Source organism: Mesocricetus auratus, unplaced genomic scaffold (assembly GCF_017639785.1).
Source record: "Mesocricetus auratus isolate SY011 unplaced genomic scaffold, BCM_Maur_2.0 Super-Scaffold_6730, whole genome shotgun sequence".
Taxonomy (NCBI): Eukaryota; Metazoa; Chordata; class Mammalia; order Rodentia; family Cricetidae; genus Mesocricetus; species Mesocricetus auratus.
Genome location: NW_024429184.1, coordinates 108,866,302 through 108,985,509, shown reverse-complemented (window position 1 = coordinate 108,985,509; position 119,208 = coordinate 108,866,302). Strand labels below are relative to the sequence as shown.

The following is a 119,208-nucleotide window of genomic DNA, read 5'->3' as shown; positions in this document are numbered from 1 at the left end:
TTTCAGACTATTAACTGTGAGAATGAGAAAGGACAGAAGCTGAAAGTAGGAACAGTATGATGTGAAGGGTGACCAAGGGTAGAGAAGAAACCCAAACAATAACAACCCCACCAAAGCCAGGCATGGTAGCACATGCCTGAATCCTAGCATTCAAGAAGCCAAGGCACAAAGGCCATGAGTTTGAGGCCAGCCTCGGCTACATGCTTGTCTCCAAGCAAAGAAACAAATGTGAGTAACACAACCCCACAGAGGATCCATTAGTCTAATTTTCATTGACCATATCCTCTAACTTTGACCCCATTTGCCCTTGATGATGCCCCGTTTAACCAAATTACATACTCTCATTTCTACAGTAATGCTTGATGTTCGGATGCCCTATTCCAAATGATCTAAATGAAATCTTGTAGGCACTTAACACAGTAGCACCCAGCCAACAGTCCACATTGGAAAGGGGAGCAATGTGCAGAGATTCCTTGGCAGGTATTTCTGGTTAGTGTCAGGAGTACACAGTCTACATGGTTAGTGGGCAAAGGGCTCTTGGGCAAGTTGAGGTGAATAATATTGGTAATACTTAGATTGTCTACTTTTCTTTGACCACATCTTACTGTTCTCCTTAGAATTGCTAGCATCAACATGCCCAGTTAAAATTGAATGTTAAATATAATAATATTTTAGTATGTCTTTAATATTGCATATACTTTTATAACATTGTTTTTATATAAATTTTGAATTTAATTCTATATCCTATATCTGTAAATGAGTATGTTCATGTATGTAAATGCATGTGTGCATGCCCATGTGTGTGACATGTAGAAGCCAGAGGACAATCTTGGGTGTCATTCCTTAGATGTCATCTACCTTTTCAAGTATTTTTAAATTTTTTACATTTATAGGGAGCACATATACATGCTTGTGCACACACACATGCCATGGTACACGTGGAGGACAAAGGACAACTGGAAGATTCAGTTCACTCTTTACTAACATGTATGGGTCCTGGGCGTCCAAGTTAATCTACCAAGTTTGGCAGCAAGTGCCTTTACCTTCTGAGCATCTCTGATTTTTATTCCAATTTTTAAAATTTAATACAGGTCTTTTCACTGGCCAGCACTCTCCTGGGCTAGGCAATGCTGGACGGCCAGTGAGCCCAAGGGAGCCAATGCCTCTCTCCACACTCTCAGCACTGAGATTACAAGTGCATGCCACATGACCACTTTCCTTTTGAGTGGGGATTCTGGAGAACCTAACACAGATCTTTTCTTGAAAGCACTTTACGGAATGAGCTATCTCTGTAGTCCTATGACATGCATTTTTTAAACCATTACTTTTATTTATTTATAAGGAGGCCATGCATGCCACATGTCGCACAAATTGTAGGAGTCTTCTCTCCTATACCATGAGAGTCAGGTTTGAAAGCTAGTGCCTTCACCCCCTGAGCCACTTCACCAGCCTGTGTCATGCATTTTATCTAAACATCCTGCATCCACTTGCTAATGATCTCACTGTTATAATATAGTGGCAAGACCTAGTCCTATCAGCAGAACGGCTAGCTTATCTATGGAAGGTCATGGTGTATCCGTAACACTACCAAGAAGTTGTATAAAATACTCATTCAATCCTTGCAGTGATCCTGTGAAACGAGTATAATTCTCTTTAGAGGGGATATGGACCCGTCTCCATTCTTCCCTTCCCTTCCGTGACATTAACTAGTGTGGTATTACCCATCAGCCAGAATGCAACCCTGGATGTCACACCACTGCCCATGGGTAAGGATAAAGAGCACTAATTAGTAATTTCATGAAGATACCCCACGTAGCCTTCTTAGTGATATTTAGGAGATACCATCTTCAAATTACTTCTGCAACACTGTAATAAAGAAATTTTGAGTATTTGTGAGGCTAGCTCTTTCCAAGTGATACTGCAATTTTGTTTTCTTCCCTTCTCCCCACAGCACACACATTTGACTCAACCCAAACATACAAAAACAATCTTTTTTTTTTTTTTTGGTTTTTACAAGACAGGGTTTCTCTGTATTGTTTTTGAGGCTGTAGGTCCAGCCCGGCCTCGAACTCACAGAGATCCGCCTGCCTCTGCCTCCCAAGTGCTGGGATTAAAGGCGTGCGCCACCACGTCCGGCCTACAAAAACAATCTTAAAGACTACTTTGCAGTGACCCCAACCTTACAATTATTACCCCAGTTTGGAATTCAGTTGTATGAACCTGTTCAGCTGTCAGAAACATCCTTTGGTGGGATTTTTGTTTCTGTCCCAAGAGATGTTAACATTTCACATTGCTCTGTGGATTTTCTAAACCTTTTTTTGTCATTTCAAGGCACTTTTGTTTCAAAGTTAATCTTATATTTGTAAAAGTTCTTCAGCGTTGGAGCTGGAGAGGTGGGCAGCACAGTGGTTAAGACTGGTAAGACTGTTGGGAGCTCACAACCATCCACGGCGTTAGTTCTGTGGGATTGGATGCCCTCTTCTGGCCTCTTCAGACACCAAGTACCACAGGGTGCACAGACATAGGCAGGCAACATGCACACAGATAAAATTTAAAAATTAAAGTTTTATTTTTAATGCTCTTGGGTGTGATGTACCTCACAGATGGTCAAAGTTCCAAAAGTGGTCAAGAAATGGTCTCGTTGCCTGTTTGTGAAAATGAGATGCTAGTCTCTCCAAATTGCCTTTTGTTTTTCTCAGATTACTGTTCTCCCAGGATGTACCTGATTGGCAACTGTTAAACAAGAGTCACTGTCTGGGCGCTGATAACTAGGTGTAACTCTGTCAAAGGCAGGACCGACGGATAAATGTAATAAACATAAAGAGTCTGCACCACACTCCAGCTGCCTTCTACCAGTCCAGAAAAGTGCATGACGATCTAAAGGGAAGACGTGTATGAAGATGATAAAAAATTAACGAGGAAAATCTTTCTAAGAGACCAAAAGCACTTGAGAGCACTGCTTAGAGTATCTCGAGATATTGACCACGGATTTGAAAAACTCCCTTTTAGTCCAAAGATACATTGCAAAAAAGAAACAAAAAGCTTTCAGGAATGGCAAAAGTTTTACTGACAGCAAAATAAAAGGGGAAACATCTATATCAATTCTTTGAACGCTCTTGGGCATTCGCCTGTGTATTAACAACTGTGCACTTCCAGGGCACTGTTTGATGAGCAGAAAGATCACAATGCTGGGGATCACTGTGGACTTTAAATATTAAAGCAAGCTCGACGAGAGAGCATTATAAGCTGCTCAAGTTAGGTAGGTTGGTTTCATATTACACAAAGACGAAAAGGCTCGCTCACCTCTCCAGGCAGAGGATACACTAAACTGGTTTAATCTGAAGCAGGCGCCTAGCCTGGTGTTGCTAGACAGTGGCATGGAGATAAGAATGAAGAGTCATAGTGCTTCTTCTGTGAAATCCCAAAAGTTTAGTATTTGGAAACAAGCATGTGTTTTGTAAAACTTTAAAACCATGCATTTTATTCCATTTTTTTGCTGCTGGCAACTGAATCCATCGCCTAGTGTCTGCTAGCCAAATGTTGTAATACTGAACTACATCTACAGCCCCAGAAGTCATGTGTTTAAACGGAACACTTTTGTTTTAGCAGTTCTGGAGATCAAACCTGGGGTCTTGTGCATGTTACCCCAGAATACTTAGTAATGTATTCTTGTCTGGTAGCATCCCTAGCGTTGAAATTAATGCACCCACAGAGCTGGAAAAGTGTTGTGAGGTCATATGAAACTTCAGCTAGAGGGAAAGTAAAAGCAATCAAGATGAGGACCAACTCATTTCAGCCAACTCTGAAGAAGCAGAAGGGATGAGGACCAACTCATTTCAGCCAACTCTGAAGAAGCAGGAAGGAAGCTGGCCGACTATAGGCCTCCCCTTTGTGTTTACTCTTACGATTAGATCAGTTTCCCATTTATTATGCTGTAAACCCTAGCTGCCAAGTGAACCCCAAAATCTCAGGGAAAAGGGAAGAAAAATCAGTCTCAAAGATCTGCTTTCCGTGGCTAACACGAAGTGCTTAAAGCACGTATAACCGCGACCCGAGTGGGATCTTACGCCGGGTTGGAAAATCACAAGAGTGGATAAGAGATGCACAAGTCAAAATAAATGGTTAAGCTATTACTGCCACCCCCACCCCCAAAAGATAGGAACTATCTGCAAAGATTTGCAAGGACTTTTGGTCTGCCTGGCTGTGGAGGTTTGGGGGGATGTACCTGGCAGCCGCAGGTCCACTGAACGGTCCACGAGAAGGAGGTCTGACTAGTCAAAAGGGAGAGGCAGGGGAACCCAGGGCAGGACACCAGGTACATCTGTTTGAGGTTTCTACAGTGAGTATATTGTAATGGACACACCACTTTTCTGAGAGATTCCTGGGCTCATGTTCCCTAGTTTATTCTAAGAAATCTCAACGATTCATCAAGGTTTGCCTTCCATTTAGTGTCTATGGGAAGTTCATCTGTACATTTCATAATCACTGAGAGTTGTCAACATACCCGTCCTTGGCCTGACCCCCACAACTAGTTTCTCAATTGGAGACAAGCATAGCCAACTAACACAGCTCTGGCTTGTGTTGAAGAACATCTAAGCACAAACCTCAACTTTCCAGGCGATCATCCTGTTCCTTAGCCCATCAAGACTGGTCCATTCATATTGAAATTCACAGAACACATCTTCTCCCCAACCTACTCAGAGCTCATAAACTGATGCCCTCTTTTAAGGCACTGTCCTTGCTCTCTGGAGTCCCACGTCTGGCCCAGGGCACCCAGCCGTTGTTTCTGAACTTCTCTCCGGGAGGTCCATTTGGAGGAAGGAATGGCCTTGGTACACATTTTAAGGACCGTGAAGTACTTGAATGTTCTGGCCAGGGTGACTCCATGCCTTCTCAGAGGACACCTGAGGTACAGGATGGAGTCCCAGGGAAGCAGAAAGGCAAAACGAGGGCCCACCACTTGTGCTTCTGGTCCAGACTATGAATGATGGAGATGGCTCAAAGTATGGCCCTGGCTTTTGAAATGTTACTGGACATTATATTTCGGGTTAATGTATTCAGCGGCTATAGGATAGGAGAATGTAGAGAGGACTAGTCACCTGACACTCAGGTTGAGAGTCACAGGAGTGTCTGGTCTGAAGCTAAATTACTCCACGCTGCGTGCCAGCTACGCGGATTGAGGTGGGGCCTGGGATCGAAGTTTCTGGGGCTTACATCAGGGCTGCACAATCTCCCTTTCTGATAAAAACACAGACAGTCCGGTTCTTTTTTCTCTAAGCCCAGGTGCAGAGAGCAAGCATAGCCGCCTTTTCTCCCAACCCAGCCCTGGAGAGCGGCGCTCAGTATTTCCCGACAGGTTCTGTCCCTTCGTAAACCACTTAGGGCTGTCTCTGGGCAGTTTCTCAGCTTCTCTCAAGGCTCCCTGACCAGAAGCCGCCCTGCCAACGTCCGGAGGCACTCAAAGCTTGTGTCCCAAAGATTTCAGGACAGGTGTGAGTCTAGCATCTGGCTGGTCCAGAACTCCAACCCCATCCCCACCCCAAGACCACCAAGGAAGGTAGACTGCTCCGCAGGTTTCCCGCCCAGGGTACCAGGGTGCTTGTTAGCAGGGCGGAGGGCTGCCCCTGTCTGTCCCACACCGCGACAGGCTGTGAGCAGACAGGGAATCGCCTCCGGGCCTCTGAGCTGAGGGATCAGTGGACCCTCCCTCTACACCCCACACCTGTCACCGGCTCCAAGTCTCCCTTGCAGTCGGTCGGCCCTCAAGTCCCCATTCTCTCCCGCCAGGATCCCACACCGCTGTGTCCAACTGGCTCAAAGAGTCCCCTTTCTTCCACATAAAGAAAAAGCAGCCACGGTGCATTGTGTACAGCTGGGATGCGCCGGTGCGGAGCGCAGACCAGGCTTCCAGCCCGTGTCCCCCCAGCACGGACCGCTCGGATGCCCAAGCTAAGCCTCATGCCCTGAGTGCCCAGCCGGGATCCCAGCCCCAGCCCCCCGGGAGAGGCGCTTACCTTGCCTTTGGCTAGCAATTCCATAATGTAGCCAAATTCACTCATCTCCCCCGACTCCGACATGGTCAAGACCCTATAGGAACTCTAGACCAGCCAGATGGGCTCATCGAATGCGGTCCTTTCTCTGCTGGGCTCAGCTTGAGTTTGCGCAGCCCTCCACCAGGGGTACAGTTAAAAGTGGAGATGGGAAAGCCGGGGGGCGGGGCTGGGGGAGATGCAGGCGGGCCCAGGAGGACCCTCGCAGACTGTTCAGCCTCCTGGGTCCCGGCTGCATCAGGCTGGCCAGTACCAGCTAACGGAACAAATAAGGGCGGCGGCGAGCTTGTGTCCAGCCTCCCGGGTGGTGCTGGGACGAGACCACGCCTCCTCGGGGGTCGCGGCCCCCAGCGGTCCGGGCTTGAAGACAAACAGACTAGCACACAAAGCGCGGCTCCCGCCAGGAGGGCACACAACACCGGGGACTGGATCTAATGCGGAGTAGGCTGGCGCTCCCGGGCTCTAAGCTCCAGGACAAGGGGGAAAAAAAAATCCCCGTCGTGTTATCGGGAGGTGTGGGGGCAGAGGAAAATGAATGCAGAGGAGACACAACAAAGAATCTGGCTTCCAGGGGGGTTGTGGGGAGTGAAGGCCCAGGAAATGGCAACGCCACATCCCAAGTCAGCCTTCCTGAAACCCAATAGGTAACAAAGACCAAGGCCGGGGCTTCTGAGATGAGAATAGACACAGGGATTGTATTGTAAACACTGCAAGTGTGTGGCATTCGATCTCCATATCCTCCTGACGCTCAACTTTCCCTTAACAAAAGAAAAGGGGGGGGGCATTTGTGTCAGTAAGGTTCCTGGACTCTTCACCTTTAGTTGCAACACACTCTTCTAATTGTTCCTTTACAGGGCAGCGTCTCGGTTTATATACTTATTTTTTATAGCTGTTTCTCTGAGAGGTTGGAGCTGGAATGGCCACACCTACTACTCTCTGCTTCGCTATTTCTCTGCACTAGGCGTTCTCTGAGTCACAGGACTTGGGTTTAATATATTTTTATTTTATTTTTGTTTACAATTGACATTGATAATTGGATTGAACATGAGCATGATTTGCTCAAGTCTGAAATCACTTTTCTGAAGGTGTCAGCGTTTGCCATGGGCTGGTCATCACAGGCAGGAAGGTGTGTGGAAATGGGTTGGTTTGCACCTACTTAGGAGGTTCCCTGTCTCAATAAGCCATAGGAGTTTTTCTTCTTTGGGGCATATTTGAAAGTATACACCTGTCCTCCTCCCTCTGCCCTCTTACCTTTTAGCTCTCCTAGATGCTCCTGCAACTGCTGAGTCACTATTCTCTATTCTGGCCGATGCTTGCTGCCCCTCTGAGTGTTTATTGTCTGGCTACCGATAGCCTCACAGCCAGCAGCAGAGTATGTGCTCGGCGTCCAGTCAAAGCTCTGCTGAGGCAAATGAGGATGGCAGGGCTTCTAGAGTGCAGTCCAGTAGCTCGATCCAACCTGGCTGTGTTGTCTAGGGTCTTGTAGTCTCTCTTTGCTTCCATGAGCGAACCAAGGAGATGGCAAAGAAAGCCGGTGGTACCCATGAATGGATTCCTTTTCAATATTAGCAATACCCGATGGGCTGAGATTTCACTCTAGAAACTAAAGCTTTTTTTTTTTTTACCCAAAGTGGAATCTGACACACACACATACACACACACACACACACACACACACACACACACACACACACACACACACACACACTGTGTGAAAGGTGAACAGTGAGGGGGTGGGGTAAAAAGCACACAAGTCAAATGTTAGGGCTCCGGAAGCTTTCCCCACAACTCTACGAAAAGCCTCAGCTCACATCCCCCTGGGAGAACTGGTCCTGTGTCTGCCCCTAGCAGGAGAGAAGGCTGGGGACATGGTTATTTCTACTCTAGGTGCATTGCTGTTCTAAACAAAAGCAAAGATTTGTTAGTGAAGACAGGGAGACGGCACTGGGAGGAAACTCTTTCTACTACCCCTTGGGTTTTAAGTCCATTCAACTTCCTGAGTTTCAGTTTTCACTTCTGTAAAAACAACTGCTTCTAACTAAACTCCTTGCTGTTCTCAGTTCCGGGATCCCTGATCCAAGGATCCCTTTGCCACCTGACCACAATGGCTGCCAGTCTCCTCCCTGAAGGAGCTGCTGTCACAAAAGTGTGGTTCACTAGCTCCCTTGCTTCCAGGGAATTCTTAGCAAGGAACCCTTACCAGTTTCCTGTACTCCCACAGAGGCCAAGAAGTGGAAAAAGAGGGATTGGGGCGTTTACAACCATGCCAGTGCCCAGGAGTTAGGTGAGGTTTAGTCTCAGTGCTTGGTGGCTTTTGTTTCTCTTCATCAATGTGAGGTCCCATGTAGAGCATTAAAGCCCCTTCAAAGATGACAGAGAACATGAAGAGCACGTTAGGACTCCCGAAACCCTCTGTACTGACAACAAAAGCATATAGTAAGACTGTCACTAGGCACCAAATAAAAGTTGCTTTATTTTCTTTCTACTAAAAACAAACGCAGATCAAAATCACATAGGCTAATATCAAACTTCATTCTCTCAAAAGTCAATCTATATTTCCCCTCCCAAAAGAAAGTGAAACTAATGTGATAAATGCTATTCTCAGGAAAGTTTGCCACCAAAGAAAATACTTAAGACCAGAAATGTTAAAGGATCTTTCACAGAAAATATGCTCCTTGCCACCTTCAAATGAAGAAAAATCAATAGAAACTGTTCTCCTGTGGCTCAACATTGGCTAGCTTTTCCTAGAGGATTCAAGTTCAGTTCTCAGCTCCTACATGATGGCTCACAACAGTCTGTAACTCTTGTCACAAATTCTCCCGGCCTCCATGGGCACCAAACAAATATATGGTATACAAAGACACATAGGCAAACATTCATATTCATAAAATATTTAAAATAACCGCACTCAGGAGGCAGAGACAGGCAGATCTCTGTGAGTTTCAGACCAGCCTGGTCTACAAGAGCTAGTTTCAGGACAGCCTCCAAAGCCACAGAGAAACCCTGTCTCAACCACCCCCCCAAAATTAAAATAACCTGCTCTCCTGACATACCAGTTATTGAAACAATTGTAGTGTAAAGAGATGCACTTTTTTTTACTTTATTTCTATCTATAACATATATATTTCAGGTGGGTGGTGGCAGCACATGTCTTTAATTCCAGCACTTGGGAGGCAGAGGCAGGTGGATTTCCATGAGTTTGAGGCAAGCCTGTCTACAGAGCAAGTGCCAGCAGAGCCTTCAAAGCTACAGAGAAACCCTAACTTGAAAAGCCAAAAAAAAAATCAATTGGCAATGGATAAACAAATCAGTGTAGCCTGTTCCAACAACATACAAAATTAAGCATGAGGGGTAACCTTAATTTCAGTTTAGCTGGATTTAGAATCGCCTAGGAGGCAAAATTCCATCTCTCCGTACTGTATCCCCGAATCTCATTCTGTCTGCAGAGTCTCTGGCACAAATGTACTTCTTCAGAGAATTTTGGTTCACATAGGAAAGTAGGCACACTTAGCATTTTCTTCTCTATCAATACTGGGGATTTTAAATTTTAATAGCATAAAACGCGTCTTATTGGGAAGGAAAGCAGTGCAACATGATCTGTCTCTGCCTTTCTTACATGGCTTTGCAAACACTTGCCGTAAATTCTCAGTATGTCCTCTGATCAAACCAGTTTGATCGACTACCTTTTCTGTCTCCATCAGACCGATAGTGCCCTAGACCACCCCAGCAAAGGAAGTGCTGGCAGGCACAGGTGAACCAAGAGCAAGGATTTCTTTTCACTCTTTTCCCTGGAGGTAAAAGGCACACTGCTCCTTTCAGTTTCCTGTCTTCCGGAGTTTATAGTGCACAGTCTTTGGCCCAAAGATGGTAGCAAATGACTTGATATTCTTTGTGGAAGGGCAAGGAACCAATCATCTTAAGTTTCCCCCAATGGTAGAGTTGGAGCAGTGCGTCCATATTCTAAATTTACCCCCAGCTTTAAGGTGGAAAAGCTATTCCTACCACAAGCAAGATTTTGTCAAGAAGGAAGTTCAGTACCATAAGACCAGGCTGTCTTGGGAGCTGGTGGTCTCCCAAGACATGTGACCTATGACCTCCAGGGCCTGGATCCCAGTATGACAATATTCATTCATGAACTCATCTACTAAACCTAAACAACTACCTACTGTGTGCTACGTGGTGTTCTGGAAGGGGAGGTTCCAAAGTGAATAAGCTTCTTAAAATAGAAATATCCCTTTGGTGTCATGCTTATGTTTTGAAAGTTGTAGCTCTACACTGAACCTTCTGATACTTAGGTAATATGATCTTGGCAGGTAGGGCAGAACCTTTTCTCCTTCAGGCCACAAGGTGAAATGACCCACCGTTTCTTTCCTAGGACATGAGCTATACAAAGACATCATCAGTTGTCATTTGATATGGCAAGACTGTATCGGATAACTGTGGCCCTGGCTAGCTCTGCACCCCTCCCCTACACTGGGGCAGTTTCTTTGGGAGACAACAGCTTCAGGAGGTAACAGAAAGGTGGGTCTAAGTGAGGGAACGACCTCTGATCAATATAGCAGCATAAATAATTTAACCGCCAGCTCCTTTTTTAGTTTATTTGATCTGCTTCACTCATCAGGCCTGGCTGTGTTACTGCCACAAAAGTTTGCTTCTTCCAAAGCTGAGAAGCTTCTAGTAGCACCTCAGTCATCTTCCTGGGGCAAAGGTTCATTTTGCCTTACTCTGTCTGTCTGCCGTGTAGTCAAGCGTGGGCGTCTGCAACCTTCTGAGGTAGCTTGGCATCGCTGCTTTGAGAATCCCTTCCTTCTAACACTGACAATAAACTAGTTGGTCTGCTGCACCAGACCCCGCCCCCTTGTTCCTCCTTTACGTGGGAGGTCGCTTGTTTGGTATGTGTTCACTAAGAGAAGCTAGGAAGAGGATTGAAGGAGGGTTAGTCCACAGACTCTAAATCTAGATCCCTATTGCTTTTAGTGAGCAGTGAGTGATGAGAAGAGACATTATGTTTGAATTCCTGAAAGATTAATTACTGATTATTGAATATGGAAAAATGATAAATCATGATATTACTCGATTTTTTTCTGCTAAGAATCGCTTTTAAGATTTCCTTCTTATTGCATCAGGGATCTCCAATAAAGGGCACAACTCATCCCTCCATTAAATGGAAATTCAGAGTATTAATAACACAAACATGGACTACTTGTTCAGTGATTAAACTGAGTATTTGGTAGGGCTTAAGCACGGCTGCTTCTGTGTAAAGGAGGGAAATGTCTCCACGAAATTCACTTAGTGCTAAGAAAGAGCTTCTATACTCATCAAACTATGAAAATCACATTAACTTTGAAGAGCAGGAAGGGCAACCTATGTCAGACACATTCTCATTCATTCCTAAGTTATAACTCATTAGGTAAAGCAAGGTCAGGAGCTGTCGTGTGGTGGTGGTGATGTGTGTGTGTGTGTGTGTGTGTGTGTGCATATGTGGGGATGAGTTTAAATTTTTTTTAAGATTACCTGACATATATCATTTACTTAGTGTATGATTGTGTGTTTGTGGGGGTCACATATACACTACAGTGCATGCATGGAGGTCAGTGCAGCCAGTTTTCTCCTTTACCTGTGTAGGGGGAAAGGGCCAGTCAAAACACACACACACACACACACACACACACACACACACACACACACCCTGAGCAGAGCCAAAGAAACACACTTTGGCCCTGCAACCAGAACCAAAGGAATGCACCCTGACCTTGAAACCAGTGCCAAAGAAACACACTCTGGCCCTGGAATCAGAACCAGTGAAAGAAAATTAGAGCCAAAAGTCTAAAAAGAACCAGTGAAAGAAACACACTTTGGCCCTGAAACTAGAGCCAAATCTGACCCTAAGACTGTGCAGAAAACCAACCAATCCCTGAGTAGGAGATCTAGCCAGTCTGAGCTCAGGGACTGAAATCTGGCCAATCCCCACCTTAGAAATCGCCCTGGAAAAACTCCGCCCCCTAACAATCCCTATATTAACCCTGTGTCTGTTCAGCTTCTGGCTGTTCCGGCTGCCAGCTACTCTCCTGGATTCTTCCCTCCCAATAGATCTCTTGAATGAGGTTTGAGTTAGACATTCTTTCGACAGAGCAGAGATGATCCTGAGCAGAGTGGAGCAGGAAACACTTTTTGCTGGGGAACCCTCCTTAGTGAAGTGAAGTTGTTATACTCTGCTCTCCAGGGGACTGGAGCCAAACTGTAACAACTTTGCTGCGGAAACCCTCTCCTGCCAGAGAAGAGCTGATACACTGGGGATGCTTCTCCCTGAAGAAGGGCTGTAAGCTGCTATGCTTACTGTGACCTGTGGTATTCCTTGGCTCCCGATTGCCAGAATATCTTTCCATCCCAGCTGTAACACTCAGTATTCTGTGACTCCTGGGTGCCAGGATACCTTTCCATCTGAGCTGTAACACTCAGTACTCTTTGGCTCCCGAGTGCCAGAATTCCAGTCCATCCCATCCGAGCTAACAAAATGCTTACAACCTGTGGATTCCAAGAAACAAATTTGGGTAGACAGGCTCTGCCTTAACTTTCTGAGCCATCTCATGACTCTGGAGTGTGTGTGTGTGTGTGTGTGTCTTTGCATGTATATCTTTATGCATGTTTTTAAAAGCCATTTTCTCTGAATAATATCGAGGGACATGAAAGGAAAAGCAAGTAGAGAATTGTATTTATTAACGTGTTATCTGTCTTAGTAAAAAAAATCACAATTACTCAGATTGGAAAGATGGCTCAGTAGTTATGAGCACTAGCTGCTCTTCTCCAGGACCCAGGTTCCATTCCCAGAATCTACATAGTGGCTCTTAACTGTCTGTCACTCTGATTCCAGGGGATTCAATGCCCTCTTCTCACCTCTGTGGGTATCAGACATGTATGCAGACAAAACACCTATCCACACAAAATAACAATTAATTTAAAATTACATTTACTCCTTCAACACAGAACACTCTCCCCTCGGCCTCACCATCCTTATGCTTTCTCGAAGACTCCACTTAAACTGCATATATACTGCCTCTTCCAGACTCAAGCCATTTATTTAACCTGTGCCCACAATGCCACTGTGCCTGCACAGCTCTCCAGTTGGGCTGCTGCAGCCTCAAATACTCTGAGCTCCTCCCTCAGCCACTGGTGTGACAGGGTGCACTCTGCAGATAAAAGATGATACAGTCATTTGCATGCCCTGCCAGATGTCAGAGGGTAATCAGGGTAGACACTGAAAGTGGTCCACAGCACCCTAACCAACCACAGCCCAGCTGTGAGCGGGGGCTGTGGTTGGTTCGGGTGCTGTGAGCTGTGGTTGGTTACTGCTCACAGCACCCTCCCGCTCACAGCACCCTAACCAACCACAGCCGAGGCTTACAGCATCCTAACCAACCACAGCCCAGGCTTACAGCATCCTAACCAACCACAGCCCCCGCTCACAGCATCCTAACCAATCACAGCCCTGCTCACAGCACCCTCCCGCTCACAGCACCCTAACCAACCACAGCCCAGGCTCACAGCATCCTAACCAACCACAGCCCCGCTCACAGCACCCTAATCAACCACAGCCCTGCTCACAGCACCCTAACCAACCACAGCCCTGCTCACAGCATCCTAACCAACCACAGCCCCGCTCACAGCTCCCTAACCAACCACAGCCCTCGCTCACAGCATCCTAACCAACCACAGCCCCACTTACAGCACCCTAACCAACCACAGCCCAGGCTCACAGCATCCTAACCAACCACAGCCCAGGCTCACAGTACCCTAACCAACCACAGTCCCGCTCACAGCTCCCTAACCAACCACAGTCCCGCTCACAGCACCCTAACCAACCACAGCCCCCGCTCACAGCATCCTAACCAACCACAGCCCCGGGCTCACAGCATCCTAACCAACCACAGCCCCGCTCACAGCACCCTAACCAACCACAGCCCCGCTCACAGCACCCCCCCGCTCACAGCACCCTAACCAACCATAGCCCAGGCTCACAGCATCCTAACCAACCACAGCCCCGGGCTCACAGCACCCTAACCAACCACAGCCCCCGCTCACAGCATCCTAACCAACCACAGCCCTGCTCACAGCATCCTAACCAATCACAGCCCCCGCTCACAGCTCCCTAACCAATCACAGCCCCTGCTCACAGCACCCTAATCAACCACAGCCCGGCTCACAGCTCCCTAACCAACCACAGCCCCTGCTCACAGTACCCTAACCAACCACAGCTTTGAGTTGGAAGTTATAGCTGTTCATTTACCGACAGGTGCATAGCTTTGAACTCCATCAGGGGAAACATTCTATTGCACTTTCCACTGTAGACCATTCTTCTGCTAAGTCTACCACCATTTTCTTCTTTGGATATCTCTGAAACACAGTAGCAATATTTATGAATATTTCCTTAGAGAAGCTATAGGGCCACATTAGTATAGATGAGAAAATTATTTTAGGGTTGTATCAGCCTTTTGGGAGAGCTCTGTGTTTCAGAAAGGAATTTTGCAGTACGGTATTTACACTCAAAAAGGAAAATGTAAAAATTCATAATATCAATATGTCTTGCTTTGTGTAATTTATATTTATTTGAAATATTTGTGTTTCATATAACCCTAAAGGGGTTTTAAGTCCCTTTTCTCAATGTACTGTTAAGACACATTTGACTAAGGTGTATTAAAGGGAAGATACCACAAAATTCAGCCACAGAGGTATTCATTCGGCAACAAAATTTTAAACATTTGTTACACATTACCTCATTGTTTCACTAATAATGAAACAAAAATGACTATTAAAAATAATGTACTCAACACTTACTAAATCTCAAGCAATTTCTATTCAAGAGCTAAATGAATATTACCATTTGTATAACTGAGGTCAAGAAAAGTTTTAGTCATAAATGAACATAGCCCTACTTTAGTTAAGAAAACTTCTAAATAGCAAGTTCAAATATTCTCTTTCTTTTCCTAAAAGACACATCAAGGGCTTAGTACTGAACATTTCTTCTTGAAAGGAAAATGTGAAAATAATGCCATAGGAGAAAAATCTTCCAATGGAAATTTCAGAGCAAAAGAAAAAAATTACCGGTTTTCTTTTCATCTTGAGTGTAAGTCTCAGGGCCCTGCTTAAATACTGAAGTTAGAGAATTTCCTTAATTCTAAATAAAATTCTGCAGAAGCCAAACCTGGCTACCTTGGTCCACTTCTAATTCTTTAATTGCCCACCATACCTTATCTGCAGTTTCCTGATGACTGCTGCAGGTGGGAAGCAGAGGCAGTCATGAATCTTTCCCCTCGACTGCTGCCGCACAGTTCAAGACTGAACACTGCCTTCTATGGTGCGTGGGTCCATCTGCCTTGTCACAGGACCCTGAGCAAAAACCGAAACACATCTGGTAGCCTTCTTTGCAGAAGGGCTAGTCCATGCATGGCAAGAGAAGTTGCTAGGTGGTTAGGTGGCTTCTAGAAAAAGCAGTGTGTCACTCACTGTCTTGGGCTGCTGAGGAGAACCTGAGGCTGGAAGTCAGGCACTGAGATGACCCAAGATGAAAGAGAGGCCCATAACGGGGAGACGGTGGAGCTGTAACACAACTCTTCATCACCCACCTCCTTCCTTTTCATTTAAGAAATGATGACTAGAATTTGTTTAAACCGTGTCTTCTGCTGTGTACAACTAAACACAAATCCGACTGAAAGAGTCACATTATAGCCATCTAACTTAAAATAAACATTATTGGGGCTCATCAGTTAAGAGCACTTAATGCTCTCTCAGAGGACCAGGTTTCAAGTCCCTGCACCCACATGGTGGTTCACAACCATGTATTACTCTAGTTCCAGGGTACCAGACTGCCTGTTTTGACCTCTCCAAACACCAGCCACACATATGGTACACATACACACATACATGCAGGCAAAACAGACACATAATATAATCTAATTTTTTTAAAAGTGTGTTTGTGTGCACACGTGAGAGAGACAGACAGAGAGAGACAGAGAGACAGAGAGAGACAGAGAGAGAGACAAAGAGAGACAGAGAGACAGAGAGAGAGACAGAGAGACAGAGAGAGACAGAGAGACAGACAGAGAGAGACAGAGAGACAGAGAGAGACAAAGAGAGACAGAGAGAGACAGAGAGACAGAGAGAGGGAGAGAGAGACAGAGAGACAGAAAGAGACAGAGAGACAGAGAGGGAGGGAGAGAGAGACAGAGAGACAGAAAGAGACAGAGAGACAGAGAGGGAGGGAGAGAGAGACAGAGAGGGAGAGAGAGACAGAGAGACAGAGACAGAGAGAGAACAAGCACACAGATTTGGAGGAGGTCAGAGGAATCTGTGGATGTATTCTACTTGTACCATGCAGACTCTGGGGACCAGGTTGTCAGGCATATCAGGAAGTGCCTTTTTACTTGTTGGGCTATCTTGCAGGTCCCCTTTTGTCTTTTAATACCACATTAAACTTCTCTGCGCCTCACTCTACTCTTGCCAACTGGGCATAGTAGTGACCCAAAGATTATTACAAGGACGGAGCTCAGTCGGGTAAAGAATCCAGAAGGCTAGCCAGCATGAAGGGAGAGCTCAGTGAATCCTCCGTGACTGTCATTCTCCTGCATCACCCTCCACACAGTAGGTGGGGTGTAAATGCAATCTGCGCATGAAGAGGGAAAACCTCTGCTGGTGTTTCTTGTCACTTCATACAGTACAGGCCTGGGCACGCAGCTTCACAGAACACAAGCTATCTCTCAACAAGAGTGCAGTACAGGTGTGAGGAAGCATCACCTATCTGAGTTGGTCTGATCCCTACCAAAATTTCTGAGGAGGAAATGCTGGTGTTGGTTTGAATGGCAGGTCATAATGATGGACTAGATAGTTGGATTGCCTGCAGGTCAATTCACTGCACCAATAAAGGCCAAGTCGGCTTAGACCTGTTTGATGACCTCAGACTGGCTAACGGCCGTTGGACTGTGATTCCAAATTTAAAGCATGTGGAGAGGAAATTAATGGCTGTAAGCTTTACATTATGTTATTTTCCAAAGTACTGGGGACTGAACCGAGATCCTTACACATGCTGGCAGGCACTCCACCACTGGCTGAGCTATATATATTCCCCAAATCTACTGATTTTTTTTTTTTTACTTCCTCTCTTGAGGGACTCACTAAGTTGCCCAGGCTGATCTTGACCTGTCAATTTTCCTGCCTCAGCCTCCCAAATGGCTGGCTTACAGGCATGCAATGACATACCCAGTTGAAATCTGACATTATTCCCCAGAATGTTTCTTTAGAGGCCTTACGAGCCTTTGCTGTAAGTACACCTCTATAGTATGTCTCCATCTTCCGCAGGCACAATGCTGAGGACTAGTAGGTGCTGACACTCTGGGCCGAGCACCCCTGCCATGCTTATCCATATCATCCATTTAATCCATCAAAGTTCCCCAAGGCATGGCCTGTAGAACCTGCCCTTCTAAGAGGAGCAGAGGGGCAAGCACTAGAGGGCTGGGGAGAGTTAGCCGATGAAACAGTGGCAGTCTCCTGACGAACCAGTGTGAGACAGCTCCCACTGCCTTGGCTGTATCTGCAAACACCACTTTTCTGCCTTGTCTGTCAAGCCACACTCCACGGTTCTGGGTGGGTTGTAGCGCCCCGGTGCTTTTGAGTGTGGACATAACTTTATCACTGCGACTCCACCTTCCTTTCAATCGTATCACAGGGTTATCCTCTGCCAGTCAGCTCCCTGCACCGTTTTGATTTCTGTCTGGAAGCTTGTTGCTTTGATGGGAACTTCTTTCATTTCTGCTCACTTTCAAGTCCTCGGGAGTCTCTGCCCTGGGAGTCCAAGGTCAGTTTCCAGGGGGATTAGTTCTAAGGATTCTCTTGCTGCTATCCAGTTGGGTGAGACCAGCCTCCTGTGATGGACATAAAATGGTGCTTTTCCTTGATCCTAACTGGCACTACCAAAACAATTAGAGCTCTTGTGGAGATGAGGAGTAGAGAGATAAGACTTCTAAAAAGGCAGGTAGATAGATAGATGATAGAAAGGTTATAGAGATAGATGATAGGTAGATAGATATAGATAGGTGATGGACGGATAGACAGATAGATAGATAGATAGAGATAGATAATAGTTAGATGATAGATAGATAGATAGGTACATGATAGAGATAGATAGGTAGATGATAGGAGGATAGACCATAGACAGGTGATTGATAGATAGGTCCTTTTCTTTTTGTCATTCTCTTCCTCAAACTTTTAATTCCTGTCTAACAGAAGCATAAGGCAAATCCTAGTTGGGGAACATTCCACAATATACATGACCATCCTTAAAACCCAAGAATAAGAAGAGCCTCAGAACTATCTCAGTCAAGAGGAGACATGATAATGAAATATAACACAGCATCCTGGACGATGTCCTAGAACCAGAACAAGGCCACTGGATAAAGCCTAAGGAAATCAAATACAGTTAGCCATGATGCACTAATATTGATTCATTAGTTACAATAAATATACCAAGATGCCCATAATAGGAAGCTGGGTGGGAGTTTTAGGGCTCTACTGCAGCTTTTCTGTAAATCCAAGTGTCCTAAAGAAGGTTCTGGGTGTTTTGAAAAGCTCGGATAGTATGAAGGCGGTGACTCTTCTGGGCTGGCTGCGGTGGTTGTGGCTTTATGGAAACCTTACACACCTCCTTCACCTCTGCCACTGCACTTCACAGACAAGCACACACTGGCTTTTATTGTTCCTGCCAATCCAGGTGGCAACGAATTTATGATTCCTGTTACACAGTCACATGAACTGGATGGGGAATGGCTTGCTAAAGGTCACTAGGATGAGGGCGCTGCCGGGTGAGGCTGCTTACCACTCCCAGGGAGTGCCCTTAGAGGTTGAGTGGGAAAGTCACTTAGATTAACTCAATTCCACTCAATTCAACACGTTAACTTGAATGTATTATGTATTGTGAGAGCTGGGAATCTGAAACAGAAATGGACGAAGGTTCCTGATGCAGTTGGGGAACAGCAACTATGAAGCAACTGGAGTTCAAGAAACAAAACACCACCACAGGTGTTACAAGTATGGCATGGGGGGCACTTAACCAGAGTGGAGAGAGTTACTTAGCCCCAGGGCAGAGTGTGAGTCTTGAAGCACTAGATAATTCTGACCAGGGGAAGAAAGTGTCTTAGTTCTGTAGGAGCTCTGCCGCTGCTGGGCTTTCAGAGCCTCAAGGCTTTAGTGAAGTTACTTGGTACCAGTAGGGAGACTAAACTAAGGCCAGTTTTCTTGGCAGGGCATTAATCTTCCATTCAGTGGTTCAGTTTCTATGAGAACATGAAAGGGCTTTGATATACATGAGTGGCAAAATCACAGCTCAAGTAACTTGGCTCACTCTTGTGCCTCCAAGTATGAATGGTGGAGAGAGGTTTGTGGCGAACTTTCCAGGCTGTAAAACATGTTGGCACCTTTACAAGAGTGGACACAACCTTGCACTTTCGTTTATGACCTTAGGACTAATTAGCAAATGAAGACAATGGAGAGAAATGTATTTTCTTATATCCTTTGATAGGAAGACAAGGTTTGTGGTTTTTCTTTATATATGAGCCAGATCTGGGAAACTGCTTCTCTGTGTTCCTTTACTCTGTGAAATTTAGCAAGTCATGTTCTCTTTAGCTTTTTGTTCCAAGGCACTGGGTAATGCCCATTTTTGCCAACAAGGGGTTTTTCCTTCTTTGACATTAGGTCATCACATTAGAAAAGCAAATTTCCAATATAAAGGCTCCAAGTCAGCTGCCTGTTCCATGTAAATCCCTTCTATATAGATTGGAATGAATCTTCCATTTTGCATGTCATTGTCTGAGGGATGGAGAAAAGTCAGCCATTAGCCCCCACCTCTCTGTTTCTCCCTTTCTCTCCCAGGCAATAACACATTCTATAGCCTGAGAGACTTGATATCCCTTCCTTCACAGACACTTTCCTAAGCACGAGAAACTCTACCTGATTGGCTTTACTTAGCACCTGTGTGGCCTCACCGGCTGCAAGTTGTTGGCAAATTATACCAACCATTGTTGAGCAACCAGGGCAGACTTTTGCTGTTGTTACTTTGAAACAAGGTCTTGGTATGTAGCTGTGGTTGGCTTGCATCTATGTAGGACCAACGTAACCTTACGGAAACCACCCCTGCTTCACCTACATCCAGGCTAAAATTTACATGCATGCTTTCAAAACTGCATGTATGTCTGCACATTACATGTGTGATGCCCTCAGAGTCCAGAGAGGGCATCAGAGCCCATAGAGTTATGGACCAGTGTAAGCCACCATGTGTTGGAAGTTGAGCCTAGGTCCTCAAGTAGAGCAGCCAGCGCTCTTAACTGCTGAGCCAGCTCTCCAGCCCAGAAATTGGTTTTTCATATTTTTATTTTTGAGACTCCCCAACATGATGGACAGCCCCAGCAAACAAATGAAGACTTAGGAGGTAATGTGTGGGACTACATTAATAATTCATGAGCTAGAAAAGGGATATGATGTAAAACCATGATTTTTAAAGTGGAGAGACAAGAATTAAGGAGAATCATTGTATCTTTGAGAATGAGTTATTAATAATTGGATACAAACCAGGGAAATGCAAATCAAAAACACTTTGTTTTCATCTTACCCTAGTCAGAATAGCCAAGACCAATAAAACAAATGACAGCACATTCTGGTGAGAATTCAGGGAAAGTGGGACATGTATTCATTGCTGGAGAGAGTGCAAACTGATATAGATACTACAGATATTAGTGTGCCATCTCCTCAGGAAGCTGGAAACTGATCTACCTCAAGTCCCAGCTGCGGACTGTATTAGGATTCGCTAGAGAAACAGAACTTACAGAACGAATCTCCACTTTGTCTGCCTCTCTCTGTCTCTGACTCGATGCCTGCTGTACTCAGGTAAGGATGTAAGCTCCCAGCTCTTTCTCTAGCACCATGCCTGTCTGACTGCTGACATGTTCCCTGCCTTGATGGCCAAGAACTTACTCTGTAAATCTGTAAGCAAGCTCCCCGCTCCCCATTACATGTTTTTAAAAGTTGCCTTGGTCATGGCATGGTGTCTCTTCACAGAAATAGAGCAGTAACTAAGACAGTCATATATTTAAAAAAAAGTTGCTTCCTCGGGGTGGAAGGTGTAGAGTAATTGACAGATTATTTGCCTAGCATGTATGAAGCCCCAGCTGGGCTTGGTTTCCAGCATCACATACACTGGGTGTGATGATTCACTGTTGTAATTCCATCACCTGAGAGATGGAGGCAAGAGGAGCAGAGATCCAAGGTCATCCTCAGGTGCATAACAAGTCTCAGGTTATCAGTCTTGGATACATAAAGTCCTTCAGTTGGTAATTTCTGCCCTATGTTCAGACAACAGTGAAGTCACTGATGAGACACAACATTACAAAAGAACCAGAGGAAAAGACATTCATTTTCAATGTCCATCTCTCTGCTATCTCTCACCCCCAACTATCTCCCAGAACTCTGGGGGAAAGCACACTCCAGCTATGTGCTCTACGGGCCAGTGACAGTTAATGGAGTGCTTCCAGTATGCTATTATATATTTATAAGCACGGAAGAAGCATTATTGTCTCCCATAAATACTGTATTAAACATTCAAAAGCTAGAATTCAGTCTGCAATCCCCTGACTTACATAAAACCTCATTTAATAAACTGAAGCGAGCTTTCCAAGTAACTGGGACTCTAAAGTTATGTTAGTACATGTCTGCGTACAAGGGAGATTTGCAGTAATTTGGCTGTGCGTCATTCAGTAGTGTTTGTACCTTTCTAAACATGCTGGGAAATGCATAGCAATGCTTCTAGAAACTCACTTGTCTCCTTGCATCTATCACACCAGATAGACTTCCTGATGTTAAAAATACTCAGCTGACCATTTCATACATGTATACAATGCGTTTTGCCTACCCCTACTCTCTTATCTTCCTCCAAATCCTGCCACCCTTCCCCTCCTTACCTGTCTCTTTTCCAGACTCATGACTTCAGGTTTTGTTTTGTGGACTACCTGTGTGACCAGTAGGTTGGAGCCTGATAGGGTTACTAAGGGGAAGGCTGTCCATAAGAAACGGTGCAGCAGTGAAGGCCAGGGCCTTATGAGTCCCTTTTCCATGCATGTCTGGCTGGTGAAGGCAGACATTCTTTTTCTTTTGCAGACCCAGTGAAGATCTGTAGTTGTTGAGCAATGATTGTGTGGCTATACACTGCTAAGAAGATGGTGTTTTTTTTAGCCCTTCTCCCTATCTCCTGGATTGTACTTCCTTCTCCCCGCCCCCTTCTGCAGCATTCCCTGAGCCTTGTAGTGGGTAGTAAAAATGTCTTGTATTATTCTCAGCATACTGTACAGTCGTAAGTCTCTTCATTCACGGCAGCTCACTGAAAAGAGAGGCTTCTCTGACTAAGGCTGAGAGGGGTTGTCTATTGGTTAAAACATACTCAGAAGGCAGTTCAATGTTATGCCTATTTAACTAGATGACAGAGGAGGGCCTAGGACCTCAATGAGAATATAGTACCAGGTATGGATTCTTTACTGTGGGACTCAAATACAATCTGTGAGAGGTCTTCAAAGCTTTACTTTTTATACTCAACTGAGTTCCTGTAGAGGCCCAAATCTATAAAGAGCCCATTGGGAGGGTGATGCCTCATGGGATGAGGATAGTAGAATATGGGTAATATGGGAAGTAGCGACTGAGGATTTTAGGAGTGGAAGCTTTAAGCAGGCAGGGGATGAGAGGCAGGGGGCATGGGGCAGGTTAGACCAAAACGAAGGGGATATGAAAAAGTCACATGGAAACTCATTATTTTATAGACAAGTGTAACTTATTTTTAAAAATTAACAGACATGCCCTGAATGGCTGGTGGGAAAAAAATCTCTCCCTAGAACCATGGGTCATTAACCAAAAACCCCAGTGCTGGGTTCAATGCGCACCTGCTACGAGCTGTTGGTCAAAGAGCGTTTAGAGGCCCCTAAACCAGCACAGGCTCTTGCTATTGCTCCTGTTTGCTCCCTGGAACCAGACAACCCTGTTGCACGAAGGAGTGGAATCAAGCCGGGACTGAGCCAGCGGCTTCCTCCTGCTGGCTAGCTTTCACAGCTGGAAAGCACAGTGCAGGCTGCTGGAGGGGAAACAGCACCAACGTGAGTTAAAAAAAAAAAAAAACAACCTGCCAGTGGAGGTGTGCCCACTTCTGCAACAGAGGCATAACTGCTATGGGTGTAGACATCCATACTTCGTGTGTTTTCATCCACAAGGGATGCAGAGATAAAATATTTTAAATGTAATAATGGCCTAATACACCCCCACTTTGTAAATACTTCCGACAAAATGTCTTTCTCCTCTTGACATGGCCCCACATGGTTAGGCCTAAGGAGTAAATCAAGAACTATTAGTATTTACCCTTACTCAAAATCTGATTCACCTCCTAAGGAAATAGTATTTTGGTAGAAACAATCGCCCCCTAAAGATACTGCCTGTTTTAGTTAGGGTTACCATTGCTGTGATGGTCAAAGCAACTTGGGGAGGAAAAGGTTTATTTCACTCACAGTTCCATATAACAGTTCATCATCAAAGCAGTGAGGGCAGGAACTCGCAGGGCAGGAACCTGGAGGCGGGACCTGAAGTAGAAGCCATGCAGACTTCTCCTTACCTTCTTGTTCCCCTGACCCAAGGGTGACCCCACCCACAATGCACTGGCCCTCCTGCAATAATCATTAGTTAAGAAAATGTTCTACAGGCTTACCTTCAGCCAGATCTTACAGAGGCATTTTCTCAATTGAGGCTCTCTTTTCTCTTGGGTCTCGTTTGTGTTGAAGTTGACATAAAAGTAGCCAGTACACTGCCCAAACCAGTGAATTTATTATTGTGAAGTCATCTTAGGATCACATGATAGACAACAGAACGTACCTTATGTCTTTTTAAATATGATTTCTAAACTTGAAGCTTAAAAAAATCATCTCTACCATATACTTCTGATTAAACAGAAGCCTTTGAGGTGAAGTGTTAGAATTTACATATCTTTAGAGTTACTAAAATAATGTGTGGCTATTTAGAAATAACCAGTTCAGAAGTGTACTGACTGAAACACAAGCTTAGACACCTTCAGGGGCCTGCCAGGTGTGAGAAGCAGGAGACAGTCCGTGAGAACATCCCAGGGAAGCGGTAAAGCTGAACAATGAGAGCTTGCTGTTTGAACATCCAAATTAGCATTTTTGTCATTGTGTGTGTGTGTGTGTGTGTGTGTGTGTGTGTGTGTGTGTTTTGAGATACAGTCTCACTATACAGCACTGGCTATTCTGGAACTATGTAGACCAGGTTAGCCTATTTTGAGCCTATGCATTATAAGAAAATAACTGTTTATGACCTTGTCTCCTGACAGTGACCCATGAACACAATGCATCTTGATGCAGAAACTTCTGCTTTCTCTGCCTGTATCTCCTTTCTGTGTGATGATCTATCTGGAGGTCCCAAAAGGAGCAAGGCAGGTCAACTGCTCATCTCATTTCTTTCATTGTTCCACAGGGGCCACTTCCAATTGCCTGATATTTAACGTCTTGATAGCCACTGGCCCAAATATTTCACCAGAGTTTTCATGTTTTCTGAAAGACAACAAATCGTCTTCACTACTTGGGTACAAGTGGAGATTCCACTGTACTCTTTTACAAAGTGAAGCTCTTTTGACAAATAGAGGCAGGCAGATCTCTGGGTTTGAGGACAGCCAGGGCTACACAGAGAGACCCTGACATGGGTTTCTCCGGATGGGGTGGGGAGGGGAATCTCACAACCCCACACACAGACTGCCTTTTTTCTTCTTAAGATAATGCCATTCTTTAATAGGAGACATATTACACACACTTCTTTAACGTTCACTAATAGCTATTACATCTAGATTTTCATAATCATCTCAAGACACCTGAGTTCCATTTGTTTAAGAACTTGACCACATTCTTGACTGCTCCGTCTCCCACTTTTCCTGTTTTCTTTATTCTGAAGACACCAGACCCATCTTTTGGATGCGTCACTTTCTGGGCAAGGTCGATTGCTTCCTTGTGCTATCAGGGCATTTGTTCCCATTTCACTTGTTAAGCACAGTGACTGGCTCTAGGCACAATTCTTAAGCTATTTCAAAACTCTTGACATGTCAGAAGAAATGCCACCTCTGACTACTCCTAGCATCTTCTAGAGATGCTGGTATTAGTGGGCTCAGGTGGTAGCAGCTTGAGTCTTCCACTTTTAACTTCTCCATTACCGTTCTAAAATCTTCAGCATTCACTGATAATTGTTGCATAGAACACATCAGTACTTGTGAGTTACTAACACCATTACTGCTTCTGTTTCTGAACTGACTTTCTGAAGAACTTTCTCTCATGAACTAGATCCATTTGTTTACTCTGAAGATGGGGTCCCTTAACCAGATATCACCTAACTGATTGGAGCAGGGAGGGGTGGTGAGCTAATTCTGTATTTAAATGTGTTACCTTAGTGTACCTAAACACCATCCAGAGGCAGGTCTTGTGTAGTGCTAAAAGTTTTGAATAGTATGTTGCTGATGTCAAAGCGTGGGTAAGCAAGGATATGTTATTAATAAATGAATTTGTAATCTTCACCCCTTCTCCTGAAAGCTGTCTCAGAAAATACAGGGCAAACCTACAGTAATGTGCAGACGGGTTTTTTGGCAAGTATTCTTCTCCCACTTTGCAGATAACCACTTCTAAGCCCCTCCTGAACAGAAACCCGAGAGCGCCTACTGAATCGAAGGCTTTCTAAGACCAGTCCTTTATATACTTGAATATGAAAATGACCAGCTCCTCCTCGTCCACTGCTAAGTCTGATCTTCCTACACCGGCCTTTTCAGCATCTAGTACCCTGAGCTTGTTTTACTGCCCAGCAGTCCAATCCATGGTGTTAACGCCTTTCATTTTAGCTATTGGATTAATTTCGCAGGTATACTATATTTGAAATTTTTAATGTACTTTTGCTTTTCTGTTCCACCAAGGCTTTAATTTACCTTGAGGTTTTGAGTATTGAAGCAAGCGTGAAGAAAGGCAATATATAGGTTTTGAACTGGCAGCAAACAAGAATCACTTGTCACCCAAGAGAGGATTTTCTGATTTCCTCCATGGAACACGAAAAATGGCAGTATAGAATACAGGAAAGGATGAAAGGATGTTCCTGGCACCGGTAAAGTAAGGGAAATCTCCCGGTCCTGACCCCGGGAAAGCATGGAAAGGATGAAGACAGAAGAGAAGCAGAAAGGACAATCTCGACAGACACAGGGAGAACTATCGGCCTGCTAGTACTGCACCTAGATCTGCAGAGGGACACTGCACTCAGGACTCCATTCTGGCACCTCTCCCCACACGAGGAATCCAGCTACTTTCCAGACATGACCCAGATGTCAGGTTCTGTCATTCCCCGCCTTAACCTACTCCAGGGCCTACCTGGGCTTCCTTCCTACTCCTTTCTGATCTGTGTCCCCAGATTGTGTAGCCCTTTGTCAAAGTTGTAAGAAGCAGGGGTCTGGAGGGGCTGGGTGTGGGGCATGGAGCTCAGGCAAAGGGGTTAGGACTACTGGGTCAGTGGACTCCCTCAAGATATGGGAAGAGGAGGGCTGGGTATTCACTGGGAATCCCAACACAGCTATTTCTAAAGATTCGAACCTTGGCTTTCCAGCCTTGCTCTTTAGACAATTAGAGGGTAGTGTTGGTGAGTTTGGAGGCTCAGCCCAGAGAAGACTGGACTGGAATACATGCACAGGGAGAGGTGCATACATGTGGGCGAAGAGGAGAATGGGCAGGTGTTAGACACTCACCCCTCTCCCAACACTCCCTAAGACTAAGTGGTTATCTGTAGTAACACCAAGAGCCAGAGCTGGCAAGAAACCAAGTCAGGAGGCAATCTTTTCCAGAGTATAGCCTAAGGTAGAAAATGGAACCCAACTGTGGATGTGTACTCTTTAGTATGACTTACTAGTCTTTACGTTTTCAATTCTGCCACCATGAAGATGTGTTTGTCAACCAAGGAAGATGGAACATGATTGATTTGCTGATAGGTTTTTCAGCATTTAGACATGTGGCATGTAGCATGTTTCTGTGACCTGTTCCTAGAGGTATATCAGAGAGACCTTACGGTCTAGTGAAGCAGACTTTTCATTTATGTTCTGTCACTGTTCAATGGCACTAAGAATACAAAGTTGCTAGGAATATATACAGAAAGGGACAGTGCTTGGAGCATAAAGAACATCTGGAGTTTGGGCACAAACAAAGCAGTAAACATGTTTGTAGGGAAGGGGTCAGGACAGAGGAGTCACAGATAACAGTTGGAAAGAAAGAAGCCTAGTTTGGAGCAAAGACACCAGAGTGCTTTAGGACTATGAAGGAGCCAGAAACATACCTTGGAAGGCCATGTTAGACCAGCAGCAGACAGTCCAGGAGGCACCAGAGAGAAGGCCACAGCAGTAAGCTGTGCAGAGCAGCCCCTGCCCTACAGTGAGTAATACATATTAAACAAGGAGAAAGAGACTAACACACTTAAAAGGTTCCTCTCTAACCTTCCACAAAGATGAGTAAATGAACACTGAGTATATTGCAGAACTAAGTATCTCATTTGTTTACATATTTGAGTACTCACTATATTTTCTATCCCACAGACTCATCAAACTAGCTTTTGGGAGATGGGAGTAAAAAACAATCACATTATTAACTTTGAGTTTACTGTTGAATACAACCCCTATTTTTTAAATATAAAGCTTACAAATAGTTATTGCCTGCCCACTCAAGCTACTTTTCCTGATTCCTGAATTTCAATGTGCATCAGAATCAGTCAGAAGCCGGTGAAAACAGACATGTGTCACCCTGTGCGGTCTCCCAGTCAGCAGAAGCAGGAAACGTGATTTTATGAGATGCTCCAGGAGGATTCACCATTTGCTCCACTGACCTTTTCTCTTGACCCCCAGCTGATTCACCCTGTTGTTGCTGCTGATTCCCTCACTGATGTTAGAACCGGTGATTCTAGGCTTCAGTTGCTGACTTAGAACCAATGTCTCTCCAGGAAGCTTCCATGCTTCTGGCCCCACATTGGGACGATTGAGGCACCAGCCTCTTAAACTAAGCAACTACCGAGTCTCAGGCCCTCAGGTGTGAGACATCCACTGTTGCTATTTCAACATAAGCTAACTTAATTCTTTATACATTTATTTATTAAGGGGGGGAGGAGAAGTAGCAGTAACTGTTAATTTTGTTGATGTAAATGCTTCTGTCTGGAAATCACACATTAGAAACCATTGTTCTAAGTCCTATTAAAGTAGAGACAATTTTCTGATCTTACTTACAGGCATATAAACTCAGCACTCAATATTACACAAACTTATCAGAATGTGTTTTGTGTATTTGTAACAAGGGGTTACCATTTCCCCCAACCAGAGTAAACTCTTAAAGCTGACAGATTCCAATGCGGCAGAAAATATGCACAAACATAGTATCTGGTTGGTGAGTTAATGCAGTTTGTACAGGACAATGTAACAGTAAGTACCAATATTTTTCAAACACATATCCTTGGGCCCAGAAATTTATTTTGTGGGAACCCTGCAATAATCAATCAATGTTTATAGGAACATGCTGAAGTTAGAAACAAACTAAGGACCTCTTAGTAGAATTCTGGTCTAGCATGACAAAGCCCTAAATGCAATCCCTAGCACTATGGAGACTGGGCATGGTGGTGCAGGCCTGTAATCCCAGCAGCTTAGAACCAGAGGCAGGAAGATCAGAAGTTCAAGGTCATCTTCAGCTACACAGAAAATTTGAGAACTAGCTAGCAGATTATTTTCGCAGATGCCTTGGAAGCTTCTTAGGAAGCAACTTCTCAAGAGCTACCAGAATTTAAAATGTGCAAAAGTTTGTCCTAACAATTCCATATCCATAAATTTACCTACTAGGGAGTGTGAAAATACATTCCCAAGCATCTTGCAACATATTTGTAACTGTGAAAAACAAGTCACCAATAATGACAACTTAGGCCTGTTAATCCACATATTAAAAGACATCCATATCATTGAATGATTAAAACTTAAAATATAGAATATACAGTATCTTAGTGCATAGAGCAACATGCAAAGCTTTGAGATAGATGAAACTATACATTCTTCAAGAATTTGTTAATATGTGAACAGTTACAGAGTTGCTTAGGTAACTAGGCACTCAATTAAGTTCCTTTTCTCACTGATTTCAGATGATGCCTTTATTCTAATGTGCTGCTGGGACTATTCTAACATTCCATTCCCCTTGTTTATCACACTATTATTTAATACCAAATTTTTGGTTCATTTTGCAATATATTACAAACACTATGGTGTTTATCTTAACACTTGTATAGTATTGCACTGTATGAATGCATCATAAACAATGTCTTCTCTGCTATGCTTACACACTGGAAGATCCTTGAAGCACATAATCTAAACCTGTAGTTATGAGCAAAGTGTGTACGCATTCAATTGATAACTTTTGCCAACACACTCTGTGTCTGGCACGGCTGGTTTCTCCTCACTTTCTCAGTTTTAATGACTAGTCTAATATGTTCTCTCAAGTGACAACAAGCATAGCATTTATTGCAGTGGCATTACATTTACAAACTAACCCAAGAAAATTGTTTGATGCTGTCTTCCTATTAACAACAAGGCACACTCTTGTTCCAGACTATTGTCTCCCAAGAGTTTTTATCTAAAACAGGATTTTCTTATGTAGATATATGAACATATCTGAATGAGTTCATACATGAGTCTTTTGTATCCCAGCAATCACAGAGATCTTGAGGTATGTCTTCTAAATGGTTTAGGTTTATGTAGATATATCTGTGAAGTCTTTTTTTTTAACTAAACATTTTTATTGAATTGTATTTACACACATAGAACAGTACACAAAGCACGATTGATGGTACAGCTTGGTAAATACTCATAAAATGAATGCACCCATGTAACCAGCACCAGAGAGCCCTTGTATTCTTTTCTAGGGCAAAGAAGCCAAGTAAGACAGTGTACACCACATGGTTGCACTTATAGAAAGCTCACTGTGAGCTCTGATAGCACTTGCTTTTGGAGAGGGAGGAGGTGGCTGAAAGAGGTGATTTCTGACAACACTTGGCTCCATCGTGTGGAACTGTGGAAATGCAGTCCTTATGCTGCCTGCACATTAACTACTGCTGCCAATTAAGTTCTTTTATGGTTTGGTGTCTCAACAAATACCTTTGGATTTTTCAAGTAGATGATCCTATCTGCCCAGTTTGGACTCTTCCTGACTCATGTCTTTGTGCTAAGTTCCTTGGCTGAAAGTTCTCGTGTGGTGTTAAGTTGTAAGGGAGACAGGGAGACAGTAGGCAGAGTCTTGTTTTGGCTTTGTAAGAAAGGCTCTTTGGATTCAATGGGAGGATGCTTGCCTCTACAGTAGAGATGCAAGGTTAGAAAAGTTTGTAATAGTTTCTGATATGAGTGCTTAACTCTACCAAATCAAATGGTCTTTTCTTTAACACCATATTAAGATTGTCTACAACTGAATTATCCTTGTATTCCTAATACAAACTCAACCAAGCTGCGATTTTATTCCCTCCTCCAAGTGCTACCAGGTTGTGGGCCTAACAAATCAATAATTTGTATTGATATTTATGTTTGTGTTTCCAGGTGTGTGGAGGCCTGAAATCAACCTCAGTTGTTCTTCAGATTTTCATGTTAGGTTTTAAATTTATCATTACTTGTGTGTGTGGGCACATGTGTCATGCATGCATGAAGCCACAGGACAACTCTGTGGAGTTGGTTTTCTCACTCCACCTTTACATGGATTCTAGGAAATCTAACTCAGATCGTCAGGCTTGTGTAGCAAGAGCCTCTACCCATTGAAACAGCTCACCTGTCTCACCTTACTCTCTAAGCAGGGGTTATCACGGGGACTTGGTGCTCATCACTTAGGCTGGGGTGGCTAGCCAACAAGCCCCAGTCATCTGCCTGTTTCTCAATGCTGGGAACAAGCGTTCAACATCAAGCCCAGTTTTTCCCTTGGGTGCTGGGATCAAATCCAGGTCTTCATGATTAAGTGGCAAACACTAATAGAGCTATCGCCACAGTCTGTGGAGATATTAGCAAGTCTGAATGACCTAGAACTTCCCTTTTTTGAGTAATCTTTGTTGTGGTTTAAAATTAATGTCATTACACCAACTCTACAAAGAAATAATTTTCTTTTCTTTAGTAATTTAATATTCAAGATCCCTTTTCTAGTCTCTGGAATTATTAAAGCAATGCTGAGATTCTTCAGTCTTGCAGGATTGCACAATGGTCTTTTATTTGCATTTCCCTATGGTAGTTGTATTCTCTGCATTCGATTTTATCAATTTGCACTTTGCTCTAAAAACTACACCTTTAAGAAAAGTTGAAATCAGTGTGCTTACTGCCTTTTCCCTTGTCATTTAAGCTTCCCTACATGCTCCTCCGGTGTCTTAAGAGGCTCGCTAGTGGGCTATCTCCCTGAGCATCCTTGCCATGCCAAAGAAGGGGCTTCTGCATTTCTTACCTTTAGACTAATTGCCTTTTGCTTTTATCTTTCTGCCTCCTTTCCCTGCTTGGTTTTATTTTGCTCCCTGCTCCAATTCTGAGACCATATGTGTCACCACAAAAACTCTATGCTGTTGTCACTGACTTTCTCAAGATTTCAGGGGCCTTGGTCAGGTTTACTCGTCTGGGCGGACACCGCTCTAACTTTGGGAACAGAATGCTCACCTGCTCTTTTCTTTAAGTCATTGTTTAGAAGGGTGGGCTGCTCCAGAAATGGCTCCATCTTCCCAGCACCCTTCCTTTCTGTGACTCAAATGATTGTGCAGGCCTGTATTTATGCATCTGCGTCTACAGATCTTTCCTCCCAACATTTATTTTAGCTATCTCTCCTTTATGCCCATGCCTATCCTGTCCAGTTTGGATCCTAATTCTAGTACTTTCTAACCAGTGTTGTGCTTTGCCTCATTAATCTCAAAACATACACAGCATCAGACCAGGCTGCTCTATCTACTGTTATCAAGACATCCTCCACTGCCTCACACTCACAGACCGCTGACAGGATTCTGTAGAGCGCTTCCCAGTTTCAGCCTTTATTTTCACATTGGCCCACTGCCCTCTGTAGTGAAAACAAGGCAGCACCACAGCTTCTCAACCTGCAGGGCTTCAGAGCCCAGCTGCTTCTCTCCCATATCCTCTGCACAGAAGGAGAAACCCTGGGGTGAAACCATGCAGGTCACATTTGTTCTTTCACTTGTATTCTGAAGCTCACAGGGGTGCCACCTGTCACCTAGTTTAGTTTTGCAATGACTTGATATTCCTTCTGTTACTTATGGGGAAAGCTAAAAAACTACTGTTGGCAGCATCTTCCTTCAGTTTAAACTATGTTAAGATTTCTATTGAAACTTAAAAAACACTTTTACCGTCATATGAAAGTATAATTAGAAACCTGCTGTGCAAAGTGCTTTTTAATATACTACCTCATTTAATCCTGAATCAGCCTAGTGAATGAAATTCTATTGCTTACATCATTTTACCAATAGAGGAATTGGGTCCAAGCTCATGGCCACAACGGGCAGATAGGTGCTTTAAACCTCAAGTCATCTTGCTTCAGATGAACCCCTCATCACTCAGTTTATCAAATACTATCAGGTCTGACACTTCAAATTATGACCATTGTCAGCAAATTTTAAAATTGGACTTTATTACTTATAAATACCTATTTAAAACTCTAATAAAAACAAGTGTTACAGGTCAAACCTGAAACTGGAGGTGATAAATAAATGTTTCTTCTACTGCTCTTCAAAAGTACAACAGAGGAGACGGAGAGAGGCTGGATAAGAGGGAACCATGCTGAGCTGCACTTCTGAGCGTCATGTTTCTCCTCTTACTACGCCACTACTGCTAGAGAACAGATTACACGTGAAATTTATTTTAGTAATAAACAGCTTCTTAGACACGACTATTTAGGAAAAACTAGAAATAGTTTTTCCATACTTCAAAACAACTCAGTCTCTTTTGGCTGATATGTTTCTATGAAAGACATTCATTGGTCTATAAAGTGTCACATGGAACCTTGCCTCTTACAGTATATTATAATTATTCTGCCATTAATATTTCTTTGCCAGTAAATCACTCGAGTTTGAAAATATAAATTACTTTTATGTTATAAATCTTCTATTTATTAATAATCAATTTTCTTACCTTCTAACAAATTGGCAGCAACTCAGGAAAAACCCTGGCTCCTGATACACACCTAGTGCACTTTCATACACATTGTTTCAGGTCTTAATGTCTAAGAAATAACTCAGTTGGAGACAGCATTGTTGTTATTTGCTTAGATTTAAACAGAAGCAACTGGAATAAGGTGTGGGAGGATAACATTGCTGGAAAGCTTTTCTCCCCACCACTGGAAGAGTTATTTCTAATAAGGATTTGGTTGGTTTGTTAGCTTTGGGGCCAAGGATCAAAGTCAGGGAACCCATGGCCTTGTGAACACCAGGCAGTGGGCTAGATCCCAGCACTGTTTTATTTGACTTTGCAAACTCAATTCTAAAACTAGCATGCCCATAAGTGATATATTATTTTTAATCATATGATAGGTTTCCCTTTACAAGTATTTGTATTAAGGAAATGTCTCTTTAGTTTAGGAAATAATGAAAATGCTATTATCTACCCAGTGACACTAATAATTTAGTTTTTACAATGATGTCTGTAGATTAATAATACAACTTTTATTACTAGCAAGGGTAACACACCTATTTCTTTTAGTGAAGACATTTCCTCTTGTCATCAAGTCATGGATGTGATTTGTTGACAAGTGATTGCTAACAAAGGATTTTATACCAGCTTCTTTTGGTTGTCAGTTCACAGAATTGAGACACTAAAACAAGACAATGAATAAGTAAAACCAGTTTATCCCCTCTAGATGGATATATTTCCCTCCCACTTAGCCAAAAATATAAAAATATAAATGACTATGTATACTTCAGTGGTTCTGTCTGTATTTAAAGATTTATCAAACTTGAAAACATTAGAAAATTATTTACAGGTTGAGTATCACTATCCAAAATGCTTGGAACCAAAAGTAATGTTTCAGATTTTAGATTCTGTTTTCAGATTTTGGAATACACATACTTTACCTTGTGGATGGAAGTGCATTTATTTCATACACTTCACTCAGTTGATTCAAGTAGTTTTATATGCTATTTACAGTGTCCCTGAAATTCACATGTGACCTGTTGCAGGAAGTGGTGGAATTTCCCAATTCTGTCATTCTGTCAATGAAAAATTTATAGATTCTGGAGCATTTCAAATAATGGATTTTATTATTTTTAATGCTGCTGTTTTCATTTTGTTTTTTCAGGACAGGGTCTCACTATGTAACTCTGGTTAGCCTAGAACTTATTACATAAAGTAGGTTGGCCTTGAACTCACAGAGATCAGCCTGCCTCTGCCTTTTGAGTGCTGACCTTAAAGGTGTGCACCACTCACTGTGCCTAGCCCAGATACTGAATTTTGGATTAAGATGCTCAACCTGGTGAATGGGAGATAAAGCAGCTAACTATAGCGGCTACAAAACACTGGAAAAAAAAAAAGGAAAAGAAAAAAGAAAACATCCAACCAACTAAAAAGAACTTAGTTGTAATCGTATAATTTACAATGTTGTGAACCTCAGAAGAATAGAACACTGAGTGTTTTTTTCCTAGATAGCAAAGATTATTTCCTCCCTTGCCCCTGACAAAAGGCAGTCAATGATTTGGGATTAAAACAGAACATGACAGGTACTCACCCAAGAAACCTCTTATAAAGACACACAACACAGAACATTCTCTTTCATAATTACACAGTTCATTTTCTTCTCCCTCAATTATGTAGTACTCTCTCTTTAGAAAACTATAGTATTAGTTAAGTCTATTTCTTCTTACTATGAACTTTTAATTTCATCTGTATAGGTTACACAAGTCTAGTTGGCACATCTTAAGAATAACACAAAATATGTTATTCTTGAAGAAAATTGAGACCATCTATTTTTAGAGAATAATCCCAGATACTTAATTCAATAAAGCAAATCTTACCATCAGCAGTAGAGATTTTTAAGTGACCACTAAATGCTCACCTGAAGATTATCAATGCCATATGAAGTGTAAACTTGAATATTTGTGTCCATTCTGTAAGCCAGAACTTGTACTGAAGAGTTTTAAGAAAATGACCTACATTAATATATATATTAATCTGCCCCAAGAAACTTCTCAAAAACAGTATAAACATTTAAGAACCACAACAGAGTCGTGCTGAGGTCCAAACTTCAACAAGGACTTTCTTGAAATCTGGTACAGTGGTCAAAATTCAAGACCACATCCTACAGTGTTAGCAGTACAAGCTTTGACTTAAGACTACTCCTTAGAAAAGAGCACACTTGGTTACACATGGCTTTTAACCTTGAGCTACAGTTATGCTACAAGCCCATTCATCCCCAGGGTCACTCAAGTGGAAACGTGGACACTCTCCGGGCACTCTTCAGAGTCCTTGGTCTTCCAGCTTTGATGGAGATCTCGGAGGCGCTCAGAAGTCCGTGTGCTTACATTGAGAGCAGGATGAACCTTACAGATCCCACTCTCCTCCATTAGAGACAGGCCACAGATCCCGAAGTACGCGTGCAAGGCATCTGAAAAGGCATTTAGAACCATGATCAGCATTCTTATTTGCACATACTGCAAAGTGTCCACTGCTAATCATGACATAAAAAAATTAGAATACTACTTTTTGAAAGAACTAGTCTCAATTTCAAGTACCATTTTAAAAAGCCAATCAAAATCATGTATTGTATTACTGAAATTACTATTAGAGGTGTTAGTATTCAGGCATCTTTATTGGCCTGCCCTCGGGGTTCTGACAGGATATGCCCTCAGGAGCAGCCACTAAGAGGACCACATTCCCTTTTAAAGGGGCTCAGCCCACCTCCCATCTTTCTCTTCTCTCTCTGTCTGTCCCTTCTCTCTCTGCCTCTCTGCCTATCTGTCACGCCCCCCCCACACCTCTCTTTTCTCTTCTGCTGCTCCTGTCTCCAGAGGCTGGTATCCCCTCCCCTCCCCTCTTTTCCCATTTCCTTTCCCCTAATAAAAAACCCTTTAACGTGAGCTCTGTTGCATGGTATCTTTTCCTCATACTACTTTTTAAATTACAATAAGAGGAACATATCACATGACTTTCTTGCCCATGTTCTCTAAGGATTTGAATAGCGATGCCTTCTGCTGACCACAAAATATCGAGGAAAAAAAATTCATATTACGAAAGAAAATTTTCCTTTCATTTTCAATTTTGTCTTTATGGTGCTAAGTGTACCAAGGGCCTACCAAATGGTAAGTACATCACCCTTCACCACTGAGCTATAACCAGAGTCCTAGAAAGTTTTCTAAAAATGAAAACAAAAACAGCAGCAACACCTGTTGTCCCACCCGAGCTTTGTCCCAACAGCTCCTAAGCATACACCATCACTGTGTGGAGTAAACAGAACTCCTAAATATAGATCACTGTGTGGAGTGAACAACTCCTAAGCATACACCAAAACTGTGTGGAGTCAACAGAACTCTTAAGCATATAACAACACTGTATGGAGTAAACAGAACTCCTAAATATACACTATCACTGTGTGGAGTAAACAGAACTCCTAAATATACACTATCACTGTGTGGAGTAAACAACTCCTAAATATACACTATCACTGTGTGGAGTAAACAACTCCTAAATATACACTATCACTGTGTGGAGTAAACAAGTCCTAAGCATACACCAACACTGTGTGGAGTAAACAACTCCTAAATATACACTATCACTGTGTGGAGTAAACAAGTCCTAAGCATATACCAACACTGTGTGGAGTAAACAACTCCTAAATATACACTATCACTGTGTGGAGTAAACAAGTCCTAAGCATACACCAACACTGTGTGGAGTAAACAGAGTGAAGAGTCCACCTGGAGAACTGTGCCGTTTCTGCCCTGACTGTCCTCACAGACTCACTTTCTATGTGACGACCCCTCTGCCCTACCTAACCTCACTAGTCCCCCAATTCCAGGGAGACACAAGCCTCTGCTTCATGAAAACACATGGCCTCTGTCTGCCTGAGAACCTTATATAGACCTCAGAAGTGCTCTGAACTCTGTAGTTACACTAACACTACAAAAAAGTTTCATAGCAACCAAGAATACTTTTCTATTTTTGAAATGGCTAGCATTTAAGATCCTAGAGCTACTGAAATTCAGAACATCTTACCAGGTCTAACTCTGGCTCACTTTCCTCTAACTTTCAGAGTAAAAAAAAAGAAAAAAAAATCCCTGTTTTTTATAGTTACTCTAAAGTTACAAGGTGAATAAAGCAGTATTAACCTTGTTTAGAAACCAGAAAGTTTTCAAGGTAATGAAAACGTAAAAGAAGGGGCTGGAAAGACAGCTCAGCAGTTAAAGAGCACTGGATGCTCTTTCAGAGTTGCAGCAACCACAGCTCACAACCATCTGTGCCTCCAATTCCAGGGGCTCTGATACCTTTCCTGGCATCTGCAGGTGCTGCAAGCATGTGGTGTACAGACAAAAATAAAGGCAAAATATTCCACATACATAAAGGTGACTAGCAAGGAATATAACACAAATTGAGAATAATATAAATTGGATCATGTATAAAATCTAAATCTCTCCATATTAAGATTTTTTTCTCAAAAGAAGTTTTCTAAAAGTCAGAAATCAGTACTTAATTTCAAACTTCAAATCATTAAAACTGCCCAAAGAATCCAAAACCCAAACCCCTCATCTGTCGGTACTGTTATATACTTCCTTTAATAAGCCAAAGGCATTCTCCACAAAAATAATAAAGGTCCTGGTGCCGAATTTGCTACCAATTTTACTAAAAGCAAGTTAAGGCACTCATCTGATGGTTCTCCTAAAGGCTCACTAAGGAGGCCCTGCCCTCAGACCCTCGATGTGACAGTATGCAGGTTCCAGGGACACAGGTCTCTAAGTCATCAGCACACCCACGTGAGGATACAAACACTAAACTTAGCAACCAATCTCTCTAGAAAAAAAAGCTTCATAAATTTCCCCTGAAACATGGAACTGGGAAGCTAAGTCTGGTGGTGGTCCACACCTTGAAGCCTGCACTTGGATGGCAAAGGCAGGAGAATCAAGACTCAAGATCATCTCTGGCTATATGGTGGGTTCAAGAGTAACCTAGGCCACATCATAAGACCCTGTCTCAAAAACTAAAGCAACTGAACAAAAGGCCCACAAAATAAAACTCCATGATACCAGAAATAATTGGTATTTTCGAATATATGAGATGCTTTCCAAAAGATTGCATTTCTTATTTCCATTATTTGTTAAAACATTGCCAGACTGACAGCAAAAAAAGATGGCACCAGGACCAAAATAATCACCAGATCTCTTAAGACATCAAACATATTTACAGCTATGTGTTATACATACCAAAATCCTCAAAACTGTATTTTGTTTTGAAAATTGATTTGTGAGACCATATATTGGGCATGCCTCTGAAGCAGTCAATGTTTTCTCTAAGAAAGACTGTTTTACATTGGGGGGAGGCAGGTGTCATTTTACTGTGAGCACAAAAATATGGTCTCCTGAGCCTCTTCTTTACATTTTGACTCAAGTACACACTCCAAGAACAGAAGCTCTATAGAGATGAGCAGAAGAGCACTTCCCAATGCTATGATAATCAAGGCCACAACTCTATGACTGTGCTGCAATGCCCATGCCTTGGAGCTAGGTATGTATGTTATAGCTAATCCTCCAATAATATGTTAATCAACCATGCCAGTACTGCCAATTACTTTAGCAGTGATTTTTATAGACAAGCTGCAACAGGCTCATTTTGCTCGAGTAAAACCTAAGTGGGGTGAGTAAAAACTGGGAAGGACACTAGGGAGGGGTGCTAATTTTTGAGTGTCAGTCATACGGTCTAGAGCATTTTAGGTAGGAAGCATGAGAAGTCAGAAATTATGGTACTCATCTAAATAAATTAACCAAACCCACAGTAGTGGCCTTTCATCCTAGCACTTGGGAAGCAGAGGCAAGGGATCTATCTCTGTGTGCTTATGGCCATCCTGATCAGTGAATTCCAGGCCATCTGGGGTTACACTGTAAGACCCTGTCTTAGACAAAAAAAAAAGCTAACTGAAACTGCCAAAATTCGGAGGATAATAATATAGGCAGCAAGGAATACCTGTCTATTCAGGATTTGAGAAAGTTTATTAAGTTAGTATATGTTCACTGTACATAGTAAGTACATGCTCATTGACACATATTACGTGTACCCTCCTTTCTCCCCAACCTGACAGTCTCTTCTGCTTTATGTCATATGCATATGAATCATCTCCTATGTCGATAAAGCCAAGGATCCCAAGTGAGGGAGAACAGGGACAGTTATGTATGAGCCGGTGCATTCTGCTTAATATGAGGATCTCCAGTTACATCCATTTTCTATCAACAATGTAATATCATTCTGAATAAACTGCATTGGGTACATATACCACATTCTTTACCCATCTGTCTGTTGATTGACACCTAGTCTGGGTCAATAACTTAGCTATTGAGGACACAAGGTTACTGAAGCCTCTCTTGTTACCTTACAGTTCTTTGGGTATACATCCAGAATTGGTACAACTGGGTCAAATGATAGACCGAGTTTTAGTCTGCTCTCCATAGTGGATGGAATCATTTATGTTCTTGTTATTTGTTATAAGAACAGCCACTTTGATTAAGGTGAGAGGGAATCTGGATGTACTTTTACATTTCCCCAATGACTAATGATGCTGAACCTGGGTTGTTTGGCATTTTTGGTATTTAGGTTTCTAAGTTCTTTATGTATGTTAGATATTAATTCTCTTTCAGAAGTATGACTAGTGAAGATACTTTCCCATTCTGTAGGCACTATTTGATATACTGTTTCCTCTGTTGCACAGAAAGAATTTAATTTCATGAGATCTTGTCAATTGCTGGCATTATTTCCTTGCTCTAGGTAAGAATTTAAAACCCTAAAGATTGGAGAAAGTCCCTAATTTTAGCAGAAATGCTTTGAGTTTTTCAATGTTAGTTGAAGCTGTGCTCTGCACAGTCTTTTTTTGTTTTTTGTTTTTTACGAGACAGGGTTTCTCTGTATTGTTTTGGAGGCTGTCGGTCCAGCCCAGCCTCGAACTCACAGAGATCCGCCTGCCTCTGCCTCCCGAGTGCTGGGATTAAAGGCGTGCACCACGACCGCCCGGCTTCTGCACAGTCTTTATTATGTTGAATTACATCTCTTTTATTCCATGCGTCTTCAGGGCTTTTATCACAAAGCAATGTTAGACTGTGTCAAAGTCTTTTCTGCATGTATTGAGATGATCTTGTGACATCTATTTTTGAGTTTTAATTATGGGATATAATATATTTATAGATGTGTGTGTTGAACTGTCATTGCATTCCTAGAATGAAGTCTATTTGCTCATGGTACATGAATGTTCTGTAAAGCAGGGTCTCATGTATGACAGACTGGGCTCAAACTCAATGTATTTCCAAAGATGACCTTGAACTTCTGATTCTCCTGCCTTCACTTTTTATGAGGTGGTATTACAAGCATGCATCATCACATCTGGTTTACATGTGCTAGAGAGATCAAATCCAGGGTTGCATACATGCTAAGCACTCTAGTAACTAGCTACATTCAAGCCCTTGAGCAGTATTTTTTAATGTGTTGATGAATTTGGCTTTGAGAATTTTTTTAAAACTTAAAAGTCATTCTTGTTTCCCGCAGGACTCAGTGTCCTGGTTAGCTTTACTAACTTGAAATAATCTAGAATCACTCAACTGAAGAATTGTCTTGTTCAAATTGTCCTGCTGCCATGTTTGTGGGTAATTGTCTTGAGTGCTGACAGGTGAAGGAGGGCCCACTGTGGTTGGTAACATCCCTGGGCAGGTGATCCTGGGCTGTATAACAAAGTTAGCTTGGCCAAAGGTGGTAGTATATGCCTTTAATCCTAGCACTTGGGAAGCAGAGGCAGGCATTGGGTTTGAGATCAGTCTGATCTACAGAGTGAGTTCCAGAACTGCCAGGGCTACACAGAGAAACCCTATGTCAAAATGTCAAAAAACAAGCAAACAAACAAACAAAAACGCAAGCAAGCTAACTAGCTAGCCTGAACAGAAGACAGTACAAGGCAGAGAGTGAGCCAGTAGACAAGTGTCTCTTAAGTGACTTCTCTCAATGATGGATTGTAACCTAGCTGAATAAGCCAAATAAACCCTTTCCTCTTCAAGTTGCTTCTAGTTAAAGTTTTACTACAGCAACAGAAAAGCAAATTAGAATACCATTAGCTTGAGTCACAGTTAATGATTCTGAAGTCACAGCTAATAACCCTGATGTTTTAGATGAGCCAAATAATGCCTAGTTTTGAATAGGACCCATTCAGAGCATCTGCCTTACTTTTGCACATGAAAGAAAACATTTGTAAGTATTGGGGGCATAGGGGATGCATACCTTCCTGACCATTTGCCCTCTCTTCATGCTACTCATGCCTTAAATTTGTCTTAAATATCTTTATGCTTTTTATTTTGGGTGTGGGTATTATAGATTTATGCACATGTAGAGGTCAAAGGACAACATAGGGGTTGGTTCTCCCTTTCTACCATGTTGGTTCTGGGAACTGAAACCAGGTCACCAGGTCTGGCAGCTGGTATATTTACCAACTGAGCCATTTCACTGGCCTGCAGACATAATCTTTTACAAAATGTATATTTACTGTAATGTGAGAACTGTGGTAATATTTTCTATCGATTACAATTTCTGAAGAAGACATACACTTACCAGATCTACTCAAGAAGTAAAACCCATGCTGCTTTAGATTCAAGCCAAATGTAATTACCTGGATGACTGTCTGGCCATTTGGCAAATCCCCCCACAAGGCGATCCTGAGTTGATAAGATGTAATTCCTGTTCTTCTCAAAGTTAGTGTACTGGAAAATTTTCAGAAGCTAAAAATAAAATGACAAAAATTAACAGGCACAAAACTTCCTATTGGCTTGTGGGTCACATTTCAGCTATTGATCATAGGGATAGGTTTTTCTCTAGCTCTCACAGCAAATCTCTGGGGACCTGAGCACTTAAATTAGCCAGCTACAGTTATCTTTTATTTTCTTAGCAAGCTTATTAGCAAGAAGGTTTAATATTGTCAAGATATGACTTATACCCAGGCACACCTATGGATTCAGTAATTTTCTACTAAAATTATACACACACACACACACATATATATAGAGAGAGAGACAGACAGAGACAGAAAGAGAAAGACAGACAGAGACACACAGAGAGACAGAAAGACAGAGAGACAGAGAAAAACATAGAGGCAGAGAGAAAGGAACATTACTCAGACATAAAAAGGAAATTTTTATATATACAAAATGGATGGCTCCTAACATTATGCTATGGGAAATAAGGAAGAAAAGAAGAAATGTTGCATTATTGCATTTATATGAGTGTGATGACTTACAATGTCAACAGGATCTAAAGTCAACTAGTGGCAAATCTCTGGGTGTGTCTGTGTCTGTGAGGAACTATCAATATTAGGTTAACTGAGATGGGATTCCCCTTCCCTCATTGTGGGCACACTATTTCCCCAGGCTAAGATCTTGGACTGCTGTGTTTCATGATTGAGGACAAATGTGACCAGTCACTCCCGGGTCCTGTGGCCAGGCCCTCCCTAACTCCCAGAACTCTAAGCCTAATCCAATCTTTCCTTTTTAAGTTACTTTGCTCAGTTATTATAACAACATGATGAGATTTCCCTGAAATGATACATGAAGATAACACATACAACAGTGACTACAGGAGGCTGGGGGAGAGGACAGAGAGACACTCCGGATAGGACCAGAGGCCATATACACAATGGCAGTGGTAGTTACATATTATTTTGGACATCACTATTACTAGTGGATTATATACAAATGGTTAAACTTCTAAGCATACTAAGCTATAGCTCACACAATGAAAGAAAAGTTCACAGAACTTTGTAATGGAACAACCAGCTTTGACAACTCAGAGCCCTGTGACCAAAAGGAGACAGCTTAGTATTGGGGGCTTCCGGTGTGATGTAACAGGAAACACCACCATCACCAAGTGATATTAGTGTGGAGAGCAATTATGGCTCATTTTTAGATGTGGTACTGACACTAGTGTGTTGTTTTCTTGAGTTATTTTCATTTAGAGAACATATTTATGACTCTGCAGACAACAAGACAAGGCTGTCTTGAAGTCAACACAGTTATTGGGAGCAGTGTACATGCAATTGGTGACGGACAGCTGCTTTGGAACCATACTGAAGCATGAGCGATGCATGGAGCCCATTACACTACCTACTCTATTTTAAGTATGTCTGCAATTTTCATGACTAAAAACAGTACAGACATTTTTAAAGTGGTGTTAGAAGTAAACAGATAGGATATTACCTTCATTTTAAACCAGTCTCTTTTCAGATTCCTTTCAACCACACACATGAGGGAAAAAACAGGATATTACACACAAGATGAACACAAACTCTTGTTATAGTCAGAACATCTCACATTTCAAGATGCAAATGATGGAGATAACAGCTCAGTGACTTTACGTAGCAAGTCCAATCAATGAAATTTGGAAGTTTTAGGCAAAACAAACAATAGGAAGGAAAGAAAGAAAAACGTTAAATGAATTTCCAGCAAATGTCCTACAATTACCTTTTAAATTAACTCCCTATTTTTGGGTATGACTCCCAGAACAATCCCTGCTGTACACGTTCTAGTCAGCTTTATTAACAAGGTGCCTGGCCTCATGTGTACGTAACAAGTCCTCCACAAGTTTTAAGGGTATATAACTATCAAGGGCTTAGGTGCCTCAATTCCATGGCCTCTCTTACCTTTAGAGTTGCTCCCACCCAGAATGAGTAACAGGTGTCAACGGGCTTATTAGGTCTTCCATGGTATCCATTCTGCTGCCTCATTATACACCACCTCTTTATCCTGTTTAGTTCTTTTTCTGAAAAAACTTCTTCCAGTTTGCCCATCAGGCACAGTGACGCAATGCCACAAAAGGTGGATCCTCCTGATGATCAAAACACAAACTGTAAACTTCTGCTCAGGTGTCTATAGGCCTAAGAGAGCTGTATAAAATATTGGGAGAAGGGGAATGGTCCTGTTAGCCTATAGGACAGTGAAATAAAATTTAACACAGAACTCAAAACACTAAACAGTGAAGTCTTCCATATCAACTGATAAAGCAGAATAAAATTTAAACTAATTTAAAGCTATAAAGGACATTGTACTTTTGAGCTTGGACCAAGATCAAGGACTCTGTTCCAAATTACAGGATTTACACCAGAACAAACCCCTCAAGTCTTGTTTTTAAGTTCCTTTATGTCCACGGGTTCTGCATTCAGGGAGGTAACTGAGAATTCAAACTATTTGAAAAGCAAATGGCTTCTATACAGACTTTTCTTCTGATTACTCCCTGCCCAATACAGCAAAGCAGTATTTACATGGAGCTAGGCATTATTGTTGTAATTAAAAAAAAAAAAAGCAGCACTTGAGAAAGATGCCATTTGACAGAGCTCATGTGGAGAGCTTTTTATTAGGGGAAAGCAAATGGAAAGGGGGGGAGAGGGGAGAGCAGCCTCTGGAGACAGGAACAGCAGAAGAGAAGAGAGGCAGAGAGGGAGGGAGGGAGAAGGAGGAGAGGCAAAGGAGGAGAGGAAGGGAGGGAAAGGAAGAGAGAGGGAGAGAGAGAGGGAAAGGGACAGGGACACAGGGCCCTTTTAAAAGGGAACATAGTGAATGTGCACAGGTGGTGCTCTTAGTGGCTGCAGCTGAGGGCGTGTCCTGTCAGAACCCCAAGGATAGGCCAATACAGATGCCTGAATACTAACAATTACTACACAAGAGATTTAAAGGCAGGGGCAGTAGCATAGGTTCTATGCAGAGTAAACTCATTGTTTAATGGCTTTGTTAGTTTTATGAATGCTACAAGCATTCATGTTTGGTAGTTATTGGGAAGAATCTGTCCTCTCAAACATGGAACTTGAGGTAGTTAACAAGCATGTAGTCAGAGGTACAGATGGAAACTAAGTACAGAGGCATATAAACAGGCTAATTCCATACTTAAACACCATACCAAAAAAAAAAAAAAAGATAAGTAAGTTCGCAAGAGCTTGGTGTTCAAAGGAAATTAATACCAAAGAGTTAACATTTCTGTTCTGGATTAAGAAGTAGAGATAATTAAAAAGAATCACAGAATCAAATTAATTTATATGAGCTTCCTATTAGGAATCTTTAGAGACAAAAATAATTTTGCCTGAGCAAACTCAGATAGCTCAATTTTTACAGAACATTAAAACTATACCTCAAAGTGTCTGCTCCTGGTAAATTAGTGAGATAAAGTGAGCAGTACACTTGATGATCACGGTTGGTCACCATTTGCCTGGTCAGTCTCTCTGATTACATATCCAGACCAAGTAAAGGACAGTAATGAGACAACAGACTTAGAAAAATGAGAAAAAAGAAAATCCCCCAACCCCAACCCAATATTACATATTCAGACTGAGGAGAAAGGAATAAACACTCCTGAAAAAGTCAGAATACCAGTAAGCAGAAACAGACACTTCAAACTCAACTTTCCACGCACGGGATACAAAGTGCCACAGAGGACAATCGATTCAACTCACACAAGTGTTACAAGTATAATGGAGGTGAGCTCAGGAGATCAGATGGAAAGACTCATTTACAGTCTAATGGATAAACACTGACAAATGACCAAGTTTCACCTAACAAGTTACACTGAAACAATGAATGGAAAGGTAAAACCCAAACAAAGGGATACAAGCAGAAGCAGGCACAATGATCACAGGCCCTAAACAAAGAAAGACAGCAGAGAGGCAGCAGGCGCGAGAGAGCGCCAGTGGTCTCTCCACAGCCCAGGGTGAGCTCTGAGCACAGGCAGGCGTGCTACTCCAGCAGTCACTCTGCTCCTGAGAGTCCAGTCCAGGCTCCCGGTGAGCGGTGCAATGGCTAATTCCAGTTGTCAATTTGATAGGATTTCATTTACGTTTCTCCATTATTTTAGCTGAGGGGAAGGCCCACTCTGGCGAGAACACCATTCCACAGCAGCGTTCATCTCCCTGCTTCCTACCTGCAGGTGTGATGCCTCGTCTCCATCTCCTGTCACCATGACTTCTCCATGGACTGTGCCCGTAACTGACAGTCAAAACAAACCCCTTCTCCCACAGTTGTTTGTCAGGTATTCTGTCCCAGCAACAATCAACTAGCACAAGTAGGAAAAGACACATTCCTGTAACAGGTCCTTTTCCTTTTAATCGTCATAGTGGCTTGGCCTTTCTGACTGAACCTATCACTTACAAAGAAGCCTGGCAACAGAGGCCTGGTATCCCAACTAAATGAGATGATATTTAAATTACCAAAATTACCAAATGATGGTTACTACAGAGCAGTAGCTAAATTACTTTAATAAGTTTAACCTTAATGCACATATCTGATATTACAAATTGTGCTGAAGATACAAGGTGCTATTTTAAAACTATACAATCATTTAAGAAGTCTTACCATGAGATTCAAGTCCTGCTCCCTGTGCCAGCCCGTTGTCATACGACTGAAAAAGAAAAACAGTTTAGTTTAATGGAGAAATAATAATTATAATAATAGATAAGTTGCCAAAACAAAGCTATTTTGATCTCTTTTATATCTTCTACAGTAGGTACTTCCTCCAGAGAAGTAGACGTGAACATTTTGCAGTCTCCATTCTTCTCTGGGTTAGCAGCCAAACCCCCAGAGAGGTGCATCTGGGAAGTATACAGCAATCAATGACAATCTCCAAGCCCAACCCTCACTCTTCCATGTGAGTAGACAGAATGAAAACACGAGGACTTCACGCCTACTCAACTTCAGCCATTAAATAAATCTAGTCTGAGACACTTTCAGCTTACTGGGGATAACCGCCAACTAAGTTTCAAAGACCTCACATATCCCCCAAAATCAAAACAATACGATCAATAAAATTTCTACAACTCAAACTATGTAGAGATATTCCTAAGTTTCGGATTACTTGCCTACAAAAACAGTATCAAACCTAGCCAACCAGCTCTGATAACCGATTACAAGATCAATGGTAATTTGTGAGGAAATCTGAGGGAGAAGAAGGAGAGCTACTGCTCAGTGTAACCCTGACCTGAAGTCGCGATCTAAGAGAAAGATCATCCTAAGAGTAAAAATACAGGCCGTCTTTGACGAGTGAGGCCAAGGCAATAGGGAATATAATATTTTTATTTACCAGAATAAGAACTTACACACAAAGGATGGAGGGTCAGAAGCACATCCATTTTCCAGAGGAGGAAGGAGAAGAAGAGAGATTCTTTCTCTTTCACTTCCTTTTATCCTAAATTTCCTTATCCCCGCCCCTAGGGTGGATAGCTTTGTGGGGCTCACCCCTACAAGTCTTGACTTGCTCAGCCCCAGGACAGTCCCAGTTTCCACAGTTCAAATAATAATAAAAAGATTCAAATCCTCATAAACACAGTACACTAACTGTGTAATATATAAGCTCTTTAGTCTACAAATATTTATATAAATAGAAACCGTACATCACGATCATGACCAATCATATCATCTTCTCTAAACTCTGTTAATAAGCACTTACTGCCTCCCTTCAGTCAACAAGGCTACTTATTATCCCTGTGGGCTGTTAGTGCTGTACAAATAAAGATGGCCATACCAGCAGCCAGAAAGAATGTACAAGTCAAGTTGGCAGTGCTCAAAGGGCATGACTTCTGGACAAGAAAGGTAAAAATGGAAGAGATGGGCCTTTTAAGCATCAGGTAATTAAGGATAACTCAACAGAAGAATTTAGAGGCCTGAAGAACAAAAGGAAGACTTCCTTCCTGCCAGGAAAACCACAGAACATACATACCACATTTCCCCCACCAACAAATCACTCAAAGAAATCATACTTGGTTGCAAAGATAAAATGGTATCCTGGGAATGGAGAGATAGCTCCGTGCTTAAGAGCACTTACTGCTCTTGAAGAAGACCCAGTTTCAGTTCCTAGCACCCACATGGTGGTTCACAACCATCTGTAACTCCAGTTCTGGGGAATTTGATAGTTCTTCTGACCTCTGTGGTCTCCTGCACACACACAGTATCATACATACACTCAGACACACACACACAGATACACACAAATTGTTTTTTAAAAAAAGTGCAACCTTGAGCTATACTTTTAAGAGAAAAAAATTACTAAATGAAATATATCTAGTTACTGTTAGATAAAAACACAGAAAATGAAATGAAAATCCTGCTTCTCAGTATATGAAAACCAGTCTGTATAGACAAGAAACAGTCACAAGGAAATTTAACCCAGCACCCAAAACTCAACTGCACATTCTCCAATACTGGGAATATGAAAAAGGAAATTAGATATTAAAAGCAAAAAGCTGGAGAAATGGCTCAGTCTATAAAGTATCTGTGTGTCAGGACCTGAGTTTGGACCCCAGAACCAACATAAAAGCCAGACTTAGGGCAGATGTCTGTAATCCCAACACTGGAGTAGATAATGCTGGCCGGTGCCTAGCCTAACCAATGAACTTCAGGTTCAGCGACAGATGGTATCAAAAGACAAAGGCAGAGAGCTGCTGAGGAGAATATTCAACATGTATTTCCGTTCCCACACATGCACACACACCAAAACTAACAAGTACACACCCCCCGACACAAGAAATCACTCACAGAAACTAACAAGTGCACACCCCACACACACAAGAAATCGACTCACAGAAACTAACAAGTGCACACCCCACACACAAGAAATCACTCACAGAAACTAACAAGTGCACACCCCACACACAAGAAATCACTCACAGAAACTAACAAGTGCACACCCCACACACACAAGAAATCACTCACAGAAACTAACAAGTGCACACCCCACACACACAAGAAATCACTCACAGAAACTAACAAGTGCACACCCCACACACAAGAAATCACTCACAGAAACTAACAAGTACATACCCCCCACACAAGAAATCACTCACAGAAACTAACAAGTACATACCCCCCACACACAGAAACTAACAAGTACACACCCCCCCACACAAGAAATCGACTCACAGAAACTAACAAGTGCACACCCCCCACACACACAAGAAATCACTCACAGACACTAACAAGTGCACACCCCACACACACAAGAAATCACTCACAGAAACTAACAAGTGCATACCCACACACACAAGAAATCGACTCACAGAAACTAACAAGTACACACCCCACACACACAAGAAATCACTCACAGAAACTAACAAGTGCACACCCCACACACAAGAAATCACTCACAAAAACTAACAAGTGCACACCCCACACACAAGAAATCACTCACAGACACTAACAAGTGCACACCCCACACACAAGAAATCACTCACAGAAACTAACAAGTGCACACCCCACACACACAAGAAATCGACTCACAGTAGGAAGAAATAATAATGTGTTAAATGGTTTAAAGAAAAAAAAGTAAGAGATTAGCCAGTTGATAAAGATTAGCCAGTTGTGGTGGTGCACACCTTTAATCCCAGTACTGAGGAGGCAGAGGCTGGAAAATCTCTTTGAGTTTGAGGTTAGCCTGATCTACACAGTAAGTTCCAGGACAGTCAAGGTTACAGAGAAACTGTCTCAAAATGACAAAAACTCCAACAAAACAACGACAAAAAACAAGTAAATTATTGGACTACTAAGGAACAGTTATTGACAATGAAAACACAAAATGGGCAGCAGAGAGGCTGCAGAGATGGCTCAGCGGTTAAGAGCATAGACTGCTCTTGGAGACAAGACCCAAGGTGAGTCCCCAGCACTCCTGTCGGGGAGGTTCCTGGACACCTGTAACTCCAGCTCTGGGAGGACCCAACTCCTTGGACCTCTAGGGTCACCTTGCACTTCTGTGCATATAATCCCCTCCCTGCCCCAACACACACACAATTACAAATGATAGATCTTTTTCTGAAAAAGGGGAAATCGAATAAGGGCAGAGACCCACAATTAAGAATATAGAGCTGATATACGGAGGCACGAGTGGAGCAGAGTCGGAGCTCAGTGTACAGTGTGCTAACTTAGCATACGCCTGACCCTGGGCTCGATCTGAAACACAACTTTCGTCACCCTCAAAAGAAGCAAAAATGCCAGGGAGAAAGTAGCTGAGATGAAAACCAGCAAAGAAGACATATAAAACTGAAATACAGAAAGACAATAAGCAGGGCAGGGCTGGTGACACAGTCCCCTGGTACAAGTGCTTACCTACCATGGGAAAAGATCTAGGTTCCAACCCCGGAGGTGGCAGATGGAATACAACAGGGTAAAGACAAAGACAAGAACAGGCCTTTTAAAGAAGTATAACATCCCACTGGCAAGGCTATATAGAAAAGGCACCCTCCTATGGGGTTAGAATACAAACTGGCTCACCTTACTGAATACATTGTAAGGGCAGTGAGCTGGGCAGTAACAAGAGCACAACTCACAGCCTGGTTCATGCTATCCATCTTTGGGGGTAGAAAACAAAACTAGCTAATAAAGTTGCATATGCACTTAGCAGATTAGGGTACCAGATTTGGGGATTAAGTAAGAGTGGCAGATAAAGGGGAGTAAGAAGTTATACTTCCATGACTTTTTTCTTTAATAGTTCTGATAAACAGAAACAGGTTAAGTTAGTTATTAATCCTATAAGCAAATAAATAAAGGTCAATAACTTTTTAGGGGATGGGGAGTCTAAATGGAATAAATATCTACAACAGTTATTCAAACAGAAATAAATACATCTAACCATAGCTGGAATAAGTAACCTTATCAAAGACAAAAATTAATAGATCCTATACAGTAAACTGAAAGCTGGGCTTATCCGTACAGACTCACAGTTCTTAACACACAGGCTACTAAAAACACGCAGAAGCAGACTGTGTTGAGCTCAGCTCTTGGCTCTTTCCCCCTTAAAACTCTTCAAGGTCTTTTCTTTTTGCAGTTACAAGCTTTTAAACTTGGCGTATTATACATTCAATAAAATCTATGTATAAGGCACTCAGAAGGCAGGGACAGGGGGATCTCTGTGAGCTGAAGGCCAGTCAGGGCTACACAGTGAAACCCTATCTCAAAACAAACAAAAAAAACCCAACAACAAAAACAGAACAGAAGAAAACATCGATGCATAGTTAAATAAATTCCACTCTTCTAAGAGTTCTGACATTCCACTATGAGACAGTAACAGATTTGCTACAAGTTGGATTAATTAGCCTTAATAGGATGAAGAACTCTCATCTGTAAATTCTCTGTAAATTGTGAACCCTCATAGTTGGGAAGTGATAAGCCTGGAGAGCATTCTGCTGCCTCTAGTTTATCCAGAAGATGCAGGTGCAAAGAGTGATCCTGGCTGTATAACCTCTCCTTACCACTGCTAGAATAAATTGCATTGTGTAAGAGGAACATTTCTAGTTATCATCTTTAAAATTGGATTAGAAAACAGATGTCAGCACTAAATTTTAATGGTGAATATGTTCTTTGAGATTATTTCCATATAGTGTTCTGAAAAACAATCCACCAAAAAAACCTAATCTTGTGACTCTTATTTTTAAATCTTGATCAAGAGATGAGGCATACACCATACTACAGCTGTCAATACCATCAAGAACCTCAACTGGTCCAGTTGTATCCTCACCATACTTCTTCTGATGTAGCTGATGGCTTTCTTCATGTCCATGCCTGACCAGTTGTTGAGCATGTAGCAAATACAGGAAGCACAGTACACGAACCTCATGTCATTCTCACTGCCTTCAGGAACAGCACAAAAACTGAAAACAAGGACGTGAAGCTGCATTAAGATCATGTATCTCAAGCAGGCCCTGGGCCTTTACTCACAGAGCCATCTATTGCCGACTTTCTCCCTACCACATTCTACAGGTAGAAAATCCCTAAATCATTTATGATCACGAGCTGTCACTACCCAGACACTACTATTCAGATTAAGTTGTTTACTCCCTTAATAAGGGCAGCAGAAAAAGTAGCAAGTAAAACCTCACACATATTATTTGGTAGTAAGAAACTGCTAACCCATGTTTTACTATGAGAAATTTCTCCTAACTGTATATATAATTATTAATTGATCTGTTATATTTGGTTTCATTCCACATTTAGTTTCAGAAAGATAATACTGTGTTCCTTCCTCTTTATAGCAGTAAGCCAGAACAATACCAGATTCCCAAATGTCCATTTACTATATCCCTCATCAAGAGCAGTGTTCTGAAAACACAGACAAGAAAATAAGGATCACAGCATACAGGGTAGGGATGTAACAGCAGCAAACTCATCCACAAAGTCTTTTGATTGGAGACCATAGTTACTACTTCATCGCATTAACAACTTACAACCGTTCATGACTTAAACTCTTACATAAGCCACCAAGCACCCATGAGCATTAACTTCTCTATTGTTTAAATGTCCCTCAATGAGCTATAGAGCAAACCACCTCACTTTGAACATATTTAATGTGCATTCCTTTCTCTACCATCAGTACTTTCAAGGATATTCAAACTAAACAGCTTATTTCAAATTCATCCTGGAGGTAAATTAAAAAGAGTAAGGAATTCTACTAGAAAATGAGATACTTCTTTCATTATGCATTAACTACGGATACAAACATTATTGGTTCTTTTCCATTGTGTGACTGGGGATCTAACCCAGGGCCTTCACACACTAATTATGCACTATCTCTTGAGCTACATTTCCAGTCCTGGATGATGCTAGTAAGAGAATATGATCCTCTACAGATCTACTATAGTATTACATCAGTTTTATAGTTCCAAATGGTTTTTACTTAAACATGAAAGAAAATGAAAAATCCATACCTCCCATCTTCAAGCTGAAGTGCTCTCAAGCCTGCTAAGCAAGCTTCCTTATCTACTCGGCTTAAGTCATCTCCAAGAATAATTAAACATGAAAGGCCAGTGTAGGTCATCGCTATGTGTCCACTGTCGTAAGGATGAGCTGTTCCAGGGTTCTAAATCCAAAATTAATACTAGGTCAAATTCACTGAAATTTTAACTTTTATTTCAAAAGTGAGGTTTGCCATGAGGGTTTAGTGAATGTTCTTTATACCAATTTGTATAGGTATCTACCTGAGGGGGAAACACCTTAATTCTTATACCTCAATGATTTCTTACAAGCTACATAATTTTCAAATCTTATATTCCTCCAACTTATGAAAGTAGTTATGACATTTAAATAAACCACATATTCGAAACTTTGTACTTAGTTCAAGCCTATAATTTGTAAAAAGTATGTCTTAAAGTTACAAACTCATTCAATATTTTAATCCATGAAATTTATAAGAAGTAAAATTTGGACCAAGAGACTGCTTGCCTAGTGTGTGTTGAGGCTGTGGGTTTAATTCCAAGAACTGCCAAAAGAAAAAAAAAAAGGAAAAAAAAGAAAGAAAGAGAGAGAATCAAGTTGCGACATAAGGTAAAAATCTAAATTAAATACCATAGTACTATTCACTATTTACCACATAACCTTATGTATCATTCTAGTGTCGTGAAGCTAAATCACTTGAACATCTAATAAACATTAGCATTCAGAATATAAGAAGTAAAGTAAGGACTTCAACTGTATAGTATGAAACAAGGTCACACAATCTCAGAAATAAACCACATTTAAGCTTCATCTACAGAAGCTAGCCAATAAGGTTTGTATGTATGTATTAAAAAGGGTTAGCAACCTAATCCCACAATTTTCTTGCACAATGACCTGTGCTTCCTCCCAGAGCAAGTCTGCATGCTACTCAATACCCTTTACCAGTGAAGTCACCGCCAGCCACTGGTCCACCCCACACACACTTCTTTCTATAACCTCACTAGCACCAAGCCAATCTGACCTTAACACCTCTTGCCTATTCTATATCACGTTTACAATGGGCTTCTCGGAACGCCCACAGCAGGTCTCATTTTTCAGTATTTAAACCAAACACCTGCTATTTTAAAGAAGGGCAGGGAATCCAAACATGAATTAAATGTGAACCTTGCCCTTTAGGAGATGAAGAGAGATTTGAGTATATAACTACAATCCAGAGGCGGTCACTCAAGTGGTTTTAAAGGAGATACAGTGCCACACAGATTTAAACAGGGACAACGGAAACCTCCTATCTCATATCTCAGGTTCTCGGGTGCTGGGGAATCACAGATAGGAGCTCTCAGGCACCTCGCTTGTGAGACCTCTCTCTTAAAAGGGGGCAGGGATGGCTCGGCTGGCAGAGCCTGGTGTACTTGAAGCCCTGAGTTCCATACTGTACATCATAGTGAAAGAAAGGGGGGAAGAAAGAAAAAAGAAAGAAAAAAACCTTCCTCCACTTTCCAGCATAAAAACACCTTGGTAATTTTGTGCAAAAGGAGAACTCCAGCGCTGGCTCTGGGCCAGTCAGCTCCTTTGAGAAAAAGGCCCTTCTTTGAACACTGGCATGGGCTGGTTCAAACGCCTCTGCCCAAAATGCCGGGGAAACTCAGCTTCGGGCTGTGAAAGTCATTAGCCTGGGTCCCCAGTCACTTCAACAACACCTCACCCTCCTGAGGAGCAGGAGCCCAGCATCAAGTCCTGGGACACAGGGGTGTTCAATGGCTTCACAGAGAGCACCAGAGCATCAGGTTTTCAGTTCTCCAGGAATCACTAATGATGTCTACATACACATAATAATGAGAGAGAACTGTTGGTAATAACAAATTTCTGCATATACACGTGCCATAAAGAACTTCTAGGAAGGTGGCTAAAGGCTTCACTTAAGACGTTTTTGCTTATATTTAGCATATTGAACTTAGAAGCTTACTTCTCTCTAAATGTCTTCATCTGCTTTCTCACTAAGACCTCTTTGTTCCGTGCCCACGTTCCAACACGAAGAGAACTAACCTTTGATGGATTGAACGGAATACCCAGGTATGAAGAGCCTCGGAAACCACAGCGATTTAGATTTGACCCTAGAAGACAAAGTGTGTGCCCATTTAAAATACACTGTCTCGGTACAGAATCCAAAGCAGTTTAACCATACAACTGTGCAGTATTTTAGTACCAAAGCTCCATTTTCTCTGCCTGCACATATGGTGCTCACAGGCGAGGATGTACATGGCTGTGCGCACATGCAGAGACCCGAAGAGGACGCTAGGACTCTTCCTCTACTGCTCCTCACTGATGTTTACAGACAGGGTTTCACTGAACCAGAACTCACTGTCTCAGCGAGGCTGGCAAGGCTGGGGTTATGGGCCTGCACAGCCATGCCAGGCTTTATTTGGGTGCTAGGGGTTGAACCCAGGTGGCCTTGTTTTCACACCAAGTCCTCTTACACATTAAGGTCCATGGTCTCCATTTCTATTCAGAAAACAGGCCCAGAGGTTAAGTGACATGTTGGAAGTAACAGCTCACACAACAGGCTCTAGAATCCACCTTGACTCACTGCTTGGCACATGAGTAACCTAAAGACGTAAACTGTACTATCACCTTAGAGAGAACGCACATGCATATTTCAGTCTTAAAACTGTGTTCTGGGTGCCTGGCTTTGAAGCAGGTTGAATACTTAAGCTCACACTTGGTCTCTACTCATAATCCACTTATCATTTTGTTTTTCTATCTATGAGTTTTCCTTTTTCCAGATATATATGGGATGTAAGTTAAGAACTTAAAAACACATCTATAATTATGGGCTTAGCGGCTGTTAGGAAATCAGTATGGCAGATATAAAAGGCAAGAACGTATTAGCACACCAGAACTGCCAGCTAATGAAAACTCAAGGTGGTTTAAAAACGGGCTTTCGTCTCATACGTCCCCATTCACTTCTCCAAACCAGGCAATCAATGACCTTGCTCAGTCTTTGCTTCCTTGAAACACTCAGTGGAAACTTATAAATCTTTGCAGAAATGAGAAAGACTGAGGTGGAAACGTCCCACCAATCATTTCCCTCGACTGGCAGCACTAATGGAGGCAGAAAATGTGCCTTATTTTTGGTAAGACTTTGTTAAAGAGAAACCAAACCATACCCTTTGTCTAAGTGACTATTCATCCCAGAATGTCCTTCAGGACCTTCATGGGCAAGGCCATACGCACAGAAGTATCCAGGGCAGCATAACAGTGACAGTTTAGAAGGGACAGAAACGTCTAACAGCCTTAAGATACCATGCTGTGTCCACTGAAGGGTACATTATGCTAATTTTGAAAGGAATTATTAGTAAAACTAAGTACCAGCATGGAAATCTGTATCTGAACAAGAGAAAACAAAGGAAACAAAGCATGTGAATGATATTCTTAATTAAGTAAATGGTACATGCTTAACAGGCTGGAGGGAACAAGCAAAATAGTAGCTGTGTGGGACGAGAGAACTGGGGAGACTTCATCCTCTATGAGTCACTGTCAACAAACAGCACCACAACTGTAGGACAGCAAGCATGTTTATCATCTTGCTGTGTCCGATGATCAGAAGGCCAAGACAAGTCTCACGAGCTGCAAGGAAAGCCTTCCGGCACAACCTTCCTTACTGGAGGCTCTAGAGGAACGGTCAGCCTCCCAGCTCAGTCACACTGTTGGCAGATGAACTTCCTGTTACTGGTGGCTGACGTCTCAGTTTCACTGCTGGCTATTAGCTAGGAGCTCCCATCGGCTCCTAAAGCCTCTCTTACAGTTTCTGACACAGGAAACGCTTACCAGAGAGCAGCTCTCATTCAAATTCTTTTCAAGATAAGTATCCTTCTGGCTTTCTCTTCTGCTCTTTCACGACATTTGCTGACTGACCTGCTGTTCAAGGAACTACTGATAAGCACACACATACATATGCATATATATGTATAAACACACACACAAGGACACACGGGGAGATTATGTGCATGTGGGAGAGGCATATGGACACACTGTTTTTTAACATCAAGTGATTAGTATAACCTTAACCATCATCCACAAAGTCCTACCGCAGTACCCAATGTCTGACTGAGAACTGAATAAACAAGAAGCTTCAGGACAGCTCAGTACAATTGCACACACCCCTCCACCTTTATCCTTTCATCATGACTTCGCTTTAATCTCTTCAAGGTGGGTAAACAGCAGCAAAAGTGTCTTTCCCTAGACGATCCAAACTGGACATCAGCTTCCTCTTTTCCTCCCCCATTTTAAAGATCTCCTTCCAAGCTACTAACTTGATGCTTTGCTATAAAATCTGATCTCCGTTCCACTTCTGATTGACAGAAAGTTCTATGCATATTTTGAGTATAGGTCTATCCCCTTATTAGGAAGTTCTTGAGTTCCCTGATAACTTAGGACAATCCAGTTAGGTGTTTTACATAGAGTCTGGGTTCAAAGAAAATGCTTCTAAGTAAGATATCACTTCCTTAGAGACAACTGAACACATGCCTGCTTCTGAGTTTTAATTAGGTTAAATTCCTAACTTTTCTGAGAAGCAGCAGCAAGAAAACTGATGCTCAAAAATCCTGTGTCTTTGGGTGTTTTAGCATGGACACGGGAGCCAAACGCAGACTCACGACCTTGTTCTTCCTAGTGTTTGTGCTCTATTGAAAGTAACAATCTGTCGATTAGCTTTCCCTGCCTGTCTGTGACCGAGTCTCATATAGCTCATGATGGCCTCAAACTGTTATAGAGCCAGGGCTTTGAGCTCAGAGTCTCCTGTCTTTGCCCCCAGATGACGAGATCACAAGCAGGCACTAGCATGCCCAGCTGAAATTTACTCCACTTCCCAACTGGAACAGTAACATAACTGCGAGCAGTATGTTGCAGGGTTCTCATAAGGGATAAAGGATATGCTCAGGTCACAGCAGTGACCATGCTTAATAAACAGTAACTATTTAAATCTGGCCATTACATATTGTCAAAAGTGAAACGAGAAGAAATGAAGAGCCCTTCCCCCTTTCACAGTATTTTTAAAGGAAAATATCAAAGTAAAAAGTGTCCTTTCTTCTTTTCCAATAGGACAATACACAGTCACCATGAAAATCTCTGGAGTCTTTGGAGACAGTCACAACACAGGAAGACAATGTAGTATTTCTGCCCTCTTCTGAACTGCCTGTGGAGTATGAAACTGAATGAAAAAATAGCTTCAATGTAAACAATTGCTCAAAGGAAGTTCTTATTTCTCATCGCACATTTAATAACATTAAACCTAGTGCCCAAGAAAGATGATTTACTCATCAAATTGGTGTATCAGCCATACACTTAAGTACCAAAGCTGTGAAAATGATGTTCAATAAGAACATAATTACCATTTTTAAGTTCATTAGGCATTCTAGTTCTCGTCAAGTTTGCTGGCTACTGGCACTTCCTTTATAATTCTGGAAACTTACCATCTCATAATATTCAAGGATAAATTGCAATTTGGTCCAAACGTATCACTGCAAGTACACGCCAGGTGACGTTGAAGCGCTATTCAAGAGCACCATCTAGCGTTCACACCTAGCATCAGCCAAACAATCGAGTTCCTTGCATACAGTCTGCCCACTAGACTCAGTTGTTAATGGACCCTCTACTTTTGTGGCACCTACTTCAAAGAAAGGAAGTCTACATTACAATGAAAATAAATAACCACAGAGAGTAGAAGAGTTCAAGTTAATAAGGAAAATGAAAACTGAGCAGACAGGGGATGCAACAAGCATACGGATTTGTTCATGTCACATGCGTTTATGAAAAAGTATTTGGGGTTGTATTATCAGGGAACATGTTTTTGGATGCTTGAACAATAAACACTAAAACTGACTTTTGCCTGATGGTTGTGTACATGGCACTTGAACGGGGAGGCAGCACTGAGACCCGAGAGCCTGTCATCAGTCCAACTCTGTCTATTTAACAGCTGGGCAAGGACTCAGACACAGTATTTTTAAGTATTTATCCTTTGATAATTTTAAATTCACAGTGTATTTTGACCATATTTATGACTCGCTCTTTTCCCTGACCCCTCCCTCCCTACACCCTCCACTCCCACCAACTCCAGTGTGCCCCCATCCCCCCCAACCCTCGCCCTTTCTGAGATAGGGCTTCTCTGTGTAGTCCTAGCTGTCTTGTTACTACTTCTGTAGACCAGAGGCCCTGAACTCAGAAATCTGCCTCTGCCTCCAGACCACTGGGATCAAAGGTGTGTGTCACCACCGCCTGTTTTTTTTTTTTTTTTAACAACCCCTGGACTTCAATTTGTGCTACCCATTCAGTCTTGAGTGTGGGACCATCCACAAAAGAAAGTTTATAAAGAACACTGTCCCCTCCCTCTTCCAGAAGTCACCAACTGTTCAAGCACCTCAGTTAGGGGTGAGAGCTTATGAGCCTCTCCTCCCTCATGCTATAATATCAGCTGGCTTGGTATTGTACAGGTCTTGTTCAGGCAATGAGTGCAGCAGTCCTGTTATGTCCAGGGCTCCATGGGCTCCAATCCTGTGTGTGTGTGTGTGTGTGTGTGTGTGTGTGAGAGAGAGAGAGAGAGAGAGAGAGAGAGAGAGAGAGAGAGAGAGAGAGAGAGAGAGAGAGAGAGAGAGAGAGGCATGTGTGTGTGTTTGAGTTTTTGTTTTAACCACTCTCTACCCCATAGAGGAACTTCTCTGATGAGGTCTGAGAGCTACACCAACCAATGGGGAGAGAATGACAGATTTAGAGGGCAGTTGCATACTAGGTCAATTTAGCAGAATAAGAGCAATAGGTTCATCCCTGGCGCCTGTGAGCTCTTCAACTATGAGCTCCGGCTAGATTTACTGTGCTGGACATGTGTTTCCTACTGTGAAGCAGGCCTAAAATCCAAAATCCAATCAGAAAGCAGTTGGTTACTCCAAATACTCTGTCTCTTGATCTTTTCTGGGTTAAATGAAGAATAAATCTGAGAACTATCTGGCTGTGCTTTGAAAAATTATAAAATATTAAATAATGGCCATTATTTCTACTAGCAAATATTTGTATTTAGATTTCAATTTTAAACTATTTAGTTTCATCATTTTTTTTAATTTAAAAACAGAAACTTTTTTAGTAGATACCTAAAAAAAATTATCTTATCCTGACATCTCCTACCTCTGCTCCATCTACTTCCCCCTCCAAGGATGCTCTATATACCCTCTCAAGGGCTTTCTCTATACATTTATACTTACATACTAAACTGTTAAAACATCTCTGTTTATTTGCTTATTTGTTTTTGAAAGCAGGTGAAAGGGTCTCATTAATTTCTTAAGCTGCTCTAGAACTCCTGTCCTCTAGCAATCCTCCTGCCTCGAGATCCTAAGTAGCTGGAACTATAGGTACACACTACCATGTTGACTCTGTTTCTAATCTATCACTTGATCACATATGACAAGAAGACTTTCAGTCAATACATATACAGGCCTCCCTTTATCATTTTGCTACTACACAGCATCTTCTTACTGGATCATAGTTTACTTAAATGTTTTAGTTTTGATGAACACCTCTTCTGTTTCTAATTTGTTACTATAACAAAACACTTTTAGTTCATTTTCTGAAGTTACAGATCACCACAATTGTGGTGGTTCGCATTTACATATTTTGTGTGTATATGCACATGCGTGTGTAGGGCCACACACATGCCACAGCACACGTGTGAAGGCCAGAAGACAACTTGCCAAAGCTGGCTCTTTCCTTCTATCGTGTTGAGTCCTAGGGGTCAAGCACGGGTCACTGGGCTTGGTAGCAAGTACTTTTTACCCGCTGAGTAATAAGCCACAACTTCAGGTCATCTGAACTACGTTTATATTTTGTAAAATTGAATATACACGGCATACTTCTTTCTCTCAAAAGGCATACTTCTTTCTCTCAAAACATGTCAACTAAGTCATGAATTTTAGAGATTTAATTAAAAATAAAGCTTTTAAGAATTAAGAAATACAACAATTAACCAAGGGAAATTTTCTGAAGATGGAAAAACAATGACTGAGAATAAGAAACACAGCAAATCCTAAGGGCTAGTCAGATATAAACATCAAATACAAATAATGAGTCACTACGGATGTAGGCACATACACACAGTGTGCCGCTGTATTTGTGAGTCTCAATACAATTCCCATGACTAAGTTGCTTTCTCAAGAGAGGTTAATGCCGATACTAGTTACGTGCTGCATCCGCACAGAAGGGGTGCCGAGCTACAAGACAACTAAAGACATGTAAAGTACACCAAGAGGACAAATACATTCTATGATTTGCTAATCCCACGCATGTCATACCAAGAACACCTAATCATACTAAAAATAAAATGCTAAAAACTCACTCACTGTCTTCTGTGGGAAGGACCTGCAAGGAATAAATCCATTCTATTATGTCATCTTTGTTCACCACATCTAAGGAATCCAACATATCCAGTCCCGAGAGTGCAAAGAATGCAATTGTCAACCTAAAAAGAAAAGAAAAAAAGTAAGATATCATCTTAACTATCAAACCAGTGAACTATTTCTGGCTTAAACCCAGAACAAAAATAAAACAAAACACCAAAAGGAGAAATAACAATAAAAACCAAACCAACAAAAACCCTCATTCTACTTTAAAATAATTTAAATCTAGCCCTCCACCTTGTCAAACAGGAAAACAGAACCCCACAATTTATTATTGGTAATTGAAAAGTACCGGTCAAACCTTTAATTTTTAAGAAAGGGACTTTTGGAATCATGAACCCAACTCAACTTTGGGGTACAGGAATGCACTGAAGCTTGCAAGTAAGCCACTTGCAGGCTAAAAACATTTATGTATTTGTAATGTGGTTAGGTCTCTGCGTGTGCGCATGTTCGCATGCACACACTGTTAGATTTACTTTTTTATTCTTAATTAGAGGTGTTGGAAATTGGGGGGTCTCATGTTTAAATAGGGGTCCAAGAATGGAGTCATGTGAGGAGAATTCTAAGGTTAAGAGCCCTGTGATCTCAGTTTCTTCACAAACACAGAATTGTTCTTGGATTGTATTTTTTCATGCCCTTCCCAGATGTAGTGGATAGGAATGAGTTTACTTCAGATTATCCATTACGACTGGCTATTGCTAATTGTTTATATGGTACTTGCAGCTGCCCATCACAAGCAGCTTCCTCTTGGGATTGGACACTTGGACTCCTTCCTCTTAACCTTCAGAGTATAAATTCATCCAGTAACACAGAGCTCTGAATAAAGTTGGTTACTGGATGAAACTTTAGTCCATTCATTTATCAGCTCCATTTTCGCAGGTCCCACCACCAGCTAGTGTGGTAAACAAGGGGTATGTGTGCCCGTATATGGGGTTTGTGCGCAGGAGTGCAGGCTCCAGGGGAGGGAAGCCAGACTGAACCACTGTGGCTGCTGAGAACCGAACATTACACATGCTTCACCGAGGGTCCATTTCTCCAGTGCCATCTAGTTCTTCCTGTAGAAGACTGAAACTTGATTTACAGAGTCCTACCTAAGATGGCTTCATTGATGAAGACACTGGGAAGTCCCGGGCGAAATGGTTATTCTAGAAAGGTGTAAGGCAAGGGTTTCAGAGCCTGGGAACCTAGTCAGCTCACACAGAGCACTGCTTCCAAAGGACTGTCAAACCGTTACTACTTCCCTCACAACACACTACTCACCTGTCTCAGGCCAGTGTAACCAACTTCTCTTTGTCACTGCCAAAAACGGTTTTTGAAATTTTTGTTTTTGTTGATATAAACACAGCTCTTTGGTAAAACAGCAAATAATATACCTATTTTCATGATGCTGGTGCCATTTGAAAAGGAAAACTCATTTATTCTGTAAACATAAATGTGGTGATATACTATTTAAGATTTATAAAGTTTGCCTGATGGTTTGGAATGCAAGGCTAGCCACAAGCCACACAGCCAGACTTTTAATCCCAGGAGTCAAGGGACAGGCAGATGGATCTCTGTTAGTTCAAGGCCACACTGAAATACATGAAACTGATCCAGTGTATAAGAGAAAGAGCTCAAACAAAGGAGATCCCAGCACTTGAGGTATATGTGATAGGAGCAGATACTCAGTCTGGGGCAGTGGTGTCTAGCCACACTCGGGAATTAGACTGCAGCTACATTGAGGATGGGACAGCCTTTCATCCTGAGGTAAAGGTAAGAGCTAGTGGCCAGCTGGCTCTGATCTTCAGCTTGAAGCCTGAATACCAATATCTGTCACTGGGTTTTTATTATTCATGTTACACATAAAAAACACAACTCTCAACTTAAAGGGGTTAAGATATAGTTTATTCTGGAGCCAAGTACACGTGATCATGGCTCAGGAACACATATTTAAGTAGGTTACCCCAAATTTCGTATTCCAAGGTGGTTAGAGTTTGAAGTTTTTAAAGCAACAAAACAAAGAAAATCATAATTTAAATCACTTTCCAATATATGGTGGAAGTATTAGGTAAACGTCAAAAATTAAGGCAAAAGGGGGAAATCTCTGCTATAGGCCTCTCCTTTATTTTCTGACATTCTTAGCCTTTTGGTTGGTGAAAGTCTGTTAATACACTTCTAGTGTTTTAATCTATTAGTAACAATGATGTTAGGTCAGACACAGTGGTGGCCACAGAATGGTCATTAAGGGACTGAAGATAGCCCAAGATATATTGTGATTGGGTCTAGACCTGCAACATTCCAACCTCCCAACAACCATAGAAGTTAGCCAGTCTTGGAGAAGTTCCAGTGGAAGGTGTGGATATTTCCAGGAACTCTGATCCATAACCTGATTATCACAGTACAAGAAACTGAAATGGAGTAATTTTACAAAAACAGTGGGTCAAAAATATTACTAGGTGTCTAAATATACAATCCAACATTAGCCCAAGAGTTAGCGGCTTTGGCCAGTGTAGCTGCACACCTGCAATCCCAGTGCTCAAGAGGAAGGGCAGCCTGAGAGCTTGAGGCCCTCATGGACCACACAGAGAGACTTTGCTTCTGTAAATAAATAACCTAGGCTGCAGTCAGTAATAAGAACACAAGCCACTTAAAATCAATATGAACCACAAAAACAAACTCAACGTCAAAGTGAAATAAAGACTACAAACTCAATATATTGTTATCTTTTAAGTGGGATTATTAATGGCCCACAAGAAAACTAAAAATTATTTAAAAGTTCTATAGGAAGGGCTGGAGAGATGGCTTAGCAGTTGAGCACACTTGCTCTTCTTGCACTGGACCTGAGTACTAACATTGGGCAGCTCTCAACCACCTGTAACTCCAGCTCAAAGTGATCTCATGCCCTCTTCTGGCCTCCACAGGCAGTTGCACACACATGCACAAATATATACACATAAATAATAAACATCTTCAAAAATTCTATGCGCCAGGCGTTGGTGGAGCTTGCCTTTAATCGCAGCACTCGGGAGGCAGACGCAGGAGGATCTCTGTGAGTTCGAGGCCAGCCTGGTCTACAGAGCGAGTTCCAGGACGGCCTCCAAAACAATACAGAGAAACCCTGTCTCGGGGAAAAAAAATTCTATGCAAGTGTGATACACTAGACATAGGGGTAAAGACAGCATCTCTCAGCCAATACACTGAGATGTTACACATGCTCTAATATAATGGTTGGTGTGGACTGCTAGGACTATACCAGTTATTTAATGAATTATGAGTTCAGACAATTTTTACTGTTAGGTTATGAGCAGAAATTATATTGTCTACTGCCAACATGCACTACTCTAATTTTACACATCATACACAATGGGATCTTGAAAATGCAATCATAAACCTCTATTGATAGCCAGGCCAAACATCTCTTCTTCACTTTACCAACAGTGCAAGTTTTGAACTTTTTCTATGTTGGGATTAACCCACGGCCTGCAGCGTGCTAGGAAGTTGCCCTACCACTCCGCCACATTTCTGTCCCTGGAGACAGTGCTCTGACGTGTAAGCACAGTACATACTCATGCTGACCAATCAGTATCTATGGAAAAAGGAAAGAGCATAAACAACATCTCACTATTTCTTTTAAAGAATTTGCTCATCTTGGAGCTTCAGACATGGCTCACTGGAATTCAAGGCCCACATGGTGATCCACACTTGTCACTCCAGTTCCAAGCCCCTTTCTGGTATCGATGGGCACCAGGCACACTGCAGGCAAAATACCCATACACATGAAGTACAAAAATGTAAACGCTTTAAAAACCCCGTTCATCTGTAGGGCTCAGGTCACACTGACAAATATTTGTTTATGCCTTTTGTATGCTAGCCACTACTTAAGGTCCTGGTGCAACACGGCTCTGTAAGACAATGTTAAAAGAACTAACAGCCCGTGGCTAAAGTGCGGTGGAGAACTTGAAATGTGTTGGCTATTGTAAAAGAAGATCGCAATTTTAAATCAGATCTAATTAATTCAGATTAAAAGAGCCAAATGTGACTACTGACAAATCACATGAGGCAGCTCTGATGTTATACACAAGACAGAATTGTATGCAACAAAAAGTTATGAAACAAACCAATACATACAGGTGGCAGTCAAGAAAGGCTTCTCTAGAGAAATCTGGATTACAGTGCATGCGCTTGCCATTTACTTCAGACAGTCTGCGTTAGCGGACAACACTGAACTCTACTCAGAGTGTTCGCCTGCCTTCTTCAGCTATCTCCACACCTCCCAGTTATGTATTTCTTGATCGCATTTGCAGAAGTCATCCACAAAAAATCCCCAAACTGAACCAGTCACCAAGTGTTCAAAATACACCGGAAGCTCCTAATTCAGAAAAAATAGGGGGCACTAGGGCGAAACTGTGTAATTGGGCATGGCATGGTGGCTCATGTCTTTAATCCCAGCACTTGGAAAGCAGAGGCAGCAGTTTTCTGAGCAGCCTGGTCTATACCATGAGTTCCAGGCCATGGTGAGATGCTGTCTAGCAAAAAACAAAAACCAGTGTTTCTCAGCATCCAACCCTAGGCAGCTCTTTAGCCTCGCTCTAAAATACAAGCAGTGTACAGCAAACATGTCTTCCTTTCGTTTTCTCAGTTCAACTTCTATAATTATTCCTTAACCTTGGCCAGATGTTAAACATTTGCCAATTCCAGTCTCACCGTGCTTCATGCAACACTGAACCCTTTACCCTATCATTTGATGAACAATTCCTCATAAGTAAACTTCCAATACATCTTAGCAGAGGGTTTCCCTGCTTTTCAATTAGCAGTTAATTAAGGGGGAAGGGCAGCGCAGGATCGATGATGCATAAACGCTTTATGTTCTGCTTTCGAAAACGTAAAGAAACAAAAGTGACTCACGGGACGCTATGGGAGTGGAAAAGAAAGCTCAGAGAAAATGGCTGGGGAATGAAAAGAGGCGGAACCAGGAGGTTCCAGAAGTCCTGGGCTTGGCGCTCACTCATCTCCCGGAACGCAGGGAGTAGGTGCCAGCGGCGACGCCAGGCGGGGGCCCGGGCAGTACAGAGGCGGAGCCCGGCCCAGGGCAGGGTGGGCAGGGCGGGCGGGCACCGCAGACGAGGCCAGCGGGGGCCGCGCAGCCCCGCGCGTCCCGCGGTCCGGTCGGTGCATCCGGAGCGCCGCCATCGCCAGCCCCGCCGCGGCAGCCTCGACTTACCTGCTGGTCTCAAGCGAAGAATACCGCTCGGGCAAGACCTGGAGGCAGCGCTGGAAGAACCGCACGTGCCGATCCCGCAGGAAATCCAGCCGCTCTCCATCTCCGCTCCCCGCCAGCCTCTCGTCCTCCGTGGCCGCCATGCTGCTCCGGAAGCGACACTCCCCGCGATCCGGAAGCAGTTGGCGGGAGGCGCCGCGGCCACTCCAGCAGGCTTTCTGCAGGCGTGTGCGGGCTGGGGCCTGAGAGCCGCCTCGTCTCTCTTCTCTCGAGATCCGGCAGTCTTTTCTACTCAGTCCCAAAGTTAGACACCGCCCTCGCGTCTTGTAAAAGCGGTTCATAAACACCTTCCCAGGATTGTGTTTGTGGAAGCGATCGTGAAGCCCAGAAAAGTGACGCCGTCACTTTTCAAGCACCAATACTCAGTACACAACATAGGCCAGGCGTGCAAACATTTTTTAAATGATCCCAGATACTGTATCTAAAGAGGGCTAGGAACAATGTCTGGATCTTAGTTATCGTGTCGACACATCTCTTGTAAAAACAGTCTGTCTCCAGTTTGGCTTGCCTGTTCATTCAGCTCACAACCGTGGCCCTCCAAAAATGGGTCTGCAAAGCTAAACTTTCAGATCTCTCCCTTATGTTGTGTAGGCCAGCACTGAAACTGGCAGGGAGCAGCTCAGCTCACTGAAGGCCCTTGAAACCCGCACATCAGATACCTAAGCACTCCTGGCAGAGCGCAGGAACAGCTAGGGTTAAAAGGATATGATCAAGCCCTGGATAGTCTTAAGTTGAGCAACAGGAGCAGAAGATAAAGTTATCCAAGCAGAATTCATGAAAGTCAAACAGAATCAACAAATTACACAAAGATAAAAATGTTTTTGCTAATCAAGTATTTGCTTAAATATTAAACACTGATTATATAAAGGGAACTTGACAATGTAAGAATGATTTCTGCTTATATTTCATTTCCTCGTTGTTAATAGTTTAGAAATACTGATATAGGTTTCCTCTTAAAAATTAAGCATAACAAAATAGTAAAGTTGATTCATGCTTACAGATAATACACAGACATTTATTCATGGGTTGACTTTTCTCCCAGAGGGTCATGCCATTAAAAAGTTAGGCTTTATGAATCAAACAGCCTGTCACAACTATTCAGGTCTTCAGTTGCAATTTCACTATAACACATAATTAGCCACAGACAATGTATAACCAATGGGCAAGACTGTTTCAATAAAATCTTATTCATATAAAAATTGCATTTAAGTTGCCTTGGCCATGTATTCATGAGGAAGAGGTCCACAAAAGATTAGGCCTAAATAAGGTTCTTTATAAACCAAGTTAGTAGAAATTTGGGTGTACTTCTAACTATAGAAAATTCATTTCCTACAAAATGTGCTGTGTTATACATACTTACTTAACCCTCAATTCCCAAGCATCCTGGGTAATTTCTGCTACTCAGCAGTTGCACAAGCTTGGAAACCTGAACTCAATCCTAGAGCTCAACACAAAGATGGAAGGAGAGAACCAGCTCCACCAAGTTGTCCTCTGATGTCCCCCAACATCTCTCTCTCTCTCTCTCTCTCTCTCTCTCTCTCTCTCTCTCTCTCTCTCTCTCTCTCTCTCTCTCTCTCTCTCTCTCTCAAAAACAAGGCTGGAAGTAAAACTAGCTTATTTCAGAAGAAAGAATGTTCCTGCTTTGGGGCAAGTGGAAGAAAACTGTACCACCCAGTAAGATACAAAGACACAAAGATTTTATAAATCTGTAAGTACAGAAAACCTGAAAGGAAATTTGACATTGTTGCAGGAAACCTGAAGGATGGAATCATAATAAATAAATAATGTACATATGGCAAGGGAGGTTATTTAAAATAGTCTCCATATAAAACAAAGCATGCTTTAATCAAATACAAAATATTCATTACACAAAAATGAAACAACTGACAAACTACCATTTTGTTAAACTTAGAAAAAGTACTAAGTTATTGAACAATTCTTTTTAAAAAGACACTTTACATTTTGTTACTCAAGCTTAGTTACTTCCAAGTTACAAAAGTTATAAAATTTCGTCTTAAAAAAGACTGATTCTCCTAAATAATTTCACTAAGCCGTGATAAAAACAAAATATCTTTGAAATATTTTGAGTATTTAAATGGAATAATGTTTGTAACATAAACCTATTTAAATAACTTTCATATCAATAATAGGCCAACACATACCATCTTTATAGAAACAAAATGCTGACAATACTACATGACTCTCAATTCATTCACAGCACAATAACCAACCTGACTAAGCTAGTAACATTTAAATAGTAAAGTTAATCACCTTCTCCTGAAATAGCACTACTAACATTCTCAAGTGACCAGCAATTGCATTATCTCATAGTCCCTCTAGATTCCTTGTCGCCAGCTTGGAATGGCCCTAAAGAGAAAAAGAGAAAAGCTATTATAAATATGCAGGAGGATCAGAACAACAGCAGAAACAAATGGGTTAAGTTGGTGGGATGGCTCCAGGGTAAAGGGAAAAAGGCACTTCCAACCAAGTCTGACAGCCCAAGCTGGATTCCTCAGACCACATGGTGGGAGGAAGGACATAAAACCAAGCTATCCTCTGATAGTCACATGTATATCACAGCACCACAGCACTCACATAACCATACACACACGACACACAATACATACAGAACAAGAAGTTAAAGTATAGATATGCTTTATCCATCTGTTAATGAAGTTACATTCATAAACTTCATAAAATACAAACACATAAAACTGCATAAGATAAAAACGTTACAAATCTCTATAAATGAACACCTTCTGCTACCTTCTCACCTGTGAGGGATATGGAGAAGTGGCCCAGAGCCTGATGGGCCTATCTTTTTGGTCCGTTCTTCCCAGCCTTTGGTAGGTTTATAAAGCCTAGAAGGATCTCTACTGACATTATTTTCTACCTGTGATTAGAAGTAAAATAGTATCAATTAACTTATATGAACTAAATTTGTACTAAGTAAAATCTTTGGTAACACAAAGCAGTTTTAAAAATTATGCTTGGGTATTACCCAAACATGAACTAACTAATGTATCCAAAATAAGCTTCCATTGTGCTTACACCACTAACATCAATCAATAAACTACTCATTTATCCTTTGCTAGTTCTAGTATCTCATTTCTATCTCAATTATGAGAAATAGACTACAGCTTAATATAACAGCAATATAACCAGATGACAAATGTAGGATAAATAACACCGATAAAGTCTTCAACTTGACCCACGGTCCTGAGCTGTTACCAGTGAGACTAAGCAATGCCCACAGCTACATAGATGCAGAATGGAGGTTCACAAAGAATGATGATCAAGACAACACAGAAAACTCAGGGTGACATAAAAGAGTGCTTCTAAAGCAAATGGCAGAACTCAAATAGTAACTGCTAAAAATGTATGACGTTGTGCTCTGTGGTATCTAAGTGTGAAGTGTAAAGCAGAGAGAACAGTAAGACATAAGGGAGAAGATCAGCCAGTCTCCTTACAGGCAAGGAGTCGGGACTGTAAGGAGGGAGCCGGGAAAAGGTAAAACCACGCTCTGGTGTACTATGCCACTGGCCTGATTACAAATATTCTCTAATGTAGATTTCAGAGAGCTAGGAGAAACGATTTTGACTGGGTTTGCCATAAAGAAATGATAACTATCTGAAGAAATTACTATGCTTAGTCTGATTTAAATATCACATAATTACACACGTTATATAAGTGAGGAAATATATACTTCATTACTGTGAAAAGATATGGCTCTATATTGGTTAAGAAATTAAGTTTTAAAAGTACACTTAAATTAAAGCAGGGCACGATGTACATTCGAACACAGCCTGGGCTAATAGCGAGACCCGTCTCAGAAACAGGACAGAGTACCTTTTCTTTTAGTTTGGCCAGCCGTCTTTGTTTTTCTGCCTTTTCCTCTTCTTTTGACTGTCTATCTAGAATTTTTAATTCAAGTTTATGTAAATCCTAAAAATAACAACAAAAGGAAAACAAAATTAACTAAAATTTGCTTTCTTAAGTGTTTACAATTTAAACTACCTCAGCTGCCAACACTCCTTCAAAGGTGATGTTTTCAAATGAAGACAAAGAATTGTATTTCCCTGACTGCCACCATGCAGACCTTTGCTGTATTACTTTTATTTTAGATTTTACTTATTTTACTCAAAGGTTCAGCCTAAACCTCTTAATAGGCAAACTAAAGCCATTTTTCTGCTTATCAATAAGGTATGTCTAGTCTGGGTCTCAGATAATTTCATATTTTCAATCTTCCTTTTTCTCAATCTTTTTTTAATGGATCCTGCATACTTTGTGGGGGCAATGAATAAGCATGAGATGTTTTGTTACTCTGTAGTGATGTTTTGTTTGTAACCTAACAAATAAAGCTTACCTGAAGATCGTAGTGCAGAGAGCTAAGCCACTTAGTCACACACACACTAAGCCACTAGTCAGCCACAGAGGACAGGCAGTGGTGGCCAAAACTTTAATCCCAGAATTTAGGAGACAGAGGCAGGTGGATCTCTGGGAGGTCAAGGCCACCCTGAACTACATGAGAGTGGATCAATCTAAAAGAGAAACAGCTCACACCTTTGATCCAGCACTTGGGATGACACGCCTTTAATCCCAGCACTAGAGAGGAATAGAAGGCAGGAGCTCAGTGCTGTCTCAGGACAGTTTGAGGTCTGGTGGAGAGCATTGCAGGCTGAGTCACTCTGAGGACAGGACAGCTACCCTTTGGTCTGAGCCCCGGTAGATGTAAGAAATAGTTAGTGGTTTGGCTGCTTTGCTTTTCTGATCTTCAGCTTGAACCTCAATATCTGTCTCCAGGTTTTTATCATTAATACCAATTAGAATTTGTGCTACATTACTCAGTTAAATTTTTTATATATAGCCGGGCAGTGGTGGTGCACGCCTTTAATCCCAGCACTCGGGAGGCAGAGGCAGGCAGATCTCTGTGAGTTCGAGGCCGGGCTGGACCAACAGCTTCCAAAACAATACAGAGAAACCCTGTCTAGTAAAAACCAAAAAAAAAAAATTTTATATATAAACTAAAGAAATGAATGAAAGTGCACACCACTCATGTATTTTTATGTTTTCCTTTGTACATCCCTTTATGAATGTCCATGCAAGGCATTAGGATGCACATTAGCAATTCATAACATTTTTACTCACTGACAGCTTTGTTTATGTTTTGTGTATCTTAGAATAACCTTCCCTGTCCTGCTTAAACAACACATCCAGCCTCACTCATAGCTTCCTCGTCTGTTGGTTCTCATCTGTTCCTTGATGTTCCAAAGATTGAAATATAATTCTCTCTCCTCTCCCCCGCCTCTGTGTGTGTGTGTGTGTGTGTGTGTGTGTGTGTGTGTAGAGAGAGAGAGAGAGAGAGAGAGAGAGAGAGAGAGAGAGAGAGAGAGAGAGAGAGAGAGAGAGAGAGTGTGTCTAGGAATTGAATCCAGTGCCCCCTTCAACATGCTAGGAAGCAATCTTCCACTGACTGTCACTGACATGCAGTGTTTACAGCCTCCACAAACAACACTGTTGATGCTCCTCCAAGCCTCTAGTCATGCTCTCCCTTCTGTTAGAGAAGAACTCTTCTTCTCTGCTCCTTCAAGACTCAGTTCACGCAGCACTTCTGTCACAGTTTGGGAAAGCATCTCTGCATTATCTATCTCCTGAAGTACTCTCTTTATTATCTCACCATTTTGTCCTAATTAGGTTTGCAGTGGTGTGATAAACTTGAGGGAGGAAAAGGTTTATTTCAGATTACAGCTGTAGTTCCTCCCTGACTGAGGTAAATTAGGGCAGGAACTGAAGCAGAGGCCATGTAAGAGCTCTGCTTACTGCGTGGTTCCCCGTGGTTTATACAACCCAGGAGCATTGGCACGCCCTCCCACATCAGCAGGGAAAAAAGATGCCCACAGACATGCCTGTAAGCCAGTCTAACAGAGTGCTCTCTCTTCCCAGACGACCCTTGCTTGTGTCAACCTGACAAAAAGTCTAGCCAGGACAGTTCACCTCCACATATCTTTTCCACTAAATTATAACTTACTAGACATTAGCGAGTGATGAGTCCTCAGCTATAGGGGTGCCAGGGCAGGTGTGCTGTATCAGGTGATGATGAACTCAACGTCTGTGTGACCTAACCTGGGAATAGGCTGCCGGGACTCACGCCCATAACTACTTAGGAAGATGTTTACTCACTCTTTCTTGAAACCTGGAAATCTCTTCAGCAGCAGTTTTCCTTTTTTCCGCCTTCTCTGCCTTTTCCTTTGCCTCCCTCTCAAGCCGCAGGAGCTCCTCCTGCTCCTTCTTCTGCTGGGTGTAGTTCTCCAGGAGCAGTTTTAACTTGCACTGCCGCTGGCGCTCTCTCTGCTGCTTCCTCTCTCTCTCCCCCTCTTCTCTGAGCTGGGAAGCATGCTTCATTGACAGCGCTATACTTTTCTGCTTTTTCCAAGCTTCGACTGCCAGTTTCTGCTTCTTTCTCTGTTCCTCTTTCTGCTTTTGATTACTTTCCAGGTTGCTATGAGGAGGCACAGGTGCAGTGTCTGCCTTTTCTTTTAACTTCAGTATTTCCTCCTTCTTTTGCTGCTTTTTCACTTTCCAATTCTGAATGGACTAAAATGATCAAAGAGAAACAAAACAATATGCTTTTGATCTGCCTGTGGCACTTAATACAACCCCAGTCTAGCTTCCTAGGAAAAGTCATTTGTGGATGCTGGATGCTTACAGGTTTGGTTTTAAACCAATGCAATTTTTCTGCTCACAGTTTTAAAATTACTGTGCCCTGTCAATCTCTGGACCCTGGGTTACTCTTTGGCCTCCCTGCATTCAGGGACCCTGCCCCCGCCTCCCCCGTCACTCCTGGGCACCGCCACTTTCCTCTAATCACTCACTTTGTTTTCAAATTCTCTTTCTAGGCACAGAATGTTTTTCAGGAGAACTTTCTCTTACCAAGCATCAGCCTAGGGATTAAAAATGGGGTAATGAAGACCATGAGCCCTGCAGACATATTATTTGGGAAGACTCTGGCTCTGCCATTTATTAGGTATGAGTCTGGATGAGTCACTAGTCTATGTTCTGCTCATCTGCTGGGGTGGTCCGATGAGAATGGCCCCTAGGCTCACGTTTGAAGGCTCAGTGCCCAGCTGGTGGAACTGTTTGGGAACGACTGGAAGGTGCAGTCTTGTTGGATGACATGTGTCACTAGTCATGGGCTGAAGTTTCTAACGGACACACCATTCCTAGCTAGCTCTCTCTGTGTGTCTCATGCTTGTGAATTAAGATGTAAGCTCTCAGCTACTGTTTCAGCACCACGACTGTCTGTCTCCTGCCATGCTCCCTGTCATGATGGTCACGGACTCTAACCCCCTGGAACCATGAGTCCCAAATCAAATGCTTTCTTTTATAAGTTGTTTTGCTCATGGTATTTTGTCAGAGGAGTAGAAAAGTAACTAAGACACCCATAAAATGGTAGGAAGTAATTTTTACACAGGATCACTGTGACAAATGGTGCCTGATACATGATGCTTCATAACTGCAGGGAAAAAATTTAAGTTTCATCTCTTATATGAATATGTAAAGATGACTTAAAATTCTAACAACCTTTATGCCATATGGTATGCTACATACTGTATTTCTCAGGCCCCATCCTGGTCAGGAAACTTTCCTCATCTTTCCTTATAGTTTATTATTCACATTCATTCATTCAATAAATCCTACATAGTGAGATAATATGAAAAGCAATCTATAGGATTAAAAGACAATTAGCAATACCAAATACTCTCTAGCCAGTGCCACTCAATATGCCAGTCCTCAAACAGATGAGGAATTTGTGACAGAATGTATCTCTTCCTTACTGGGGAACCTGCTGTCACACAATCACCTTATCAGGGTTTACGAACTGGAATCCAGTCCACGGATCAGCGTTGAGTGGCACAGTTCTGGATAAGATTTGGCATAGACAATCTATAGGGCATGGTGGAAATGTTGTTAGTGAATGCCCCAAGAGACCACGTATTTTGGGGTTGACAAGAAAACAGTAGTCGTTAGTCTAGGAATATTTTCTCAGTCAGGGAATGGATGGAAAAGGAGATATACATCAAAAGAGAAGGTATTCAAGGGTACTCCAGAGCATGTCTGAAAATGGTATCATTACTTATCCAAAACATGGGATATATTAAAGGTGTTTTTCCCCTAGAAACTAATGTAGCCTCTGCTAAGATGACTTCTTCCAGCCATTTGTATGGCTGTGAATCAACCCCATATTAGGATGAAGAGACGGAGTTTTACAGTACACTGTGTATTTTCTTGTGGTAGAAATGTCTGGTCTTCAGAAGTTCAACTGAAGTTGTACCACTGAAGCTGTTCCCTAACTATTCAAAGTCTTGGTTTCATGTGCTCTAAGAGATCACGGGCTGACTTCATGCTGTTCGCAGAATGTTAAGAGTTTTGCACAACGCCTGGCGCGCGCACACACACACACACACACACACACACACACACACAGGCACGCACGCACGCACGCACACGATGCAGCACAGCTGTTGTAACTACTATTACCTCTTTTTTTCTTTCTTCTAGAGCCAGGAACTTGTGATACCACCTCTCATGCTGCTGAACTTCATCCAGTGTTTTTCCAGGAAGGTGTTCAACAAGCTCCTTCATAAACGCCGGCTTTCCCTTATGTTTGTTCCTCACTTTCACAAAGTTCTGGTGGTCAAAGTCATCCCAGCCCCCCTGTCGCCCTCCTGTTTGCTGGAGGAAGTTTTCAAATTCTACCACTTCTTCTGGAAGAGTACTTGGTGTTACTCTGTCTATGGGAACTTTGCTTGAGATTGCTCTGAAAGCTTTCTCTGTTTCTGAATTACCCAAAGCCCAAGAGTCAATTTTCCTGGAGATGGCGTTCAACTCGTTATTAGTTGTTTTCTCTTCTTGAATAAGCTCTTCATATCTAAAATTAAGAGAAATGAAGTTTGAATAGCATACCAACCAATCCATACTAACCCTTCACTTTCCTGCAAATTTAATTATCCCTAACTATTCCATCTCCCCTTGTTGACATTCCTAATATTAATAATATTCATATCTGAGCCTTAAAAGAAGTCAGTTTCCTCTAATTTAAACAGTCTTTCAAACTTTTATTTGAGATCTTCTGGTGTCCAAGAAATATGAAAATTTACTTCAAGTATGAAGGCTATCTAAACTCTAGAAAAGAAGATAGACTATAAAACTTACAGCACATTCACAGGGGGCAACCTAAAAGTGAGTTACTGAAAAATCAAGGTCAAAACTTTAGGTTAAATAAGTTTAAAACATACATTAGTCTCTGTTCTTCTTTAAAAGTATTGATTGCATTTTCAATTTCTTCCATCATTTCTCTGAGCTTTTCAACAACTGTAAAAAAAACACACAATGTCATATTTCAATATAGCTGAGTTAATAATCAGGAGAAGATATGGACTGTCTCAAATTTAAAAACATTTCTTTGCCTAAGAAATTAAGAAAACTGCTCACAAGTAAATTTTTGTGATTACAATTTCTTTATTACTAAAGGTATTTTCCTGAACACCCATATTATTAAATCCTATAATCAGTATTTCTTTTATAAAAATGATTTCATACCACGCACACTATTGTTTGACTTACAAATTTTTATTTAAACGTTTTGGTTAAAAAATGTGGACAGTCAGACACAGTGGTGCACAGTTGGGAAATAGAGGCAGCTGAATCTGTGAGTTGGAGGGCAGTCAGAGCTACATATTGACACCTCAAACAAATAAACAAACAAAACAACAGTTATGCTTACTTTGCATGTAAGTATATATATATAAAACTGCCTATCTTTTTCTATGGCAACATATGGTATTTCATTGTATAAAACAATTTGACTCATTTAATTCTCCTGTCGATGAACCTTTAAATATACTCAGTGATACAGTAAAAAATCCTTTCTTTTTTAAGCATGTCCAAGTAAGTATTTTTAAAATGACTAGCAAAACTTGAAATGCTGGGCAAGGAAGTTCATCTACACTACGCTAGACTTACTCCTCTGTAGTGCAGAGGTTCTACTGACTCATTCTCACTGCCTTCCTCCTGTGTACCTTAAACCACTCCCAAAATAAGGCAAGAACCTAGCTGACAGTTTTGTGATTATTAATAAGCAGAGGCATTTGTTTCAACTGAGTTTTATATTTCTTTTGATACACTGAGTGCCTTATAATCTCTGCCCATTTTCCTATCACTGTTTATCTTGGTTGCCCTAATTTGTGGACATTGTATATATCTTATGAATATTTAATTATTAAATTATATAAGTAAATATACTTTTCTAATTTGTTTTTCAATAATATTTGTGGGCCTAAATGTTTTTAAAGTAATCAATTATGATCAGTTTTTCTTTAGATTTCTGTTCTTACACAACAGAGTGTTATCAAAAAGTTGCTGCATCTTCCTTCAGCACGTTAGGCCTCATTTAATGTATGAATACTACCCATTCTTTTCTTTTCCCATTTGCCAGTTTTAGTGCTTGCCAAAGTCCAAGTGCTGCACCTAGCCTCTAGACCACTGCTCCATTCTATCCTGCCCCAAACCCTATGAAAAGGTCTATGATCTCCACTGCACAGCATAAGAAATGAAATCTCATAGAGATGTTCTAACCAACAAGTGACAGACCAAGGCTTTGATCCAGTGTATTCCAAGTCCACACATCTTGAGCACTATGCTTTGAGCCTTCAGGAATGAATTTTGAAATAGAAGATGGGAATGTGACATTTTTTCTCTCTCTCCTAAACTAGTATTTGTCCCAGTAGTCAAACCATTCTTTACGCATGTGAAGTACTTCTGAAAGGTAATCTTTTCAAAAGTCAATAGCAGGATAAGGGCTAGGGGTTGGGAAAGCAGTCTTTTTCCACTTGGCTGGCTGAACCTGAACCTTCCTGTGCCAGTGTTTCCACCTTATAGTGTCTCTTCTGCCTATTTTACAACATTAAGGACTGAATGGCAGCTCAAAGGCTGAAAGTCCTACATAAACTCTGATAGCACACTTCTCCACTCTACCCTTATTAATCCCTAACTAATACAGTAGGGCTGAATCCACCAATGCCAAATGGAAAAGAAGAGACACTTCTAGAAAAGCATACATTTTCTAATGCACCGACAGGAAAGGGCAGTATATAAGAGAATCTGATATTGAACTCTTCTTACAGTCAGGTGTAGGCTTCACATCTTTCAGCTGGTGCTGAAGTTTCTTTACATTGTTATGTATTTTGGCCAACTGTTGCTGGATTTTTGCTCCTGTAAGGAAAAGTCCATACTATAATTCTGTGACAAGAGTGGCTACAACGGGCTTCTGCACATAAACTCATGCAGCCCTTTAGTGAAAGATATCCAAGATCAACCAAACAGCAGCCATTATTGTCAGATCCTTCTGAACATCAGGGATCACTGCTCTAAATAAAGCATCTCAGTTTCCCCCAGTGTCTGAAAGGAAGGCTGGTTCCATTTACTGCAGATCTGTGGCATGGAGATGTATCTTTCTCCTTCTGTGAAGACCAACGTATAGACTATTGTTTTAAAAGCATGCCAAGTAACTTAAGCTTAACATGTTTTATTCTCTCTTTGTTGTTGTTTTGTTTTGCTTTTGTTGGTTTTTTTGTTTTTGTTGTTTTGTTTTGTTTTGTTTGAGACATGGTTTCTTTGTGTATCTCTGGCTGTCCTGGAACTAGACCAGGCTAGGCTTGAACTCACAGAGATCCTCCTGCCTCTGCCTCCCAAGTATTAGGATTAGAGGCGTGTGCCACCAACGCCTGGCTCATATGTTTTGTTCTTTAAAAAGTATCTTTCTTTTTAACTAGAATTTATAAAAAAATAAACTGATTTTAACTTTATTTTCAAAATATTAAAACTGTCTAACCAATATTAATTTGTGTGTGTGTGTAGGCATGTGCATGCGTGTGCGTGTGTGAGTGGGTGATGTACCTAATTTTACCTGTGCATATTGCATGCACATGTGTGAACATGTATGTGGAGGCCAGGGGTCAATGTCAGGTGCCTGACTCTATTGTTTTCTAACTTAACTAACTTTTTAGTAAGAGGGTAGACCTACATCTTAATTTCAAAAACTGTATTACATTTATTTATATGTGTATTACATGTTATAGTGCATGTGTGGAAGTCATAGGACAACTTCTGGGAGTTGGTTCTCTCCTTCTACCATGTGGGTCCCAGACAGCAAATTCCAGTCATAAGGCAATGGCTTCTACCTGCCAAGCCATCTTGCTGGGCCCTCCACTGTTCATTTTTGAGGCAAGGTTTCTCACTGAACCTGGAGCTCATCGATCCAGCCAGGTCGACTGAGCAGTGAGTTCTGGGTGTTTGCCTGTTTGCACTCCCACAGCAAGGAAGATGCAGACTACACCACCACACTTGACTTTTACATGGCAATTAAGAATCTTAACTTGGATTCTCAGGCCTTTTCTTTAATCCATGACTAATATTAATTCTATGAGACTGACAAAGTTCTCATTGTGTTTTAATTTCTCCTAAACACATGCTCTTAAAAGGTACCTACTGATTTCTATACCACAAATTGCCAAGAATAACTGAAGAACCACCCAGAAATAAAATGGCAGGTGGATAATGAAAAGCAGAAGAACAAAATAATGACCTGGACATTTTCAGATGCTCAGCACCAGAAAGGCTGGTTTATCCCTTCCTCATTCTCTAAAGTGATCATGCTGGTATGTGTATTTAGATTAGTAGCCTTATGGTATGAATACCAGCACTCATTCATATCTATGCAAATGACAGGATCATTTTGTCTTTGCAACTTGTCACAAGCATTAAACACCAATGACTTCATTACAAAATTCCTTAAAGGCAACTTTTTCAGGGCTGGTAATCAAAACCAGGCTTTCTTGTATACACACAGCAAGTACTAGAACACAGATAGCAGTTTTTGGTTTTTATTTATCAATAAGTTTGGAGCCATGGCCAATATCCAGATTAAGCCTCCAAATATGAGTATTTAATTTTGGCATGGTTCCACTTTTAAACAAACATACAAAATCTTAAGCAAATTCTTTACATTAAAACTCTTTTTATCTTGATTTATATGTAATATGTATCCCTCTCTGTCTCTCTCTCTCTGTCTCTCTGTGTGTGTGTGTGTGTGTGTTGCTCACACACGTGTGTAGGTCCCAGTGGAGGTCAGACAAGGGCACTGAATTCTTTGGAGCTATCTATCTTACAGGAGGTTGGGAGCCTCCCAGTATGGGTGCTGGGAACTAACTCCAGTCTTCTGCCCAGCCATGTCTCCAGCCCCTGAGTTCCACTTTTAAAGTTCCACTCTATAAAATTACAGAGGTCAACAAGACACAGAAACACCATCCCTTTACTAAAGCTTGGTCCTCTATGGGAAGTCTAGACCCGCCCTGAGGCAGAATGTAGCACTGGCGGGCAAACCGTAGCACTCAGGAGGCAAAAGACATGGCGGGTGATGGACAGGGTGGAAGCTGATGAGGGAAGGAAAGGAAGGAACTCTGTGAGCAAAAGTTAAAACATTATCAAGTGGATTATTTTTGCCACAGCTCATCACTTATGCAATTATCTTATTTTTTGTCATTTGGAAATGAAACACTGTACAGTCATACACAAGCAACAAAAATGCAGGCATTTACCAAAAACCAAGGTCTGATCCCTGAGGTAAGGAATAGTTATTTACTTCTTCAGAGCTGTGATCCTTAAGGAAAAGTGTCTCTCCACACAGAGACTAGCTGTTCCCTCCTTTCTTAGACAGGACACAATAATGAATGCCAAAACTGAGAGCAGAAAACAGTGAAGGAAAGGAAAGCCACATTGAAAAGGAGAAAATGAGTTGGACACGGGGGCATGTGTCCAATACCAGCCTTTGGGAAGTGGGACTCAAGAGTTCCAGGTCAGCACTGGCTACACTGGGAGCTCAAAGTCAGTCTGGGCCACAGGAGACTTTATTTCCACAGAACAAAACAAAGTGCAAAACAAGCCAGCTACAAATATACAAGTTCAGATCCTCCATTTAAGGACATCAGCAAAAAGTGAAGATGAGCCGGGCAGTGTGTGCAGAAGTGACAGCAGCAGTCATTGAGACATCGCCATCTAGACGTCTTTACAAATTCAAGAATGGAGACGTGACAGGTGTATTTCTAATCTATTCTATTCCTATCCAGCAGAAGGGGGAGAACGAGTCTTGCTACTACATGACAAAAGATGACTTTTTAAAAATGCCATGATCTTATATTTAGAAAGGAAAATCACTAGAAATTTTTTAAATTGTAGTAAGTCAGGAGCAATTTAACCTCTATCTAGCAAATCAATGTTACAACATAACATACAGCATAACAAACAGCAACATGTTCACTGTAAAATCTGTCAGGTATTCTCTTGTATTTCATCTCGATATCAGATGCTGTTCTGAGGTAGAAACTGTAGTCTTAGACCATCGATAAGGAAATCCAAGCTTGGGCAAGAACCTGTGTTGTCACTTTGTTCAACTAGTGGTGTGGACTCTGACTCAGCTGACACTTACTGGGTCTAGTGCTCAGTCCACAATGCCAGGGTGATGTGCTAGGACCAGAAACAAAGTATTTTTATTGTTATAAATACTAATGGCATTTCCTGAGCTATCAACTCAAGTCTTTCCTATTAATATGGAAGAGACAGACTTAGAAAACAATTCAGTTAGAATGACTAAACAGTGTCTTCAAAACAAAACAAATAAATATCCTCTAAGAGACAGACTTATCACCAGCCATATATTTCCATGGAGCCACAACAGTCTATGCACAAGTACAACACAGGACAACACGATGCTTTAGATCACCCAACAGTCTATAATTCCTCACAAACCCAACTTACTTTCTATCTTCCTGCTGTTTATCAGTTTATTTTCCAACTCTTCCAGCATGCTATGTTCAGTTCTGAAGTCACCTCTTTGGTTGTAGAAATGACTGTGTTTATCTTTCTCTATAACAATAACTCTTTAGGAAAAGAAACAAATGGTACAAACACAATTTAAATGTATTTTAGTTGTTTAATGTATGAAGACACTCAAAATAATTAGTACTTTACATTCAAATTCATTTAAAAAAAGAAGAATGTGATTATTACTTAGACTACTAAAATTAAGGGGTTAAGATATCAGCTAATATTAGCTAAAATTGAACTTATTAAGTTCAAATTTAACCAACTATAATTTGAACTGTTACATATTTCCTTTGAAAATACAGAAGCCTTTAGCTATGAGGTTCTAATTGTCAGTTACCATCCTCAAGTAAAACAAACAAAATGAAATATACTATACCATGGAGGCCTTATTTTTTTTAAGTTGTCAAAGAAATCAATTTTCTCAATGTTTGTTTCCTTCTCCCACAAGGCAAATAAGAACATTTACCCTCTAATCTTGAATCTAATATGCAGCAGGATTTCTCTAGCCAGTGGGGTCATTGCATACAACCTGAGAGGCAATGTTTTCTGTTTTTTTTTTCTTTTGCAGACGGCAGAGATTTATAGAGAACAACAAGTGATCAACGTGCAGAGATTAAGAAACTGTAGAGTGCTCAGATGCAAATGGAACATCAGATTAACAACCCATTCCCAAGGCTCAAGGATGACTGAGGAAGATGGAGAGGGCAGTGAAACATTATTTTCTGGGCGTGACATGGATATTGCACACTTGAACTCCCAGCAGCTCTAACTGCTTATACAACACTTGTCTAAGATCAAGCCAGCCAAATTCCCAGTCTGTCATGAATGATGCCCCACCTCTAGCTGAAAAGCTATTGCCAACTAGTGGTCCCTGGAGGAGGGAGATGAAGTTCTCTCCCAGGATGTAGGTCCTGAAAAGATACCCATGCTTCAATAGACGATCCTATACTCATGCATATGGAGGCAGCACTACATGAACTCAGTGGGTTGAAAAGAGGGAGAATAAGAAATCACAGGGTGTAAAGAGGAAAAAATGGTGTGGAGGCAGGAGTTAAAAGGAAGGAACTGGGCCTACATCAATCATTTACCAACTTCGTAACCAATGGGAACTATAATCCTCACTCAAAAATATTCAATAAAGTGCCTACCTACATTGTAGAATAAAATGTATTCAATTTGTTATTTGATATGTAAGATATAAGATATTATTTTGTTTTCCTTAAAATACACGAATATAAAATGGTAAAAAAACAAGACAATTTCACTTACAATTAATTTATACTAAATTAACTACGCATTTCATACCTCCCTCCTTCTTCTTGTTATGTTTTTCAGGATAGTGATTAGAAGTTTCCTAACAATGTTATATTGATTTTATATTGTTCACTATAAAATAGCTAGTGATTTTATTTGAAGACACTACTCTTATACTCACTGATTCTTTAATTTTTCTGCTGTGCGCATGAATTCTGCTTTCTTCATCCGACTAACTTTCTGCTTCCAGTTCTGCAGCTGAGAAGGACGAATCCCAGCAGAAGTACTAAAGCCGCCCTCATTCTGCATAAAGAACAGAGCATTCATCACCAGTATAATAAAGAGCAACCTCTTTCTGGAGATGATCGTACGGCCACTCTAGTTTTTTAAAAAACATACTTTGGGGGCTGGAGAGATGACTCAGTGGTTAAGAGCACTTTGATCCTAGCATTCCCTCTGAGGTGTTTCAAACATGTCTCCATAACAAAGGAGAAATTCAGCTTTGGAAAGCTTTCATCATTAATAAATTGTAAATTATATATATATGTATATATATATACCAAATAATGGTTTTAAAGCAAATTTCTTAATGATTTATTATCAGTAAATGATAATAAATTTTATTTGCCTTCACACCCAAGGTCACATAAAAATTTCTCACTCATCAACCCACATGCCTATGAACACCTAATTTTTGACAAAGAAGCTAAAAATATAAAATGGAAAAAAGAAACATTCAACAAATGGTGCTGGTATAACTGGCTGTCAACATGTAGAAGAATGCAAACAGATCTGTATCTATTGCCAAGCACAAAACTCAAGTCAAAGCCGGGCGTTGGTGGTGCACCCCTTTAATCCCAGCACTCGGGAGGCAGAGACAGGCGGATCACTGTGAGTTGGAGGCCAGCCTGGTCTACCGAGTGAGTTCCAGGACAGGCTCCAAAACAATACAGAGAAACCCTGTCTTGAAAAAAACAAAAAACAAAAACAAAAAAAACTCAAGTCAAAATGGATTAAAGACCTCAAAATAAATCAATCCACACTAAAACTCATAGAAAAGAAAGTGGGAAATACACTTGAACTCATAGGCACAGGAGACCACTTCCTAAATAGAACACCAGTAGCACAGACACTGAGAGCAACAATTAATAAATGGACCTCCTGAAACTAAGAAGCTTCTGTAAAGCAATGGACACAGTCAACAAGACAAAATGGCTGCCTACAGAATGAGAAAAGATCTTCACCAACCCCACATCTGACAGAGGGCTGATTTCCAAAATAGACAAAGAACTCAAGAAACTAGACATCAAACTACAAAATCATCCAATTAGAAAATGGGGTACAGATAAAAACAGAATTCTCAACAGAGCAATCTCAAATGGCAGAAAGTCACTTAAAGAAATGCTCAACATCCTTAGTCATCAGGAAAATGCAAATCAAAACCACTCTGAGATTCCATCTTACACTGATCAGAATGGCTAAGATAAAAAACACCGATGACAGCTTATGCTGGAGAGGATGTGGAGAAATGGGAACACTCCTCCATTGCTGGTGGGAATGCAACTTGTACAGCTGCTATGGAAATCAGTATGGTGATTTCTCAAAAAATTAGGGATCAACCGAGCTCAAAACCCTGCAAATACCACTTACGGTATTGCACATTCACACCACAAGGACATTTGCTTAGCTATGTTCATAGCAACATCATTTTTAATACCCAGATCTTGGAAACAACATAGATGCCCCTCAACTGAAGAATGGATAAAGCAAATGTTGTATATCTACACAATGGAATACTACTCAGTGGTAAGAAACAATGACATCGTAAAATTCGCAGGCAAATGGACAGAACTAGAAAAACCCACCTGACTGAGGTAACCCAAAACCAGAAAGACAAATATAATATGTACTCACTCATAAGTGGACACCAGACATAAAACAAAAGATATCCAGCCTACAATCCACAACCCCAGAGAAACTTGAACCCTCTTCCAGAAGCAAATGGAAGCTAAGCACATTCTTAACCACTCTCTTGACAATGAGGAACAACAGCTAACTCTGACAGAGCCCACCTGATCTTCCTTGAGCTCCAGCTGCTTGTGCCTTGTGTGTCACACAGAAGGAACGTTCACCAGTGGAAGGTCGTAAAGACCTGTGCCAGGTCTAACTTCTAACACCAAGGTCTCTGATCTAGTCTTTGCGAATTCATGTACACAGCATGGGTAGAGACTAAACTGCTGTGTGATTATCCAACTGGCCCAACATCAACAGTTGAAAGACCTCTTTCCTTATTGTCTTAGTGCACTTGCTGAACCTCACAAATGTAGATCTGGTTTTCGACTCTGCCGTTAAGCCAGTACTACATTTGGTTTATGGCTATAGTTACAGAAGCTTTGAAGCAATTTGAAAGTAAAAATTATGAACAATTTAATAGCATTCTTTAAGAACTTTTTTTAGGTACCTTGCATTCTCCACATGAATTTTCAGTGTTGTTGACTTTTAATTAACTAGTTTTGTTTGGTGTATGTGTGTGTGTGTGTGTGTGTGTGTGTGTGTGTGGTGTGGTGTGATGTGTGCCCTAGTGTGTGTACAGAGACCAGAGAAGATCAGATATCCTGCTCTACCATTCACCACATTATTTTTTTGAGGCAGGATCTCTCACCAAGACTGGATCTAAGCTGGTGGCTAGCAAACTCCAACAATTTTGTCTCTGCCCTCCATAGTGCTGGGGTTATAAGTGCATATAGCTACACCCAGCTTCGTATATGAGTGCTGGAGATTTGAACTCAGATCCTCATGCTTGTGCCATCTCCCCAGCCACTGTAGAGCTTTGCAGGTATAACTGTTGCACTTATCATTCAACATTATATATTTATTGACCATGTGACTGGCTGCTCTCCTCCTCCCACATATGCTACCATTAATCGAGTTGTTATAAGGCTGTGGGCCTTCAGTGAAATGCTGAAAAGATGGAGTCATCTATTCCCAGCCTCAGTCTCAAGGGCCTTGTTACAGTGGCAACAACAAAAGGCTGAAACAGTATTCAGGGTTCTCAGGTATTTATGGTGGATAGTCACGATAGAAAGGGAAGCAGAGACCATGGAGGAACACTGCTTACTGGCTCTCCAGACCCAGGTTCAGCTACCTTTCTTATGTGCCTAGGGATGACACTGCTCACAGTGGTCTGAACTCTCCTTCATCAATTAGCTATCAAGAAAACGCCCCACAGACATGCCCATATGCCAATCTGATGGAAACAATTCTTCGACTGAGATTTCCTCTTCCTGGGTATGTCCAGGTTTGTGTCAAGTTGACAAAAACTATGACACCACTGTGGTCACTGTCCAATGGGATCTGGCAAATGCTTGAACTAGTGGCAGTACTTGGTATCATCCGCATGATGCTGTCTGCAGGCATAGAGACGACAAGGGTTCTAGACTCAACAAGATTCCAGAGAAAAGCCTAGGAGGACAGGCAGTATGTATCAGAGTCAGATTCCCAACCAGGAGTCCATGAAGAGTAATGTATGAAGCTTTCAGGTTGAAGCCCAAGCTATAAGAGACACTCAATGTCATAGATGGTAGGAATGTAGAATATCAACCAAAGAAAGCTAGACACCAAGAAAGGGGCCAGAGTGGAAAGGTTCTACCCAAACCCATTGGTGCTCAAATCTTGACAGCCTGAGCCCAGATGCAAGGACTTAACATGTGGTCCTCCAGCTTTCAGTCTAGCTTTTATCCTGTCCCTCACTTCTTTCGCCCATTTTTCCTGTTTGGAATGGGAAAGGCTACTCTGTGCCACTGTGTATTTAAAGTAACTTTATTTTTTTTACACACAGTTAACAGACTGCCGGACCCTGGAGTTCAACTTTTGTATAGTACTGGAACTCCTGAAGTTGAACTAAATGCAGTTTGCACTATGAGATGGATGTGAGTTTTGGGGCCAGGAGTGTAATGCTACAGTTTGGATCTGAAATGGCTCCAACAGGCTCACGCTTTGCATGCTCGTTCACTAGCTAGTGATGCTGTTTCGAGAGGCTGTGGAGACTTTATGGAAGTGGGTCACTAGGGCAGGTATCTGAAGATCATAGCCTGGCCTCCAGTTGCCACTTAGTGCAGTGCTTCTTGGTCCTCCACAGTGGGGATGGTTTCTATCACATTTTCATCATCACGAACTGAGCCACTCAACAGTGTGGCATTTATTGTCATCATTGCCATCTTCTGTTTTCCAGACAGCGTAATCTGCATTGACCTATATTCATGTTTGCTGATTTTTTTTTCTTCCAGCTAAACCTGGGGTGGGGTGGTCCTCTCTGGTGTAATTTTGAGTTCTTGTACTTTTTAACCCCCCAAATTTGATTCTCTCTCTCTCTCTCTCTCTCTCTCTCTCTCCCTCCCGCCCTCCCGCGCCTCACCCCCCCCCCGTCTCCCTCTCCCTCTCTCTGTGTATGTTTGTGTTCTATTTAGTGAGATAGCATTCTCGTATTTTTTTTTTACTTCTTTAGGTATGATTCCCTTTAGTTCTTTGGATATAGATGGCAAAGGCTGTGCAAGGCCATACATCTGTAGTCCCAGATGCTCTAGAGGCCACAGCAGAAGAAAACTTGAACTCACAAGCTTTAAATCAGCTTGAGCAACATAGCATGTATCCATCTTGAAGTAAACAAAGAAACAAAAACCCAGCATAATTAAGATAAAGCCTGTCCAGCACACCCAATAGCTGGTCTTCCTCTTTACTGCTTTATTCCTTCCTAGTGTGAATTGTACTGTTTCTTTACATCTCATAATTTCTTTCCCTTGAGACTGAACACTGTGGCAAAGCCAAAAATCAACAGCAAGGTTTCTGGAGGGGGGAGAGAGAGGGGAGAGGGAGAGAGAGAGAGTTTTAGTACACAGAATACGAATAAAAGAATAAAAGTTTATTGTATAAAATTAAGGCTTCAGATTTCACAGTTCACCAAAACTAAAAAGAAGTTAGGTGCCTCTTTCCCCAAACTTTACTTTCATTTCCAACCATTAAAATGACCTGACCGGATGTTATCAAAACAAACACTGTAAATAATACCAAGTCCTTTCAAACTGGCTAATCCAAACGTTATTTCTTGGCATAGGTAATCTTCATAGCATGGGATGGTGTAATCTTAAACCCTTGTAAAGTATCTCTGGCAGCTCCAGCCTGCCCATCCATCATTTTCAAATTCTACAAATGCAATGTCATGCCTCCCAGGTACCAAGTGCACTTCCTTGAAACCAGGGAACTGACTGAACAGCATGGATAACATCATCTCATTCGTCTCTTCTGATAAACTATTAAGGAATAGGATATAACTTGGAGGATAACTGGGGACCTGAGGGTTTGGTGCTGCGTTTCCTTGAGTATTAGCTGAATTTGGTGTTCCCTGACCAGGCTTTTTGTCTGCAGCTGCTACAGACTGTTCCATGGTTTTAGCTTTCTTCTTTTCCTTGTCAGCGACAGTGCCATGCATTTTAGATATTATATAGAAATCTGATTTTGCATACTGAATTTGTATTGGTTTACCATAAAATGCTAACTGTCTCAAAGCATTTGTGGATGAGCCCAGTTCCTTAAGAGCCTGCCCCCTTACCTTCATGGTCTTTAAAGCCACAATATCTACCACATGTCCAAACTGAGAAAACAGGGCCTACAGGGATCTCTTCAACTCTTTTTCAATTTTATCATTCATATTGTTGATATAAATCATGTGATTTGGTCTGATATCCATGTTTGGGTAAAACCTTTGCAATAGCCTGAAGCCTGCCCCATCCAACTTGAAGCCAGCTTTTGGAGTTTTTGTTGCTCTTATGTTTAGTCAATTTATGAACTAATTTTGTGAAGTTTTTTGTGGCACTACAACCTCTGCTTGGTTACCTTAGCTGTCACCAACAGGTGAACAGAGACTCCTGGATACTTTGAGCCAACAAACTGAAACTGAAACACAACAAAAGTTAATCTTGTACAGTTCTGCTAATCAGGTATAAGTCAAGGTGTGAACCTAGAGAATATCACTAGTGTTTCAGTCACTAGTGTTTCAGTCACTGTGTGCAATTTCTGGTTAGTTCGTTATAGTAGGTAAAGTACTTGCAATGCCACATGCACTCCTTGTGGTTCTCATGCATCCACACACACACACACACACACATACACACACACAGACACAGACAAACACAAACACACACAGACACACTCACACACATACACACTCACACACAGACACACACACTCACAGACACAGACAAACACACACAGACACACATACACAAACACAAATACACACAGACACACTCACACACACAGACACACACACTCACAGATACAGACAAACATACTCACACACAGACATACACACTCACATACACACATAGACACAGACACACAAAAACACACCTTCTCTCTCATACACATACACACACACTCACAATAACAATAATAAGGTTTCCCAATGTTTTAAAGTCCTAAATCAACAACTAAAATGGCCGAAGGAAGTCTGAGAAAAGTAATTTTGGAAGGTGCTGTGTGACACTATTCCTGAAGAACTATGAGCAAACATTTGTTTAGTCCAACAGACCAAAGGACAACTGCCAAAGTCCAACTTGGTGAATCAATGAGCTTTACTGGGGTCACTTCAAGAGTATGGGTGACTTACAGAAGAAATGACTCAAAGACAGCTGCATCACCAAAGCCCACCCCAGCAACGGTGACAGTTCACAAAAGCTGGGAACCTGGAGAAAACTGCACAGCCTGCAAGCAGCTCAACTGGACAGTGACATCCAGACAAGACAGCTGGTCTCTGCTTCTTCCAGGATGCTTCTCTTAGCTACCTCTTCTAGGAACCTGGGCTCGTCTGAGAGTATCCCTCAGGAGATCTTCCTGCCTATATAAGCTTAGGGGGGGAGGGTCATGGTGCATTTGGTCAATCTCAGGAACTTCTTAAAGCTTCTGACTTTCTACTTCCTGCTTCTTAAGGAGCCTTTCTTTAGAACACCTGAAGTCTTTTTTTAAGATTGACTTTTATATGTATGGGTATTTTGATTGTATGTGTGTCTGTACACCACATATAAAAGTGGTGTCTGCAGAGACCAGAAGATGACTTTGGATCTTCTGGAACTGGAGGAACAGATGGTTGTGGGTCACCATGTGGGTGCTGGAAATCAAACCTAGGTCCTCTTGAAGAACAAGTGCTCTTAACCTTTGAGCCATCTTTCTAGCCCATATCTGGAATCTTAAAAGATCCTCCATGCAGGATGCAATGTTTTGCCTTTCCTTAGAACATTCTGAAGCTTTATGAGTTTCCCTCCAGGAGGGAGTGTTTTATTTTAGAGGAAACGTCTATACAATTAAAGGCTCTGAGGGCATAGGAACATATAATACAGAAGTACTAGAAAGCACAGACAATTTTACTTTCATAACAGCTGAGAAATGTATAACATTCCATACGCTAAGGGCTGTACATAAAGTATTCTATGAGACACCAGAGATCTTTCTCCCCTACATGAACACAGAGCAAAGACCATACAAATCAGCAAGAAAACAGTAAGAGGAACCTCACAGGAGACTAACCTCACAGCACCTGGAAGAGTGTCACTCCACCTGTGGTATTAAGGGAATTCTGATGACAGGAACTTTAGATCTTCTGGTAGAGACTTCTAATATCATGAGACTACTATGATAAAAATTATCTCTTCTCAAGAAAACATGTATGGTTTTAGGGTTAGTACAGATATTCATCAGGCATCTGACAAATACTGAAGTCCAGTGTGAGGGTGCAGGTTTTGTGTGTGTCAGTGTGTGTGTGTGTGTGTGTGTGTGTGTGTGTGTGTGTGTAGGCGGAGATCCTGGAAGGAGTATGAAGGGCAAACACATAAACTTGTCCAAAATATCACAACATAGTTCATCAGTGATTCTAACTTTTTCACATGTGTATGCTGTATGTGTTGGTACACATACATGAGGAGGTGAGCGGTTGACAACAGATGTCTTCCTTAATTGGTCTCCACCTTATTTATCTATTTATTTATTTCTCCCACTGAACGGAGCTCACTAATTTGGCTAGGCTGGCTGGCCAGCAAGCCCCAGGGACCTGCCAACTCTCCAGCATTAGGATTGCAGGTGCATGCTGTAGCACCCAGCCACAAACTCAAGTCTTCAAGGTTAGCAGCAAGTGTTTCACCAAGGCAGCCATCTTCCCAGCCCGTTTTAATTTAGTGGGGGAAAACCCTTAATATCCTTGAGAAACTCTACTTCATCACTACTGTGATTTTCAGCTTTGAGGTATACATTTTAGAGTTTTTCGATCTCAGTATGCTGACATTACTGAACAGTTAAGCTTTAATTTTTCAGTGGGAGACTGTCTTCTGGTCTCTAGTAGGTGTTAGTAGCACTTTTTAGGAGTAATAGTAGTTAGTAGCACATCCTGTTCATTGTGACAATCAAGGATGTCTCCAGGGATTGCTAAATGTCAGACAGTGAAACAGAACCACAGGACATCCTGATCCAAGCCCTGTAAAGTCAAATACAGCCTTTGCGAATCACCAAAACAGACTCCCAGTAGGGCATGTCAAGAAAGGCACTAGAATGCTGGTAGGAAGAGCACATGAGCATGTACAGCATGGCTATGGAGATCTGGGTGGGGAAGCCACAGGGAACTACATTATGGCAGAAAGTGTTCACGGAAAAGACATTCAGCATGATTATACCACTGGGATCACTTCTTCATTTTGGGTATTTTGCTTGTTTGTCTTGCTTTGCTTTGTTTTGAAGAAAAGTTCTTATTGTGCAACCGGTAGAGGCCTCTAACTCCTGACATTCCCACCCCTGCGTCCTGAATGCTGCGATTACAGGTATGTACCACAACCAAATGGCCATGCATTTTTAAAATATATACTTAAAAACACTTCACATAATCTATTTTAATTTTTTATTTTATATTTTCTCTTAAAATCTAAGTTATTTTAGGAGTTGTATAGATACAGGGAGAACGAGGAGAAAAATAAAGGATGTATAAGAAAGTCTTCCCTAAATGGAATTTTCTTAACTTCATTCTAGAAAGAACACCGTATTTCTTTAGAAAAGGAAGATGGAGCCAGTCCTGGCCTCACAGTAGGACTGAACCACAAATACTTAGTAGGTGCCTACTATCTTGAAGGCACCGTCTTGGGCACACAACAGGGACAGTCCTTGGGCTTCCGAAAATGTCTACCCTCCTGGTACTCACATTTTCATGGAGGCAGAAATATAATTCACAAACAGGAATAAAAATATGGAGCATAGCGCTATGAAGAAAAACTGAAACAGAAAAGGGTATCTGAAGGAAAGATTCCCATTCCACCCTGCAGAGATGGGGTCCTTACGACCCCCATCTTGGTAAACACCTATTGGATCCCTTCTTGCACCGATGCACTCAACAGACCCAGAGCAGCAATCCTGGTGCTCAGACTCTCTCCACGCCAGCTTCTCTCACTGCCGGCTCAGCACCCGGAGCTCCCATCACTAGCTCCCATTTTTGAAGAAAGGGATTCTACCACACGGCGCGAGGAAGCGGCGGCCCGGGCTTCCACTGAGGCCGGACCCCAGCACCACACGGCCCCCGGGCTCTGGGTGCCATCGAACGCCAGGCCCGCCCGAGCAAGGCCCGAGCCTCCGCCGTTACCTGTTGCGGCGTCGGCGCCGCTCCCACGTCGCTCCCCGCAGCCGCGCCCGCCCCCGCCACCGCCCCGGCAACTGCCGTGGCCGCCGCCGCCACCACCACGGTAGTCAGGGCCGCCATGCTTGCTCGCCGGGACTCCCGCGGCTGCAGTGGGCGCTCACCCACGCTCCGCCGACGGTTCCCAGCCCTGCCGAGCCTGGGGGCGTGGCTTAGCGGGGCGTGGCCGTGCGGGGACGAGCGTTTCCAGGGCGGGGCGATGCAGGGGCGTGGCTGCTGAGGACCGCGGTGGAAGCTCAGGGCGGGACAGGGTTAAAGGCGGAGCTCGGGAGGGGCGGGGCCAACGCCAGCTTGTGGGTTGGAGATGAGGGTGCTGGACCTGGCTGGGGGGAACGAGGAGGACATGGGGTGGTGCGGCTCTGTTCGGTTTCGTATTTCTATCAGCTTTGCTAGTGCTGGTGTCTGTTCTGTTCGCCCACGCCCATAATTGCTGAGAAATGCGTTGTCTTCCTTTAAATTGTATTCGTCTTAAACGAACATAAACGTGTTTTTCATCCGATAGAACTGTTTCCTATTTCTGTAAGTGCCGGTGAAACTTAGTAAACGGTAAAGCCATGTGGTCGAATTCTAGGGATACACATTATTCTTTATTTTCAAAGAAAAATTATTTCCCGCAGAAGCAGGTATCAGAGCCAGGAACGCCATTGTTGCTTCCTAGGACTTACTCGTAAGATGAACGGTTCCTACGACTCCATGAGAAGTTGAGAAAACTGAATCTTCCTCTCAGAAGCAACCAGTCGCAATGGAGCTGGCTTCTATACTTCCGCTCCTCTTTTAAGTGAATGCATTCACTATTCTAGCTCCTGCTGTGTGGCACGAGCGGGTTCTAGATCCGGGCAATTCTTGAACTCCAGACGCAAGATGCTTCTCATGACTTCTAGGAGGGAATCTAAGCAAGTAAACAAGCCCTGCATTTAAGAGCAAGTCCTTGGGCAGCCCCGCTGTGTGCGCGTGTGCGTGCGTGCGTGCGTGCGTGCGTGCGTGTGTGTGTGTGTGTGTGTGTGTGCTTTGCCTAGGCATTCCTATTAAGTCACCACAAATAGGTAGGTTTAGCTAAGCAGTTTCAGGGACAAAGTTAGGAAAGACTAGTCTGCACAGGAAGAGACCAGGATACAAACTCAGACCACTGACTCCAGAGGCTTCAGGAGGGACCGTCAAACAGACTGTGGGTGAGATGCCAGCGCATCTCCAAAGATGTGGATTTAACCTTCTCTACTTTACACAGACGATTATTACATACAAAGAAGATCATTTTGAGTAAGATTGGATGAAATTTCTGGGAGGGATATAAACTGGAGTCTGATGGCAGGGTCTAGAACCTTCTACGTTGGCTGCTGCAGACAGAAAACTGAGCCTAGGGACAGAGGAACCTGGATTGTGGAGTTCATAGAAGGAGATGTGTATCAGCACTGAGAGCTGCTGCCTGGCAGTCTAGTGACAAGACAGAGAAATGACAGCTGGATTGGTCAAAAAAGAGGCTATGGGCCATCATGACAAAAGCAGAGCCAAGTGGGTGGGAGAGAACAAAGCCTGCTTGAGTGAGCTGAAGGGTGAGGAGTACAGTGATCCCAGAGTTGAGGTGGTAGCCGAGGGAGAGACTTTGCTGGGGTTTTTGTAAGGACTCGTAGAGAGCATTTGCATACCGCTTAAATGACTCAATAAAGAGCAGAAGTTTGATGCTGCAGAACAGAACAGCAACCGATACCATGGGAAAGCAAAAGGGATGGAGCCCAGGGCACAGGCAAGGTTTGCTCACAGACCCGCAGCCGGCTAGTTTCAGGTATAGCCCAGGACCACCTACTCAGGAGACAGTGCTTTCCACAGTGAAATGGGGTCTCCTACATTAATTAAAAGTCAACAATCCCCCTCAGACATGCCCACAGACCAATCTGATCTAGACACTTTCTTAGATGACCCTAGACTGCATCAACTTGACAGTCAAAGCTAAAACTAGGACACATCTTTGGTGTGGATTGAAATTTTGTGGCCACACCACATAGTAATTCCTTCCTAGATTACAGAGACAATCACTTCAAAAGGAGTATCAGATAGTAATCTGAGAGTTCTTGATTTTACGGTTCGATAGAACAATAAGCCCAAATGCCATCTACATATGCTATTAGACACAGAGAAAACACCTCTCTGAAACATTAACTCCTAGGTAAAACAAAACCTCTTTCCACTAAAATATTCTTGTCCAAGAATTCTAAATCACAGCCACATCCTTTATATAATGTACAAGTTAAGAACTTGTACATTGAGGAAATGATATCCATGCTTGGTGGTGCAAGTCAGTAACCATGCCAGTTGATATACTGAGGCAAAAGGGTTATGAATTCCAAGACCACGTGGGCTAATATACCAAGACTTGTTTAAAGAAAAAACAAAAACAGAAAGGGAATGGAGTCTGGGGAGACCAGGAATGTTGGAAAGTTTTCAACTGTCATATATTAATATGAAAATCTGGACTGGCTACCCTCTGAGAAGCTACTGCTCATCTCCTCCTCCTCCTCTTTCTCCTCCTCCTCTTTCTGAAACTCATCTTAATCTTTCTCTGCTCCCTTTCTCTTCCCCTTTCCTGTCTCCTGTGTCTGCTAATCCACCTTATCCTTCTCCGAGACTGACTTACAGCTTTCTGTTACGTAAGTGAGAACATACACCATTTGCCTTCCTGGATCTGACATGTTGTTCTCCAGTTCCATTTATGTTGGTGCAAATATCAGGATTTCATTGTTTTATATGATAATTTTCCATTCCGTAAATATACCCACCCACTAAAGGGCATCCAGATTGGTTCTGGCTATTGTGAATGCTGCTGCAGGTGCAAGTATCTTTTGGTGTAACGACTTTGTTTTCCTTGGATATGAATCTAGCTTCCACTATATCAATGCGTGTTGGTAGATACAGCTCCTCACTTGGTGCCTATTTTAATCTTTCTTAGTGTGCCATCCATTACCACAGATGTTTAGAATCTTTATCTCTAAGGATCCTTTGCAGCTAGGGTTCCCAAAGTAGATTGTCTGTGGACTGGATCAAAGTTCTTATGCAACTTGTGATCTCAGAACAACTAAATAAGGTAGGAGGTGATTCCTGACGCATCCATTCTAGGGGTAGCTGGTATCATGTACAGTGAGACTCTGAAACCAACTCTGCTGTACCTTCTTCCTGACCCAGAGGTAGCAGATAAGAAGGTGTGTCCCTTTTGAAGGGTTGTGATGCCCGGTTCTCATTTTTGTTCTATTGCAGATAGATTTTTTTTCACTCAATATATCCTGGTTACGATTTCCCTTCCCACCTCCTCTCTTACCCATATCCACTCTCATTAGAAAACAAACAGGCTTCTAACGGATAGTGATAAAATATAATAAGATAAAACAAAAACTAACGCACTGGAATTGGATAAACAGAAGGAAGAGAGCCCAACAGAAGGCAGAAGAAGAGACCCACTCGTTTGTACACTTAGGAATCCCATTTAAAACACTGAATTGGAAGCCATAATATATATATGCACAGGACCTGCGCAGACCCGTGTGTGTTGCCCTAGTGTCTGTGAGTCTGTATGAGCTATGAGCAGGATGATGTAGAGGGTCTACTTTTATCGGTGTCCTCTGTCACTCTGGTTTTTACCCTCTTTCTGCCTCCTCTTCCATGAGGTTCTCTGAGCTCTGAGACGAGGTGTTTGATGGAGATGTCCCCTTTAGGAATGTGTGTTCCAGCCATCTCCCACTCTCTGCGTAACGTCTGGCCGTGGGTCTGCATTTGTTCTCGTCTACTGCAGGAGGAAGCTCCTCTGATGGTGTCTGTCCAAGGCACTGATCATGAGTATATCAGAAGGTCATTTCATTGCTATGCCTGTTGTAGCTCTTAGTATTTGGTTCTGCCCTGTGTCCTTGAGCTATTTATTCTGAGATTCTTGGTAGCCCAAGTAGTGCCATCTATGTATGGGTTCCATATCGCAGAGTGGGCCTTAAGTAAATTCTGATATGGCTTAGTTACTCCCACAAGCTTCCAACCACTATTGTACTAGCATATCTTGGAGGCAGGACACCATTATATAACAAAGAGTTTGTGGCCAGGTCGGTGTTTTCATTTTTATTTTCATAGCCTGCAGAGCGCTTTCCTGGACTGAAAAATAATAGAATGTAGGGGCGATGCTCTGTGTAGGCACCGTCCTGACTTCTCCATGCTCAGTAAGTTGTGCAGGTGTTGTCTGCAGCAATGGGGTTGTGCTGGCTAGTCTCAAGTCGAGTTATCTTCCCTCTCTGAGTTCCTGTCCTGACTTCCTTTGATGATGAACAGCAATGTGGAAGTATGAGCCAAATAAACCTTTTCCTCCCCAACTTGCTTTTGGTCGTGGTGTTTCGTCATAGCAAGAGTAACCCTATCTGAGGCAATCAGAAAGAAAATAAATAAGGAAAGGGAAGTCAATAAAAAAATCAAGTAAGAATGAGACATAGAAGATACACAATGGCAGATACATGTCCAGGTATATTAATAATTATGAGGAAAGACCAAGATTGTCAGGTGAGGCAAAAGTGCAAGGCCTAGATGTGTACTGTCTGTAATACACAAACATTTGCTGAAAGGATGCAAAAATGGCTTGAAAGTAAAGGGCTGGAAAAGGATTGCCACACAAATAGCAGCCATAGCAAGGACACATTGAGTAGAAAAATAGTCTGTAGATTTTTATGACACAAAAATGTTACTGTTAGAGACAGCAAACAAATATTTTCTAGTAATAGTGGGTCAATACATCAAGAAATAAAACATTTACAAATGACTATCTACTCAACAACAGAGTATTAGAGTACATGATTTTCCATCTTACCATTCTCCAACAGGTGTATTTTACCAAAATTATGATACAATAATTGAATGGCTATTTTTACCCGATAAAATGGTCAAAAAATGATTCCCTTTACTGATAAAATTTTCTTGATTAGTATTGCAGGGTAGGCTAAAGTGCCGTTCTCTGCTAGGAAAAGAGACTGCTCAAACAGCTGTCCTTTTGACTAATAAACAACAGGATATTTGGAGCCTGTAGGTTCTGCTCACACCAACTAGAAATTCAAAGAGCATCACCATCCATAGTCATTGGTCCAATGGTGTGGGGCAGGGTCACATGGACAGAGCAGCTACTTAAGAACATTTTTGGAAATCTTCATCATTGGGTAACATTTGGGTCTGGGAAGGGAATATAGGAAAAATACCTCTAATAATGAGGCTATGTTCTCATTTACAAAATAACCCCTGGTATTTCATAATATTATGGCATGTGTTCATCTTCCCTATTTGTTTATGATTGGAGAAACTACTTAGAATCGATCTGAAGGATATATGTCTTGTCCCAGTTGTTCTTTCTATCCATGTAAATACTAGCGCTCCTGTTAGTTTGAGCTCCCAGGGCATCTATGTACTTTGATCTTAGACTGATGCTTGGATACCTGTACAGATGAATCAATCTAGGGAATCATCTCCTTCCTGTGCTTTGTCATACATTGAACCAAATGACTAAAAGAATGGTTGAACTAATTATTGTAATTGTATTGAGAATTGTTGCCACTAACACCACTGCTGCTACTGCTGGAGCAGCATTCAAAATGTACATTGTACTCAAAGGACATTTTGATTCAGGAAAATCATGGACATATAAATGGGATGCTGCATGCTGAAATAGGCTGTTAGATAATCAAGTTGTTAACTTACAAAGGCAATTATCATTAAGATGTGATTGGAATGTGACTCAATTCTGTGTTACTCTAGTGTATTATAATGAGACCTTGTTTCCTTGGGGTAAGATTAGAAAAATTTATTAAATCATGGTAATGTGACTCAGGAAATATTGAAATTACAGTCTGATATTAATCACGTATTTGCAGAACAGCTGCATGGACTATCTGGGGATAGATTATTAAAAAGGTATTGATGATGACTTGGGGAAGTTAAATCCATTTACTCAACTTAAGATTGCAAGCTCATCCAATGTTTATATTGATTGTTTGCTTGTTTTTGTTATTTTTTAATAGTCTGGAAAAACCTTCCTAACATTAAAAATGACACATTGAGCAGCTGTATTCAACATTATGTCACAAAGCATGGCTAAACAAAAAGTGGGAAATGGGGGAGATTTGCTGAACTGACATGATAATGCACTTGCCAGATGACCCTTGAAAACAACAGGATTATTGCAGAGTTTTAACAGAATATTACCTTCATACTTCAACAAGCATTTCCTTGGTCAGGAGTCATGTTCTTTGAATTTATCTTCTGGGAAAAAGTGCAATTAGTAACATATAAGGACTTGCTCTCTGTCCAGTAAGAAAAGAACAGACATTATACAGATTTGTGAATTAGGGCATTATGTATTTTGTAATCAGAGCTCTAACTGTATAATATGACTAAGAATAAAGATTCTGCTCTCTGCTTCCCATGTAAGCTGAGTTCTTTGCTGTTCCCCCATTTCAGTGTCCATGGTCTCTTTGACCCCAGTCTTTCATACTATACTCTTAACCACTAAATGAAATATGACAGTTTCATTTAGATTGCCTTCATCTATGTTTTATATATTTCAGGAGGTTTCTACTTATTGGAGCTCCATACCACCCCTCAAATAGCCCTTTGTTTTAGCTGTCTCTCTTCATAGTCCTTCTGTCATTATCCTGTTCCACCCCCCATTCATCCACAACTATTTAATTTCCCTTTCCTAACAAGATCTGTCCCTGTAATGTGGAATATAGAGCTACTCAGGTAGGTTGTCATATAATCTTTATTGAGGGGGAAGTCACTTACATGAGAAGCCAAGAACCTGAGGTCAGTGCTCTGCTGGTCTCCCAGCCTCAACCAGAACCCTAAGAGGGAGAGTGTCCTCTTCCTCCTAGCTCTTTATGTCCTGCCTTCTGCCACACACCTGTGACCACACCCAAACGGGTACATAAGATCTCTCGCTACAGTCCCCTGGGTCCCTTATTATTTACCTAATAACCTTTGTGGTTCTATGAGTTGTAGTTTAGTTACCATTGATTTAAGAGCTAATATCTACATATAAGCAAATATATGCCAAATTGGACTTTCTGACTCTGTATTACCTGACTCAGGATGATTTTTTTCTCTAATTCTATCCATTTATCTACAAAGTACATTTCTTTTGACATGAAAATAATACTCTATTGTATAAATATACAGCATTTTCTTTATCCATTCTTCTGTTGAGGAACATCTGGGTTGTTTCCAATTTCTGACTATTATGAATAGAGCAGCGATGACCATGACTGACCAAGTCTCTGTAGTAGGATGAAGCATCCCTTGAGTATATGCCCAAGAGTGATATAGTTGGATCTTGAGGTAGATCAATTCCCATCATTATGAGGAGCCACCACACTGATTTCCATAGTGACTGTACAAATCCACCCTCTAACCAGCAATGGATGAGTATTCCCCTTACTCCTCATCCTTCCCAGCATGAGCTGTCACTGGTTTCATTGGTCTTAGCCATTCTAATGGGTGTAGGAGGAAATCTCAAAGTAGCTTGGATTTGTATGCTCCATTCCTTATGACTAAGAATGCTAAACACAATTCTTTAAGTGTTGCTCAGCCATTTCAGTTTCCTCTTTTGATAATTTTCTGTTTATATCTTTACTCCATATTTTAATTGGGTTATTTGTTTCCTTGATATCTAGTTCTTTATATATTTTGGGCATTAGCCCTCTATCAGATGTGTAGTTGGCAAACCACTTTTCCCATTCTGTAGGCTGCTGCTTGGTCGATGGTGTCCTTTGCTGTGCAGAATCTTCTCAGTTTCACAAGTTTGCATTTATTAATTGTTGGTTTTAGTGCTTGTGCTAAAGGCACTAAGTTCTGTTCAGAAAGTCTGTTCCTGTGCCAGTAAGTTCAAGGCTATTCCCCACTTTCACTTGCATCAAGTGCAGTGCATCCAGTTTTATGTTGAGGCTTTGGTCCATTTGGAGTTGAGTTTTGTGCAGGGTGATAGACATGGATCTATTTTGATTCTGCTACATGCATTCATCCAGTTTGGCCAGCACCACTTGTTGAAGATGCTATCTTCTTTTCAGTGTCTGTTTCTGGCTTCTTCAGGTGTGTGGATTAATGTCTGGGTCTTCAATTCAGTTCTGTAGATCAACATGTCTGTGTTTGTGCCAATGCCACCTGGTTTACTACTATAGCTCTGTAATATAACTTGAAATCAGGGTTGATGATACTTCTTACAGCTTTTTTTTAATCATACAGGTTTGTTTATTGTATCCTGGATTTTTGTGTTTCCTTATGAAGTTGAGAACTGTCCTTTCAAGATCTGTGAGGAATTGTGTTGGAATTTTAATTGGGATGGCATTGAATCTATAGATTGTTTTTTGGTAGGGTGCTCTTTTTTTTACTATATTAACCATACTGATCCACAAGCACAGAAGATCTTTCCATCTTCTGATATCTTCTTTAATTTCTTTCTTTGATATCTTCAAGTTTTTAACCATACAAATCTTCAAGTCTTTCACTTGCTTGGTTAGATTTGCCTAAATCTTTTTGTCATTTGTACTGAGGAGAGCTACTAATTTTATAAGCCAATTTTGTATTCAGCTACTTTGCTGAAGGTGTTTATCAGCTGTAGGTGTTTCCCCATTGAATCTTTTTGGTCACTTATATATACTATCATATAATCAGCAAAGAAAGATACTTTGACTTCTTCCTTTCCAATTTGTATCCTCTTGATCTCCTTCTGCTGTAGCTAAGACTTCAGGTATTATATTGAATGGGTATGGAAAAGGGGGACAACCTCATCTTGTTCCTGATTTCAGTGGAATTGCTTTGAGTTTCTCTCTATTTAAATTGATTCTGGCTATGGGCTTTCTGTAAACTGCCTTTACTATGTTGATATATATCCCTTGTATCCCTAATCTCTCTAGGACTTTAAAGTATCATAAAGGGGTATTGAATCTTATCAAAGGACTTTTCTGCATTAAATTTGACCATATGGGCTTTGTCTTCCAGTTAGTATGTGGTGGATTGCAATTTGTCCATTTACAGATGTTGGACCATCCCTGCATCTCTGAGATGAAGCCTACTTGATATTTTTATGTGTTCTTGAATCAGTTTGCAAGTATTTTCATTGAGAATTGTTGCATCTATGTTCATAAGAGAAATTGGTCTGTAATTTTCTTTCTTTGTTGAGCCTTTACGTGACTTGGGTATCAGGGTAATTGTGGCCTCATGAAATGCAATGGAAGTGTTGCTTTGGTTTATATTTTGTGAAATAATTTGAGGAGCTGACATTAACTTCTTTGAAAACCTGGTAGAATTCCGTGATAATACCATATGGTTGGACTTCTTTGGTAGTGAGACCTTTTAATGATTGCTTCTGTTTCACTAATGGTAATAAGCCTGTTTGAATTGCCTATCTGATCTTGATTTATGTTTGAATAAGTGATATGGATCAAGAAAATTATCGGTTTCCTTTAGATTTTCCAGTTTGGAGTGAAGGTTTTAAAAGTGTGTCCTTATGATTCTCTGGATTTCCTCAGAGTCTGTTGTGATGTGCCCCCCTTCATTTCTTTCTTTCTTTCTTTCTTTCTTTCTTTCTTTCTTTCTTTCTTTCTTTCTTTCTTTCTTTCTTTCTTTTGGGGGAGCAGGAAGTAAGGTACCAGCAAATTATGGGTACTTGCTTAAGGATATCAAATTATGTGAACTCACTAGAACATCACCCAATAACCCGTAGTCATTTTTCTGGCAGAGGCCATGATCCTCTATCTTCCTTTCTTACGTTTACTTCCCCACTCCTCCAGCCTCTTCTGAAGTGTGCCCAAGGTTTACTCCTGCTGGTCCCCACACCTCCACCTTTTCGTAGTTCTTTTTTATTTAAATGAGAAACGAGTCTGCTTCACATGTCAACCCCACCTCCCTCTCCATCCCCTCCTCCCCTGCCCCCTACCAGGCCCTGTCCCATCTTCCCTCAGCTCCCCAGGGAGGGTGAGTCACTCAATGGGGGATCCCTAAAGTCTGTCATATCATCTCTGGCAGGGTGCAGGCCCTCCCCCATGTGTCCAGGCTGAGACAACACCACTCCACGTGGAATGGTCTTCCAAGGTCCATTCATACACCAGGGATAAATACTGATTTACTATCCGAGGTCCCATGGATTGCTGAAGCCTCCTCACTGACATCCACTTTTCGGGAGTCTGGATCAGTCCTGGCCTGGCCTCTCAGTCACCAGTCTGGGATCCATGAGCTTCCTGTTGTTCAGGTCAGCTGCTTCTATGGGCTTCACTAGCCTGGTCTTGATCCCCTTGACCATCACTCCTCCCTCTCTACAACTGGTTTCCAGGAGTTCATTTCAGTGTTTAGCTGTGGGTGTCTGCCTCTGCTTCCATAGCAACTGAATGAACACTCTAGGATGGCATATAAGGTAGTTATCAATATCATTATCAGGGCAGGGCATTTAAGGTAGCCTCTCCACTAATGCTTAGAGTCCCAGTTGGTGTCATCCTTGTAGATCTCTGGAAATCTCACCAGTGCCAGATCTTTCCTCAAACCTATAATAGCTACCTTTGATATGGTATCTCTCATCCTGCTCTCCTCCATTCTTCCCTCAACTCAGCCTTCCTGCTCCCCCATATCCTCTTCTACCCCTCTCTTTCTCCTAGTTCTCTCTCCCCTCCCCCATGCTCCCAATCTTCTTAGGAAATCCTGTCCCCCTTCTCCAGGGTACCATGTATGTCTTTCTTAGGGTCCTCCCTGTTTCCCAGATTCTCTGGCAGTGTGGATTGTAGGCTGGCAATGCTATGCTCCATTTTAAAATCCATATATGAGTGAGTACATATCATGTTTGTCTTTTTGTAACTGGGTTACCTCACTCAGGATGGTTTTTCTAGTGCCATCCATTTGCCTGCAAATTTCAAGATCCCATTTTTTTTCTGCTGAGTAGTACTCCATTGCATAGATGTACCACATTTTCTCTATCCATTCTTCAGTTGAGGGTAATCTAGGTTGCTTCCAGGTTCTGACTATTACAAATAATGCTGCTGTGAACATACTTGAACAGATGTCCTTATTATATGAATGTGCATCTTTTGGGTATATGTCTAAGAGTGGAATTGCTGGGTTTTGTGGTAGACTGATTCCCATTTTTCTGAGGAATCTCCATACTGATTTCCAAAGTGGCTGTATGACTTGGCACTCCCACCAGCAGTGGAGGAGTGTTCCCCTTTCTCCACATCCCCTCCAGCATAAACTGTCATCGGTGTTTTTTATTTTAACCATTCTGACAGGAGTACGATTGTATCTCAGAGTTGTTTTGATTTTCATTTCCCTTATGGTTAAGGATGTTGAGCATTCTCTTAAGTATAGGCCATTTTAGACTCCTCTATTGAGAATTCTCTATTTAGTTCTATGCCCCATTTTTTAATTGGATTATTTGGTGTTTTGGAGACTAGCGTCTTGAGTTCTTTGTAAATTTTGGAGATCAGCCCTCTGTCAGATGTGGGGTTGGTGAACATCTTTTCCCATTCTGTGGGCTGCCTTTTTGTCTTGTTGACTGTATTCTTTGCCTTACAGAAGCTTCCCAGTTTCAGGAGGTCCCATTTATTAATTGTTGATCTCAGTGTCTGTACTACTGGTGTTATGTTCAGGAAGTGGTCTCCTGTACCAATTAGTTCATGGGTACTTCCCACTTTCTCTTCTAAGAGGTTCGGTGTGGCTGGATTTATGTTGAGGTCTTTGGTCCACTTGGACTTAAGTTTTCTGCATGCTGATAGATATGGATCTATCTGCAGTCTTCTACATGCCAGCATCCAGTTATGCCAGCACCATTTGCTGAAAATGCTTTCTTTATTCCATTGTATAATTTTAGCTTCTTTGTCAAAACTCAGGTGTTCATAGGTGTGTGAGTTAATATCAGGGTTTTCATTTTGATTCCATTCATCTGCCTGTCAATTTTTGTGCTAGTACCAAGCTGTTTTCAGGACTATAGATCTATAATAGAGCTTGAGGTCAGGGATTGTGATGCCTCCAGAAGTTCCTTTATTGTACAGGGTTGTTTGGGCTATCCTGGGTCTTTTGTTTTTCCATATAAAGTTGATTATTGTTCTTTCAATGTCTGTGAAGAATTGTGCTGGTATTTTGATGGGGATTGCATTGAATCTATAGATTGCTTTCAGCAGCAGCCATTTTTACTATATTGATCCTACCTATTCAAAAGCGTGGGAGATTTTTCCATTTTCCAGTACCTTCTTTAATTTCTTTCTCAAGAAAGAGACTCAAAGGTCTTGCTATACAGGTCTTTCACTTGCTTGGTTAGTGTTACCCCCAAGATATTTTATGCTGTTTGTGGCTATTGTAAAGGGTGATGTTTCTCTGATTTCTTTCTGAACCCTTTTATTGTTTGTATATAAGTAGGGCTACTGATTTTTTTGAGTTGTTCTTGTATCCTGCCACTTTGCTGAAGGTGTTTGTCAGCTGTAGGAGTTACCATGTAGAGTTTTTGGGTCACTTATGTAAACTATCATGTCATCTGCAAATAGTGAAAGTTTGACCTCTTCCTTTCCAATTTATATCCCCTAGATCTCCTTCTGTTGTCTTATTGCTGTAGCTAAGACTTCAAGTACAATATTGAAGAGATATGGAGAGAGTGGACAGCCTTGTCTTGTTCCTGATTTTAGAGGAAATGCGTTGAGTTTCTGTACATTTAGCTTGATGTTGGCTGTTGGTTTGCTGTATATAGCTTTTATTATTTTTAGGTATGTTCCTGTTATCCCAGATCTCTCCAATACCTTTATCATGAAGGGGTGTTGGATTTTGTCAAAGGCTTTTTCAGTATCTAGTGAGTGATTTTTGTTTTTCAGCTTGTTTATACGGTGGATTACATTGACAGATTTTCATATGTTGAACCATCCCTGCATCCCTGGAATGAAGCCTACTTGATCATGGTGGATGATTTCTCTAATGTTTTCTTGAATTCGATTTGCTTGTATTTTATTGAGTATTTTTGTGTCAATGTTCATGAGGGAGATTGGTCTGTAGTTCTCTTTCTTAGTTGTGTTTTTGTGTGGCTTGGGTACCAAGGTAATTGTAGCCTTGTAAAAAGAGTTTGTGCCCCCCTTTCATGTTTAATTTGTTAATTTGTATAGTCTCTCTCTACCTTTTAGTTAGCTTGGATAAGGATTTGTCAATCTTATTTTCTCAAGGAACCAACTCTTTGTTTCATTGATTCTTTGTATTATTTTTGTTGTTGCTTTTTCTATTTTGTTGATTTCAGCCCTGCATTTGATTATTTCTTGCCATCTATTCTTTTTTTTTTAAGAAATCATTGTATTTTTTTTTTAGTATTTTATTTATTTATTATGTATACAGTCCTCTGCCTACAGAGGGCACCAGATCTCATTACAGTTGGTTGTGCGCCACCATGTGGTTGCTGGGAATTGAACTCAGGACCTCTGGAAGAACAGTCAGTGCTCTTAACCACTGAGCCATCTCCCCAGCCCTTGCCATCTATTCTTTTTGTCTGTGATCTACCCTTTATTTTATGGTGTGTTTCTTAGATGCAGCAGAAGGGTGGATCCTATTATTGCATCCATTCTGTTAGTCTGTGTCATTTTACTGGAGAATTGGGACCAGTGATACTGAGAGATATCTATGAGCAGTGTTTGTTGGTTCCCATTGTTTCGTTGTAGTGCCTTGTGTGTGTGTGTGTGTGTGTGTGTGTGTGTGTGTGTGTACTTGCGTACTCGCCAGCATACTGTCTCTCATGTTTGTTGGTCTGCGGTTATTTATTCTTTGTGTTTTCCTGGGTGTGATTAACATCTTCACATTTGAGTTTTTCTTCTAGCACCTTCTGTAGGGATGGATTTATAGATGAATACTGCTTAAATTTGATTTTATCATGCAATGTGTTATTCTCTTCATCTCTTGTGATTGAAACTTTTGCTGGGTATAGTAATCTGGGCTGGCATCTGTGGTCTCTGAGAGACTGCAGAACCAAAGTTCAGGCCCTTTTAGCTTTTAGACTCTTCATTGAGAAGTCAGGTGTAATGGTACTAGGTCTGCAATTACATGTTACTTGGTCTTTTTCCCTTGCAGTTTTTAATATGCTTTCTTTGTTCTTTACATTTAGTGTTTTGATTATTATGTGCTAAGAAGAATTCTTCAGGTTCTCATTTTTAGATGATACAAAGATAGCAGACTCAGCAAGTATCGGTTAGGAACACCACTTTCTTATTCTGACAGGAACATATGGCCCTGGTAGGCCCATTCTGCAGTGCAGTCAGCCTACTTCTGCTCACTTTCAATTAAAAAGCAATCGAGTCCCTGCTTCAGTTGGTAAATATGTAAGTCTGTTAACCCCTTTCTGTTTTCTGCAACTGAACCTGCCTGGTAACTGACTGAAGGGGGGCTGTAGAGGTGGTGGTGAAGATTTTTCTCCAAATATGTCAAAAAAAGCATCCAACAAATGCTGGCGTACTTGATTTTATAACAATTTTGATAAAGTAGAAAATATCAGTATCTGTCAAAGACAGTCATGTTGCTCACAGAAGAAACTCTAACACCAACAGCAAGACATCTGCTTCCACACCGTGCAAATCAACTAAACTCTCAAAATTTAACCAATGGAATCAGATAAGAAAAGATGTAAACACTGGAATCTGGTTCAGTGGTCACTGGTTATAGGTAGTTGGATACATGGGAAACTCAGTAATACCAATGTACACCTGTTGCAAACAACGCAAGAACATATGGGATCAATGGAAACAAAATTTGCCTTTGGAAGTCAATTGCCTTAAAGACAGGCATGTCTGCAATCCAGCTACTTGGCAGACTGAGACAGGCAGATCACAAGATTGAAACCATCTTATGTAATATTCTGAGACCTCCATCTCATAGGAGAAAAGAAAGAGAAAGAAAAAATCGTTTGCTAAAGTTGTAAAACATAACTGGAATAATAAAGACCCAAATTGATATATCTAACAAGAAGATACCTAAGAATAAATTGAAGTAAAATCTCCATTATAGAAAGGACATTGCCTACTTGTACACCATTATACTTTCTGAATATGTATGTAAAAGAATACGATGAAGCTATAAAAGCAGACTATGTTTATTTATATTTATCTATATTTGGCAGTGTTGGAGATTAAATCCAGGGCTTCACACATTCTTTGCAAACTCTGTGCCATGAAACTATGGTCCCAGCATCCAAAAGAAATGGAAAAACAAGGTTGTCTACAGCTTGTAAGAAAACACATTCAAAAAAATATTTGATAATTTCCAGCAAAACGATGCAGTATCTAAAAAGAGGTTTTTATTATTTTTTTGAGACAGGACCTCTCTGCTTAGCTTTGACTGTCTGAGTACTCACAGAGATCCTCCTGCCTCTACCTCCAGAGTGTTAGGGTTAAAGGTGTGCACTACTACACTGGGCTACTATGCAGTAATTGTGAGTGGCTGTGGCAGGTATTCGTTGGAACACATACACACTAAGAAATGTGGTAGATTAGAGTTCAATAAAGAGGACATTTTAAACCAGTTATGCTTTAGAGATGAACCGTGCAAGTCTCAAAACATGTTTCTTTTACTCAGAGTAGAAGGGAAGTCCTCTCAGTGGAACGAGCACATAAAACAGAAATAACCCTCAGAACACTGAACATGTTGTTAGTATGTGCCAGTCATATGAACTAGTGAGTTTCACTAATGTTTTCATACCTACACATAATGGACTTTATATTTTCCTTTCCATTACCCTTCCTTATCATGCTCCTCATAACTCCATCCATCTTCCCTAATAACCACCCGATTTAGTTAGTTTTTTTTTTAATTGCCTTGGTAAACATCATGACTTCAGGAGGAAAGGGTTTATACTGTCTTAGAACTCACAGTCTGTCATGAAGGAAATCCAAGACAGGCAGGAACTGAAACAGAGACCATAGACGAACAATATTTAATGACTCCCTGGAACCCCTCCTGGCTCCTCCAGGCTCCTCCAGGCTCCTCCTGGCTTACTTGGTTTGGGTTTGCTCTCTTCTACACGCCAGGGCCAGTGTTGGCACTGCCCACAGTGAGCTGGGCCCTCCCACATTAATCACTAGTCAAGAAAAATGCCCTCATGGACTTCGCTACCGGCCAATCCGATGAAGGCAGTCTCTCAGTTGAAATTCCCTTTCCCCGGGTGGTCCAGGTTTGTGTCAAGCCATCAAAAAGGCTAACCGGGACGCCTTCTCCCATGTCCATGCTTCCCCCACCCTTTAAGATTTTGCACAGGAAAGAATAGAGGTGTTGTTTGTTTTCTCTGCATTGCATTGCCACCAGAAGTCCAATAGGAACTCATTTTTATCCTTCTGTAGTTAATGTGTCTCTTGACTGTGGAAGCTATCTAAATTAACTTTAACTGTGTCATCTAATCATGGCCACACGTTTGAGCAGGATCTACAGCCTGCATATGTTACACAGTGCTGGAGAGCTTTCTACATCAAACCTCACACCACCATGTCTATCTAGAGATAACTCGCTGCCAGCTACATAAGCAAAATTGGCCTTCAGTCAATTTGGCTGTAAGTCTTTAAGGGTTCTCTGTCCATGGCACCTGAGAACCCATCTTTGCTTTATAAAGCTGCATTTTAGGTTTTAACCACCAGGTGTCAGCTGAGAGACAGTTTTAAAAAAAGTCTGCATTTGATTCTTTGCAAATGGGAAAATGTTTTTCATCTTTCATGCATGGGGATTGGAATGTTCTTGTTGTGATCTGTCAGTGGCAAGAGGAGGAAGCATCCTAGTTAGAATTCTGGCAGGCAAATAAACACACTTATATTCAGACTCTCAAATTGGAGCCAGCTGACATCTAGTCGCTAAAACAAACCCAGTTTCCAAAATGTTATGTTAAACATGTGAGTTCTTTTTTTGTGTGAAAAACATTATAATAATTTCTTTGAATCGGTGTCTTTCTATAGAGTACAGGATGTCCTAGAGCTTTTCAGTCACCCACGCTCATCCCAGGGAAGCACTTGGATAGAGAATTCTTCCAAGTATTGTCTCAACATTGCCCAGGGACCAAGACCAGAATGGTTCAGTTATTCTACCAGTATTCCTGTAACTACATTGTGCATCATATTTACACGAGCTGCACTGGCCTCCAGATGTTGGGTCTACCGGCCTGCATCCCCCAATATGACAGGAGGTCTCCTCAATAGTTCTTGGCTTGGCATTAAGTGCCGAATGTTATGACCACACGATAAAAGCCAACAAATGAACGTGACTCAGACTTTCTAGGGCATCTAGTGGTGCTGAGGCCATACCACTTCCCTGTAGTCATTGCTTTTTAGGACACATGTAGTTTGAATGAGAAATGCCCCCCCCATAGGCTCACATGTGTAAACCCTTGGTCCCCAACTGGCAATGTGTTGTTGAGGACGTTATAGAACCTTTGGAGTTGGTGTAGCCTTGCTGGAGGAAATACATCAAGACAGACAGACTTGGAGGTCTTTGTAGCTTCACCATACTCCAAGTTCACTCTGTTTTCTGCATGTGGTTGAAGATCTCTTAGCTTTCTGACTGAGTCGGACTGCTGTCATGACAACACCTCATCCCCTGACATTATGGACTTGCCTCTGGAGACTCTGGGGGGTGGGAGGGCGTTGAGACAGGGTTTCCCTGTGTAGCTTTGGAGGCTCTCCTGGAACTAGCTCTTGTAGACCAGGCTGGTCTCAAACTCACAGAGATCTACCTGCCTCTGCCACTCAAGTGCTGGGATTAAAGGCCTATGCCACCACTGCCTGGTGTAAATAAAACATTTTATAAGTTATGTTTGGTCATGGTGTTTTATCATAACAACAGAAAGTAATTATTACCATCGCTCCTTACCTTTGAGCCCATTTGGAGAATGTTCTAATTTCTCAGAGTTTGTGCTCCAACGTGGAAGTAAAAAATTCTCTTGACAATTTAGACTTCGTGCTCTAGAGTCTAACCCTGCCACTCACTGACATCTGATTGAAACCTCAGGAAAAGGTACATGAGGCACCTGTCAGCATCCATCAGGGAAGGCAGATGGAGAGTCAGCATTCTGTACAGCATGCTCAGAATTCCAGCAGGAGTTCCTGGTGCATGCAGCTGGCAGCTGGGAGGCCCATGTCCAGGGACAGCAGCTCCCAGATTTCTCTGCAACACCCTGCTGTGTGACTGTGTGTGTGGCATCCGTTTGTTCGTTGTTCTCTGGCCCCTTGCTGGGGCTCTGTTGACAATCTTTCCCATGGGTATGTTCCTAACGTAGCCAGAGAAGGTTTATTTTCTGAATAAACCAAAACAAACGAACTGATTCATGGGACATAAAAACAAACCTGGAGTTATCATCAAATTATAATGTAAGCCTAAGGTTGTTCATGTGAGACAAAGCTCATGAATCCACATATTATATTCTAGAATCTCAGAGCCTCCTTTATCGTTCACTTTTGCCTTTGGGAAAATTTTCATATTACAACATTTGAGAAAGCCAAGTTTCTGCTGAACACAGAAAAAAAGAAGAAATGTAAATGGGCTGAAATGATTTTCTGTCAGTTATTCACTTGGTGAGTGGGGCTGAAAGGGCGCTCTTGGGAAATTTTATTTATGTGAAAGACAGGTGAAGGACCTGCAGGCCATGATCTACTTTAGTCAGAAGCTCCTGACGCAAAACAACAGTGACCTATAAACCTGTACTTTCTTCCGTTTCCAGGGAAACCAGGTCACTATTTCTAGCCCTGGTCTCTTAGCCCCAAACTATGTCACAAATTTCCTTTTGATAAGGCTGATTGGCAAATCTGTAGAAAAAATAGAAACTTAGTCATAACTCAGAGGCATATTTGGAAGGCGTCGCCCCAAAAGGGCCCACTTAATGCTCCTAGAATGTCAAAGCTGTGTTATGCTAAGACCACAATTTACTACACTATAATGGTAATATTTCTTCCCTTACCTTTTTTTTTTTTTAAAGAATCAGACGAAGCTTGTCTTTGAACTGGAACAATATCCCTGCCGAGTGGGTGGATGGCCACAGTGGCCACGGCCCAGCCTCCAGTTTGCTCTTTGACTTTTTAAGGAAACCTGAATGGACCGCCGGTGCTGTGTCGATATGGACAGTGAGTGAGGTTTGCAATCAGCAAGGGGTCTTACTGCATCCCTTTCGCAGAGTCTCAAATGCTGTCACCAGGCAGCAAAACAGAGCTCTGCATTTACAAATGCTATTATTGTGTATGACTTATACACAACAAATGTACAAGCCATACACAACAATAGCACCATGGCATTTTCACACACGTATACATTGTATTTCAATCATATTCCCATTCCCATGCTCTCTTTACTCCTCTCCAAAGCGGTCCCTGCTTTTCTCTCTCTCTCTCTCTCTCTTTCTTTCTTTCTTTCTTTCTTTCTTTCTTTCTCTCTCTCTCTTCCTTTCAATAGATTCCTCATAAGAGAGAAACTGGGGATGTTTTGTTTTGGTTTGATTTTGCTTCTTTGTATGGTTACGTTTTTCTCTTGAGACTAACTTACTTTGGTTAATGTGGTGACATCCATTTTCTTATAATTGACAGTTGTACTCTTTATGAATGAATATATTCTGTTTTTATAATTTATTTAAATTTATTTTATGTGCACTGGTATAAAGGTGTCAGATCTCCTGGAACTGGAGTTAGTGACAGTTCTGAGCTGCCATGTGGGTACTCCGAATAAAGCCTTTAGTAGAGCAGCCAGTACTTGTAAATGCTGAACCATCTCTCCAGCCCTCTTGTAATTTTAAATGATAATAACTAAGTCCATTCTTACTGAAGTTCAATCTTTAGTTAGAGACTGCATACTTAGTACATGGTGAAAGTGGCTACTGTACCACACTCTTTCTCACACTTAACACAACACAAAAATTCACACATTTGTAAGCAAATACAAGCATTTTAAATTGTGTCCCCTTAGCTTTCCTGCTTTCTCTGTAAAAGCAGCTTTCGTAAATATTATTAACGTTTCTTGTTTATAATTCTAGAGACACTCATATGTGCTATGTACGTGGATATAAATATACTTTTATATAAATGTTCATTTTACATATACACATTCAATTTTACACTTAACAAGTATCTCAGAGATATTACATAACACACATGGATGTAGTGGTTTATTTCTTACTCTTTTGGCTTTTTGAGGGGCCCACCACCCAGCTCCCAAATAAATCACACAGTCTTACTATCGCTTATGAATACCCGACCTTAGCTTGACTTGTTGTTAGCCAGCTTTTTATTAAATCTTAAATTAACCCATCTACCTTTTCCCTCTGGACTTTTATCTTTGTTTTACTTGTGGAAATCTTACTCTCGCCCTGTGGATTGCTGTGTAGCTGGATGGCTGGGTGGGAGACCCTGACATCCTCCTCTCCTTGTTCTCTTGTTACTCCTCCTTTTCCTCCTTAATTCTATTTATTCTCTCTGCCTGTCCTGGCTCCTGCCTTGCCATTGGCTGTTCAGCTCTTTGTTAGACCATCAGGTGTTTTAGACAGGCAAAGAATCACAGTTTCACAGAGTTAAACAAATGCAACATAAAGAAAAGTCACACACCTTAAAATAATATTCTACCACACATGGATATTCTTCTTGGTGGGTGTGTAGTATATAATCGTAATAGGAAAGCTGATACTATTGCAACTGTCCTTACTATTCCTTTCACTGACCTCACGTAATTGTCAACTTCCAAGTGATTATAGAGATATAAAAATATCACAGAAACGCTAAACATCATTAACTTTCTGCAGAAAGTTCCACTGATGTGGCTAATAGATCCTTTGCTGAAGGTGAAGTATTTTAGCTTTGTTGGCACTTCCCCCTTATTTTAAAGCCTGATTTTTAGTTTTGGTTTCGCTATTATTATTATTGAGACAGAGTTTCTCTGTGTAGTTCAGGCTGTCCTGGAAATTGCTCTGTAGAGCAGGCTGACCTCGAACTCACAGAGATCTGCCTGTGTCTGCCTCCCAAGTGCTGGGATTAAGGGTGTACACCATATGGCCTGTGCTCTTAAAGCCTGTTTTTAAAAGGCAGATCTCTCTCCCCAGCCCTTTTCCTCTCCTTGATGCTGATGCTTATTTGAAATCAATTTGTACTTGGTTTGTTTTAATCCTTTCTCATTTTCAGCCAGAGTTAAGCAACCAGATGACATGAGTGTCTGGAGGTTTCTAGAAGGGTAAAGTAGAGGCCCATTTACATCTGGAAGATGGTGACCTCATAAAACCTGCCCTTGGCATTTCTGCTGGCATGACATATGTTCTAATCCATTTCTTTGAAGTTGGCACTAACAAGGTTATTTGGTATGGAATTGAGGCCACTGAGGTCTCTCTCGAAGTCTGCACGTTGCCCCTGACTCAAGCCCATCAGCCAACAACTAGCAGACCGAGGTGGTTCTTCCTTGAGCACAGATAGGACGACAAGCAGACTCTAGGAGTGAGTCTAGTATTTCTGCTGCTACTAAGCCCCTCCCTGTATCACCGTCCAAGGCACAGGGAGAGCCCTGAGAACAAAAATATCAACAGCAAATGGCTCTTCTTTGAGAGAACTGGCAACACCAGTTCCAGGGGAGTGGCAGAGATAAGTCAGTTGCCCATCAAAAATCATGTGCCCCTTCCACAGGTAGAGAAGTCTGTGGATGAGGCCAGTGAGCATCGGTATTCATTCTGGGCTTGCATTTTGGTGTCCTGGGTTTTATCAGTGTACATGAGTAGAAATAACTTCTGACCTGGAGATAATAAAAGGATGGTTTTCTGGCTGGATATTGGCATGTAGACTGATCTAATAGGCAGGTCCTTCTTCGGCCTGGGTCTCTAATGGCTCCACGGGACAGATGTGTCTTTCCTACCCTTTACCTACCTGGACTTTACACAGTTAAGTAATGGGTTTCGTTAAACTACTGAAATTTCAGGGGATGCCTGCTGTATCAACCAGTGTTGGTAACTCACAGAAACCTACCACAGTAAAAAACTAACATAAGGGAACACACACATGAAAATCAATGACCACATTGTTCATTCTAAGGAAAAAAATGGAAAGTATTACTCATATAATGAAATACTACACAGCACTTAAAAATTATATGTATCAATGTGGACATAACCTTAGAATAGAGTAGAACAGGAGGGTCATAAAAGGATGTACCTAGGGTTTGAAAAAATTCAAACACTTGAGATAAAATTCTTGTATAGACAAATTGATAAAAGGATGAAATTGGTGGACACGTTAACTATAAAATAACTTTCCTCCTGTTTTAATGTTTTAACTGTATTTTTAATTCATTAGCGAATTACATTAATCCATAAAGGTGTTTTTCACTGTGGTGAAGAAAGCATCCTTCAGTGGTCATGCTCCCTTTCCCCTGAGACTCATGGTAAAAGTAACATCACTAAGGTTGAATATCTTTGCTGTGTATGGTCAAAATGAACACTTCCCATGCCCTGGAGTGTGTCCAAAGTAAGCCATTTTCCTCTAGGGAAAGACCCAAACGGACTGTAACACCTTCTTGAGTCACATTCAAGTTTAAATGACATTTCTCAACTGGAAGATACCTCAGTGAAGTAGGTGAGTGTCAGCCCTGAGCCAAGTCTCCCCCTTGGCCTGCTAACTGGACGAGCCCATGATTCTCTCTCTTGTCTGCTCAGGCCGTTTGTAAGGTTTAAATGAGGAAGCTGCACCTGGCAGAGCGCGTTGCATACCATACACAGTTTTCCCCAAACTCCATCAATTCTCTGTTTTTAAAGTCAATCTAATACCTTTCACAAGCATGAAGTGTATGTGTTTTGTCTACATACGGCCATATTTCAAGTGTGATAGGTATATGAGATTACCCAATAAACAGATACGGTATGTCCTAAGCAGGCATCCTGAAGACTTCTACACCTTTTGTCTCTGCTGCTCTCACCTGTGTAGTTAACTTAGATTTGTGATTCTGTTGTGGGTTATTTATTTTATTCACAGTACAAAAGGAAATTTTAATTTAACTTAGTTTTTTGTTTGTTTGTTTGCTTGTTTCTGAATTGTAGCACAGGGAATTTTTTTTATGTTTTCCACATTTTTCATTCTTTAATGAATGATCACTCATTATTAAGAAAAAATACTGGATGAAAGAAAACACATCTTATCTCTATAATAGACAGTCTCTGAGCACAGAAGTTCTTTTTTTTTTAAGTTTACTTATGTTTTATTTAAATTAGAAACAAGCTTGCTTCACATGTCAATCCCAGCTCCCTCTCCCTCCCCTCCTCCCCCGCCCCCTACCAAACCCCCCAGCTCCCCATGGGGGAATCTTCGCAGTCTGTCATATCATCAGGGGCAGGGCCTAGGCCCTCCCCCCATGTGTCCAGGCTGAGAGAGCATCCCTCCATGTGAAATGGGATCCCAAAGTCTATTTGCATGCCAGGGATAAATACTGATCCGAAGCCCCATAGATTGCTGAGGCCTCCTCACTGACACCCACGTTCAGGGGGTCTGGGTCAGTCCCATGCAGCATAGGGAATTAAACACAAAGACTTCAATCATACTAAGCAAGCACCTTCTCTCTGGACCACATCTCCAGGCCGCAGAACTTCTATCCCGAGGGCAACTGGCAACTGTATTTTGATGCTTGTGAGGCTATTGGAGAGGTATAGGGCTATTTTCCCTATTGGGCTTTTATATGTAAAACCAAGCAAATTAATAAAGAAGTTTTTTCATTTGTTCTGAGGCCATAAATAAGATAGGATAGAATAAAATAGGGAGTAGGTGTGACTTGGAACAAAGCCCGGCTGGGGATGCCTTGTAGTCTGAGATCCAGCCCAGAGCAGGAAGCAGCCCTGTGAAGACGCGGGGACACACTGATCCAGGAAGGGAAGAAAGCAGATGCAGAGCCCTGGGACAGGAGTACACTCAGGGAACAAAAGACACCTTCTGTGGGTGGCCACTGAGGGAGGGAGAGAATTGGAAGATTTGAGGTCAGTGGTGTAGACAGAACAGGACCACGAAGCCTGGGGTTTGTGCAGTTTTACCGAAGAGTACAATCTGATTTGTGTTTTCAAAGATCACTCTCCATGCTGTGCAGGCAACAGATCCATTTCATTCCAGTGTTTTGGGCCGCCATTGATTTATCTCCCTGGGCCAGTGAGGGGACTATCACTTTCATTTTCACTTGCAAACCCAAATTAGCATATGACGTCTCATGTTATTTTTCATGTTTTCAAGTCAGAGGCTTCAGAATTATGGCCCACGAATAGAGCACTAAGTGTGAGCTGTTTTAATGGATGGGAATATCTGTTCTTCAAGATGTCAAGGTGAGCCTTAAGATTAACAGTAACAATAGCGGTCAACCTTCCTAATTCTCAAACTTCCTGATTCTGCCATCTTTTAATACAGATCTTCATGTTGTGGTGACCCCCAACCTTAAAATTATTTTTGCTGCTACTTCATAACGTAATTTTGCTACTTTTATGGATCATAATATAAATAGCTGATATGCAGGGTATCTGATATTTAACCCCTGTGGAAAGATTGTATGACCCACAAAGAGGTTGTTACCCAAAGGTTGAGAGCCCCTGCTTTAGTCAGTAAGATTAGGTCTGTCCAAGCACTCAGGTAATCAGGTGTTGTCAGATGTTTCCAGCCAAAGACCAGACAGTAAACGTGCTCACTGTTGTAGGCCATATGGTCTCTGGCACAAGGACCTGGTTTTGCTACTGTGGAGAAAGCAGTCACAGGTAACACACAGAGAACAAGTTGCAACAGAGCTGTTTTCCAGAATTGGGGCGGGGGAGGCGGAGGGTTGGTTTGGCCTGTAGCATATGGACTTGTGTTCTGCATAGGCAATGAATGTTAACTCATTCAGTCATCTGGACAGCCTGTGTGTTACTACACTGAGTCACAGGTGAAGACCCTGTGGCAGAGATGCCATGAAACTGGCCTCCAATTGCCTGCTACACAGGGCAGAGCTGCAGGTCTACCCACAGGTGGCTCCAAGAGCTGGGCAGTAGCCAGACCTCGCTTGCTGCTCTTACTCTGCAGTGACAATTTTATGACATACCTGATTCCTTTACCTATAAAAACACCCACTCAGCATTGATATTGGAGAAATGGACCAATAACACTGGGGTGACTGTCACATCCATCATCCCTTTGCTTTTCTGCCCATTGGATGCTCAGAGTCTCAGGGATACTAGAGACACCTGGAGCTGGCTTGTGATGGCTTTAGCCATCAAAGAAGCCATACTATTATCCTAAGATTTATATATTTTTTTGCTTCTGTTTTTCCTCTACATGTCCATGCAGTAATGTCGAGGACCAAATGGAAGGGAAAGAAATATAGGGAACTGTGGAGAATTAAGAAGTTGGGGGATAACAGAAATTCTGTAACAGCGTATGAATATATGAGAAATGTGTACTATTGTTTTCTTTCTCTAAAACCATGAATATTTAATAGCAACACCAGGAAACTACATAAGCTTAGAAGCAACGCAATGATTAAAGACAGTGAGTGTGAGACTTTCTTTCCACACTCTTCCACCACTGAACGTGCATTGTGTGGTCCAGCCTTACAGATGTTCATCCTTTTGTTTTTATAAGAGCAAAATGGTCTCCGTTGCCCCCCAGGGGCATTCACTGTGTTTCGTGTTTCTCCTCCTTTCATAAATAAAAGATGTAATCTGGAACCAACAGATTTTTATAGCTTAAGAGCAGAGGATGCGGCTCTTCCTGGAGTATGGAAAGCGGATCTGAGAAACCACAAAAGAGCTTGCTTTCTGTGCTCTCTTTTCCTTTACATTTGTATATAGAAAGATAAAGACGATTGGATCGCAGAAACTTCTTTCTTTTTTTCCCAAGTGCTTTTAAGTACAGAAAGCTTTCTCTATATAACAAGCAAATAGAAATGAGGACAGAGGGTGACACATTTTCAATGTGTCAGAGGGAAAGAACCCATAGTGGCAATATTTCTAACTTGAGAACTCACTGTGTGCTAGACACTGTCGTGGGTGCTGCGGGAGTCAGACCATTTAGGATGAGAAATGGAATGCCTTCCCAACATCCACTGGCCAGCTGGGAGGCAAGTGGCTTGTGCATGAAGAAACTGGAGCGCTACAGCCCTGAAGGGGGCATGTGTAACCCTCCCCGCCATAGGCTCAGGGGACAGGGGAAGGGGAATGGAGAGAATGAATGCTGGAGCAGGAGGATGGGGAGGAGGGCTGTGTAAGGCTCCGACACGGATAGTGCCACTATCATGTCAAGGCGGCTGTGGTTATATGCCGTGTGTGTGTGTGTGTGTGTGTGTGTGTGTGTGTGTGTGTGTGCAGGAGCCCTTGGAGGTCAGGAAGGATGTCAGATTCCCTAGAACTGGAGTTGCAGGTGGTTGTAAACTGCCTAATGTGGGTGCTGGGAACTAACCCAGGTCTTCTGCAAGAGCAGCAAGTGCTATTAACTGCTGAGTCATCTTGTGAGCTCCCAGCCTTCGGTTTTGTGAGAAAGGATCTGCATATCCCAAGCTGGCCTTGAACTCACAATCCTCTTGCCTCATCTT

At 41.8% G+C, this 119,208-nt stretch overlaps 2 protein-coding genes and 1 pseudogene across 4 annotated transcripts; all 3 read right to left on the bottom strand.

Annotated features, from left to right (window-relative positions):
• Positions 1–28,448: 28,448 nt before the first annotated feature.
• Positions 28,449–66,959, bottom strand: Pggt1b (protein geranylgeranyltransferase type I subunit beta). Its single transcript, XM_005069147.4, has 9 exons — positions 66,711–66,959; positions 61,454–61,572; positions 55,119–55,186; positions 53,069–53,220; positions 51,883–52,015; positions 46,737–46,782; positions 44,042–44,226; positions 42,020–42,128; positions 28,449–35,779 (listed from the first exon to the last, which is right to left on the bottom strand). Exons 1-9 carry the CDS (start codon positions 66,848–66,850, stop codon positions 35,598–35,600), a joined length of 1,134 nt encoding a protein of 377 aa, XP_005069204.3. The 5' UTR covers positions 66,851–66,959; the 3' UTR covers positions 28,449–35,597.
• An 802-nt stretch (positions 66,960–67,761) lies between these two features.
• Ccdc112 (coiled-coil domain containing 112) lies at positions 67,762–92,826 on the bottom strand. 3 transcript variants are annotated; one of them, XM_040741844.1, is made up of 10 exons: positions 92,629–92,825; positions 83,143–83,264; positions 81,639–81,760; positions 77,949–78,038; positions 76,064–76,139; positions 75,306–75,696; positions 72,948–73,361; positions 70,617–70,712; positions 69,542–69,660; positions 67,762–69,134 (listed from the first exon to the last, which is right to left on the bottom strand). In XM_040741844.1, exons 1-10 carry the CDS (start codon positions 92,743–92,745, stop codon positions 69,104–69,106), a joined length of 1,578 nt encoding a protein of 525 aa, XP_040597778.1. In that variant the 5' UTR covers positions 92,746–92,825; the 3' UTR covers positions 67,762–69,103. The 3 variants fall into 3 exon arrangements, with proteins under 3 accessions (XP_040597778.1, XP_040597780.1, XP_040597779.1); XM_040741846.1 differs by lacking the exon at positions 70,617–70,712 and having other exon boundaries at positions 92,629–92,826; XM_040741845.1 differs by lacking the exon at positions 77,949–78,038.
• LOC101834090 lies at positions 87,401–89,160 on the bottom strand (annotated as a pseudogene).
• Positions 92,827–119,208: the final 26,382 nt, after the last annotated feature.

What these genes read in the sequence shown, in the direction of transcription:
- Ccdc112 (XM_040741844.1), bottom strand. Translation starts at nt 92,745, where the DNA reads ATGGCGGCCCTGACTACCGTGGTGGTGGCGGCGGCGGCCACGGCAGTT. An exon ending in CGGCGCCGACGCCGCAACAG is followed by an intron (nt 83,265 to 92,628) that starts GTAACGGCGGAG and finishes TTCTTTATGCAG; the next exon opens with AATGAGGGCGGCTTTAGTAC. An exon ending in TTTCCAGGTTTCAAGAAAGA is followed by an intron (nt 70,713 to 72,947) that starts GTGAGTAAACAT and finishes TGTTATTTTTAG; the next exon opens with GATTTACATAAACTTGAATT.
- Pggt1b (XM_005069147.4), bottom strand. Translation starts at nt 66,850, where the DNA reads ATGGCGGCCACGGAGGACGAGAGGCTGGCGGGGAGCGGAGATGGAGAG. An exon ending in TCTTCGCTTGAGACCAGCAG is followed by an intron (nt 61,573 to 66,710) that starts GTAAGTCGAGGC and finishes TTTTCTTTTTAG; the next exon opens with GTTGACAATTGCATTCTTTG. An exon ending in AGCAGGACTTGAATCTCATG is followed by an intron (nt 44,227 to 46,736) that starts GTAAGACTTCTT and finishes TTTGATCATCAG; the next exon opens with GAGGATCCACCTTTTGTGGC.